Genomic DNA, 144,179 nt, shown 5'->3' with positions numbered 1-144,179 from the left:
GCAGGGGGTTCTTTAGAGACCACCAGAAAAAAACTTCTAGAGAGTGCATCCGCCCTGATATTATGACTGCCAGGCCAGTATAAAATAAAAACGAGCGAAAAACAATGACCACTGTGCTTGTCTAGGGTTAAGTCTTTTCGCTAATTCTAAATAAATCAGATTCTTGTGATCGGTGATAACTGTCACCTTATGTTGAGCCCCTTCCAGAAGATCTCACTATTCCTCGAAAGCCCATTTAATGGCCAACAACTCTCTGTCCCTAATGTCATAATTCTGTTCAGTAGAGGTAAAAATGCACAAGGACGAAGATTCTTCAATTCACCAGTGCTTTGAGACAGAACAGCCCTTACCCCGACTTCTGAAGCATCCACCTCAACAACAAAAGGCTTGGATAAGTCTGTCTGAACAAGAATAGGAACAGACGCAAAACACCTCTTCAGAGTCTCAAATGGGTGAACTGCTTTAGGAGACCAGTCAGAAAAAAAAAGACCTTTTGTCGTCATATCAGTCAAAAGTTTGACCTACTCCGAAAACCTGCGTATAAACTATGTGAACCCCAAGAATCTCCTCCACCTGCAGAGAGAGACAGCGTATATCGGCCGCGTATGAAAACCCGGCTGATATATGCACGTCAGAATAAGCCCTTCACCTGCTACTCTTGGATAGTTTGCAACCTGGAATGAGGTCAATAGTGCAATCACCCTTCCTATGAGGTGGTAACTTATCCGCTCCGTCCTTTGAAAAGACGTCAGCAAAATCCTTGATGTACTCAGGTAATTCCTCGATTTGAACTGCAGAGACATTTTCCTACATGCAGTTCTGTCTACAAGAAGGATTCCACTGAACAACATCCCCCTTTTCCCAGTCCACCACTGGGTTGTGCAACTTCAGGCATGGAAATCCCAACACTATCAGGGTAGGGAGAGACACCATGACAAATAATACTATTTTATTTGTATAGAATAACCCAATCTTTAAACAAACATCTGAAGAAAAAAATGTTAAGCACTTCTGAGACAGTGGCGCAAAATCAATGTCTGACAGAGGTATCAGGCAGTCCAAGGGTCTAATATCAAGTCTTAGATGTTTGGCCACCTCAAAATTAATTAAATTGACTCGGCTTCACTATCCAAAAAGATTGTCACCAGACAACAATACCCAGCAATAAGAATCTCTGCGGGAAGAACCAACCCGGAGGATGATATGCAGGTGATTTGCAGGTCCAAAGGGAACTTCCCCTTAACCCCCAGGCCAGCTAGTTTCCTGACTAAGACCCCGGAAAAGGACATACCTGTATGAAGTGTCCTTTAAGGCCGCAGAAAAAACAGCGACCACTGCCCCCCTCCTTCTCCTCTCTCACCGCTCCACCAGAAAAAGAGCCTAATTGCATGGGTTCATCATGCTCCATGAGTTCTACGTATGAGGCAAAGGATAGCTCACTTGCCCTCTTTCTAAGCCGCTGACCAATCCGTATAGCTAGGGACATGGCCTCATCAAGAGTTATAAGTGTGGAATGTGAAACCATGAGATTTTTTATCTTGTCGCAAAGCGATATTGACTCCGCAATGTGGGGTTATTCCACTGTAGATCATTAGACCAACAGCGAAACTCTGCGCAAGAAGATTCAATGGGTGACTTTCCCTGACTTAGGCCTCCAATCTTACTCTCCGCCAAGGATACCCTATCGGGGTCATTGTAGAGGTAAAGAAAACGCCCAGGCCTGAGGATCTCCCTGCAACCTGGAGATCACCATCCCTAACTCTGCGACTCATCACCTGAGGAAACAGGGTGCAATTTTAAATATAATTTGCAGGACTCTTTGAACAAAAAAAACTCCTGCCTTTTACCAGAATAACGATCTGGCAGATCCAGCTTAGGTTCTTTAGCTAAACCCATACAACTTAAGCGTTGTTGATTAACCTCAGCAACCTCAATAGCCAGACATCTAAGCTGGATGGATAAGGCCTCAATGGGATCCATGACTGTTGGAAATATTTGCAGTTACCAATGACCCTGTAGGGAAAAAACAAAAACCCACTGAGGAAACGTCTAGCTGCTTATTATGCCACGTCTGTGCGGCACAAGAGCACCACGCTGGCACGGGCGTAGTGTGATGTTCACACAAAACGCAAATGTAGTACACCATGCACTGCAGAACAGTGCGCACCACTCCAGGAAGATGAACAGCTTGTTTGTCTCGTACATGCGGCACAGGAGCACCACGCTCTGCACGGACACAGGATTATGTACACACTGATGGTAAAAGTAGTACACCATGCTATGCTGGTCAGTAAGCACCATTCCAGGAAGATAAAAGCCTGTCCCTTACCTAACAGGGAGGTGAAGGGTCCCTACCTGAAAGCGGAGTAATTGTCCCGATAAGGACAGCCCCACTGTCTTCTTTCTGGGCCCTGACTATCCCTATAGTAACCACAGGAGACATGAACTAACGCCACAAAGCAAAACAAAACAGATAAAAATACAACTGACAGGGTTCCGCAGCACTTATCTGGATAAGGAGCAATTCACCCAGCATAAAGGAAAACCAGTCTCCAACCTCTCCTCTATGGAACAGAATGAGCAGCAGGGAGTAAAGGGAGGGGTAAGAATATAAAGCTCTCCACACCTGTAGATTGGAAGAGCAACTAGAGACTACACCCCCAACCTTCTACCAGGAATGACTAATCGTCAGCATGCACCCATGCAGCATAGAGGGAGACAGCAAGCGGCAGTCTCTGCAGAATGTGCATTAACCCTTTTCCTAAATAACAAGACGATAGGTCTAAGCCTGCATTGAGGCCACCATGACACAACGCTGTCGCGACCGCAAGCCACGACAATAACCCTGGGAACATAGGGGTTGCCCAATCTTTTCCACACGATGTATTCACTATATGTGGGTAAGATAGGGCAGGACCTATCTTTTCTTGGCCGTACAATAAACGTCCGAGAAAAGAGCTGGTGAAAACGAAACCACTGTAATCAATTGAAATCAGTGGTTTAATTTTGTCCCATTATGTATGCAGCCGTGATTATCAACAATTTGCAGGCGGAATGAGCCTACAAGACGCATTGTAATATGCTGTAAATTCAACACCAAAATGGATTTGAAAATGGCTTAAATATGCGTATAATTCTGCATCAAAATCCAAAGTCAGGCTTGTGAATTCCGCAACGGAACTCCATAGCGGCAGCTTAAGCTTCACCCTTATTTCACATGAATGGATTATGCACCACAAAACATGGAAAATTCCATACAAAAACTTCAGGCTCCCTGTGGATGTTGATGCGCAATTAGGAATTACTTAATTCTGTCAGCAATTCTGCGTGTCTACATGTGAATTTTGATGCAGATTTTGGAATGGAATTCCACAACGGCATATTAAACTGCATCTTGAGATACAGATTGCGGAAATATTCCGCTCGTGTGAAAGCAACCTTATTGTTAAAGCTGTGTTCACACTTGCAACTGTGAAAGGCTGAAATTGCACTACATCTTTTACCATGATTAAAAGTAATATATCATCTGGAAATGGCCCCAGTTTTTATGTTAATCTTCCATGTTACTGCGTATATTAAAAATAATCCCTAAATTTTCCTGTTTTCATACTAACCTCTGCAGAGGTCGGAGAGCATGCTCCGAATACTGTCCTATGGGAAACAATTAGTCATCTTAAGAGTATAGTTCCCTATGATCCATCTGGCTGCTGTAAAGCAAATCTCTGAATGGCTGATCACATAGTAAAGCAGCAGTTCAGGCAAAATAGTTGCCTTTTAAATCATGCACAGAAGATTAAAAAAAATCTACAATCAGAAAACAAAACTGGATATGTTCCAGTCTGTGGTTTGAATTGGAGAAAAAAAAAATCTAATACATTCCTTTTAGGATAATATGACATGGTCAAGCGAGATATTGGGCCGTGAAATTCGGCCCAATATCGCGCTTGGGAATGTGTGATGTTCCAAAGGCTGCAAGGCATTTTTGTGAGGAGAGGTGCGATCCTCGGCATGCCGGAGGATCAGTAAAGCTCCATTTACACGGAGCGATGATCACTCAAACATCGCAAAAAAGCGATCTTTGAGCGATAATCGTTGCATCAAAACGCGCGGCCATCGTGCACTGCTAGCTGATCGTTAAATTCAGCCCAACGTAAAAATCGTTGTTCAGCCTAATTAGCAGTTCTCCGCGGGTAGTGCTGATAGCATTGTTTCCCCGTTGAGAACAGCTGAAAGCAGATAAGAGCCCTTGGGCTATTAACTGTGTTCAGCTAAGGCTTCATTTGCACACTTAATTGGTACTTAAGTAGCTGAGTAGCTACTTAATAGTTTATGCAAAATGATCACTGACAGATGTCATTCAAACTGTCCTTTGAGTGATCATCGCTCCGTGTAAACCAGCCTTTAGTGTTTTCCATTGCTTTCAATAGGAAATCTCACATTGCACACATGTGCGCCTCGCACACTGTGCAATGTTTTTTCTGGTCCCATTGAAAACAATAGGAGAGAGTTTCCGAAGAAGACCTAATAAAAGGACATGCCACGTTTATTTCCGGCACCGCGATGCAATGTGGGGGAGAAAAAAAATAAATAAAAATCACTCATGTATATGATCCCATTCGAAAGAACAAACGCAACACACAAATTTCACACAATTTTCTCAGCTGTGTGAAAAATGCAAAAACGCGTTGCACGATATCGGGCCAACTTTCACGACATGATATCACGCTCACCTATGTGAAATTAGGCTTAAAGGGGTTGTCTCACCCAAGGGATGGGTTAAAAAGAAAAAAGTTTATTACTTACCCGAATCCCCGCGCTGCGGCGACTTCTTTCTTCCTTTACCAAGATGGCCACCGGGATCTTCACCCACGATGCACCGCGGGTCTTCTCCCATGGTGCACCGTGGGCTCTGTGCGGTCCATTGCCGATTCCAGCCTCCTGATTGGCTGGAATCGGCACACGTGACGGGGCGGAGCTACGAGGACCAGCTCTCCGGCACGAGCGGCCCCATTCACCAGGGAGAAGACCGGACTGCGCAAGCGCGTCTAAAAACGCCAGAAGACAGCGAATTTAGACGGATCCATGGCGACGGGGACGCTAGCAACGGAGCAGGTAAGTGAATAACTTCTGTATGGCTCATAATTAATGCACGATGTATATTACAAAGTGCATTAATATGGCCATACAGAAGTGCTGAACCCCACTTGATTTCACGAGACAACCCCTTTAAGATTAGAAGTGTTGGAAAAAATTTTGAAGATGCTATTCTATCGTTGCCATTCCCCATTCTTATGGAATATACAATATACTGTACACATGTAGACCCTGATTCATTAGGATCACTAGAGGGAATTGTGCCAAACTGACTAAAAAGTACATGCTTAGTAATAAATTTGGCGCATTTTGGACTGTCCTAAAGTTAGAAATCTATGTCTACTATGAGAAGATGTTGATTTGCACAATAATTTACGCCATTTTCTTTCTTTAGTATTGATAAAAAGTTTGTGATAAGATTTTCACCTTTTAAAGGGGTTGTCCCGCGGCAGCAAGTGGGTCTATACACTTCTGTATGGCCATATTAATGCACTTTGTAATGTACAAGTTTTTCACTTACCTGCTCCGTTGCTAGCGTCCTCGTTTCCATGGAGGCCGTCTAATTTTCGGCGTCTAATGGCCAAATTAGACGCGCTTGCGCAGTCCGGGTCTTCTTCTTTCCTCAATGGGGCCGCTCGTGCTGGATGCCGGCTCCTTGTAGCTCCGCCCCATCACGTGCCGATTCCAGACAATCAGGAGGCTGGAATCGGCAATGGACCGCACAGAAGCCCTGCGGTCCACCGAGGGTGAAGATCCCGGCGGCCATCTTCAGCAGGTAAGTAAGAAGTCACCGGAGCGCGGGGATTCAGGTAAGCACTCTCCGGTGTTCTTTTTTAACCCCTGCATCGGGGTTGTCTCGCGCCGAACGGGGGGGGTTTAAAAAAAAAAAACCCCGTTTCGGCGCGGGACAACCCCTTTAACTTTGTCACTTTCCAAAAGTGGGGAGTAAAGTGGGTGGAGCTCAGAGGGAAGGACATAGCCTCAAATGCCCCAACAGATTAATTATAATTTGCGATACATATTGGTGTATTATAGTGGCATAGATTTCAGTTGGTGTATTGTTATCTAGAGATGCTCCTAATAAATTAACACGTGAGCTTGTAAACCCCTTAAGGATGCGGTGCCTTTTTTTCCCCATTTTCGTTTTTTCCTGCCCCCCTTTTAAAAAAATCATAACCTTTTATTTATCCATCGACATCGCTGTTCGAGGGCTTGTTTTTTCCAGTCGAGTTATATTTTTCAATGTTACTATTTAATGTACCGTATTTTCCGGTGTATAAGACGACCTTTTAACCCCGAAAAATCTGCTCTGTAGTCGGGGGTCGTCTTATACGCCGGGTATACAAGAAAAAACAAAAAGGGGTCAAAAAAAAAAAAGCAGTACTCGCCTTCCCCGGCGTTATGCGGCGCTGCTGCAGGCTGTCGCTCCCTCCTCACCCCCGACAGAGCATTGCTTTCTGAATGCGGGGTTTGAAATCCCCGGCTCCAGATAGCTAATGCTGTTATTGGGTAACACAGGCGGCGTCAGCCAATCACAGCTATTCAATGATGTCATTGAATGGCTGTGATTGGCTGACGCCCCATGAGTTAGCCAATCCCAGCATTAGCTTTCTGGAGGCGGGGATTTCAAACCCCGCATCCAGAAAGCAATGCTCTGTCGGGGACGAGGGGGGAGCAACAGCCTGCAGCAGCACCGCAGAACGCCGGGGGAGGCGAGTACTGCTTTTTTTTTTTTTTTTACACCGTATTCCCGGCGTATAAGGCGACAGTTGGGGGTCGTCTTATACGCCCAGTCGCCTTATACGCCGGGATATACGGTATCATATAATGTACTGAAAAACTTTTTTAAAATTCTAAGTTGAGTGAAAGGGGAAAAAAAAGGAAATTCTGCCATCTTTGAGTGAGTCTTGCACAAATATGAACCCCATTCATTTGACTGGGATCATATACATGAGCGATGTTTTTTCCTTATGGTTCCAGGATGCGATGCTATGCAGGAAACAAATCGCGACATTTTCTATCTGGCTGTGTGATCTCGCATCGCAGCTCCATTGTTTTCAATAGGAGAACTCCATGATCCTACTGCGCGGCTATGACAGCCGCCACGGGGGATTCCCTTCATCTCTACAGTGATGCAAGGCTGTTTTCACATTAATAGGACTCACGTCCATGGGGGTTTCACATGGATAGCAAGCGCGATATGGGGGCGGGATTCACAGCAACATATTGCACTCACCCATTTTCGGGTCACATGACGCTGGCATACAACAGACAGAGACTGTACTCAAAAGAAAAAGGGTTATTTTCAAGTTATATGTACAATCACAACTAAAACAGTGCCCTATATATTTTTTTTTATTAAACAGGCAAATGCTTAAGTCTGGTACATGAAGCGCTTGTCCTGATAATTATGGGTTTTGCATTTGAATCAGGATGAATAAATTATACAACCTACAATGAAAAAAATGTTCTTTTTCCAGTAGCTCATAAACCACCCTATGCATTGGCTCACAGCTTGATGGGAAAGTCTGTGTGCGGCGCTTGAGGTTTGCATTTGGAACTGCAGTTTCTGCTGCGATAACATATACACACACACACACTATATATTATGTAGCAAAGGGGGTACTCTTGCCTTGGGATTGCTGACCTCTCGTACCAAAAATGGCACACCACATGGGTAAACACGGCTCAGGAATAGCGTATCTCTTTGTCTGGCTCCTGCCAGCGTTTATTTCACAATGTCCATAAGCACCCCAACTTGGGTGGGAGTCCAGGGGCGTCATCCCTGTCGAACTCTTTGCCTTTTCAGGCCACCAGCCTGCAGCACCTTCCTATGCTGCGCTGGCCCTCTCTCTCCTTGGTAGGAACTGGCTTTTTATCTCGTTCCTGCTCCACCCCTTGGTTAACCCTCGCACCAGAAGTCCTGTCTCTGGCCCTCTACTTAATTTTTGTGTTATTTACAGGTACATTATGAAATAAAAAATATGGTATTTTTATTTTAAAAAAGAGCAAGAAAAAACAGTAAAATAAGGTCTAAATAATATACTATCCAAATACTGGATTAAGGATTAAACTAAGGCCTCCTGCAGACGGGCAGAAATTCCATGGTGGATTTACTGCAGAATTTTTCCCCCGAGCCGCTGCCATAGGATCCAATCCAACGCACACAGCCATGATTTGTCTGCATGAAAACACGCACGGAAAACAAATCGCGACGTGTTCTTTTTCTGTGCGAGCCTCGTAGAGGCCCGCACAGAAACGTCACCAGTGATGCGCCAGCTGTGCGGGAGTCGGCACATGGAAGAACTGGGAGACGCGGGAGCAAGTGAGCCACAGTGGTCACTGCAGGGGCACGGTGTCGGATCGGTTCCGACCCGGCCATCTGCAGGTGGCCTAAATGTAGCTTGAATATTCCAAACACTAAATAAAAGCTAAAATGTGAAGAACTGTAGATTCTTTGAGTTAATTAATATTTCTTTAGATACGTACAGGGGTACAGGGCATCAAATAAGTCTAGACTTATTGGCCCACTTTTACGAAGATGTTTACACTAGTTCTTGGTGTAGAAGGGCAAACTAAAATCCAGTCCCTATGATGCTCTGAGTTTGGGTCAGTAGAACTCGCGATAAGGCTGGGACACACGTCCGTATTACAGATGCAGAAATGTGCCCGTAATAGGCCTATCTGAAAACGGCCTTAGAATGTACAGGCTATTTTGTTCTAAAGTGTCATTATATGTGCGGTGCTGCATATTTAGCAAACAGGCCCGTTGTTTCCCACGCATTTTGCAAATTGCGTTGATCTTTGCCAAAGGGAAAATCATTGTAGCAGTTTGAGTGATATTGCTCGTTTAAAAAGGCATATGCTGCCTGCTTACATTCGTGGCGGTCTAGTTTCCCATGAATGTTAACCTAAATAACATGAATATAAATTATACAAGGTTACTTTAGCAGGGAAGATATTCTTCTCACAATCCTCTTAATAAAATCAAAGCTATGTAAAATTGTACAGTCTATTTAGTTCTATAATGTTCATCCTAAGCTTCTGAGAATCATTCAAAACACCTACGCAGCCTTTGTATCTCAACACAGCATCAACATGAACATAATGTTGGTCACTAAACATGGAAACAAAGCCAAAGTCAGCCTTCCACAAAATCTACAGTTCCAATATATAAAAAAAATCATGTACGTTTCCATGTGATTCCAACATGATGACATTCAATTTCATTGTCCCATTTTGTTACACACAGTAGCTAGGGCAAGCAGATGGTATAAGCAGGTGTTCCACCAGATGCTAAGTCCATTTATCCCAAAGTGCACCTTTAAGTGGACCTCCCTACACCATTTACTGACTCACTAATTGATTAAAGTACACCAATTTAATATATTCTTTTGTAACCCTTTCATACCTGTCTAGTACAAAAATGTTACAAGTTTATCAGTATTAGAAAAAGTAGTTACATTTTATTTTACTTATTTCTGCATTGTTTTGTGTGCTTTACATAAGTAAACTATCCTGCAAACAGGATATACTTAGTGCTTCTTGTATCGTAAGGGTCCGCAGAGCAGATTTATAAAGTCTACATGCAAAATATGGCTAGAAATATATATAATTTTTTTATGTTTACCTTTGCAACCACTTTTTTCAAGTCTTGGTAGCATAAATCTTGATTAGGTCTATACGAATCAGTAAGCTATTGAAGGAAGCTATCATGGCTATTTCTGCCATGAGGTTTCCAGAAATAGGACTAAAAACCATCACCTGGATAGCATATTTTTGGAGCAATAATAGGAAGGCGTCTCAGATACAATCCAGCATAACAATCAATGGTATTTCCTTTGCTGGTAGGCCATTGAAGCATATCATTTAAAATGTCCGCATCTCAAGTAGCAATGTTTATAATTAGAGATGAGCGAGTATACTCGCTAAAGGCAATTGCTCGAGACTGAAGGTTTGGGTGCCGGCGCGGGGGAGCGGTGAGTAGAGGCAGTCAGCAGGAGGGAGTGGGTGGGGGGGGGGAGAGGGAGAGAGAGATCTCCCCTCCAATCCTCCCCGCTCTCCCCCGCAGCTCCCTGCCCGCTGTCGGCACCGGAGCCTTCAGTCTCGAGCGGGCAGGTACTCGCTAAAGGCAATACTCGCTCGAGCAATTGCCTTTAGCGAGTATACTCGCTCATCTCTATTTATAATATGCTACATAATGTTTAAGATATCATTTCAATGCTACTTCAAGCAGTAAAACAAAAAAGACAATCCTTTAAAAGGCACTCATGTGCTCCAGTTCTCTCTACCATCTGTCATTACCATTAATTAAATACTAAATTCCACAATATTTGAGCATATTTACATTTTTGCTCCCCGCTTCTATTTTAGACGGTTTACGCTGTTTGTTTCTATATATCCCACCCATTATAAGATTGGAGCTGTGAAGACGATCCAACTTTTGCTAATTACATAAAACAGAACCTAATTGGAAAAGAACAAAATAAACATTTATTGTTTAAACAATGATTGTGAGAACATTTCAGAGCTTCAATAACTAATGACATTAAATACGGCATCTCAGTAATCATTTCCACAGTCGACTCAGATGATTAAAAGTGTGGCAAGGCAAAATTAATCCATGGCAGCGTAAAATTATATTAGCCATTACATTAATAATGTAGATTGTCCCAAGATATTTCTTTAATAAGTAGAGAAATACTAGACACCACCTGTCAAAATCTGCACACTCCACAGAGAAGAGCAGCCGGAGAAGAAAAAGATGTTAAATAATTATCTCAAGGTTTGGACAGGACATTATGTCTGCGATTCGGCTGTACAAGCCAAAGCTCAAAACATAATGACTAATTGATGAATTAATTTAAAAAATTGAAAAATAAAGTAATTTATATGAACTAATCACAACATAGCAGTTTTATCAGCCTGACACCATATGGTGGCCTCAAATGTAGTCATTAACGCCATCAAAGAGATGCATAATACGTTCAACAAGAGTCAAGACAAGAGGTATACATAGGTATACACACAGAGACATATCGCTCCTTTACACATTGGTTGAACTAGTTTTCTCCCTATATCTGGCAGAGGAAAATAAAGCCTTGCCTAAATATTTTGTTACTTTGGTCTTTTGAGGTCCTCTCTCATTTAGGTAAAATGCATACAAACTGGGTATTCAGCCATATATAGATAAACATTCATGAACAAACCTGCATGCATATATAGATCACTACATACACACATAAATACTATTTTTTGAAGATGGGAAATAAGCCATCATGTTCTTACACGGCACCTACTCCATTCTCTATAGTAGTTTATAAGACACAGCCAGACTATTAACCTATGTAACCGTATTGCCCCAGGGTTTCGGGTAGCACAACGGGCACAAAAGAGCCGCAGGCAGCCTCAGGGCACCACTACATAAATGACCTACTTAACTTTTTACTCACAATCGATAGCAATGCATGCTTTTTGAAACTCGGAGATGACTTAAGTTGTCAATATAACTGTGGTCAAGAACTAATTAAGCAGAAAAGAAGCTATATTAATCCAGCTTTATTATCAAGACTGAGACTGAAAGGAGATGCTGTGTGCAGGCTAATTTAAACTGGCTGTAAAATGCTGCTTAACACAATACATTGTAATAAAAGTTAACGGTTTGATGCATTACAACTTTAGCATGCAAATAAGGAAGATGGAACAATACCTCTGCAGCGCCACCTATTGGGGGGCAGCATTCCTGCACATCAATGTCAGAACCTTTGAACAAGTCTTTATAACAATGATTTAGAATTGACTAAAAGCCAGAAAACCACACACGTGCAGCTGTTTTGGGGGTTTTGCCCCTCATCAGTGCGCTGTAGGTTTCTGGCTTGCCTAGTGAGCGGCCTAGGATGTGAGTCGGGAAGAGTATCATCTCTTCTTAAGGAGAGCACCTAGAAGGTGTGTGGAATCATCTAGGAGGTGAGTGAGGAGACTTATAAGGCCATGCAAGCTCCTCCGGGAAATATATGTAAATAAGGAAGATGGAACAATACAGTGGTCCACACTGTACAAGAAAATTCATTGGCATGGTATTTACTGAGAAATATTTTAATACAGGAAAAGCCTGCAGAGAATTTAAAAAATTTCCACCAGTATCTACAAACGTAGGCCAGTGGGGCAACATGCAAAGGGACCTCCAGGTTGGTTTGCTCTGAGTATTTTGTGTATTGGAAATAGCTGACGCCTTTGTAACTATTATTCTCCCTGGCTTGCTTTTGAAATCTCCACGTCAAAGTTGCGATTGGATCGAGCGCCGGCCAATCACAGCCAGCATTCGATAAACCAATCACAGCCATTCAGTGATGTCATTCTGAATGGCTGTGATTGGTTTATTGAGCGCCGGCTGTGATTGGCTGGTGCTTGATCCAATTACAGCGCTAACGGCGGGAATTTCAGAAGCAAACCAGGGAAAAGACAGCGAAGAGAAGACTGCAGCAGCTGGCCGCACCGCCGGGAACAGCATCGCGCCGGGGACACAGACGCCAGCTGATAGGTGAGTACTGCTTTTTTTTTTACCTACTATATACTGGAGTACAGCTAGGCTTATACTCAAGTCAATAAGTTTTACCAGTTTTTTGTGGTAAAACTTATTGACTTGGCTTATACTTGGGTCGGCTAATATGGTAATGGCATATATCGGAGATAAACATAGGGGAACACTCCTACGTATTGCTCTTACGTGGACAGAGCTTTAGCTCTACACAGATAACAGGTGTATGGCACTGTTTTTCATTACTGACTACATTTGGAGCAGTGGAAGGTGGTATGCAATAGAAATAAGATTCAATTCTTCATTTTTGAAGACTAAACATTACAACACACTATTACTTCTGCATTTGTTAATCTTTGTGAGACATAAATTTCAGTAGATCAGTTTATAATGTCTTAATTGTTTGTGGAATTAATAAATACCTTCTTGATATTGGTGAACATACACAACCACTATTCTACAAAAGTACACTATATGCATTTTACAAATTATGACCAGCACTAGAGATAATTGATGTCAGAATGGAAAGGATACATAAAATAATTCAGGATACCCAGTTTATCCAGAATCCGTAAATACATCGTCATTTGTGTAGATTCTGCTATTCCCTACTAGAATCAGTTAACCTTTAGTATTATGTCCTTGTACTGAATCTGTCCTCTATGAGAAGACAATCTAGGCTGATGTATTTGCCTAGGATAATCCGCAGGTCGGACCAGGTAACGCATCCTTCTGCCTAGACAAATGACCAACTAATCTTATCACTTTCAGCCCTTTGTACCTCCTTATTACATTAATCCTTAGAGTAGTCTGGCTTTGGACTTCTGACATGCCAATGAATCACTGTTTTTATTCATTTATAAGCTTATATTTCGTTGCATATGCTGCGTCTGTTATCATGTAAGCATTAACATCAATCGTTATTCAACTCGATATCTTGGTAGGTACCAGGAAAGCCTCATACAACCTAATGAATTAGGGGTGCATTTAAATTGTTCGTAAGAATGGCCAAAAAATTTACTGCAATATTAGGATGAGTTCTGATTAGAGATGAGCGAGTATACTCGCTAAGGCTAACTACTCGAGCGAGTAGTGCCTTAGTCGAGTACCTGCCTGCTCGTCTCTAAAGATTCGGCGGGGGAGAGCGGGGGAGGAACAGAGGGGAGATCCCTCTCTCCTCCCCGCTCCACCCTGCTCACTCCCGCAACTCACCTGTCACCCGCGCCGGCAGACGAGTCTTTAGAGACAAGCGGGCAGATACTCGACTAAGGCACTACTTGCTCGAGTAGTTAGCCTTAGCGAGTATGCTCGGTCATCTCTAGTTCTGATGCAAGAGATTATTTGTGCCTGCGATATTGTACAACTGCCCATATACTGAAGTCAATTGGCCTTATATTATGTCTGTCTGTTACCAGAAAATGGTCTTGTTCCCACTTGCTGTTCATAATCATACCATATTTGCCATAACGGAAACCTTGTCAACTGGCACTAACTTTCTGGTTTGGTTCTCCTGGCTTGTACTTAAAACACAGCACTTTATATCAGTACATAGAGCTTGTAACGCATCAAATAGGAACACAACTGCAGCCTGAATCACACGAGAGGAAATGTGTTTCAGACTAACACAGACTTCCTTTGCAGCTAAAGCTACCATATAACTATTCACGGATCATAGCTGTGCTCAAAAAGGCAGTGACACTTAAGAAAATAAATTGTAGACTTAGGTTGCCTTAAAGGGATTGTCCCACATCTTTCTGTTTTGCCGTAGGAAGCAGACAGCTCCGTATATTGTGCAGTGGCCAAGATTGGTACTGCAGACTGAGTCCTAGTTACTTCAATAGGACTCAGCCTGCAGTGCTAATCCGGGCTCCTATGCAGTGGACAGAGCTGTCTGATTCCTGCAGAAAAACAGCAAGAAGTGAGATATCCAGGCAAAAGATTTTTTTGAAAGCTGGTCAGATTGGTGGCAAAACATGAAAAAGGCCATACTCACCTCACCTGATCTCCCACTGTTTTCATTCTGATGGTGCCCAATCTACTGCTGTGTCATCACCATAAACAGGGACATGTGACTGATGCAGCCAATTACCTCCTCACTTCGGTCAAAAAAAATCCAGCTTTTGTGATGATTCCATAAAATCCTTCTTTGTTATGACAACTTTTTTAAAAGCATGACAGAGTTCACATAGACACAATATAAATTCAAAGACGTTTCAGACGCACTTAAGTGTTCTTAATCATGGCTGGCTAGATCTTTACAGCAGCATCTATAAATACTCAAATCACTTAATTACCAAACACAAGAGGCACCATGGGCAGGAGATGCACCAAAAGTGGAAAGATGGAATTATTTCAGACAGCGGTACGCAGTTATGTCAAGTGCCGCTGGACATGTATAAATAGTTGGCCATATGCAGTCAGAACAAAAGTAGCGCACACAAAAACATATGAAAACAAGACTATGGAGAAACAATCACTAAAAAGCCAATACGATATAAGTGAATACTCACACCATTCCTTAAAGCCATGTTACTAATCATCACATGATAGAGGAAAGACAAAAAATATATAGGAAACATCATTATCTCACTCCATCACGACTGTTGTTGCAAAAGATGCCAATAGACACAAAATAGCCAAAAATAACATGAAAATAATAGAGATGAGCGAGCATACTCGCTAAGGGCAATTACTCGATCGAGCATTGCCCTTAGCGAGTACCTGCCCGCTCAGAAGACAAGATTCGGCTGCCGGCGGGGAGCGGTGGGGGAGAGCGGGGAGGAATGGAGGGGAGATCTCTCTCTCCCTCTCTACCTGCCGCTCCCCCCTGCTCACTGCCGCAACTCACCTCTCACCCCCGCCGGCAGCCGAACCTTTTCTTCCGAGCGGGGAGGTACTCGCTAAGGACAATGCTCGATCGAGTAATTGTCCTTAGCGAGTATGCTCGCTCATCTCTAGAAAATAACAAAAACATCCATAATATCATGTATGTAACAATTGCATACATTTTGCTAATACATTGTTGCTAATTCAATGAAATAGCACTTAACAACAAAATATATATTTCCAACGACCCTTGAGATAACTTAGTGATCTTACAATTTCTAAGTATACCATGGGCTATAAAAATACCTGACTGCTCCTTTAACACCATTGGCAGCCATACTTTCCAATGGCCCAATGAGATAACTTCCGCTTCACTGGTAACCTGGTGAGATAGTCTTTTCTCTGGTGGACCCATTAGTAGCATTGCCTATTTTGACAACCATGGTAAATATAGTGTTTGATCTGGATTGTCCCAGCAGTTTAGTGTTTTAGCAGGGGAAACCATTATAAGTGCCACAAACCACCCATGGACTAACAAAAAATCTGTACCACACTTGTAATAATGGTTCAATTGTAGCATATCATTTCATTGAGCCGTGTAGGTAACATAATGCTGACCTTGAAGTCACCTAACTACAGCATGCCAGGAATTACTGCATTACTAGCAATCATAGCAAATTGTGTTGGCAGACACACATAATGTGTCCCACTTACTTGCAAATACATTAAAATGAATAATGGATTATGAGCCGGTCCTAAACTTAAGTATGCCCATAGCTGAAATTGACGAGTAAAGAATGGAAAATTTCATTTTATCCATCAGCAATAGCCCCATGGCAGCTGATTTATCACGTTACTTTATTTAACATACACAACTATACATCAACAATGCGTAATTAGTACCTTCCCTAATCACTAACGGCTATTATTTATGCTGTAAAAAGAGCAGACAGCTTTAATGATGCACAAATCGCCTCCTCCCGCACTAAATAACATTTTTCCATACTGGAAATCACTTCAACTTATGACTCCCTGTCGACTCCAATATCCTTTCGTTGCCAACCACCAAGGTCAGAAAATGTGAGTTATAACATGATGTTACTCAGACACTTTAGATAACTACAGAAAACAGCTAAAATATTTATTAGCTAAGAAATTGTGCAGAGAGATTTCTTTCTCCGAGGGACATTATATCAGTCACTTATAGAGAAAAAGATCTGAGCATATGAATTTAAATTGCTTTTAGGCCACTTTTAGCAAATGTCCTTTGGCTGGCCTCTGGAAAACCTAGGATGATTCTTTATCTGTACAGAGATGCAGGTTAATGAGCGCGACTTCTGCAACAACACACACTTCAATACATAGCCATGTACAGAGTTAGACTTAACCATGTAGCATTTATGGTTGACATACCAAGTCATTACTCAATGATAGGTCTTAGAAGTAGAAAGTCTGCAGGTCATGATTTAACATATTTAAGGAGTCATGTTGTTAAGACCCTTTTACACAAAACAATTATCGTTCAAACGAGTGAAAATGAATGCGTTCAGTGTAAACACAGCCAATGAGCAAACTACACTTTTCTTTCCATCGGTCATTTTATGCAGGCATAAAAATCATCATTGGCCCGTCCACTAATTGCTTCGATTAAAAATAGAGATAAGTGAGCATACTTGGTAAGGCGATATACTTGAGAGAGATTCGCCTTTTGCGAGTACCTGCTGGCTCATCCCTGAAGATTTGGGGGGGCTGCGGGGGAGAGCGGGGGGTTGCAGAGGGGATCGGGAGGGAGAGAGGGATCTCTCTCACTCTCCTCCCTGCTCCCCCTCGTTTCCCCTGCGCCACCCCCGACCCCAGCGCCCCTTCCTGAATCTTCAGGGACGAGCCAGCAGGTATTCGAAAAAGGCGATGCTCTCTCTCGAGTATATCGCCTTACTGAGTATGCTTGCTCATCTCTATTTAAAACCCTTTCCAATCCACTGTCTGACATCTTCCTACATTCTGATTGAAGCTTGTACAGCTCCAATGTCAGAAGATGTGCGACAGGGTATTCTTACCGTCTATTGCCAGCCACTCCGCTGTCGGAGCCTCTCTGGCTTTAGCCAGCAGATGGCACTGTTGTATAATAAAAGGAAAGCCTGTTAGGAAACCCTGAATCCAAAATTGGATTGGAAGGGGGTTGAAGACTGATTGTTCAGTCATTGTCATTCACTTATACAGTAAATGTGAATAACCGAATGAGTTCTCGTTTGAATGAGCCAACAATATATCTGCCTGTATAAATAGGCTGCCCGAACAAACTCTGACAAAGCTACAAAATCATTGACTTGAACCTTTATGTGTATAGAAACTTCTATATAACACCTCTTCGTGCTCATTTGCAAGTGAACCAGGGCTGTTTACCTGCCTATAGATTCAGCTTTCAGGCTGTAGTTACTGGCTAGAGATTTACTTTTTCATTTGCATAGTGTCACTTTTTCATTTACATGATGTCTCTAAAGTCAAGTCAAATTTGTCTGGACAGTTTTATTACTTTTACATTAGTCTGAATAATAAATTATACTATGACTGACGATTAGACGTGACTATAAACTGCCAGATTCACCACTTGGGAAATGGAATTGATAATCCATTTCCCACATTGTGTCACAGTAGAGATGTTATATTAGACAAATAAAATAAATCCATTTTAGTGCATCTACAAATTTTCTTCCCCTTCTTTGAAATTGACATAATCACTTTTCCAATTATACGCACAACTGCTTGTACAGTATCTGCCGGCAAGTTACAGTATTTCTGCTTTTAAACTATAAACTAAAGAACCACCTGATAGGTTTGGGTGAAGCCAGGGCTTAAGATCATGGATTTGTAGGTAAGTACTTTCATTGTAACCCAGCCATGTAGCTACCGTAGCTACATGTCAGTCCCAAGCCCAGATAAATGGGGAAGAGTGGGGAAAGCAATGGCAAACTACGCCACTATTCCTGCCAAAATACTTTATGCATCACAGCCGGACAAGGATAGGAATGCACGGAGAATGACGATCCATAGAGTGACCGAACGTCGGCCTCGACTGAACGGATAATCAACACCACTTTTATTATAGCAAATAGGGGACTTTTCTCATCTGGTGAAGTTTTTGTTGAACAACAACGCACCACCAATTTGATCACTCGTGTCCGATCTATTAACTAAAAAGAAGAATAGCATTCCGAAGGGGCCACAGCCGATGCACACATTTTCAGTCACCAAAGGCCTTCGTGGAAAATATATATATATATTGTTATGCGTTCTGCCGTCGCTAAAGCTGGCCACGCTGTCACCTTCCCGGACCCGCTGTCTCTGTCCCCGTTCCCCGGCGGCTGTCCAGAATCGCCGCTCCCTGCTCCAGTCTCTCTTGTGCCTGTTATCACTTCTCCCTTGATGGCTCGTGTGCTGTAACCCCCACAGCCTCCCATATCTGCTGTAATACGTGCTTCCGCCCATGAAGGCGGCTGCGCTGTCACCTTGCCAGCCCCACTGTATCTGTCCCTGTCCCCCACCGTCTGTCAGACCTCCTCTTTGGCTGTCACATCTCCCCACCCCCCACTGCCTGTCAGAACGCTTTCTCACTATATCCCTGGTCCCCTTGCGGCTCTCACCAGCTTTCTTCACCCTCCGTCCAGGTAGCCAATCGGCTGCTGTGGGTGTTCACTATAACTCCACCCCGACAATCCCTGGTCTCCACCCATAGTTCCGGTGGAGACAAGATACATCAGTACTGGCTGCGGGTGATCACCACCCTTAGATCTTTTTTCCTTGTGTGGTAGCATCTTGTGAAGCAGCTCTCCGCTGCAACTCACCTGTCACCTGCGCCGGCGCCCGAATCTTTAGAGACGAGCGGGGAGATACTCGGCTAAGGCACTACTCGCTCGAGTAATGTGCCTTAGTGAGTATACTCGCTCATCTCTAGTTCTAGTCTATACAGCCGTATGAAAAATCACACCACTTCTACCATTGATTGCACAATATATATTAGACAAAGCATATCGGTCTGATATTATTTCATTTTTCCCTGGACTATTTATTACACACTTCTCTATTAAACTCCTAGTAACGTAACTTTGCTATGTGGACTCATTTATGATAATTTGGATTCTTTTTCCTTTGAAATAATTTTATTCATTTTAAAACACTCAGTCTTATTCCAAACCCTGGTAATCACACTGGGTTTTATCTTCTGCCAAGCTGTGCATTAATTTCTCAAGCCAAGCAACACATCTGCTTTCATAGTGTACAGTAACTCCAATCATATGAATATCAACTGATTTAACTTTGCGCATCACAGATAAAATTATACTGAACAAGATACATAGGTATATAGTCCCAGATATGCATATACTGATGCTAATGCCTAGTCCTTCAGCTCCAAAATCTATTCAGTCAATGAGGGGGTTTAGATGTAATGCAGCAATGTAGGATGAGGTAGCCAAGAAGGCAGTGGTAAGATAAGATGGAGTTAGCTGTTAAAGTGGGAGTGAGGAAGGCAGGAAAATAAAAGCTGGTCATTTTTGGGAGGTGTATGGAAGTGTGCAATAGGGATTTAAGTAGAGCAGAGAACTTTTTGTCTGTAGGAGTGGAAACTCTACCATCCCACGCTAAGATTTTTGATGGTGCTTTTGTACTCTGATTAGTCGATAGTACAGAAGGGGACCTTTCCAAAGCACATACAAAAGGTAGGTCAGGACGACAAGTAGCTGACTTGACGGAGAGTTTTGACAGGCTGGCCCATCTAGTGGCGCCGACAGTACAAGCTCCCATTTGCAGCACACAATTTTTTTTCTAAAGCTAAGTTTGTGTATGGAATTTTTTTACTGTATGGCACAAAAAAAAGGTGTAAATTTCAAGGGTTTCGGGAGGGGTATTGTCACTCCTTCAGGTGGCGCTGCAGAGGCATTGTTCTATATTTGCATATATTTCCCAGAAGAGCAAGAATGGTCTTATAAGTTTCCTCACTAACTTGGTGCTCTCCTTAAGGAGTGACAATACCTCTCCCAACTCACATCATAGGCCTCTCACTAGCCAAGCTAGAATGCTACTACACACTGATGAGGGGCAAACACCCCAAAACAGCTGTCTGTGTATGGATTTTGCCTTAATTCTCAATTCGCAACCATTGTTCCAAAGACCGGAATAAAAGGTCGGGCATTGATTTGCAGGAATGCTGCCATCCAATAGGTGGCACTGCAAAAGCATTGTACCATCTTCCTTATTTCCAAGGGTTTAACAGGTGTGTCCCTTTGAATTTTTTTTTTTACACAGTATTAGCAATTAGGTTGCTTTTACAAGATAAGATATTGGTATTCGACCTATGACTCTCCAGTTGTTGCAAAACTACAACTCCTCACATGCCATAAGGGCTGGTCAGATTCTGCATGTGGAATCCCGCAGCGGAATCCAACCCTGTGCCCAGCCGGCATCACCGCATACCTGCCTTTCTGAAATCTTCTCTGTACTGTGATGGATGGTCTGCACAGTACAGATTTTTTTAAACCTCTGCTTTTCCCCCATCGTCGCTAGGCGATGACACAGAATCTGCAACCTTTCCACAATGTCATTGTGAAAGGGCCGCAGGTCAGACGGCTTCCATTGACTTCACTGGAAGCCATCTGCGCAAAAATAGAACATGCTGAGATTTTTGCTCTGCGAGTGGAAAATTGCGATTGATTTCCGCTAGTGTAGAGGAAAAAGCGTTTTTCAATAGCAGGTTATGGGCAATATTTGCTGCGTAATCCAGAGGTGGACACCCGCACCGGATTCTGCAATGCAAATCCACCTGTGTGCAGGCAGCCTAACAGAGAAAACCATGGGTTGGGGCCAAGGTATCACGCCAACTAAAACACAACCTAACAAAAATCAAATACATCAAATAAAGAAAACACAAAATGGAATGATATCTACACAATGTTTCTGTAAAATGACTTCATACATTTTTTTTGGCCAGTAAATCGATTGATTACAAGAATCTCTGAAGGCGAATGGAAAGAAATACCGCCGTAGACTGAATTATTGTACCTCTCATGGCTATTGAAATTGGAATCATGATTTTGTAGCGGTAACGGAAGTATTTTTGGAACACTTAAACCGTAGGACGGCCCTGATACCTTAAACCCCTGAATAAACTGGCTAAAAATAACTGGTATGATGAAGAGGCAACAGAGAAAAGATGATAAAGAAAACTTTTGACATAGCAATACCAAATAAGGATGTCAGGAAGAACAAAAAAAAACTTTACTTATCTCTAAAAGCAAAGTCTGCCACTTCTGCAGCATTTAAACTTAACCCTTGCCCCAACTCAGAAATCCTTTAGCCAGCAAAGCTTTTATCACATAAAGAGGATATTAGGCAATAAACTTGCTTACAGCCAGCTTGAAAATCCTGGCTAAACAAATTTCATCCGTTAGCTAACAGATTGCTGATTATTGCTATAACCTTTGAACAGTGCAAGACGTTCACCTTTTATGAAGTCAAGAAAATAGACTAAGTAATGGAAATCAAGCACCATGTGAGATTTCCACACAAATGATGAGGCGACCGTGTCATCCAGCAAATATAGAAAAAGAATGATATAAGAGCTTGCAGTTTTACAAATGAACCAATACATCTATGTGATCCGCATAAGGAAGACTTCCCAGCAGGTCCATTACAATATTACCTGCTTCGGACAATCACTTTTTCTTCGAAGAGTCTCTGGCTTATAAATTTGTCACAGGTTGTCCTATTACTCAAACACCCAGGGACCTGCCGTAAACTGTGAAGGGAACTTGGCAGCAAGTGTTCAACTTTCCTGTAGTGCTACCACAGGGGAAATGGAGGATTATACCGTTTTCATTAAAATCAATGGCTATGTAATGACCATGTAATGCCACTCCCTGCCCGGGCTTATAAAATGAGAATCCTGAATAGGGAGCTTCCAACAATTAACTCAGATTTCCTTAATGTGCTCTTTAAAAAGTGGGTTTGTAAACTAGACAACCCCTTTAAAAAGGGTATTCCCATCTCAGCCAAACATGATGGGAGTACCAGCCTATACGCTAAGGCCAATGGGGCAGGGATTATGGAAAAAGCTGAACTGGCTGTTCTACTTTGTTTCCGTAAATCCTATTCTTTTCAATGGGACTTATGAAAACATCACAGAAGAATCAGTTTGTCCTCTGTTGACCATGGCATACAGACCAATATGCCCATTTCAGTCATGTTTAGCTGGGATGGGAACACCCCTTTAAGATGTACTTACAAAGCAAAGAGTAAACTAATAAACTAAGAAATCAATTAGATTCTGACTGACGTTTTTTCTGAATAGGGTTAAAAATGGAACAAGTTGCAAGGAGAAAAAAAACAACACTTTTTCTTTAAATAGTTTATGAAAAAAGTCCAAATGTTTTCCGCTAACTATTGGGAGATGAGGTTGCTTACAATTCAGTCCATTCAGAATAAGTGAGATACAAAGGGAGCTATTGGGGATGCAGAGATGTAGGAGTCACAACTGGGCCCTGGTGCCTGAGGGGACTGGAATGCCCTTCTGCCACATTATCAGACACCAATGGCACATGGTAGGTGTGTGTGTGTGTGTGGGGGGGGGGGGGGGGGCTTCATTATTACAGATTTTGCTTTAGAACTATGGAAATTTCTGACAAAATTGCTTTAAAACAATGTCCTCTCTCACTACTCTATGTACCAATGGCTACCGAAACCTTTAGTAAACCACAGGCCATCGGTTATTGCTTTCATCCGTAAAAAGGGTTTATAAATGCTTTCCAGGCATTTGTCTTGCACGGAGCAGCCACAAACAAAGCTCAATATACCCTGGCATTCTACAGTACCGTGCACCATATTCCATAACTATATGCAGACACAATTTTGTAGGTTCCAGAAATACAACTCAACAGCATATTCCATCAATATCTGATAGATACAGGAGCCACAACTGAACTTGTTCTACGTCGTTTCCGTAACTGCCATAGAAGTGAAAAGGAGTTGTGTAATCGGCATAATACAGAGAATTATGATGTTGCAGAAACAGCTTAACTCTTTGTCATACATGTGCTGTTTCCCAAACTTCCATTCACTTATATCGGAGTTATGCAAACAAAATTGTACAGTCAGTATGGCTCTTTCCATAACCCTAGCCACCAATAGTGGTGGAGATAAAACCAATATTCTCATCTCCGCCATGCTGTGCTATTTCCGTTTGACAGTTAAAATAATAGCCACATTCTTCTGAAATTTGATAATCTCATAAGCCATATCCATCATGCCAAGTGCATCATGGCTCCTACAATAACGAAAGCTGTGTGAGCAGAGCCTTAGGCCTCATGTCCACAGGGAAATTCGGGCCCACGTGGTTTCTCCATGCAGAATCCCTTTGCGCGGACAAGAGGCCTGAAAATTGATTTCTCTTACCTGTCCGGATGCAGCGGATTTTCCCTCCGCTGCAGCCGGATCTTCTTTCTTTGGCCCGGCGGATGTGCTTGGCACGCCAGAAGCGTGCCCCGTGCATTTGCCGTGCACTTTTTTTTTAAACTCCTGCTCTCCCATGCCATAGAGCAGAAATTCAGCTGCGGGTGTGCCGCAGATACGGACAGCTTCCATAGGCTTCTATGGAAGCCTGCGGGAGACCCGCAGAAAATGGAGCATGCTGAGGGTTTTTTTCCGCACGTGCGAGACGCACGGCAGGGAAAATTGACATCTGCAGGTATTTATTTACCTGGGGGTGTCCAATGCATCCCTATGGCCGCGGAAAAACGCGTGCGGGACACCCGCGCGGATTTCCTAATTCTATTTGTCCAATGGACATGAGGCCTTACTGTTGAGATGGGCAAGTAATATTTTCTAAAATTACAACTCACAAAATCCACTCAAGTTTCATGCAACACAATGTGGAAGAGAGGTCAACTATTAACCCTTACCAATCCACTGTCTGATATCTTCCTACATTCTGATTGAAGCTTGTACAGCTCTAATGTCAGAAGAGGTCCGACAGGGTATTCTTACCGTCTATTGCCAGCCACTCTGCTGTCGGAGCCTCTCTGGCGCACACACACTGGCTTTAGCCAGCAGATGGCACCATTGTATAACAGGAAAAAGAAAAAGCCTTTTAGGAAACCCTGAATCAAAAATTGGATTGGAAAGGATTAACAGGGTTTTCTGAGATTGGAAAAAAAAATAGCCAAAAAGAGAGTTATCCCCACAATCCAATGTGTCTGTCAAAAGCCCAGTAAGCTTCCTAATATGATAAAATAACATGCCACATGTCCCAAAAAATTACTATGTGCATTCCTTCTAGGGATTTACACTCTGATCCTTTGTTAAGGTGCTTTTACACAGGACGATCTATCAGGCAATGATGCCCGACAGCTCGTCCCAGTGAAACTCGGTGCTGTGCTGTTACACAGTAGCAAGTATCGTTGGCATCACTCACGACGCTGCCGGAATGGAGGCGGAGCGGCCGGCGGGTGTACTTCCCCAGGCCGCCTCCACTCACAGTGAGCAAACAGTTTTTTTACACTGATTGGTGCATTGTTCAGTTTTCTGCATGCACAAATTGAACAAAATGTTTTTATTTTAATCGTGTTATATTTATTTTTTGTGATTATTACTTTTTTTCATTTACTTTTACTTTTTTTCTTAAGTCCCAACAGGGGACTTGAAATTGCAATAGTTTGATCACTTATGTAATATATGTTAATACTTTACTATTGCAGTATATTGTATTTTTTCAGGCATTCTACTAATTTCTATAAGATTTCCATCAGTAAGCAGAAATACATGGCAGCCCTGGAGGCCTTAAGAAAATAAAAAGGTCCCAGGCTACCACGATAACCAAATGGTACCCTATGATCTCATCAAAGTTATGTCAACTGTTCCAGTCAGATGTGCACATCTGATATACATGTACATCAGATGCCATCAAGGAGTTGAGGCCCATTTACACGGAATGAATGTCAGGCAAACAATGCCCGACAGTCATCACCGCACATACTCGCTCCCATGCTGCTGCAGAGGAGCGAGTATTCCTGGCTCGCTCAGCAGGGCAGCCACGGTAGCTGGAGGAGATTTCACTCCTCGCTCTCCCCCGCCCCTCTCCATTCACTTAACACAGCGGCCGTTCAGTACTGAACGGCTACTGTTTACACTGAACAATCATCGTTCTGATCATTGTTCATCGTTTATGCTGCTTAAACGATGGATGATGTGCTGATCGCTCAGTGTAAATAGCAGCAGTTCAGTATTGAATAATGGTTCGTTTGTTATTTTATGGCAATTCCTCCTTATAGCCAATTTTTCCGATCTCAGAAAACCCCTTTAATGCTACAGTAGATAAATAATAGTCGTTGTATTCTTTCTTCCACCGCGAGTCTGGTTCATTGGTTTCCTTACAAGCATGACTTCACTTTTCCTGCCCTGTGTCTTCTGTCAGTGGAATTTTAGGTGTTTTTTTTTTTTTACTTGGATTATATTAGAGCAGATGGCTGCTGCCCTTTTAGCTCTCTCGCAAATCATGTCACATCCATATGTCTCACTGAGCTGCAGATCTTCTGTCTTGCCAGAGTCTTAAGACTGTGATGGGAAACATTCAGGTAAATGTTTGCTTCTCGGCAATCAGAATACATTGTACAATGTTATCGCTGTCATGTCACAATGTCACTCCTAAAAGTCACTGCAGACAAAAAGGGTAGCGAAGTATCCAACATATGACAATAGGAGAAGGTGATCTGAAGCTTCCCTGCAGCTGTGAATCTACAGCTATGACAGCATGCTGAGAGTTGTAGTGCTGTCGCAGTTGGAAAGCACCAGGCTCCTGTTATAGCAGAAAAGGCTATCAAAGTGTTAAACGCGAAAAGTCTAGTCAATCTTATTTTATTACAACTCTCTTCAGCCAGCACTTTACTGCGCCAAATAAACCAACATTTCACTGTGATTTATGCTATTTGTTCGGATGGCTGTAATGTGAAAAAAAATATCACCTCCTAAACATATGGATAATGATCATGATGTAAGTGCATTCCCCAATATTGGAACAGACAAGCGAGGCTCTATACATGCAAAGTGTAGAGTTACAATCCGAAACAAGAAAAAGAATTCTTGCTTGTTTTTATTAGCTTAAAACATATATAAACCAGCGGTGACTTAACTACTTTACAGCCAACATGTGCTAAGCTATTTTACAGCTCTGCCGGCCCCGAGCCTGCTCCAATATAATGGAACAATAACTCCACATAAATTCAGTGGACACCACAGTAGTCCACATAGAAGGCAATCCGCAGAATAATTAAAAGATAAATAATGCATCAAATATATTAGAAGGTCCCTACAAATATCTACAGTTACTGTAATATTCCTTCAAATGCTTCACTATATACACTCACTGTCAAAAAAAAAATCAAGCCCTTAGAAGTTGTCAGACTCAAATGAAACGTCATATGTGTGATTGTAACACTGATGTAAGTGATTATATCGGAGCAAAGGGATAATGTATTGCCGAAAACTGAACACTTGAACGGAGGCTCCAGTACCCTGTTGTACCTCCCCTATCTTGGATACAAGATGTGATACGGGCGGGCATGGATACTCCTCTGATATCCTGTTGTACCGCCTCTAACTTGGATACAAGATGTGATACAGGTGGGCATGGAGGCTCTAGTACCCTGTTGTACCGCCTTTAGCTTGGATGCAAGATGTAATATGGGCGGGCATTGAGGCATACAGATTCCAAATGGTATCCAGCAGCATATCACTCCACATTTGCTATAATTGAGAATCTAGATCGTGCAAACTTGTAGATTATCAAAGTTGGCATCCCAGATGGCCCCATATATGTTCTATTGGTGATAAATCGGGCGACCCTGCAAGCCACGGAATTGTGACAATGTTATGGGGACATTGCTGTGACCCCCTTGTGTGTGCAGCGTTATCCTGCTGGAAAATGTCTCATGGAAGCCACCATGGGAGAAACACCTGTGGCTGCAGGATGTCCTGAACATATCGCTGAGCTGTCATTGTCCCTTGTACCACTACTAGGGGTGTCTGACTGTCCTGTGATGCCCCTCAGACCATCACACCAGCAGTGGGGGCAGTGTGCCACTACACAGCAAAAGCAGAATTGAGGCGCTCATCCTAAGGTTTCAAGACACAAACAAAGCCATCATCAGTGCCCCCACTGAACCTGGATTAGTCAGTGAAGCCACACCAGTTCAACTCTGTAGCAGTCCAGTTTTGTCATTCATGGCACCACTGCAAATGGAGGCAACAGTGGGTGGGTGTCAAAGGCAGTACACATAATAGGTGCCTTGAGACCTGGAAATGGTTCCAACAGACACAGGAGTCTGTAAGACTGGTGCACCTGTCTTTGGATGATGGACAATGAAACAGTAGGAGCTTCTCATGCTTGTCAGATGCTTAGACAATCCTCTCTTCTGGTGGTCTGTCGAGAGTGACATGAGCCCAGTTGCCTTTTGAGTGTACTATCGCGCATCTAAATAGTCCCAATGCTTCCTAACAGTCTCGTCAGAACAGTGACTATCAAATAATTGTGGCTTACATTGGCTTCATTAATAGAGATGAGCGAACGTACTCGGATAGGCACTACTCGTCCGAGTAATGTGCCTTATCCGAGTACCGCTGTACTCGTGCTCAAAGATTCGGGGCGCTCCGCTGCTGACAGGTGAGTCGGAGCGGGGAGCGGGGCAGAGCGGCCGGGAGAGAAGGAGAGAAAGATCTCCCCTCCGTTCCTCCCCGCTCTCCCCTGCAGCTCCCCGCTCCGCAGCGCGTCCCGAATCTTTGAGCACGAGCACAGCGGTACTCGGATAAGGCACATTACTCGGACGAGTAGTGCCTATCCGAGTACGTTCGCTCATCTCTATTCATTAACTATACAGACAATAGTTGTCCTGTATATAGCCAACCTTGCCGTGCTCCAATGAGAACATTTCCTGCCTTGTTCAGTCAGTTGAGCCTTGTTAGTAATGATACTGTGTGGATCCAAATACCATCAGTGTTTACAGCTGTAGCCCTGGTGCCTGAGGAAGCCCAAAAGATCTCAGCCAAAAGGATGGGGAAGGATTCCAAGAGGATCCGAAAGCTCGCTATAACATCATGTCTTTTTGTTAGCCATTAAAAGCTATCATATCTACAAGATTACGTGCTTTCTCTTGCTGGGAACAATCACATTTTGCTCTACTGGCTAACACGGTACCAAACGTTTTTCATTCTTCCACATAACTAAAAACCAGTATTATAAATGATACATACTATGATGTCCACTGGATTTATATCAAGATTCTGTTACACAAATTTCATTGGGGCTTCAAGTTCTATTACTGACTATTTTCACATACTGCCTACCACTATTCAGCCTTGACAATATGTGGGTGTTGTGGAAGCAGCATAAATTAGATCCACCCACAGTAGTGTTGAAGGATGCATTTAGCACTTTGTAAAAATGGTGTAATTAGCTCAGAACTTTAAAATGTCAATCGCTGATTAGATTGATATAAACGCCATCACTTTTTTTGTCTGGGATACTTTCAGTGCATAAGATTGAGAGAAAAAGATCTGTAAAACATAATGATAAAATGGAGGGAGATTTGAGGGTGCATTCGCACGGGCGACAGCGAGTTGCACCGAACATTTTTGGGCGCAACTCGAACAGCATATGGACACTATTTATGTGCTATGCTATGTGTAGGAGACCGCACATCTTCATGTTCTATTCACATGTGAAATTCAGATAAAAATTGAACCTGCTGCAATTTTTCTGCATCGCTGTGAGAAAAGAGTCGCCCATATAAGTACGGTATTATTGTATCTTGATGCAACCAGGAAGTACTGGTGAAGCCAAGATTGACAGAGGGTGACGTCCTCTGTACATGATTGGCTGCACGTCTGGTTGGGCTGCAGGTCCTGGCAGCCCACTAAGGATGTCTTTGAAAAGTCGAAGGATGTTTTTGAAAAGCATACAGCGGCCCCTGCTGCATGGCCCTTCCCCTGAGGTGGGATACAAGGCGGCCCCCCTCCCCCCGATGTCAGTTTCACAGCGCGGCCGGCAGCAGGGAGGCCACAGCGTCGGGAGGAGAAACTGTGACAGCTTCCAGCCACAGACTGCAGCACAACACCAGGGATCCCACAGCGCCACTGGGGACAGCAGCAGGAGCGTCTGCACATGGGCACAAACTGTGAACAGTGGACCGGTCATGGCGGAGCAGAGTGGCACTGGCTTGGACGGAGCAGCTAGCTGACGGCGACGACGCAACACACAGCTGGCAGCCAGGACAGAGGCCTCATCTGCTGGGTGGCTGGGACGCATCCCAGAGAAGCGGTGTGGGACCGTGCGGTGAGAGTCCTACGTGCAGCGTGTGCATTGCTTTTTGTCTGCCCTACAGGCTTAGGGTGAGCGTTAGTTTTCTTCTTAGGCTTAGATGATCAATTGTAAATGCTAGCATGTTCCAGCAGTAACATGCCAGCATTTACAGCTCATAATCTAAGCCTAAATGGAAAACGTACCCTCACCCTAAGTCTGCAGGACAGGCAAAAAGCAATGCACACGCTGCTAGGACCTTCAAGGCTTGACCCAATCGGGAGCTGAGGGTGTGACAGGGGCGTTCCTGCATCCAAGCCCTGTCAAACCTGTAGCTTCTGGTGGCGTCAAGATACAATAATACCTGTAAGTACATCCATTACAAATAATGGATTATATTTTTAAACGCCAAAACTTTTTTCGCCCACGTGAATGCACCCTAACTTTCATGTCTATGGCTAGACCATGTGTACCATTCCCAGGTGTGATAAGGTTAGTCATAAAAAGTCACTTCAGAGTATTTCACAAATTAATTTGTCGCAAGCAATTAAGAAGATTATTGCAGTAATCATTAATGAATGAACATAAATTGCGCTCTTGTACACTAATGCACTGATTAAACATTACACAAATGAACGTGTTAGAGCAGTAAATGTAAAACTCATTCAAATTCCTCAGGATTGTAAAAGCGTATCTGCTTCGATGATCTTTCACCTCTGACTACAATAGTATCATATCCGCTACTACATATCCAGAGTCCAGGTTACTTTGGACACTTTTAGCAAAACACTATAAGCTGAGCCATAATGATTCTCTTAGTCACTGATTTACCAGACTGTTCAACCCCACCTCATTACCAAGCTATTTTGGTGGAATTTTTCAGTGTTTGCTTTGCTACATTCAAAGAGCCGATAGCCGTATGAAGACTTGTTCTTCTTGAACTAATTGAATACGGGGGCCATCTTGGCCAATCATTTCTGTGCACAAGGTGATCGGAGTTCAGTAAAGAGCGGAGAAGGCTGTGCTACACTGTTTCCATAACTCCAATAGAAGTGAGTGGGAGTTAAGGGTTCTAACTCCCATTCACTTCTTAAAGAAACAATGTAGCGCAGTCTGCTGTTTCGGTAGCTTTTGACCATCCTTGGTCACCACATACAGCCATGACAGGGTTGTAGGAGGGCTGATCTCTAGATAGTTCGAGGTCCCGGAGCTGTGACCAAAATCTATCATATTTTTAAGGCTGTATCATAAAAGTCCCCGAATACTGCTTTTTACTCTTATTAACTTTTTTTTGGGTGCAGGGAGTGGAAAAAAACTGAAATCTACGCCGTTCAGTATGCAGCACAAATAACATGTTACCATTATTGGTTGCTATGATTACAGAAATACCAAATATGTGCAGTTTTGTGTTTCACTGCTTCAGCACAATAACGGAACATTTCATGGAAAAAAAAATGTGTTTTTTTTTTAATCCTGTATTCCAAGAGACAGAATTGTTTTATTTTTTCATCAATGGCTTGTCTTTTGCGATTCATATTTTATTGGAAATTATTACTATTTTATATCAAGCAGCTGATATATAGTGAAAATAGACTATCATTCATGCATCCTTTCCCAGCTTTTTCAACCACACTTGGGAAACCCTCATCATTAAGATGTCTTCACTCCAACAGCATAACATACAAAGGGATTTACACCTCTATAAAGCCTAAAAGGTCAGAGTATTTTTTTCTCTTTAGACCCAAGACCATGAGATTGCATGCCATGGGAGCACAAGCTTCATTAATAGTGGATGTCTAACCTGCAGGTTCTGGGTCAGGAGGTAGTTGTCTGACCATAACCAACATTGGACAAGTTAGATATTAAGAGGATAATTTCTCTGATCATCCAAAGGATCCTTCGCTTCCCTCCCTTAGCACTCCCTGACAGGTTCCTGCAAAGAAGAAACCCTCCGCCTCTCATCAATCTAGAAGAATACTTGATTAAGTCTAAGCCTGTAGGGTGAGAATTGGGATCTGGTATGCGTGACCAAATGTTTATTCATCCATCAGTGATGTCGTTGATGGACTTTCTAAATCAGACAAGCCCTTTAAATGAAATTGTTCACTTGCAGTAGATCTTCCGGAGTCAGGAAGGAATTTTCCCCCAAATGGGCTAATTGGCTTCTGCCTTTTGGGTTTTTTGCCTTCCTCTGGATCAACTAGGGGTTGAAACAGGCTGAACTACATCAACATTGTCTTCATTCAGCCCAACATACTATGTTACTATGTTCCTTTGACATGACCTGACAGCTCTCCTAAGGTGTCCATTTTATTAAATTACCTATAAAAGAAATGTATTTTCAAAAGTCTGCTTTGTGTTTTTCCTCTGTTATTCCTCCTAAAAAGTTAGGAATTAATTGATAACTAACTAGCTGTTACCATTCCCCTTGTCAATAGACAGCGTCCCTACACAGTCTGAACTAGGAGTACTAATTTGACAGTGTCATTCAGTTCAGCCTAGTAAATAGTCAGCTATGACATCACATACAAGAATAAAAACATGATCATGTTAGTTATATTTACAGTGTAATCATCTTATTCATGATGGCATAACTACCAATAAAACTTTTTGACAGCACAGTTTAACTGAAATGAAAAATAACTTAAATACTTAAGAAAAAGTTTAAGCACTTACCAAAGGCATCACGTCCCCACAGCACAGGCAAATCCAAAATAAATGTATGGAGACCATAATTCCAAATGGTGGTTCATGGAAATAAAGAGAGAAATATAGTTAGAATTCATCTACAGATCACAGATGGATTCATATATTGGAATTGCTTCTATAAATGAGTAATCATGCTTTATTAAGAATATACTTTTTCAAGGATCCCATTTACAAGACACTTTAGCAACGGAAGTTGTGACTTGATATAAGTACAACCCATATTAAATGGGTTGCACATTAAATTCCTGCATGAATTCTGCATGCATAGTCCAAGTCCCTGTTCACAAAGAGCGAAGTAGCTATGGTCTTGAATTCTCTTCTCAATAACCGAATGACTTCAGAGACTCCTACAGGAGCATTTTCTTCTTTCCACATATACTATGGGTGCGATCATCTTCATATAGAATGAACAAACTCGATTTGTTGTAGGTATGGCCACGTATAGGTATGTCCAGCATCCCATGCATTGCCTAAGAATGTTCAGTAACCAGATACAATATGGGGCTTATATTCATTAGGGAGTAGTGATGACAAGCCCACCAAAGGTTCATGCACACAGCAGTGCACATAGGCCATATGACTCACTAGTAGAGAGCTGCATAGCCTTCTTATCCTAACATACAGGCTTCATCAGGTATTCATGTATGGAGATATTCCCCCCTAGAAACAATACTTCAAGAGAAGAATACGTTTGTGCCTATAAAATCCAATGGAGTATCCCATTCTATGAAATTGGAGAATAAGGATTTACAGTAAAAGCCCATACACTTCATATAAATTGGATGTTGTATAGAGCCGTAATACAGCCATGTGCATGAGCTGTGAAACTCAAGTTGACACTACAAATACAACGCTTATAGAAAGAACCAAATAACAGTTGGGTATTGCGTAAAACAAAAAAAGAGACAATACTCACTACTCTTCAGCCCCCAGGACACAGCTGAGTGGCTCTGGCATATGGTATGTATGTGCGGCAGACACCATGTGACCACTGAAGCCAATCAGAGACCAAAGCATCGCTGTCCACTCACATCCTTGGCGCCATGATGCCAGGAGTTCGGATTATGGTGCTGAAGCCGTCACATAACATCCGTTGGATGTACATACCAGGTGATAGAGCCAGAGGCGCTCAGCTGTGTGTGCCATGAGGATAAAAAGAGATGGTTGTGTCTCTTTTTTTTTGTTTTATGCCGTGCCTTGCTGTTATTTTTTTTTTCTTATAGTGGGACAACCCCTTTAAGCTTCTTATGCACAACATCTACATGAGGTTATCAATGATGGTGTGAGAAACTGAAAAGACCCAGAAGACATCAGACTTGTGGGCAAAACAGATATCTGCTATCTTGAAACTTCTCGAGTCTATCATACATGAAATTGTCACCAAAACATGCACACCTCATACCATTTCATATTCCCGTTTTTCCTAGAAGCCAATGAGCATCAAAACTGGCCACTGAGTATGTGAACAAGTTCCCCGATCTAATGAATCTCTACTATTTTTCATTGATGGAGTTCTACAAATTAATTCAAGCAGTATTTCTACAAAACTCACCTGTGTGGTCCTAATATTACAGGCTATAGGTGGTTGTTTAATGGACCGGTTAAGCCTCAGATACCAACAGGGTCACTTCTGAACAGAACAAACTAGTACTGTATTTGGCAACCACTTATCAAGACTCTGACAGATACTTTCCGCAGGACAGCACGTCATGTCAGAATGGTTGGGTAATTAATAAATGGCTCCAGGAACATGATGACAAGTTTACTTTGGTTCAGTGACCTACAAAGTCCCTACTGTAGGTCACATCACCATAGAGCATCTTTAAAGGGGTTTTCTGGGCAAATACTATACCAGGATATGACATAGTTCATCAGCTGAAGTCCACTGCTTGGGACCCCAGCAGATCGGGCGCCCACTGTCAGCGCCACAACAAACAAGGGTATGGAAGCCCTTAACGCTGACCCCTGTGTAGTGGCCCGTGCTGGTTTTTGTGCAGTTGTCAATGATTTTAATAGGAGCTGCGCCTGGATTTAAGCAAGGACATTTTTTTATGTTGAACGACAGCAGGCAGAAACCTTGAAATTCAATTGATACAGAACTTATAATGGGAAGTTGCATAGAAAATAACATTGATTTGCTTAACCTGGAATATTCAATCTTCCTCTTTCACCATGGGTGCTGTGGAGGAATGCATTGAAGATATATCTTACTTAAACAGTTGTAGCTACAATAGTTTACTGCTGGCAATACATGTACATCTATCATTCATAGGGGAAACAGTAGTAATAATTTATAGTATATTGTACAATACAGTTTATGTCTAGTTACACGCAGGATGTTACTGAGACGTCAGCATTGCAACATCTTGCACAACTGATGAAACTTAAGTTTCAATTTCTATTGGTAATATGGGGAAGTCTCAACCATAGGCATGTGATCTTATTAGAGCCATGGGTCTCATGAGTCTTTGCTGACATAATACCATAATTAAGGAGTGTAATATACAAGAGGCACGAGATTGATTTCCATTTCATATGTTGCCATATTATATTATAATTTGCATCTAATTGGACATTTGCAGCCATATATTTGGAAAAAAATGACTTTCCTTTTAATCGGCATAGCTTGACTTCATTGAGTTTATATAGCCTAAAGACAGTAACGGTGGTTTCAAGTGCGCGTTGGAACCTCCGGCTGGAGGTTCCATCAAAGATCCGGCTGCACATTATGCTTCCGTCCCCAAACTGGGCAGCTGAGTGGAAAGCGGGTGGACCCCATTATAGCCAATGGGGTCAACCCAGCGCTGTTCGGTTCCGTTCAGAGCCGTTCAGCCGCGGGCATTCCCCTTCCTTGCTCCTCGAATGGAGCAGGAAAGCGGAATCCCCAGATGTGAAAGCACCCTAAGATATTTCAGTGGGATTGAGACCTCCATGTTCTTTATCCTCAGCTGTACCAGAGCTGGCCCTGGCAGTATCAAAGTCAAGTTATTCAACTTTTTATATACAAAAACGGAAAGATTCACAAATTGTAAGTTTTATCCAAAATCACTGTAAGCCGTTCGTGTCATAACACATGCTTCTTATCATTGGAAGCGCTAAATGCGATCCTCGATTGCTGCATATCACAGTGCATCAGGCTGGCTTAAGCGCGATCATGTTGTCTGCTTTTAATTCTTCTTAAAGTTAACATTAAAAGGGAAAACAAATGTACTGATGGTTATTCATCTCACTTTATGACAGCACAGCACATCAGCACATTTCTGTTATTCCAAAGCAGATTTATGCCATAAACCGTAAATGGGGAAGAAGACAAATGGACATCTGCACAGAGAGATTACACGCCACATAAAGAGGCCTTGGAAAAACAAACAAAAATGTTAGAAGAAATGAAAAGATCTTACATATGTCCACCCATATGCCCGTCTCAATCTACACTCAGCTTCCTCAAGTCTGATTTACCAACTCGCCTGAAAATACAATTATTCCTGAGTAAACGTCATTCTGGCTTCATCAATGTATTTCAGATTAAAATATTTTAATCTGGGGATGATCAAATGGAATAGTAAATCAGATTCCACCAGATCAAAAGGGATCAGATCATGGCTTTGTGGGCATATCATTTCAAGGTAATACATGCATGCTTCTCTTCCGGAGGACTGTTTGAGTACGTGAGTTAACTAGTTAAGTGGTTGCTCTATGTCATAGGGTTAAACAGACGAACGTGTTGGCGCAGGTTTTCGCATTTGTGAAACTCATGCCTGCAAAATGTGACAAAGCAAAGCCATTGATTGCAATGGGTTCGTTCTCATGAGCATGTTTCTGGAGCGCAAACCCTGCGTGCGAGAAAAGATAGGCCGTGCCCTATCTTTCTGCGCGTATTAGCTTATTTAGGGCCATCTCAAACCTTGTTCATGCATAAATATACTCCATTGTGGCGAGAGTATTTGCGCATATTTTCGTCTGTGGAAGCCCTTATTTAGACATACGAGGGACCTCTCAAAAAGGACAGCATATTCCGCAGCGGCGTTGTGATATACGCCCTTCTGCGGGATATTCAGCACCAAAAACTGCACTGCTAAGGCTTTATTCACATAAGCTAATATCGCCGCCGTTTTCACGGCCGGCCCATATACGCTACCATCTGATGCACTGGATTCCAATGCATCAGATAAGATGGGCGATTTTACGCCACGTAAAAGCGCCAGCCAGGAAAGATAGTTCAAGAACCTTGGGAACCTATGACAGCTGCCAGAGAAGGGAGGTGGGAGGGAGTTTAGCAGCATGTCTGCTAAACTCCCCCCCTCCTTGTCTACGCCCCTTGGCAACTGTTTGCAATGGGAGGGGACGAGGCGGAAGCTAGTTGTTAAGCCCCATCCCGCCCCCTCCCATTGCTGGCAGCCGACAAGGGGCAGAGAGGGGGTGGGAGATAAGCAGAGCTAAACTGTCTACCACCGCATGACGGCAATCCAGGCTTGGCGTATATGCGTCGGGCCTGGGCCGTCTGAACAGGTGCACAAACGGCAGACTTGTGTGCCCGTTCACATATTTTTACAGCACCAGCGGGCGCAGGTAAAAACACCTGCGCTCATCTAAATAAGCCCTTACACGCTGAGTAAACAAGCCCTTGATGCAGGATTGAAAATAGCAAAATCCTGCCTGCAGTTCCATATCAAAATTCACAATTAGCCATGTAGATTTGGGTGTGGAATTGTGGGGCGGCACATTCCGCCACACTGTGCGAGAGATCCACAGGGTGTATTCACATGTGCAGGTTTTGTTCAGGTTTGTGGATGCAGTTTTTGAAGCCAAAACCCAGTAAGGATTATGAAAAGCTAGAAAGGAAAAGTTATATGCATCCTTTATTCTCTTTTTTTTTGGATCCACTCCTGGTTTTAGGCTTCAAAAGCCGCATCAGCAAAACCTGTATGTGTGAATGCACCCTTAAAGGGGTTGTCTCGCGAAATCAAGTGGGGTTATACACTTCTGTATGGCCATATTAATGCACTTTGTAATATATATCGTGCATTAAATATGAGCCATACAGAAGTTATTCACTTACCTGCTCCGTTGCTAGCGTCCCCGTCGCCATGGTTCCGTCTAATTTCGGTGTCTTCTTGCTTCTTTAGACGCGCTTGCGCAGATCCGTCTTCTCCCTTCGGCTCCGCTCGACAGCATTGGCGTTTTGGCTCCGCCCCCTTGTACGCGTCATCGCGTAGCTCCGCCCCATGACGTGTGCCGGTTCCAGCCTCCTGATTGGCTGGAATCGGCACATTGACGGGGCGGAGCTATGCGATGACGCGTAGAAGGGGCGGAGCCAGAACGCCGCTGCTGCCGAACCGAGCCGAAGGCAGAAGGCCCTTCTGCGCAAGCGCGTCTAATCGGGCGATTAGACGCTGAAGTTAGACGGAGCCATGGAGACGGGGACACCAGCGCAGGGAAGGTAAGTGAATAACTTCTGTATGGCTCATATTTAATGCACGATGTATATTACAAAGTGCATTAATATGGCCATACAGAAGTGTATAACCCCACTTGATTTCGCGAGACAACCCCTTTAAGCTATCTCTTCAATTCTTGCTAATCTAGATACAAACTTTGCTCTCTGAACTTTCCATTAGTCATCAATGCTCAATCACCACAACTACAACTCATGAACACTTTTAGCTCAGCACAGCTTCAGTATGTGCTAGGAGCTGGTTAATGTTTGCTGAAAGCCCCATCCCCCATACTTGTGCATCTTTACACTAGAGCCTGATGACATGAACTTGGATTGCAGGAGCTGAGTCTGACTGCACAATACATAGTCACACATTATGCTGCTGGTCAGCAAGTAGTGGGGCATAGATAGCAGATATATGTAGGAGCCGAGTATCCTGCCAGGAGAAATGAACTGTGCAATGATAGCAGCAGAGCTCATCATTACAAACCCATTTGCATACTAGACCATGTTCTGTCCTGCTGATACTAACATTTTTTTGTTCACCGTTAATAGTTTTCAAGCTACTTTTAGAGATGTGACCAAAAAAAGTTTAGGATGACAGAAAGTTCCCGTTTCATCCAAAACGAGGTAAAAAAAATGAAAGCATTGTGCTTCTGTGTATATATATATATATATTCAGTATATATACAAAATGAGAGGGCTAGCTTTATGGACTTTTCACATGGGACGGAATTGAGCGCAGATGTGGATTTTTGGCAATTAGTGCAGATTGTGCTGCATTTTTAACTGCAGAATGCATTCTGTGGAACATCTTGTGGAATTTCTTGCACTTTATTCCGCAAACTCTAATTGCAGAATTACATTTCCTGCATGTTAGGGCTCCTGCCCACGGACAGAAATTTGCTGCATAATCCGTGGGGGGCTTCTGCACCGTGGATGCGCAGCAAATGGCGCCCATAGCATGCTATTGGAATTGATTTTTCCTGCACACTTGCGGAAACCAATTGCGGTTTCCGTAAGCATAGGAAAAATCGCAGCATGCTCAATTTTTCCATGGATGCCTCGTGGACGGCTTCCAATGAAGTCAATGGAAGCCGTCCGGTCCACGGCCCTTCTGCAATCACATTGCTAGGTGATGACGCGGGAAAAGCAGACAGTTTAAAAAAAAAAAAATCTGTACTGCGCATGTCCAACGGCTTGCCGTGCAGACTATCCGCAGTACGGAAGATGAAGAAACTAATCAGGGACACACAGATGCCGCTGCTGGCAGAGCCGGATTCCGCTGCGGGATTTCACAGGAATCCGGCTCTGCAGTGTGCATTAGAAATCCGCAACAACTGTACTGTTATATGTCCTTAATTCCGCAGCGGAACTTAATCTTGCTGTTTTGAAGTAAACACACCCTTAGGCTGGATTCAGACAAACGTATATCGGCTCGGTTTTCACGCCCAGCCGATATACGGCGTCTCTCTCTGCAGGGGGGGAGGCTGGAAGAGCCAGGAGCAGTGCTCTGAGCTCCCGCCCCCTCTTTGCCTCCTCTCCGCCCCTATGCACTATTTGCAATGAGGAGAGGCGGGATGGGACGGGGCTAATTCTCGGAATTTAGCCCCGCCCTGTCCTGCCTCCTTTCATTGCAAATAGTGCAGAGGGGCGGAAAGGGGGTGGAGAGGAGGCAGAGAGGGGGCGGGAGCTCAGTTCCTGCTCCTGGCTCTTCCATCCTCCCACCCCCCTGCAGATGAGGACACCGTATATCGGCTCGGCGTTAAAACCGAGCCGATATACGGTCGTCTGAATCCACCCTTATTTTAACTGGTCAATAGGGATAAAATTATGATGCAGAAATGTCCATGCAGAGTGATTCCATCCCATGTGAAATGCTACAAAGCAAGAATGCTTTCAAAAACTAAAATTGTTTACTTTTTTTTTGTCAATTTACAAAATAAAGTGATTGAACAAAAGAGAAATCTAAAACAAATCAGTATCTAAAAGCCACCACTCTTTCCTTCAAAACAGCATCTGTTCTTCTACGGTAGGTACACCTGCACACAGTTTTTAAAGGAACTCAGCAAGGAGGTTGTTCCAAACAGAACTAATCACAGATCTTCTGAGGATGTAGCTTGCTCAAATCTAGAGATGAGCGAACGCGTTCGTCCGAGCTTGATATTCGTGCGAATATTAGGGTGTTCGGGATGTTCGTTATTCGTGACGAACACCATGCGGTGTTCTGGTTACTTTCACTTCCTTCCCTGAGACGTTAGCGCGCTTTTCTGGCCAATTGAAAGACAGGGAAGGCATTACAACTTCCCCCTGCAACGTTTAAGCCCTATACCACCCCCCTGCTGTGAGTGGCTGGCGAGATCAGGTGTTCGCCTAATATAAAAGTCGGCCCCTCCCGCGGCTCGCCTCAGATGCGGTGTGAGTTAGATGAGGGACAGTGCTGTTTATACCGGAGCTGCTGTAGGGAAAGAATTGGTAGTTAGTGTAGGCTTCAAGACCCCCCAAAGGTCCTTATTAGGGCCACTGATAGCTGTGTGTTGGCTGCTGTTAGCAGTGGGATTTTTTTTTCTTTCTCAAAATCGCCTCTGCAGACCGTTGCACCTGGCATTAGGGACAGAAGTGCTGCATAGGCAGGGAGAGTGTTAGGAGTGAGTGTAGCCTTCAAGAACCTCAACGGTCCTTTCTAGGGCCATATTTATCCGTGTGCAGTACTGTCCAGGCTGCTGTTGGCTGTGCTGCATTTTTTTTGGGCTTCTCAAAATCGCCTCTGCAGAGCATTGCACCCTCCATTGATACTGCAGGGAAAGAATTGTATAGGCAGGGCCACAACACAGTTATTATTCATAGAATATACGCAGTGCTGCCTGTTGGTGGGAAAAAACTGAAAAGAAATCTATTTGTCCAGCCTGTGTCCGTCCTTACGCCTGTGTAGACGTGTGAGCTGCGTGAAAAACATTGCTAAATCATACGCAGCCAGCTACGCTTTACTGCTGGGTTCGCCATTTGCTTTCCTTAATTGGGGAAAAAAATACCTGCTCTCCAAGAGTTATAATAACTCTGCTACCCTCACGTTCTGTGACACATAAGCAGGGACACAGCGCAGTTATTAAACTTCGCAGGTTCATTGAATATACGCAGTGCTGCCTGTTGGTGGGAAAAAACTGAAAACAAATCTATTTGTCCAGCCTGTGTCCGTCCTTACGCCTGTGTAGACGTGTGAGCTGCGTGAAAAACATTGCTAAATCATACGCAGCCAGCTACGCTTTACTGCTGGGTTCGCCATTTGCTTTCCTTAATTGGGGAAAAAAATACCTGCTCTCCAAGAGTTATAATAACTCTGCTACCCTCACGTTCTGTGACACATAAGCAGGGACACAGCGCAGTTATTAAACTTCGCAGGTTCATTGAATATACGCAGTGCTGCCTGTTGGTGGGAAAAAACTGAAAACAAATCTATTTGTCCAGCCTGTGTCCGTCCTTACGCCTGTGTAGACGTGTGAGCTGCGTGAAAAACATTGCTAAATCATACGCAGCCAGCTACGCTTTACTGCTGGGTTCGCCATTTGCTTTCCTTAATTGGGAAAAAAAATACCTGCTCTCCAAGAGTTATAATAACTCTGCTACCCTCACGTTCTGTGACACATAAGCAGGGACACAGCGCAGTTATTAAACTTCGCAGGTTCATTGAATATACGCAGTGCTGCCTGTTGGTGGGAAAAAACTGAAAACAAATCTATTTGTCCAGCCTGTGTCCGTCCTTACGCCTGTGGAGACGTGTGAGCTGCGTGAAAAACATTGCTAAATCATACGCAGCCAGCTACGCTTTACTGCTGGGTTCGCCATTTGCTTTCCTTAATTGGGAAAAAAAATACCTGCTCTCCAAGAGTTATAATAACTCTGCTACCCTCACGTTCTGTGACACATAAGCAGGGACACAGCGCAGTTATTAAACTTCGCAGGTTCATTGAATATACGCAGTGCTGCCTGTTGGTGGGAAAAAACTGAAAAGAAATCTATTTGTCCAGCCTGTGTCCGTCCTTACGCCTGTGTAGACGTGTGAGCTGCGTGAAAAACATTGCTAAATCATACGCAGCCAGCTACGCTTTACTGCTGGGTTCGCCATTTGCTTTCCTTAATTGGGGAAAAAAATACCTGCTCTCCAAGAGTTATAATAACTCTGCTACCCTCACGTTCTGTGACACATAAGCAGGGACACAGCGCAGTTATTAAACTTCGCAGGTTCATTGAATATACGCAGTGCTGCCTGTTGGTGGGAAAAAACTGAAAACAAATCTATTTGTCCAGCCTGTGTCCGTCCTTACGCCTGTGTAGACGTGTGAGCTGCGTGAAAAACATTGCTAAATCATACGCAGCCAGCTACGCTTTACTGCTGGGTTCGCCATTTGCTTTCCTTAATTGGGAAAAAAAATACCTGCTCTCCAAGAGTTATAATAACTCTGCTACCCTCACGTTCTGTGACACATAAGCAGGGACACAGCGCAGTTATTAAACTTCGCAGGTTCATTGAATATACGCAGTGCTGCCTGTTGGTGGGAAAAAACTGAAAACAAATCTATTTGTCCAGCCTGTGTCCGTCCTTACGCCTGTGGAGACGTGTGAGCTGCGTGAAAAACATTGCTAAATCATACGCAGCCAGCTACGCTTTACTGCTGGGTTCGCCATTTGCTTTCCTTAATTGGGAAAAAAAATACCTGCTCTGCCACAGTTAATAACTCTGCTACCCTCACGTTCTGTGACACATAAGCAGGGACACAGCACAGTTATTAAACTTAGATAATTCATTCACTAGAGGCAGTGGGGCCTTTCGTTTTCCAAAAAGGGCAAAAATTATATTTGGCCTGCAGTCTTGCGCCAATTTATTTCCTGCCTGGGAAATCTAATCACTGGTAATACAGCATGCTGAGGGGTAGGGGTAAGCCTAGAGGACGTGGACGTGGACGTGGCCGAGGACGCGGAGGGCCAAGTCAGGGTGTGGGCACAGGCCAAGCTCCTGATCCAGGTGTGTCGCAGCCGACTGCTGCGCGATTAGGAGAGAGGCACGTTTCTGGCGTCCCCACATTCATCGCCCAATTAATGGGTCCACGCGGGAGACGGTTATTAGAAAATGAGCAGTGTGAGCAGGTCCTGTCCTGGATGGCAGAAAGTGCTTCGAGCAACCTATCGTCTACCCGCAGTTCTGCGCCGTCCACTGCTGCCAATCCGAATCCTCTGTCTGCTGCTCCTCCTTCCTCCCAGCCTCCTCACTCCACTACAATAACACCTGCTCAGGAGCGGGAGCACTCCCAGGAACTGTTCTCGGGCCCCTGCTTAGATTGGGCAGCAGCGGTTCCTCTCCCACCAGAGGAGTTTATCGTCACTGATGCCCAACCATTCGAAAGTTCCCGGGGTCCGGGGGAAGAGGCTGGGGACTTCCGCCAACTGTCTCAACAACTTTCTGTGGGTGAGGAGGACGATGACGATCAGACACAGTTGTCTTGCAGTGAGGTAGTAGTAAGGGCAGTAAGTCCCAGGGAGCAGCGCACAGAGGATTCGGAGGAAGAGCAGCAGGACGATGAGGTGACTGACCCCACCTGGTGTGCAACGCTTACTCAGGAGGACAGGTCTTCAGAGGGGGAGTCAAGGGCATCAGCAGGGCAGGTTGCAAGAGGCAGTGCAGTGGCCAGGGGTAGAGGCAGGGCCAGACCGAATAATCCACCAAGTGTTTCCCAAAGCGCCCCCTCGCGCCATGCCACCCTGCGGAGGCCGAGGTGCTCTAAGGTCTGGCAGTTTTTCACAGAGACGCCTGACGACCGACGAACAGTGGTGTGCAACCTTTGTCGCGCAAAGCTCAGCCGGGGAGCCAACACCAACAGCCTCACCACCACCAGCATGCGCAGACATATGATGGCCAAGCACCCCACAAGGTGGGACGAAGGCCGTTCACCGCCTCCGGTTTGCACCCCTGCCTCTCCCCCTGTGCCCCAACCTGCCACTGAGATGCAACCCCCCTCTCAGGACACAGGCACTACCGCCTCATGGCCTGCACCCACACCCTCATCTCCGCTGTCCTCGGCCCCATCCAGCAGTGTAGTTCAGCGCACCGTTCAGCCGTCGCTTGCGCAAGTGTTCGAGCGCAAGCGCAAGTACGCCGCCACGCACCCGCACGCTCAAACGTTAACCGTCCGCATCGCAAAATTCATCAGCCTTGAGATGCTGCCGTATAGGGTTGTGGAAACGGAGTCCTTCAAAAGTATCATGGAGGCGGCGGCCCCGCGCTACTCAGTTCCCAGTCGCCACTACTTTTCCCGATGTGCCGTCCCAGCCCTGCACGACCACGTCTCCCGCAACATTGTGCGCGCCCTCACCAACGCGGTTACTGCCACGGTCCACTTAACTACGGACACGTGGACAAGCACAGGCGGGCAGGGCCACTACATCTCCCTGACGGCACATTGGGTGAATTTAGTGGAGGCTGGGACAGAGTCAGAGCCTGGGACCGCTCACGTCCTACCCACCCCCAGAATTGCGGGCCCCAGCTCGGTGCTGGTATCTGCGGAGGTCTATGCTTCCTCCACTAAAGCACCCTCCTCCTCCTCCTCCTCCTCTGTCTCACAATCAAGATGTGTTAGCAGCAGCATGTCGCCAGCAGTCGGTGTCGCGCGGTGTGGCAGCACAGCGGTGGGCAAGCGTCAGCAGGCCGTGCTGAAACTACTCAGCTTAGGCGATAAGAGGCACACGGCCCACGAACTGCTGCAGGGTCTGACACAGCAGACGGACCGCTGGCTTGCGCCGCTGAGCCTCCAACCGGGCATGGTCGTGTGTGACAACGGCCGTAACCTGGTGGCGGCTCTGCAGCTCGGCAGCCTCACGCACGTGCCATGCCTGGCCCACGTATTTAATTTGGTGGTTCAGCGCTTTCTGAAAAGCTACCCACGCTTGTCAGACCTGCTCGTAAAGGCGCGCCGGCTCTGCGCACATTTCCGCAAGTCCCACACGGACGCTGCCACCCTGCGCACCCTGCAACATCACTTTAAGCTGCCAGTGCACCGACTGCTGTGCGACGTGCCCACACGGTGGAACTCTACGCTCCACATGTTGGCCAGGCTCTATGAACAGCGTAGAGCTATAGTCGAATACCAACTCCAACATGGGCGGCGCAGTGGGAGTCAGCCTCCTCAATTCCTTTCAGAAGAGTGGGCCTGGTTGGCAGACATCTGCCATGTCCTTGGTAATTTTGAGGAGTCTACCCAGGTGGTGAGCGGCGATGCTACAATCATTAGCGTCACCATTCCTCTGCTATGCATCTTGAGAAATTCCCTGCAAACCATAAAGGCAGCTGCTTTGCGCTCGGAAACGGGGGCGGGGGAAGACAGTATGCCGCTGGATAGTCAGGGCACCCTCCTGTCTATTTCTCAGCGCGTACAGGAGGAGGAGGAGGAGCATGAGGAGGATGAGGAGGAGGGGGAAGAGACAGCTTGGCCCGCTGCTGACGGTACACCGGCTGATTGCCTGTCATCCTTTCAGCGTGTATGGCCTGAGGAGGAGGAGGAGGAGGAGGAGGATCCTGAAAGTGATCTTCCTAGTGAAGACAGCCATGTGTTGCGTACAGGTACCCTGGCACACATGGCTGACTTCATGTTAGGATGCCTTTCTCGTGACCCTCGCGTTGCACGCATTCTGGCCACTACGGATTACTGGGTGTACACACTGCTCGATCCACGGTATAAGGAGAACCTGCCCACTCTGATTCCCGAAGAGGAAAGGGGTTCGAGAGTGTTGCTATACCACAGGACCCTTGCGGACAAGCTGATGGTAAAATTCCCAGCCGACAGCGCTAGTGGCAGAAGGCGCAGTTCCGAGGGCCATGTTGCAGGGGATGTGCGTAGATCGAGCAGCATGTACATCCCAGGCAGTGCAACAGTCTTTAAGGGCCTGGCCAGCTTTATGGCTCCCCACCAAGACTGTGTCACCGCTCCCCAGTCACGGCTGAGTCGGCGGGAGCACTGCAAAAGGATGGTGAGGGAGTACGTAGCGGATCGCACGACCATCCTTGGTGACGCCTCTGCCCCCTACAACTACTGGGTGTCGAAGCTGGACACGTGGCCTGAACTAGCCCTGTATGCCCTTGAGGTGCTTGCTTGTCCTGCGGCTAGCGTCTTGTCGGAGAGGGTGTTTAGTGCGGCTGGGGGAATCATCACCGATAAGCGTAGCCGCTTGTCAACCGACAGTGCCGACAGGCTAACACTCATCAAGATGAACAAAGGCTGGATTTCCCCAGACTTCTGTTCTCCACCAGCGGACAGCAGCGATACGTAAGCAATACGTAGGCTGCACCCGCGGATGGAAGCTACGTTCTCTCTCACCATCCAAAACGGGGACATTTCTGCTTCATCAATCTGTGTCTAATATTCCTCCTCCTCCTCCTCCTGCTCCTCCTCCTGAAACCTCACGTAATCACGCTGAACGGGCAATTTTTCTTAGGGCCACAAGGCTCACTCAAATAATTTTTCTGAACAATTTTTCTAAGTTTCAATTAGCTTAAAAGCGTTGGAACTTTAACTTGAACCAATTTTTCGTTACACTGGGCTGCCTCCAGGCCTAGTTACCACTTAAGCCACATTAACCAAAGCGATTCACCTGCCATCTTGATTGGGCATGGCCAATTTTTACTGAGGTACATTAGTACTGTTGGTACACCAATTTTTTGGGGCCCTCACCTACAGTGTAATCATAGTAATTTCTATGTTCTTCGCCTGCACTCATGGTACAGAAAGGTGTGTGGGGTTGGCCTACAGTTTAGCTACATAAATGTCACTTGTGCCTTGGCTATACTAAGGCTACTGAAATGGAACGAAGACTGCGCTCCCGCTATACTGCTGCTTCAGAATTGTTACTGGGGCCTGTCTTGAGTGCTACTATTGCTTACATGGAACGAAGACTGCGCTCCCGCTATACTGCTGCTTCAGAATTGTTACTGGGGCCTGTCTTGAGTGCTACTATTGCTTACATGGAACGAAGACTGCGCTCCCGCTATACTGCTGCTTCAGAATTGTTACTGGGGCCTGTCTTGAGTGCTACTATTGCTTACATGGAACGAAGACTGCGCTCCCGCTATACTGCTGCTTCAGAATTGTTACTGGGGCCTGTCTTGAGTGCTACTATTGCTTACATGGAACGAAGACTGCGCTCCCGCTATACTGCTGCTTCAGAATTGTTACTGGGGCCTGTCTTGAGTGCTACTATTGCTTACATGGAACGAAGACTGCGCTCCCGCTATACTGCTGCTTCAGAATTGTTACTGGGGCCTGTCTTGAGTGCTACTATTGCTTACATGGAACGAAGACTGCGCTCCCGCTATACTGCTGCTTCAGAATTGTTACTGGGGCCTGTCTTGAGTGCTACTATTGCTTACATGGAACGGACACGTGGAGAGGACACGTAGTGCCTCAAAAACATCCCCCTCCTCCTCCAACAGGGAAAACATTGTTGGCAAATGCCTTTGCATTGGTTCGTCTGGCGGCAGTCCAAGAATTTCACCTTTACCGACACTACTAGAGAGCCCCCCCACCATCCCCCCGCCACGGCCCACTTAATCCTGGCCACATTCCGAAAACCAACAAAATACAACCGTGGTACTAGGTCCGCAGTCACCACCACATTACCACCAACGCGGTTACTGTTAAGGTGCATATAACCACGGACACGTGGAGAGGACACGTAGTGCCTCAAAAACATCCCCCTCCTCCTCCAACAGGGAAAACATTGTTGGCAAATGCCTTTGCATTGGTTCGTCTGGCGGCAGTCCAAGAATTTCACCTTTACCGACACTACTAGAGAGCCCCCCCACCATCCCCCCACCACGGCCCACTTAATCCTGGCCACATTCCGAAAACCAACAAAATACAACCGTGGTACTAGGTCCGCAGTCACCACCACATTACCACCAACGCGGTTACTGTTAAGGTGCATATAACCACGGACACGTGGAGAGGACACGTAGTGCCTCAAAAACATCCCCCTCCTCCTCCAACAGGGAAAACATTCTTGGCAAATGTCTTTGCATTGCTTCGTCTGGTGGCAGTCCAAGAATTTCACCTTTACCGACACAACGAGAGCCCCCACACCATCCCCCCGCCACGGCCCACTTAATCCTGGCCGCATTCCGAAAACCAACAAAATACAACCGTGGTACTAGGTCCGCAGTCACCACCACATTACCACCAACGCGGTTACTGTTAAGGTGCATATAACCAGTCTGACTGGGGCATGCAGACACCTTGACAGAATGAATAGTGTGTGGCACATAGGTTCCCCATTGCTATGCCCACGTGTGCAGCTCCTGATGGCGGTGGCACAGGATTGTATTTCTCATTGCTTCTGTACAGCATTGTGGGCTATCGCCCCGCCCCTATTAAAGAGGGTCGCTACCTAGCCGTGCCAACCCTGTGCAGTGTGTGCCTGCGGTCCCTCGTCGTGGCAGACGCACTTCTAAATAGACGTGAGGGTGGTGTGGCATGAGGGCAGCTGAAGGCTGCGCAGGGACAGTTTGGTGTGCGCTGTGGGGGGGAGGGGGTGCGGTTGGGCAGCATGTAACTCAGGAGAAGTGGCAGTGGAGTGTCATGCAGGCAGTGATTGTGCTTTGTTGGAGGTAGTGTGGTGCTTAGCAAAGGTATGCCATGCTAATGAGCGCTTTTCAGAAGTAAAAGTTGTTGGGAGGGGGGGGGGGCCCACTCTTGCCGCTATTGTGGCTTAATAGTGGGACCTGTGAACTTAGGATGCAGCCCAACATGTAGCCCCTCGCCTGCCCTATCCGTCACTGTGTCATTCCCATCACTTTCCTGAATTGCCCAGATTTTCACACATGAAAACCTTAGCGAGCATCGGCGAAATACAAAAATGTTCCGGTCGCCCATTGACTTCAATGGGGTTCGTTGTTCGAAACGAACCCTCGAGCATCACGGGAAGTTCGTTACGAATAACGAACACCCGAACATTTTGGTGTTCGCTCATCTCTACTCAAATCCTTCTGTCTCTTCATATAATCCCAGACTGACTCAATAATGTTGAGATCAGGGCTCTGTGAGGGCCATATAATCACTTCTAGGACTGCTTGTTCTTCTTCACGTTGTGGATAGTTCTTAATGACATTGGCCGGATGTTCGGGGTTGTTTTTCTGGTGCAGAAGAAATTTGGAGTCCATCAAACATCTTCCAGATGTACTGTGTGAATCGCCTGTAACCCCACCTAGTCATTATACATACACTAATAAATATATATATATATATATATATATATATATATATATATATATATATATATATATATATATATATATAATGATCGGGTGCTCAGGACATGTTGCAGCCAGTAATTATAGTGCTGGAGATACAGGCAACTCACACATAATGATGAGCAGTCTACAATGGCTGCACTGGGGCTCTGATATAGAGTCCAATGCAAACAGAGCTGTTTTGACTATTCATGCTATCACTACACAGGAGCAATCAATCGATCCAAGTCAAGTTTCCCTGATCCATAAATCATCACTATACATCAGGTGAACTGATTTTCTCTTTCTATTCTCTGGGTAAGTCAGTGAATAAGAGAAACAGGTAAACATATCCCAATCACTATCAATACCTCGTCATATATAAGTGACAGAAGTAACAAGTGACACTCTGAAGCTTTGTGCTATCAGATTGCAATATACCTTCCATTCTCATCACGATCCAAATTCCTAACATTTACTTCTTCCAGTATCAACTGCCATTTGTTGACATTTAAGTGCAAACATCTGAATATACTATGAACATAAAAGATGAACAAATATGTCTCCGATCAACATTTATCACCCTCTGGAAAAACAAAATGTCATCTGCTGCTGCTTCTCTGGTTAACATGACAGGCATGCAAACTATCATTTAAATGTGTGCGAGGATTTGTATGGTGTAGCCTTACACTGGGTGTGTTGGTATGCAGAGGATGGGAGTGAAATGGCAATGCAGATGCTTTCTATGATGTACAAAGCCCCACAACTTAAATATCTCGAGATTTACAGGTGATGCCCTGAACCAAGCTGAAAGCCATTCAAACAAATCACTATATTTCATGGAAAACATGAGAATGTAGATAGGAGTAGAAAACAGGGTGTGTTGATAGCACGTAAAGGTGAGTGTTAGGTAGGAAGAATATCAGCCTTTTTTTGGCGGGGGGCAAGTAAGGATAATGGATGAAGAATGACTGCTGCATCATTTAACATAGCAATGGAAGCAGAAAATACATGTACAAGAAGAATATCCCTTCCAGCTACAGTATATATATATTATATATATGATCAAGTCTTCCTAGGATACCTCTGATCTGCACAGGTAATAGAGGGACATGCCTCTATCATCACAGCTATATACAGGCATGGATGTATAGTTCTTGATGGAAGTCACAATACTTAATACCCCCTTTTAAACCAATGCTACATATTGGACAAGAGTTTCGTTGATTCATATGGCCGACAAGACATCCAACATCCCCTACTGAAGATGACCAACTCTATCGATGCAGGAGTTTGCACTAGTTTTTTCAGACTTGGTTCTCCATCCAGTTGCAGTTGTCATTATGATAAAGGTATCCTTAGCAGATAAGATCCAGCGTGTAACATCCATGTATGATATCCTTCTTGAAAACTTGACACGTCCAACAATTCATTGGAGCTGTGAGTGTTCTAACGTGAAGAGTTCTTCCATCAGGCTGTCATATAATGTGTACTGCATCTTCGGCAGCGATGGAGCAGTGATGGCATACAGAAGGTGCACTGTCTGGCTTGCAGCAGCGGGACCCCTCCATCTGCAGTGATGCTTCCCGCTACATACAACCATGCATTAACCTGAGTGGGACAGCGATGCATTGCAAAGCCCCGGTAGTGCATGCAGGAGGGAAGTGTTATTGCTCTCAGTAAGAGAAACAAAATAATAATCTTGTAGATACGATACCTTTTAATGGCTAACTTATACTCTGAGCTACGTGAATGGGAAGGATTGAACTGACCTGAATGACGCACCGTCCAGACCTTCTCACACAAGTGACTGAAAGTCACAGCAGGCAGCAGGATCCACACACACACACACACCGGCCGGTTCTAATAGACAAGTATGCAGGGGGGTTGACAGCAAATCACCCACAGGTCCAATCTCCTTTGCTGTCACACCTGCAAAGCTGCGCAACCCAATGTGGAACTGCTACCCCCCCCCCATGTGTCTTGTCATGGTCCCTCCCAGCTGAGCTGCTGATTGGCTACAGTCCGGCTCTCGGAAGGGATTGGGGTTAATGTGCAGCACTAGGCAAACCTATGTTATAATAGTGCGGAGTCAGAAAAATCAGGAACAGAAACAGTTACTAAAGCTGGAATGGAGGAGCTCCCCCTAGTGTCCATTATTAGAATCACACTAACAAGCTGTCCACAGCCTCAGCAACACAGAAACATACAACACAGTGTAAGACAAAAACAGTCATAGCCTTTCCTAGAATTAACGGATGAGCTGGGGCATTTACTGCCCGTTGTAAAAGCCATAAACGCGTATGAAAGACAATACTGATGCTTAGTTAACATGCCCAAGGTATAGTGATGACAATCTCTGTACAGCACTGCAGACTATGTATACTTTGTATCAATGATTGCAACTAAATAACAAATAAACATGAATCTAAGGGTGCCTACCCACTTGCGATTTTTTTTCCTGTGATGTTTTGCGTTTTTTCTCAAGAGCAATTAGTATAGAATGTGTTCTTGTCCATCTGGGGTTTTTTTTCCGTTTCGTGGGGTTTTTTCACATAGGAACTGTCAGTTGCATATGTCTCCTTATTTTTCTCTTAATGCACCCATGATTGTCAATGGAGGGCTGCAAAAAAACGCGCGAAAACGCCGCGTTTTTCACGCGCAAAAATCGGCAATGTAAGTGGGTAGGCGCCCTAACAAGGCATTCCAAGTCCTTCATAAAGTTTTTTTTATCTGCAAAGGTTATAAAAAATGCAAAATCTTTTCAATTATAATTTTAGTATATTTGCATACTTGCAAATCTAAGGAGAGAAAGAATGCAAGAAAAAAAGGAAGGGGGGAGTAAGAGGTAGAAGCGTGTTCTTGGTGCTGGAACGCTCTATGAATGGTATATACCTGGTAATGGGATTTATTTCATGACACCTTAGGCCTCCTGCACCAGGGTGGATTTGCATTGCGGAGTCCAAGGCAGGCGTCCACCTCTGGTTTTCCGCAGCAAATACCGCCCCATAGCATGCTATGGCAAATCACGATTTTATCTCCATGAGCGGAAATCGATTGCGATTTTTCTTCTCGAGAGGAAGAAATCGCAGCATACTGCGATTCTGTGCTGGCTATGCACAGACGTCTTCCATTGAAGTCAATGGAAGCCGTCCGTCCCGTGGCACTTACGCAGTGAGCACTGCAGAAGTGTCGTGGGATCCGTGTCATCACCTAGCACAGGCGCCTACTGCTCATGTGCAATAGAGTGCTGATAGAAGCCACTGGACAGGTATGCAGGGGTCACCGGCTGGACAACAGGGCGAAATCCCGCATGCGGGGTCCGACCCACCCGTGTGCAGGAAGCCCTAATGCTCATTTCAGAGTGCCTGGGCAGATTCCTGATAATGTGGGTGATCTATTCATTCAAGTCAAGGGAGTACAATACAGGTGATGTGAAATAAGTGACCCCTTCCTGGTCCTAGAGTAGGGATCTCTATTCGGGGTGCAGGAAGAGATACCAGTGCCCATTTCTGAGTGTGTGGCACTATCAGTTAGTTAACAAAACTAGTTTATTGAGTATAACACTGTTTTTGGCACCCAGAAAACACTGTTTGTCACAGTATTTTGCAACTTCTGAGTACCAGAAAGGGGGCCTACAGTGGGCATCTGCTGTTTATGAGTATCACAACAGAAATGTAGCACAGTGAGTAAGTTGAAGTTCATTCCATCTCTAGAGGGAACACTTCTATTTTGGCTTTAAAAACTATTCCAGTTTCTGATTTTACTGAATATTCTGCAAACATATGCATTTCCTCCTAAGGGCGCCCACCCACTGGCGTTTGCGATTTTCGTGCGTGAAAAACGCAGCGTTTTCCGCGGCTTTTTCGCGGCATTTTCGCGCCTTTTCCGTTAATTTCCATTGACATTCATGGGTGCATTAAGAGAAAAATAAGGACACATATGCAACTGACAGTTCCTATGTTAAAAATTGCAACGGACTGAAAAAAAAAACGCCAGTGGACAGGAGTACATTCAATACTAATTGCTCTTGAGAAAAAACGCAAAACGCAAAGGAAAAAAAATCGCCAGTGGGTGGGCGCCCTAAGGGTTAATGCACATTTGAATTGCATAATCCGGAGCAGGCAACCGCCTCCAGATTCCACAGCAAATACCGGCCATAGCATGCAATGCAAAAGTGAGTCTTTTTAACGCACCTCATCACCCATCACATGAATGGGGTGTGTTAAAAACGATGTCAAACACTGTAACACACGTTAGAAAACACCGCAGGAAAACACTGAGGTTTTGGAAGTTGTGTTTTGTGGATGAGAGCGGCCTGACAGTGTAAACACACCCTAAATCCTGACTATTCGTAGGAGAAACTGTGAGTTCTGCTTCCCCTACCTACACAGGCTGATTGACAGCTTTCCTTGTATTGGTGCATGAACAGGCTGTCAATCACTGTGTGTGGCCGAGGGTCCTGTTATCATTCTCTCTGCTTTTTAGGCTAGGTGCACACAAGCCATAAATACGAGTTGTGCCCAAGAGGCTCGTGTGCAGCTTGCATTGGATAGCACACATGCACCAGTCCATGTGCTGTCAGATTTACATTAACCCTTTCCAATCCACTGTCTGATGTCTTCCTACATTCTGATTGAAGCTTGTACAGCGCCAATGTCAAAAGACGTCCGACTGGGTATTCTTACTGTCTATTGCCAGGCACACCGTAGTTGAAGCCTCTCTGGCGGACACACACTGGGTTTAGCCAGCAGATGGCACCGTTGTATAACGGCAAAAAGAGAAAGCCTTTTAGGAAACCCTGAATCCAAAATTGGATTGGAAAGGGTAAAGGGCACAGCACTTTGACATGCTTTAGAAGGTCCTATTTATCATCCGTGATTTGGACAGGAATAGGACATGCAATGAGCTTTTTCAAGCAGACCATGTACATGTACTAATAGCCCTATAATGGGGCCTCAAATATTAGGGAATTACTCAGGAATCCTGCTCCAAATCATATGAACCCATATAGGGCTGAATACATCACCTTACAGTAATAAGTGAATACTGCTTTAAATTCTCCAAACCTTTGATCTCTGCTAGTGAGAGGACATAGTGCATAATGCCGGGCCCTTCTAGACAGAAGTCAGGAAAAACTGACAATGAGGGATGGAATCTGTAGAGGGTGAGAGAGCTGAACGCATCTTAGGGCGGTTTCAGATGAACGTATGTTTAGAGGCATTTCTGCATGTGAGAATCTCGCCCTTGTAATGCGCCAAAGTTATGCCTTCACTTTCAGTAGATTAGTTTAGATGAACGTGTTTTTTCCGCACAAAATCTTCATCCATGAAAAGACAGGACCTGCTTACAATGGAGGGAAAAGAAGACAGATCGCCCTAAATTGGCATTTAATTGCCATTCTATTCCACAGGAAGGGTGTAATACGTAAGCATGTCAACGGACATTTCGATCGCAAAAAAACCCCAATTAATCTGCTACACAGACGTATCGGCCTGCTTCTGGCCATCTCTGAACTTTTTTCATGCGAAGATACATTCCATACCGGTGAACATATTTACACATATGCTCATCTGAATCCGCTCTTAGGCTGCTTTCACACTTGCACTAGGGCTCAGATCAGGGTTTCTGTCTCTCTGCTCCATATTTGGAAGCTGATAGAACCTTGTGGGGCGCGGAGTGTAAGCTCTTGCCTACAACCTGAAAGTTGCAAGTTCAATCCCCGCATGATGGCTTAAGGTTGACTCATCCTTCCAAGGTTGGTAAAATGAGAACCCAGCTTGGTGGGGGTAATAAATAATAATTACCTGAAAGCGCTGCAGAATAAGTTGGTGCTATACATATACCAAGATTTATTTTTTATATGAAACCGGTCCATTTTTTTCCTCATTGGATGGAAAAATAACACTACAGACTGTTATTTTTCTGTCTACAAAACAGAAATTCCACAGAATGGAAGCAAGCGGAAGCCTTTCAGTTTTTTAAAAATCCCATTAAAATCAATAATGAAAAAAATCAGTTTTATATCAGTTTCTCTCCTCTAAAAACAGAACAGAGGGAGAGAAACCCTGAACTGACCCTAACCGATGTGTGAAAGCAGCCTAACAGGTGATAGCGTCGTCAGATATATTGGGTATAAAGGCCCATTTACACTGAAAGATAATCACTCAAAAATCGCTCAAACGACAGTTTGAGTGACAGTTCTGAGCGATCATCTTTGCATAACTCTAAGTCGCTAATTAGCTACTTAAGACTTAATGCAGGCGGAGCGGGATACCACCGCAATAGCTCCGAGGAGAAAGCAGCAGTGTTGTATATGCAAACAGCTGCATTGTTCTCAGAGCTTTCAATTGGTGTTCTGCTGAGAACTGCTAGTGGGATACCAGCTGAAGGAATACTATCAATGCCGCCCGCTGAGAAAATCAGCGTGCGGCATTGATAAGAGTCATCAGTGATTTCTAGCTTGCTAGAAATCCCCGAAGAACAAATCGTGCACAATTGCAGCTCCTTTAGACACAACGATTATTGCTCGAAAGATGGTCTTTGAGCAAATTTTGAGCGATAATCCTTGTGTCAAAATGGGCCTTTAGTGTACCATGTCTCCACAGGAAGTATGGGTGGAGGCATGGGTTGGCCAGCTTGAGTTCCAGGGACCACCCATATAATGGGCAAAGCTGGTGATTCGCTGCCGCAGACACTCCTTACTGGCAGTGGACAGCCTCCATCCTCAAAGCAGCGGCAGCGGTGGGGTATAGCTTCCATCATGCTTCTCCTTCTACTGCTTCTACTTATTGTGTACAGCCTCCATCATCCTCCCAGCGGCCGTTGTGCCGGAGGCGGGTGAGTCCCACCTGTGTATCACCCGGTGGGCCATGAGAACGGAGATGCAAGTGTGTCTAGCTGAGAAAGAGCCCAGCAGCGGGCATTGGCACTGACACCAGGGGGGGCTGGATACAGGAGTGTCATGGAAGCTGATGCGGGTCCGGCAGCGGCAGTGGGGGGCAGGAGCGGAGATGTGACAGTGGCAGGGACATGTGTCAGCTGTCAAGTGGATGCTGTGGGCGTCACTTGTAACTCAGGGCCGCCAACCCATGTCTCCACCCATACTTCTGGTGGAGACATGGTACACTAATACCTAAATATTGATAATAGTAATGGGACTAAATGATTCCATTATATGTCATTGGTTTTTATTTTTTACTGTTTAATAGATATATATTTTTATTTCAAGCAATGAAAACACTCTGGCAAGCTCTGATTTATCAAAATTCCCCAAACTGTATAGCAGCTGTGGACATCATACATATTTAACTGTACTGAATTATTTAATTTTGGCCTCATTCCTCAAACAACTCTCATGGGAAGTGTTAAACTTGAGACTACAGGTAAAATAATTGTCAAGGCGGGTAAGCACTACAGCTATACCATTAAAGCGTTTGTCTGCTTTCAGACCACCACTTTCAGATGTCTTATCAAAAAGAGGTGAAATCCCCATTTAAGATGGTTGTAAATAGTTAAACTTTTGCCGTGACATCAATGCTATCTATTTACTTTGAAATGATATTATGCGTCACCACCGTGTTATGACATCACTTTGTGTATTATTTCTGTACTGCGATATCAATGGGTTTTTTAGCCATATACTATGCATGACTTTTGTACTGGGTGCATTTTCTCTTTCTTATGACACCAGTGTTTTTGAATAATTGTATGCTGCGACATCACTTTGTTTATTACCTTTACCGTGCATCGCTGTGTTTGTTATACCTGAAATGTAACATAATTGTGTGCATTATTCTTGTGCTGCAACATTCCTGTGTCCATTTTTCCTGTGACAGGATGAAAGGTCATATCCAAGCAATGACTTTCAGCTAGAGGCGGCAAGAAGGAAGGTGGGAGGTTTGAAGGAGGTGGCAGAGTTTAATGTCACACTGACACAGTGAACTTGTGGGCTGGTGAAAGTATGAAACCATTAATAATGATTGATAAGGGAATGTTAAGTGAGATAGGGGAAAGATGATGAGTTCAGTTTTCTCCATGTTGAGTTTTAGAAAGGTGGAAGAGAAGAAGGAGGATGTCACCAATAGCCTTTCTGAGATTTGGGATATTGAAAAGGTAACTTCTGGGCCAGAGATGTAGATTTGAGTCTCATCAGCATAAAGGTTGTGCTGAAAACCATGGGATTCTATGAGCTGTCCTAGGCCAAAGGCATAGAAAGATAAGAGTAGGTATAGGAGGATAGAGCCTTGGAGGACACCAACAGAGAGGGTGAGAGGATGATTTGGTGTGTGAGCAGGATACACTAAATGTTTAGTCAGGGCGGTACAATGAGATCCAGGACAGAGCCAAGTTTGTGATGCCAGGGAAGGAGTTTATAATAGGAGGGGAGGATCAACTATGTCGAAAGCAGAGGATAGATCTAGGTGGAGGAAAATGGCCTAACGTTTCAAGGCTTTTGTAGTGGCCCAGAACATCTATTTCTGGCCCCTCCATAAATGTCATACATGTAATGTCTCTTGTGTAGATGCACTGTGCAAACTGTCTAGTTTCTTGTTATTTGTATTGCACAGCTGCAGCAAATGAGAGGTTAATGTTTGCATGAGACTGGGAGATGTCTGCAAATGTATCAATATTTGACTAGTTAAGTGATTTGTGTAGTCCATAAGTATGATTAATTTGGGTGTGGTAGTGAGTCAGGAAGATTCTGAGTTCATCAGAGAGATCAATCTCAGAGATACAGTGAGTCTTCAGCAGAGAGCCACATGGGGGTACCTTTAACCCTCATGTGGTGAAGAATGGAAGAGGAAGAGCGGTTATCCTGAGGACCTCAATGCCAGGAGCCAGATAGAGAGAAAGAGAGACTGAGAAAGTGAGAGAATGGAAAGCGAAGTAATGTGCAGAGGTACCGTACTTCAAGAGTGCCTGTTAAGTGACCCTGCCCCTATCCTACTCTGGAGAGTTCCCCTGCCAGGAGTGGTTCCTAGCAGATAACTGAGACTGTAGGACCGGTTTCCTCCTGAGTTTCCTCCCTGACCTCTAACCTCCTGTTTACCTACACCACTGTATTCTTGAGTGTACCCTGATAAAGTTTGTTCCAAGTAAAGGTTTGTCAGGCCCTGACCTTTCCCAGAGTCTGAGGTACTTTAACACTGTCTGAAGCTTCTTTATTACCACCAAGGGTCATACCGGTGGGTAAAGGAACGGTGACGTCACCTGTGACAAAGTTATATCCTGTTTTCCATGTTTATTGGCCATCCCTCTCCTAGGTATGTCCGGAAGAGGCCCAGCACTGCTCTGGCCGAGGCTACATGTGTCCCTGCGGGAGGGAGCCTGGTAAGTGCCACCGTGACGAGTGACCACTCTACCCTCCCAGCTCTTCAACATATGCCCTGTGTCTAGAGTTACCCTCTGGGACCATGCACTTTTACATTCAGCAGATTGTTATTAACTTTGGTTAGGGCAGTTTCAGTAGAGTAGTAGGGACAGAAGTCAGATTGCAGTTGGTCGAATTGTGAGTCGGATGAGAATTGGAAGGACCAATAAAGGTAGACGTGCTATTCAAAGAGTTTTAATGCAAATAAGAGCAGTAAAATGGGGGGGGGGGGGTATCTGGAAAGGGAGGAAAAATTGAGGGGTGGCTTTTTGAGGATGGGTGTGATGGACACATGTTTAAAGGATGAAGAAAAATGATCTGTAATCAATCAGAGGTTGAAATCAGAGGTGGGTTGGGGCTGGGCTACACATGGTGGTAAGGTTGTGGATGATGGTAGATAAGATTGAGTAACATCATGATGCACTGTGGGTGCTTGAAACACATTGGACTCACTGGACTTTTTTGTAAAAAGGCCATGTAACGTGAATAAAGCTTACATTTTATATTTCCATTCTGGTGAGCTGGATGTTTTCTACTCTATGAATCTGCTGGTCCGACAAGTTCTTGAACTGGAAGGGGAGGAGTATATAGGTGAGCTGGTTTCTATTGTCTGACATCTTGTATAGACTATTTCTGTACTGTAACTTCACAATGTAACTCTTTTGTGTTTATAAACCTTTATTATGAAATCAGAATGTCTAATAGCTTTGTGTTATGTGTTTCTTATTCTACTTACTATGATAGAATTCAGCTTTTTAGCATTTTTTTCTCTGACATGACTTTGCCACTGATTTGTTTATTATCCATGTAGTCTTCTATTGCTCTGGGCATTCTTCCTGTTCTGTACAATATCCTGGGTAATTATTACTTTATATGTGGAACCACAAGGAGCAGTAGTCCTGTATTTTGACATCACTGTTTGCATTATTCCTGACATGACTGTATTCATTATCCACTAACTGTGACAAATGTCTTCCTCGTCGCAGCATCAATTTGTAGATTATCCCGGAGCCGTGTGATCGCTGTATGTCCAAGCTCTGCATTATACCACCACTTGGCGTGTTATTCATGTGCTGTGACATCTTTATGTGCATTATTGCCATACTGGGATTTCACTATGTGCCCTGTTCATCTGCGGTGACATCAAGTTGTATAATATACCTGTTCTGTGGCATCGGTGTGTTTATTAACTTTCATGCGGCATTAAAATGTTGTTGTACTATGCATACAGTGGTCTTTAATATTACAAATTAAATTAGTTCGGGGATGACCATTGTAAATATTGTTATTTGAGACCATAATTCTATGGAAAAACTGGTAATTGGTTATAAAAACTCCAAATGTCAATGCAAAAATAAAATTATAGAAAAATAGGCAGATAAGTTATACAGACATGTCTACGGCCATATTGGTAAGATGTTGTGGGTCTCCCTGCGTTTTACAAGTATTTGTAATTAGCGGGTCTGCCGGCAGAGACCGCGTATGGCTGCAAGGGTACTGTTGCATTTTGAAGCCACCGGAAGCTAGGGGTTTGACAGCCCTTAGATGGCGGAACGCCCCTAGCTCCCCATTGGCTGCAAGATACTTCGGCCAGGGAGCTGGCAGCACACTACACACTGTGGAGGGCGACTGGGCTCTGTGACCCAGCACAGCTCAGAAGCCGACAGGGACGCTGACGAGGAGCAGCAGCAGCAAAGTAGTCCTCGCAGCCCTGCTGCCATTATCACTTTCACCTACGGCATGGCTGCCCTCCCGACGGGAGTGCACGGACAGCGGCGCTGACACTGACTGGGGTGGGGTGGGGTTGGGAAATTCCAGCCAGTCCTGCGTGTTGGCATCGGCAGCGTGGGCGTGCTGGCAGGGGTTCACACTGTAGGGGACAGTAGGGTTAGGGTTGGGGGTAGTTTAAAAGTTAGTCGTACATTTCCAGCATTATATGAAAGCATTTACTGATAATAAGGTACGCCAAACTGTTAAACTACCCCTAACCCTTTATCCAACCACAAACTCCTTCAACACTCCTAAGACCTTGCAGAAGGCAGCTTGCAGCCAATCAACCACGGGGGGCATCACCTGGCTGTCAAACAGCCTAACTCTTGACTACACACACCACTTCCAGTGGTGTCAAGATACAACAGTACCGGCTGCAAGTGTGTTTCTTTTTTAATTCTCTAATCTGTTTCATAGCGGAATTGCATATGAAAACGAAGCCCATACGCAATGTATTGCATATGGACAGAGTTACATATACTGCCTATACCAATATATAGGGCTCACGCCGTGTGGTATGCAGAGAAATAGAGCATGCTGCAATCTATTTCTCGTGCGTATCTACAAGCAGTGTCTACACGCTCATGTGCATGGATCAGTGAAAGTCCATTGACCCCATTCACTGTGCATCACACAGCCGTGCAATGCACACGTAATATGCTGTGAAAAAGCTGCCTGTGGACATGAGCCCTTCAGCAAGTCTTTACATCTAAAATCAGAAAGAGCTGCTAGAAGCTGTAAATCACTTTCTATGATGAGTACAGCAGCTTCTTCAGGGTCCTGTACAGAATACAGACTGCTCTAGAAAAATAACACAGAGCATCCTTCAACCTGCATTCATAGAAGCCACTCTTCTCAGCACAGGTACAAGAGGTTCTATGGTCGGCTTCAACCAGGTGTATTTGTGCTCATAATTGCACATACAATACGCAGATAGTAGAGCCCATTAGTTTGTGCACATTTCTGTATTTTGCATGCATATTCTGGTTGTGCAAGAACAAAAATAGAACGTGTTCTGTTTTTTAGCATATTTGGGCACCAAAGGTCCCCATTAGAGATGAGCGAGCACTCTCTCTTACTCTCCCCCCCAATGCCCCCCCCCCCCGCATGGTCCTCGGTTGAGTAATCAGTTACTCGACAAGACCGATGCTCGATCGAGTATCAGCCTTAAACGAGCGTGCTCGCTCATCTCTAGTCCCCATTTAAGTCAATACGGGGTGTGCAAGTGTGTGCACAATATGCAAGGAGGTGCATGAAATACTGTGTAATTCCGCAGGAAAAAGAACACATCTGGAACTCATCAGACAAATCAGACATTTGAATTGGTGCGTCTTTGTGTCCAATGCGCAAATGAACATGTCAAAGTACGCTGATAAGCATGTAAAAAAGCCTCCTTCAGTGAGCAAATACGCTACGCCGAGTGCGCGCAATTGTGCATACCTTCGTGTGAAGCTGGCCTTTTAGATAGCCAATCAGTATATTAACTGCAGTAACACCAGTTTTGTACACTGTTTTTCCAGTGAAATGCCATTGCTGATTGACTTCAAGTTACGATGGCCGAGAAAAGACCATTAATAAAAATGTTGTAACCTGAGGCAATTGTAACTCGAGGGGCCACTGTATTATCATTCTACCGTGAGAATATGATGTTTTTTATCCTTATAATGTGGTATCAAAGTGTGCATTATTCCGGTAATGTGGCATTTATTCATGGATTATCTCTATATTGATGTGATATGGCTGTGTGTATCATTCCTAGATTGTGATATCGCTTTGTGCACTATTCCTATGCTATGGTATCATTATGTCAGCTCTTGCATTAATGCAAAGCTCTAATAGCTTTAGCATACCTTGAGGACAAATGTACTCCATGAAGAGCCCCGGCTTTACAGACTGAGAGAAAGGCTTTAACTACTTTAGAACTGTGCTCTTTTTAGTCTGAATACCTAAAGCTTTGTGGAGTGTTTTAAAGCTCTTCTTGAAAAACAGGCTTTTGATACCCAGGGGTGGGGGGTAGGTGCAGGTTTTATGCCTTAAGTTATTACATGCTTGTGACTTTTCTTAAAGTTAACAAAACTGAACAATTTCTTTGAAGCATACTTCACATATTGGTTATATCAAGGAGGTAAGTGTGACTCTTGTTCTGCTAAACAAAACTTTTCAATACTTTCAGATATATTGTGAAGAAATGAAAAACTAATTAATTTCAGCACTTTCAGATATATTGTATAGCTATGAGAACAATAGAGGGGATACAGTGGCAAGCAGTGATGGATTCACCATCTGCACATGTTCAGGAAATTGTGTAAGCAAACTAACAGTACGTAACCGGTGTGAGGGCAGTTTGTCCAAGATTTCTTGTCCTTTCATAAGTTTGTCCAAGAAAAAACTCGTCTGGGCGGACAATTCGTCCAATCTCAATTTCTCTGTCGGTCTGTGTATAATTGACGTCATCACAGGCCCTTCAGCGCTTGCACTACAGGACCTGTGATGATGTCACCGTCATGTGATCAGTTAAAAGTTTTTGAAATGACAACTTTTTTACTACAGTATTAGATCAAGAAGTGGTGACATCCGAAGTTGTCCTTCGGACAGGGATTTCATATAGACTATATGTTCGAGAGGAGAGCACACAACTCTTTTCTTAAGTATGACATAAAGTATCAATGGTGAAATGTCAACTGTCTTACTGGACGAGGAAAGCCATTGGATGAAATGTGGATGTGACGAAAGAAATTGGACTAAATGTCCTAGTGGACAAGGGAAGCAATGGACAAAATCTATGGATTGAACAAGATTTGGATTGGACGAAAAAAATTGGACGAAATGTCCTGAAACCACGTAACTAGGTAACTGCTGAGGGTTATAATTAATTTAACAATGAATGGTGTATAACTGATAAGAGAATAGTCCCAATTACAAAATATCTTCATCTGCAAATGAGTTTCTGGTAAAGGTGCTTTAGCATGGAACGATTCGTTCAGATTCCCATGATCCAATTAGAACTGAATGATCATTCACTCGACCGTATTTATGCTGGCATTTTGCCGTGTTAAAAAAATTGCCCAAAAATTGCGACCTTACGAAGTATTGCATTCCAATGTATTCATTCAGTTGGGATGCAGATCTATCAGAGTTAAATGGACTGTGGTGTAGTCTCAATATATTGTGCCTATTGCTGAGAGTCTTCATAATGATCTGACAATCATACTGGAATTGTAGGGTGAAATTATAGCTGGGAGTCTATTGTAACCTGTGGTGACACACTCATTTTTAAGTATGTCAGCAAAGTCATTTTAAAACACACTGGCGGACCTAATGCAAAAATTTAATTTTCACACCATTCCACATAGGCCTGTACCCAAACACCAGTCAGGAACACCCAACAGGACATGGATACAAGTAAAATCAGCTGTGTTATCAATCTGTCATCTCACAACCCCAGTAATGTGGAGCTCAGTGTCCTCTCCAGGGGACTTTCATTCTGTCCTACCAAAACACTTGATAAAACAGAGCTGTGTAGCGACATGGAGGAATATTTCAGGAGACAATGACTGAAAGAGTTCTTCCATGACAAAGAGGACACAGGACGTTCAAGCACTCAAACACAGGAGGAACTTGGGGCCAAAAAGAAGTCTATTTGGACACCCTCTCCTGGATGAAACCCCACTTTGGAGAAATTTATAGACTCCTTTAGGCATGTGGTGCAATCTACTATACTGGACAAGCAGGAAAGGGAAACCTTTAATATCAATATGCAGGAAAGAAGGGCCATCTATGCACTCAGGAGCAACAAGGAGATCACCATTAAGCCTGCAGATAAAGGTGGTGCTATAGTCCTCATGAACACATAAGACTACACAAAAGAAGCTGACAGACAGTTGACAGACACCAGATACTACACCAGACTGGGTCATCAGAAGCCTGTCTGCAGGCTTCACAAAATGTCTGGACTTGATACCAGAGAAGACTAGGGTTTGAACTTTCTACATGCTTCCAAAACTACACAAAGCTGACAACTCAGGGAGGCCAATTATCTCAGGTGTGGGAACCCTCACTAAAGGAATCTCAGGATGGGTAGAAGGAGTCCTCAAACCACTGGTGAGAAACACAACCAGCTACTTGCAAGACACCATGGACCTACTGAACAAACTATCAACTGTAGGTTTTCTCCCCGATCGCGCAATCCTGGCCACCATGAATGTGGAGTCCTTATGCTCCAACATCCTACATGAAAATGGACTTACCGCCTGCCAGGCACACCTTGAGGCCAATGGAGTTGCCTCTGAATCCATGTTACAACTCACAAGGTTCATCCTCACACACAATTATTTCTCCTTTGGTAAAGAGATATTCCTGCAACTCACCAGAACCGCCATGGGCAGTAAAGTGGCACTGCAATATGCCAACCTTTTCATGGCAAAGCTGGAGAGTGACTTTCTGGCCTTCTGCTCCAGCAAACCACTGGCCTATGTCTGTTACATTGATGACATCATAATCATCTGGACCAACACCGAACAAGAACTAATAAACTTCCATGAGAGATTTAATGCATTCCACCCCACCATAAACCTGACATTAAGCTACTCATATACCGAAATCAACGTTTCAGACACCACCATAAAAATTTCAAAAAATACAGACATTCCTATACCGAAAACCAATTGATCAGCCACATACCTCAGACGATCCTAAACAAATCAAAAAGTCTATCGTCTACAGCCAGGCCATCAGATTAAGGTTGAGACATCGACACAAAAATATCTATAGTCGATAGTATCGACCATCGCTGAACAAACTATCGATTATTGTAAAATATCGGTGGAAAGCTATCAACATTTCGATATATCAACTTTTTTAAATGATGTATAAAAATAAAACAGGTCTAGGGTTAATAAAGCAACACATCCTGATGGGATGTGAGCATGATTTGTGTGTGTGTGTTTGTGGGGCTGCGTGCCCTGCATTTTTTCAAGTTGCCGCTGAGGGACCAACGGTCTCCATGGCAACTTGTAAACAATGCAGGTCCTGGTAATGCGAACGCAGTGCCCCAAACGCAAATAGTAATTGCGTTAGATGGTCTCCTATCTTTTCTATGGGTAGTGCGTTTGCGTTAGCCGCTGGACGCACGAAATGCCGCGTCTCCTTTTCTGGACGCGACCTTCGTGCGTTCAGTGCAGCCCTCCATCTGCATGTGCAAGGCTTTCATTTAGAGAGCATTGCCCACAGCCATCGTGTTAGACGCAAGCATTGAGAGCCTGCATCTAACGCGATAAACAAACGCTTGTGGAAAAGGGGCCTAAGACCCCACGTTTTCTGAGAGTCGTTTTGCCTGGAGCAAACCTTATTGGTGACAAAGAGTCACCTGACACTTTCCAAAAGTTTCTAGAACTTGTTTATAAGTTCCTTAGTTCCGCGAGCAAAACTACATCCTGTACCAACACAAAGGAAAGGGCAGAAGGTAAAGAAAGAAAATCTGGTCACCGGACCGCAAGACACGTTTCTTCCTTACAAAAATCGATATTATATCGCCTTAAACTATCGATGTTACCGATATATCGGACATAACAATATTGGTGAAAGGTATCGCCAAAGCATTAGCGATATATTGATATTTTGATATATCGGTTTTCGATGTCCCAACCTTACATCACATACAACCAGATCTGCTACATCCTAACAAACAGAAAGGAACATTTGTACCATCTTAAAAGGACATTTTTAAATCAGGGCTACCATCCCACCTCAAGTGATGACCAAATCACCAGAGCCACCAGGATACCCACAAATCAACTACTCTGATACACAGAGAAAGAAGGAAACAATCGTGTACCTCTAGTAGTGACCCACAATCCGCAGCTAGAGGTACTAAGGAAAACTGCAAAGAAACTCCATCATACCCTACACAAGGATGACTGTCTAAAAACCATATTCCCGGACTCTCCCCTTCTATGTTATACACAACCTCCAAATTTGAGTAACTTTATAATCAGGAGTGCATTGCCCTCTGACACACAAAAAGAAACTTATGCCTGTAATGTAAGGAGCTGCAACACCTGCTCAAATGTACTGACCATGGACAGGATACAAATCCCCAACACAAAGCAGGACTATGAGGTCCCTGGGATATTCACATGTTCCACATCTGATGTTGTGTACCTGATCATGTGCAGTAAATGTCCTGTTGAGGGGCTTTATGTTGAAGAAACAAGACAAAAACTTAAAGCAAGGATGGAATCTCATTGTTAAACAATTAAACAGAGAAAAACAGAATTACCTGTGGCCGAGCACTTTTCGAGTCACGGACATGGCATAGAAAATCTGAGTTATGATAGTGAAGGGCGATTTCAAGTCACAAAGCCATAGAAGAATTTGGGAATATAAATTTATAACAACTTTTGACACTTTCAATAGAGGGTTAAATTCTTCACAAGGATTTATGCGTGAGTGGGAAGTATATGTGTAGGAGATTAAACCCTTAGTGACCAGCCTATCATGTTTTTACGCCCTGCAGCTGCAGAACATTTATGAAAGGAGATCGTGGGGTGATCTCCTTCCATATATTGCGGCTGCCAGCTGTTTCTTACAACCGACACCTGGCGACAACAGCTCCGATAAGCCACGCAGCTCATCGGAGCTGTCAACCCTTTAAATGCCACTGTCAATTCTTTTATTTAAATGCCCCAACTGAAGGTTCGGAGGTCCCGTACTGTGGGTATCATGGCAGCCCGGGGCCTTCTGAAAGGGGAATGCCTATCAAGCCATACCCATGGGGTGGCTTGATAGACTGCCTGCCCGATCGCAGTATGATGTAATTCTATGGCATTATATCATACTGCAGGAACGATCAAAGTATCGCACGTTGTTGTCCCCTTCTGGAACTAAAGAAAAAGGAAAAATATGATCAACAAAGTTTAACTAATTATTAAAAAAAGTAATAAAAGTAAAAAAAACAACTTTTGCTATATTTATAATTAAAGAATCGAAATAATAAAACAAAAATACAAATTTTGTATTGCTGCATCCATAAAACTCTGATCTAACAAATAAATGCATTATTTACCTTGCATGATGAACATCGTCAAAAAAATAAATAAAGAACACCAGAAATGCGCTTTTTTGGTCACTCTGTCTCCAAGAAAAAAATGCAATAGAAAGCGATCAAAAAGTCATATGTATTCCAAAATGGTATCAACGCAAACTATGGGATGTCTTGCAAAAAATGAGTCCTTGCATAACTGTGTTGACGGAAAAATGAAAAAGCTATTGCACGCAGAAGAGGCCGGGAGAAAATAAAAAAAAATTAAATATCTTTGAAAAAAAATACAAGTAGTACAGCAAAAAAAAAAAAGAATCAGCAAGAAAAAACTAGAAACAAGACGCACTGAAAGATGGCAGAATTAATTTTTTTCCTATTTTTCTCCCCTTAGAATTTTTTTTCAAGTTTTTCAGTACATTATATGGTACATTAAATAGTACCATTGAAAAATGCTACTTGTCCCGCAAAAAAACAAGCCCTCATACAGCGACGTGATGGATGAATAAAGGAGTTACAATTTTTTAAAAGGGGGGAGGAAAAAACAAAAATGGAAAAATGGAAAAAAAGCGTCACTAAAGGGTTAAAACTGAGCGAGAAACAGCCAAACATTGCTACCAAAGGTGAAGTTATGGAAGACAGTTTTATTCCACAGTTCATACACCATGGCAAGACTAAGTACAGCATCAAGACACAAGGTAGTTATTCTCTCCCTAGATTTCAAAGCTGACTGTAGGATACATAGTAACATAACATAGCATAGTATGCTAGGCCGAAAAAAGTCATATGTCCAACCATTTCAGCTTCTTTTTCCTCCATTTATGATCTAGAGAAAAGGAAAAAAATACGAGGTAGAAGCCAAGTTTTCCCATTAAAGGCAAAAATTCCCTTGAGTGTCAAGATGTGCTGTTCAAGTTTTTTTTGAAGAAACACAAAGAAACAGGCAACGTTGAGGACTGTAGATGCAGTGGTTGGCCAAAGAAACTTACTGCAGCAGATGAAAGACACATCATGCTTACTTTGCTTTGAAATTGAAAGATGTCCAGCAATGCCATTAACTCAGAATTGGCAGAAACCAGTGGGACCCAGGTACACCCATCTACTATTCTGAGAAGTCTGTTCCAGGAAAAACATTACCGCTGAGGACTCACATTGATGGCCTCTCACCTAGCCAGTCAGAATCTTACTGGACACTGATGAGGGGCAGTAATCCGGAAACGGCTGTATGTACATGGATATTATGGCTTGGCCTATATCCCTGGCCATATCGCAAGGTCTGTTAAAAGGTTGAATATTGACTCGTAGGGTTGTCAGTGTACCATTTCAATAAGTAGCGCTGTGGAGGAATATTCCATCACTTGGCTATTTTTATAAAGCAATTAAAATTAAAACTAACATATTTTTCCTAACTTTCTGAAACCCACATCTCCATTGAATTCTATGTGTTAGATCACTTAGTTGAAGAATTGTAAGACACTTCTCTTGTTAATGCACATAAGGCAAGTCATTACCTTCCAGTCTACTCTATACTTATTTTACAGATGGCCTCTGTAATGCAAATGACCGACAGTGAACTACAGGTGGGGGGATACAGTAAAAGCCATGGCTGCTCTACAGGGAGCTTCAAGCATACTTCTTTTACAGCTACTGAAACGGGTACAACCAAGTCATAGAGTTCTGTAGGTCTTTTTCTGCGCTTCATATTACCAACCTTATCCTTATTATGTTTCCCCTGCAATAACTTTTTCTTTAGACTGTCTACATGAGATATTTAAGGCATATGAAGTGAACAGGTTAAAAATGAGTGTGCTAATGATTCCTAATTGCCACTTGGCACATGACTTATCTGCCCAGGGCGGTTCAAGGTTCAAAGAGCGTCTTTCTGATGTGAGTTAACGCTTGCTAAATAAATGAGAAAAGGTAATAATGAGAACGCTGGATATAGGCAATGTATTAGTACATTTATTTTAATACTAATACAGAATTCTCCCAGTACAATATTATATTTAGATGCACTCAGTAGCATTGCTTACAAAAACAGATGCTAGATTCTGTATTTCCTTCAGATACCTGTGCAAGGAACTGTTTCATGTGCAAGATTAAATTTTCAAAGTGCTGGCAGTAAATGTTAAATTGATTTTCCTTGAGGCAGTGTAAAGTATCATTCCTTGACCAGAAGGAGATAAGAGTTTCCATCTGAAATGAGTATATGATTGCATATAGGAAGCCTACATATGTTATGCTTAAGGAAAACAGTACTTCCAATAGACAGATTAATTGGACAGTCCAGCCTATTCACCCTAGAAGGGAAACGGTTCCTAAAATTCCACTCCATTAAAATACATAAACCCTGAACTTAGGAAATAAAAAAAACATCCATGAACATGGTTTTATAAGTTATAGGCAGAGAAATGCTGTTAATAGCATGTAAGTTATTTAAAGCTAAACCGACTTAGAACATGTCCTCATTAAAAGCAAAAATCCCAAACAAATTGGGGGCCATCTCTGCCACAACCCCCAAAATAGTTAGGCATGGCTAATAAACATCTAAGTGAAGGCTTGCAATACCACTCAAACACTAGATTCATAAAATTAAATCTAGCCGTCACATTCAAGAACCAATATAGCGTCATGGGTAGTGGTGATATTATGACGCAGATTCTGGATACGATGCAACAGAAGGAGTTACAAAATATGCAATATTTATTTATAAACAAAAAAATGAAAGTGAGTAAAGTTATAACACCAAAAAATAACTGTATATTCCATAGATTTACCTGATGCTCACTACAGCTAACTAAACACTAGGATCAATAATACTCTACCACTCTATACGCAGTATGAAATAACAATAATGTGGAAAACCGTATCAAGAATGGCGTAAAAAGATCAATCCTGCTAAACAGAAATATAAAACACAGTCCGTACTTTAAGGGGTTAATGCTTTACTATCATCAGCACAGTCTATTAGAAGCACAGTGTCAGAACTCCAGCAGATACAGTATGCTTTCATTGTGTTAGCTTGCTTCCCTGTGGCCTATCTCAGGTCTTAATCGTGAGAATTAGAACACTTGAAGTCCTACGCGATAGATCTGTTGATTGACTACTTGGGTCTCTAATGGCGTGCACACCTATTCCCAAAGGCCAGCTTAAAGGGGTTGTCCCGCGGCAGCAAGTGGGTCTATACACTTCTGTATGGCCATAATAATGCACTTTGTAATATACATTGTGCATTAATTATGAGCCATACAGAAGTTATAAAAAGTTTTATACTTACCTGCTCCGTTGCTAGCGTCCTCGTTCCCATGGAGCCGACTAATTTTCGCCCTCCGATGGCCAAATTAGCCGCGCTTGCGCAGTCCGGGTCTTCTGCAATCTTCTATGGAGCCGCTCGTGCAGAATGCAGGCTCCGTGTAGCTCCGCCCCGTCACGTGCCGATTCCAGCCAATCAGGAGGCTGGAATCGGCAATGGACCGCACAGAAGAGCTGCGGTCCACGAAGACAGAGGATCCCGGCGGCCATCTTCAGCGGTAAGTATTGAAGTCACTGGAGCGCGGGGATTAAGGTAAGCGCTCCGGTAAGCTTCCTTTACCTCCCTGCATCGGGGTTGTCTCGCGACGAACGGGGGGGGGGGGTTGAAACAAAAAACCCGTTTCGGCGCGGGACAACCCCTTTAACTTACAGTACGTAACATGGAAGTCATGACTTCTTCTGGCCCAGGCTAACCCAGAGTCAAGATGCTCCTCTACTATGGTTTCCAGAAATCTTTGTTGCAGTCCAGATGCCTGTCCCAAGCGGTCTCCAGATGCTCCCTTTAGCAGACTCGACGGCTCTCACTGCTTCGCTCCAGCAGCACCTCTCACCACCTCTGGGTCTCTTTTAAGCAGCTGACAGCAGCACCCCAGCTCTCTATGCTGCCCTTGTGCTTTATTTGAAGCTTCATCCAATCAGTGAACATCTCTCTTGCATGCTCAGTTCTATTGTGCCAGAATCTGGAGCAAATTTTTTGGTGTACCCTGTAATTTTGGTGCATCTTGTAGTCCATTGCCACAACAACTCTTGAACCCTTTAGGGTAGCCCCTTGCAATAGTTTTGTCAAAAGGCATGTGTCTCACTCCAATAATGTTAATAACCTAGACACTGTATATTAGAGCACTCTCTGGCAGGTGCTATGTATGGGAGAAATCTCTGACAGCTCTCTGGATGGCGCTGTGTATGGGGTACTCTTAAGGCAATGTTTAGAGGGATTGTGCCGCCTGAGATGGGAAGCTGCATGCTGCCAGTTAGGATATGGATGTGCTGCAAAAGAGAGGCACTTGCAAGGGGGATTTCACAGGCGGCAGATTGGTTGTAGAAATTTCAGACTGTCTCATTTATCTGAATGGAGCTTGTAGAAATCCATATGCTTGCCATGAAAACATCCCCTTTCAGATGAATTGAACTGATTTTCATGACTGTTGCTGGAGGAAGCCTACATGATTATCTCAGTTCCATGGAGAAGAAAGGGAAGATGAATGACTGCAAGCAGAAAAGAAGACGGTTTGTCATTTTTTCTGATTGTTTCTAAAGGTTTATTGACACTGGACTGCACTTTATCAGTAGGCATACTGCTGTCTGTCTGCAGCATGATAAAGATCAGCTTCACATGGGCGCATGAGCAATTGTGCACGCTGTAGCGCAACGTTTTTGCGCAATGATCAAGGATTTTTTTGCATGTGTGTTGCTGTATTTTACTGCACTTTTTCTGCCCGCATAGCATGTTGTTTTTGCACAAGGGACACAAAACGCATCGGTTCAAATGCTTAATTCATCTAATGAGTTCCAGGTGTGTTCTTTTCCCACTGGAATTAGGGAGTGTCTCAGGCATCCCCTTGCGTATTGCAGCGCATTTGCACAACCCCCAGTTGACATCTATGGGGACCTTTGGTGCACAAATATGCAAAAAGTTAGAGCATTTTCTATTTTTTTTTTTTTCGCGTGGCCGACATGTGAGCACCAACATACATGCGTATGAATAAATCCAATTGAAATCAATGGGTTCTATTCTCTGCATATATGTTCTTGTGAAGCTGGCTTAAGAGTCCTTTGACACAGAGCAATTAATAGTTGGAAAGAGTAAACAGGCTTTTGCTTTCAAATGATGCCTGAGATAATTGTTTACATTTTTTCATCTGTTTTTTGTCATAGTTCATTCAGTCCATCGTTGGTCTGTCAGGGAAGTCTGGAAATGCCTGGAAATGGTTTGAGAACAACTAAACGATCATCTTTTGCACAAAGAATGATTTTTATGCCTGCATAAAATGATAAGCAAACAAATAATTGCCCCTCATTCAGTCGTTGCCCATGTTTACGCTATGTGTCGGATAGAGCCTAATACTTAGCACTGGACTCTTTCCGTAGCTCTCATTAAATGGGAGCTTTAGAAACAACAGAGCATGTTGTACTACCCTGTTTCCGTAGTTCCCATTCACTTCCATGAGAGCTATGGGAAGAACACAGCATTTTGCTCTCAGCTCTCTCCATAGGCTCTGCCAGGTGGCCAATAGCCATGGCAGTGATTTCCTATCTTGGCTATGAAAAACTGAGATGGGAGTAGCCTTTTAAGGCTGCGATCACACGGGGTGTAAATCCCATGGACATCTTGCGGAATGACCGCAGGGGGTCCACATGGAAATACTGCAAGATACCGGAATACAGAAATGCAGCGTGAATTCCACTGCGGACATCTCTCCCCATAGAAATGGTGATACAGTTGACATACCGTGGCTTTGAATTTCACGAGGCATGTCAGCTTCAGTGCAGCTTAGTAACATAGTATGTTAGGCTGAATGAAGACAATGTCCATCCAAGTCAGCCTGTTTCAACCCCACCCTTGTTGGTGCAGAGAAAGGAAAAAAAAAACAATGAGCCAATTTAGCTCATTTGGAGGAAAAAAATTCCTTTCGAACTCCATAATGGCAGCCAGAGTAATCCCTGGATCAACATTTGAGATCAACACCCCCGCTGGTCACCTAATGTCTATGTCCTTTAATATTATAGTGCTCTAGAAAGACATCAAGTCCCCTTTTAAACTCCTCTATGGATTTTGCCATCACCACGTCCTCAGGCAGAAAGTTCCACAATCTCACTGCTTTTACAGTAAAGAACCCCCTTCTGTGTTGGTGATGAAACCTGCTTTCTTCTAGACGTAGCGGATGCCCTCTTGTTACCGTCGCAGTCCTGAGTATAAACAGATCATGGGAGAGATCCTTGTATTGTCCCCTCATGTATTTATACATAGTTATTTGGTCGCCCCTTAGCCATCTTTTTTCCAGGGTAAATAATCCCAATTTTGGTAGCTTCTCTGCATATTCCAGTCCTCCCATTCTGTTTATTAATTTAGGTGCTCTTCTTTGGAACCCGTCAAGCACTACAACATCTTTCCTGAGTACCGGTGTCCAGAACTTGGCCGCAATGGCTTCTCTGCAGGGTGTGGACAAGATTTTTCCAAATCTCGTCCACTTTGCTGGTTTTTCTTGGGCTAAAGTCTGCACGGAAATTCCACGGCAATTCCGTCCTGTGTGAACCCAGCCTGAAGCAGATCTCTAACTGGTTACAACAGCTACAAGGCCAGTTTTTGTCTTAGACATTTGATAAATAGGGTCAAATATTTTATTATCTATTAAATCAAGTGTCTTTCATGTGTGATAAATTGTTTGGGGTTACAAGCAGTTGGAGCTCATGAACCTGGAAGCTTGGAGAAGACAGCAATGCCTATGGTTTTCGCCATAAATGGTACTGCAACAGAAATATTACAAGCTCAAACACCAACAGATTGAAGTGGTCAGTTTATCACATATACTGAGTAAAGACTGAGTAAATGACTACAATTCATACAATTATAAGGAAGTAACAATGCTTCCTCCCCTATACTGAGTGCTCCAATCTCACACTTCCCCACCATCTTACATGAAAGGGTCTGCCTTCTGATAGAACTGCTATAAAGAAACACAATGATTTTCTTTCCTTGACTAACGCAATCGCAGCTTTGACAATTCTAAAGTCTATCCTGAAGCCAAGCCTGAATGTTGCTTATAGCACAAGAAACATTTTATTCTGTTTTGAGCAAAATCCTGAAAAGTTTCATTACTACATTTTACTATCAGATCAGTTTTCTGTTTTCCTTATGTATAATTGATTTAAATAAGCAGAGGAATGCTTTCCCTTCTCATGGTTTTCATCTTTTTTATCCATTGCTTCAGCTGGGACTACCAATAACCTCCGCAGATTTGAGTTTAGCACCATAGTCATTCCTCTCTGGTTCCTTCCAGGTTGAAACCCCCCATGCATCAAATGTTCACACTTGAACTAACCCCAGCCAGGCCAATGATGCTCTCAGCCAACATGGCGTGATCAGCAGTCTGCAGACCCCAATCATCCCCAGTTAGTCTACCTAGTCCCTTGTCTGATAAGTGGTTGATGAGATAGCTCATAAACTTCTCCTGTAGTCTCTCTTGGTAGATTACTGACTGCATTCTCCTTCAGAGCTTCACCTCAGTGTTGCAGGCAATCCATTGCACATTCTTCTGCAGACCACAATCACGCTCCTCTCCTTGCCTCGATCCACCTCTACAGGAACTAAGCCTTACCAAATCCTACTATGTCATGTTCATAATTGGTGGAACAGTTCTCAAGCCTATTCGGCTTGCAGGCCAATCACTGTTCCATAAGGCACAGGGCGATGACCATATACACCTTTTGCCTACTGGACAAAATCTCTCCTTTCTATCTACCCTCCTAATAACTCCTTCCAGTGTGAAGATGCAGAATACTGGCATCACCACGTACATCTTCTCCTCATAGTACTAGACTTTTCCTGAGCTCACTTATCTGTACCTCTCTCTCTATGACTGACAGCCAAGAAGACTGTCTACTTTGCAGCCAACCATCACAGCCTCTCTTGGTACCGCCGAGCATCATGACCCGCTGTCTCAAAAACCTGCAAAGCAAAAACATAGAAACAAGATATACAATCATCAATTTACAATACAAACTCAAAAAAATTACTGAGCAGTCGCTCAGCCCATCAATCATGTCACCTCAAAAAGCAGGCAATCAACAATAAAGCAAACAGTTGCAATCCATTTGCTGCTCTTGTCTAGTATAGTATAGTATACAGTTAACACTTCTTACAAGCCATTCAAATTTCTCTAATGTCTTGAAAGAAGGCACAATAGTGATCAAAGATTAATTAGACATCCAAATATTGGGTATTGGGAAAATTGGGAAAAATTTGGTCTGAATGAAGTTAAGTAGAAGAATACACATGGAAAGGAATCGTCCAGACATATATAGGCAACTGGGAGTCCAAGAGCAAAATAAGCTTATGCAATGCTGCCCTCTGGTGGGCAATGCCATAATATTCAAATTATTCTTATTCTAATTAGGTATCACATGTTTATATGTTGTGTTTTAACATTCTGTACATGTATGTACTGGCGCCCTCTTAGTTTTTAGATATTTTTACATATTTGGTTATGTCATACAGGTTTAAGATGGGAATAAGACTTTGATGTTTGATTGATAATTTACTTAGAGTCCATTTATCTTTAAGACAACAGTATTTCATCTCCATGAGTGCATGAAGGATAGCTAGGTAGGTGTTCTCTATTAAATCAGTGGGTGTGGGCCCACTGTGCCAAAAACTGATTTGGCTTGGAGCTACTTCCGAGAACAGAACAAGACTTGATCTTTGCTGAAGGGACCCCCAAACTGTTACCCCAGAAGTATTCTTTATTTTGTTGCAGCTCACACAAATTTGTCAAGGCTAGTGTAGCATTGTACCAGAGGAGCATGCAGAGCTGTGGTAGTGATATAAAGCCAAGGTTAAGGCAAGCAGAATTCTTGCCTCACAATATGACAAGCCAAGGGTCGGGGCAGGCAGCAGACAGGTATAGAGTGGTGCAGAAACAAATCTAGGCCAGGAGCGGAGAAGACGGGAAAGCTTAGTAGAACAGGAATGGTTCAGAGTCAGAATACAGCTTTACATACCAGACAGAACTAATTGCTCTGGCACCCTCCAGTAGGGAAGGTTGCTTTAAATATACAGGGGCTACTCCAGACTGGATGGGGACCGGAAAGCTGGGTGTGTGCACTGGCCTTATAGGCAACAGGAAACTGATAGCTGATGTGGCATCTGCCGTAGAGGACTTGGCGCTGGCTGTGACTGACAACATAACACTTTCCGTATTTATGTATGTCATCTTTTAACAAAATATGGACACCACCGAATTGCTAGATGATGCTGTCATATATCTTATTGTTCATGTATAGTTAGAGGCATCTGATTTAGCTGGCACAATATTATACAGTAGGTAATTCTGTGTGGTAGGCAAACTGGTATAGGAAATTGTTGGTTAGTATCTTTGCCATACTGGCATTACTTTATCCATACACATCTCCACAGATTTACACAAACCAGACAGACCCTTCACTAGTTTCATGCAGCTGAATTCAGCCAAGGTGCTGAACTCAATAGCTTGTAGAAGGTGTTAGGGAATCACTGTGATTGGAAGCAGCCAATGAATTACAAACTAGTTATTTTAACAAGCAAGCACTTTGGAGTCTTGTCTTTACCATTGTTCTTGGTTCGACTTCTTCATAGACTATAAATATGGTACAATTGCAAGGGTACTTTATGGGACAATCTTCTGTGTGTATTAAGGCCCATTTAGATGGGACGAATGTTGGATAAACGATGCAGGGGGACGGGCCAGTCCAGGAGATTTCACTCCTTGCGTTCCCCCGCCCCTCTCCATTGTCTTAACATAGCGGCTGTTCAATACTAAATGTCTGTAATTTACACTGATCGCTGAGTGTTCAGCTCATTGTCCATTGTTTATGCTGCATAAAGTATTCAGTATTGAACGGCCGCTATGTTAAGACAGTGGAGAGGGGCGGAGGAATGTAAGGAGTGAAATCTCCTGCAGCCTCCTTGCTCCCCTACTGGCTGCTCTGTGAGTGAGCCAGCGCTTCTAGCTCCCGTGCAACAGCATGGGAGCAAGTGTATGCGGGGACGAATGTCGGGCATCGTTTGTTCAAAACAGGCCTTTACTATTTAGAAGAATTGATGGACCTCAATTAGGGACCATTCACACTCTGCTTTTCCCTACATCCCCTGGTTCCATCCCAAGATTGCGTCTGGATCACCAAAAACGAGATTCAGAAGGAACCCTGGAATGAACCTTATCTTTCACTGCTCAAAGATCTATAAAGATCTCTATTTGAGCAACTTTCTGTTTGTTTCCAGCATTTGTGCCAACTACATCATTATTAAAAGTCGAAAACACAGTATCCATCTTTTCGATCTGCTGTGAGTACAAAATTGCTTCAGTATGTCAGTGCGTAAAGTGCAATATGAAATGTCAAAACTCCAAGTTGTTTTTACAAGCTGCATTGCTTTGCAATTTTTAAATGGCTTTAATAATTTTATGGAAGATTATGCAAGAGGTCCAAGAATATCTTGTAAAGTAGCAAACAGGCAGAAAAATTAATAGACTAGGAAATTGCTTGTCATTTGCTTGCTGTGTGTGACAGAGATATAGTGGGATATTCAGAGATAGAAGATTTGAAACTGAAGAGCTTGTTATTACGATGTCAATAGGCCTCTAAGTATTTTCTCAGCTCGCATACATTGTTGTGGCGGGCAGCACCATGATTTCATATTGCATTCGGTGACATTAAGATATTGGATGCAGGCGCTCTTTCACTGCTATTTTCTCTGGTTAAGTATCAAACCTAGCGACTTCTACCGCTACTCTGCTTGCAATTGGAGACCAACAGGTTGAAGAGGACCTCTCAGTTCTACTAAGATGCATGGTTTTTAAGTACTTGAATTTCTGATAAAATATCAATTTTGCAGCATCTTTTCTTAGAGCTCTGTGCTGTGCTATTCCTTTGTATTTCTTCCTGAAAATGCATTTTTCTTGTCAATGGGTCATGACCCCACACAGTCTGAAAGTCTAGTCACATCTGACAGTATCAGAAGGGCCTAAGGACACAACCTGACAAGAGAAATAGTAACTTCTAGTTGCCAAATTAGTCATACATTTCCAGGACACGTACCGTGTTTCCCTGAAAATAAGACTCTGTTTTATATTAATTTTTGCCCCAAAAGAGGCACTAGGTCTTATTTTCAGGGGAAGTCTTATTATACTTGCCTAGCAGGCTCAGCCCACATCCATGAGCTATGGCATTGATTGGCCCATTTATAAATCCCGCCTCCACAACGCGATGGCTGTGATTGGTTCTCAAGCGCTGCTCAGCCAATCAAGGCAGCGCTGGAAGAACCAATCACAGCCATCGCATTGGTTCATCAAGCGCTGCATTGATTGGCTGAGCAGTGCTTGAGAACCAATCAGAGCCATTGCTTTCTGGAGGCAGGATTTATGAATCCTGTAACCAGGAAGCGATCTTCTGTGGGCGGCCAAGGACTGCAGGAAGCATGCTGTAGCTCCAGAGAGCAGCGGGAGGGACCTGGTCTGAGCCTGCTAGCTAATGTACTGCTTTTTTTCTGCAATGCAGCTAAGACTTTTTTTCAGGGTAGGGCTTATATTTCAAGCCTCCTCGAAAATCCTGAACAATTGGGGCAGGTCTTATTTTGGGGTAGGTCTTATTTATGGAAAAAATAGGGTGATAGGGTAACAGTACAATGCACGCTACACCCAACCTGGACGCAATATTAATGTCCTTAAAGGATGAGTATATACACTATAGTACAAATGTAATATATAAACACAAAAAGTTTATAAAGAAGCACAAAAAGGGAAACTGAACCTGACCTTGCAGATATGGAAAGGCCTTCTGTATAAGCGGGGCAATCGACCTGGTGAGGCTGGCCTAATGTCAGGATGCCAGGAACCTGGGGTGACACTGGCTCTCCATAGATGGCAACAAGAAATGAGACAACAGTTAGATATTATGCAAAGATAAGAACTACAATTATCCAGGAATTAAGATGTAACAACATCCAAGATAAAATATATCACCTGACAGACTTATCTGAACTGAGACACTGAACTAAAGTGTGAGTCTTCGACTGGACCAGATATACCTTTGGACTTATACTCTACAGTCAAGTCAAGCAGAAAGTTGCAAACCAAACCAGATCTTCAAAAGTGTGATCAGATGGAAGTCAGGCCAGATCAAATGAAAAACTGGCACCCTCTATGAGGAGGAGCCAGAAAAAATGTACATAAACTAATCCTGATTGGTTGGCTGGGTTGTCCCATCTCTCAGCCATCCAATCTGCCCACACAAGGAAGCATCACTGTCAATGTCATACGCTGAAACGACAGTGAGCATGCATCGACATGAGGATTCCATTGGCTTGGGCTGACACAATAACATCACCTCAGTCCCGGTCCTCAGTTAAGGCTGGTGTGCCATGACAGCAAAGTTCTAGGACAGGTTATTTGAGGATTGTTATTTCATGGGCACTGTAGGGATTTACTTAAACAGGCATGTCAGGAGAGCTTACAGGTCACCTCAGTTGCTAACCTGCTGAAATGGAGGGGATAAGGAAAAGACAACCCGCTGTCTTCAAGATTTCTTCATACCTGTTTGCTCTTGCAGATTGACAAATAAGTGTTCTTTGTACTCACTTTCATTTCAAGCCTTAGATGGTCGAAGAAAACAGTTGACTCTTAAATATCTATTCTTCTTTTGTTCTTATTTGCAAGTATCATATGCTGCATTAAACCATGAAAATGTACCTAAAAGCATATGTTAGTATGTTATGTCCTTTCATTTTTTATGTTCTAGTTTTATGTATTTTGGTGGGAACTTGGTGAAGACTGGGTTAATACTCTATGAGCTTTGTTACAGAATCGACTATACAGTATACTTAAAAATGAAAGTATCTCGAAATGGAAGAGCTATTGTTTATTATTATTTCCTCGTCCAATTTAGAGAAACACGTACAATGTAGTATTTTGGGAGAGATAGGCTTAATTAGTCTTACTTCCTTTTTTGTCATTTAGAATTAACATGAAGTTAAAGGGACTTTAAGAATGCTGGCAGCAGCATCCAGGCGATAAACTAAAATGTGCTTTTCAGAGTAATCTCTTTTACAACTTATTTTAAAACATAATTGAATTTGAGTGCATGCATGGAAATGAAGCCAAAAATGGCATATGTTACCTTAAAAATTAGTCATGCTTTGCAGGTTTTTCTTTATAAGTACTAAACCTTTAGAGATTTATAAGAATTATATTATTCCCTTGAAGCTCTTGTGAAGTAATTATACAAAATATAAATAGCTGCTATTTTAGGGAAGAGTATGCAGAGAAAAGATTTGCTGCAAAGGTGTAAAAAGTGCAGCCTCAAAATAATTGGAAGTTGTAATTTCCGAGTAATTTGTAAGATAAAATTCCACGAGTTGAAAAATCCTGTTTGTGAAAAAGACAATTAAAGGGTTTCTCAGCATTTTTTGTGTGACTCAGGCTTCTTTTACATGAGCGCACATCGGCCGTCCGTTTTCACAGCCGGCCGATATATGCTACGTCGGTTGAGAAAAAATTTGGTGGACGGGCGCACAAATCAAACGTTTGTGCGCCTGTTCAGATGGCCTGGTGAGCCTGGCACAAATGTTCCCAGCTCACCAGGACATCGCCCATTTCCCCTCCCTCTACATCGCAGGCTCACCTCTCTTCCTCCCTGCTCGTTCTGTGCAATGGGAGGGGGCGGGATAGTGGTTGAGCTAAGCGCCAGTCCTCCCCCGTCTCCTCCCATTGATGGCTATGGACAAGGGGCAGGGAGAGGGTGGACGCTTAGCTCCGCCACCATCCCGCCGCTTGTCCATATCATCAATGGGAGGAGGCAGAGTAGTCCGGCACTTGGCTCTGCCCCCACCTGCCACTCCTATTGCACAGAACGAGCTGGCAGGAAGACAGGTGAGCCTGCACGGGGGGAGGAGCACAAAGGGAGGGAGTTTAGCAGCCACGCTGCTAAACTCCCTCCTACTTACAGCCACTGCTACGGGTTCCCATAGGAGTCCATGCAGCGGCTGATGTATTCCGGCCCAAAACATAGTTCCTATGTTTTGGGTCTGACATAAAAGCGCCCCGCGCTATATTGGCTTGGCTGGACGTTCTTACGTCTCACAAATACGCCCATATGATCTGATGCATTGGAGACCTATTGATAAGTTCATGAGTCATGAAGTTAGAAGTTCTTAATATTTTAGTTATTTTATTTCACCTGTCCAACCTAAAATGACACAGTACATTGTGCACAGCAAACATTCTTTTTTATCAAGTACCGGAGAGAGGATACATTGGAAACTCTCCTTATTTAACTCCTTAACAGGGTTGTTTTTATTTTATTTTCATTATTCCATAAGCACATTCCAAAACCCATAACTTTTTTCTTTTATTCTTCCATCGATGCAGTTGTATGAGGGTTTTTACGTGGAATGGGTTGTATATCTTAATAGCACTGTTTCGGGTTATTGAGATATATCAAATAACTTTTTGCTTGGAAGTCCTCAGGCAGCACAAAACAAATGGGTTAAGTTTCATCCATCTCCTATTGGACAGAAGATAATTATAGATTAATTAGCAGTTTTAATTAGCAATCAGACTCCTATAAACCTCCCTACCTGGAGGCAATGATCACGCGTGCCTTTTTCTTCTGTTGGATGAAAGATAGATTGCCTGACTCCCTGTTCCCTGGTCTGCAGTGGTCCTACTGTAGTTGTAGCGGCATCATGCAAATGAGTGCTCAATGTCCCTGCATCATGTGTTCATGTGGGGAATGGCTAAAGCAAGTTTATCTCGATGCAAAAATGAGTGGTCTTTTCCCTGTCTAGCTGCAGAAAGTTCTTGAAGATCTTCAGCTATACTTTAAAGCACCAGTTACTAATACAAGTGTTGCAATATTGTGGGCACATGCTCAGTATTTTTTGATTGCTTCCATTATAGATGCTTTGCACAGGCATCGTACTGTCTTACCTGCTAGCCAGGTTGTATTTATGTCATATGGCGCCATATCACTGCATCCAGGCAGCAGAGGTGTAGGTAAAGGTAAAGTCCCCTGGTGCAAGCACCAAGTCATGTCTGACCCCTAGGGTGACGTCACATCATGACATTTTCTTGGCAGACTGTTTCTGCGGGTGTGGTTTGCCATTGTCTTCCCCAGTCATCTTCTACCCCCCAGCAAGCTGTGTACTCATTTTACCGCCCTTGCAGGATGGAAGGCTGAGTCAGAAGTGTACTTTACAGTTAATGTAATGTTCTCTGCACAAGTGTCTGCTGCAGGTGAACTTTTTTACCTATTTCGAAGCTATTATGCATGCGTCTTACCTTGTTGCTCTGCTACTGTGTGCCAGTGCCTTTTGCCTAATGATTGTGATTAGAGTTGAGCAAACATACTCTGCTGAGCTTGATGCTCGTTCCAGTATTAGCGTACTCGATGGTGCTCGTTACTCGAAGCATCAAATCGTTTTCGACCCTGCCCCAGTTTCTGGATCCTCCCTGCTGTGACGTGCCTGTTTTGGTCCCTCCCTGCCGCGACGCAGCGTGCGTCATTGGCAAATGTTTGTATATGCATACACTTTATATATATATATATATATATATATTTATTTATTTATAAACAAGTGCCCCTGTTTATGCATATGAAATGCATATATGCGCGCGTGTTTATTCACATCAGTGTTGGAGATTCCATTCGGAGCCTTTGACACTGAATTCCATTTTAAAATGCAGGACAAAATAGCACGGAATGCGGCGCTATTTTATCTCATAAAATGTCAGACAGCAGGATAGAAACGGAATGGACCCCATCACAGTCGATGCGGTCTGTTCGATTCAGTCATAAAATGGATCTATTCAGTAGTGGATTCCATTTTTCTGCACCCATAACAGAGCAGAAAACTGGAACCCACAATGCTAATGTGATCAAGCCCTAACTGTACACTTAGAAGGGGGGTATTGCTCTCAGTGGAATATCCACCATGGGCTCTGCCACAATTCCACCGCAAAATCCATATGTGTAAGGCTACATTCACACTTTGTTCAGGTACCTTTTCAGGTTTCCCATCTGAGGATTGCATCTGAGTTGCTGAAAACAGATCAAATGGAACTCTGGATGGGTAGACAATAGGGATGAGCGAGTATACTCGCTAAGGCACTACTCGCTCGAGTAATGTGCCTTAGACGAGTATCTCCCCGCTTGTCCTGAAAGATTCGGGGGCCGCCGCAGCTGACAGGTGAGTCGCAGCGGGGAGCGGGGGGAAGCGGGCGGGAGAGAGGGAGAGAGAGATCTCCCCTCCGTTCCTCCCTGCTCTCCCCCGCAGCTCCCCACCCCGCGCTGCCCCCCGAATCTTCAGGGCCGATCAGGGAGATACTCGGCTAAGGCACATTACTCGAGCGAGTAGTGCCTTAGCGAGTATACTCGCTCATCCCTAGTAGACAATCATTTCTGAGATGGAAAACAAAGTTTCCATTTGTTTCCATTTGTATCCTGTCAAAATGCCAGACATAGATGGAGACCTGCGGCTTGCAGCTTTGGTCTCACTTTCATTTTCTTTGTTTCAATCATTTTTAATAATATTTTTTTAATTGAAATTATTTTGAAATAATTAACAAAACAAACTTGAGAGGTAACAGCCGGGGTCTAAAACAAAGACTCACTAGGCATATCACAATATGGGAGCAACGGGTGGTAAAGAGAGTACGTACATTTAAAATAATTGTATGACTGTACAAAACGATAATGAGTAAAGATTAAAGATGATAACAATAGAAGAAGGAGTAAGTGTCCACCATCACCGCAAAAGGAAAAAGAAACAGAAAACGTAGGGGTTGAACAATTCACAACAAAACAACAGATCATATTGTCTTTCATGGCATACGGGGGCCGGCACAAACAATACATCCCTGAAAAAATAACAATGTAAGTAATGTCTACATTATGGGGAGGGGGGTGGCCAAATATTCCATCTAAGTGTCCAGGAAGAAAATAAGGCGTTTTTAGTAATGTATCTAAAAGAATATAGTTCCTCCAAAGGAGATGTGAAAAAACAAAAAAAATGTCTCCGCGCCCGGTGGACCAGGATGAAATCTGGCCGTTCCGACTAATAGTTTTTAGTCATTTAATAGGGTAAGAATGAGGAGGGCAAATACAATATATAATGCGTTTTAGCGCTGCAATGCGTGCATAGTAGCACTGAAACGTGTTGTATGCTTGTGAAAGGCACATTGTAGCGCTAAAACGCATCGCATATTGTATTTACCCTTCTCATTCTTACCCTATTAAATGACTAAAAACTATTAGTCTGAACAGACAGATTTCATCCCTGTCCACTGAGCGTGGAGAAAGGTGCATTGTAGCACTGAAATGCGTTGTATGCTTGCGAAAGGCGCAGTGTAGCGCTGAAACACGTCACACATTGTATTAGCCCTCTTCATTCTTACTCTATTAAATGACTAAAAACTATTAGTCTGAACGGCCAGATTTCCTTCCGGTCCACCAGGCGCGGATAATTTTTTTTGTTTGTTCACCTTGGAATCTATTCATGTATGCCTCCTAAGTATTAGTGGGCATATTCTCCAGATCACCTGGATTAGGACAGGAACAGAAGCATAGCTACTTCTTTTACAAGGTGAACCAACACAAAGAGGTGCCCGTGGAGTGCCCCACCACGAGGAGCCCCCGCCTGGCACCAGGTGAGTCCCGTTCATTTATATTTTAAATGAAAAGAATGACAAGTTGTAGCCAAAGTCCTAGGCGCTGTTCATTTGTTTTTTTTCCAAAGGAGATGTAAGAGTAATGGAATAACTTTGTTCAAAGGAGGTGCATCTGAAGATTCCCATTTTTTGGCAATTGCCAGGTGAAATGCAAGAAAGATGTGGGAGATAATAACTGAATAAAAAGCAATGAGCCAGTGCTGGGTCCGGAGTTAAAAAATGACATGATATAGTATAAAAAATTAAAAAATCATATTCCAAAAAGAATGAATAACAGGCCGGGACCACCACATATGGAAGGTAGGTACCTTTGAGGCCACATCCTCTCCAACATGTTTCAAGGATAGGCAAGTCTGGCAGGAGTTAGAAACCAAAGCATACATATTTTTTTGCGATGATTCCCAATGCCTGATTCCATGTGAAACCTTTTTAGCCCAAGACAGAGCTATCCTCTATTCCTCCAGTTGGAATTGATGTTTAAAGCCTTGCTTCAATAGTTACATATGAATAGTGTTACCATGAAGCGTGGTTCGCCGCAGCGTTTTGGGATGGTGTTGCACCCACGTTCAGGTCGGCAAGCAGCGGCGCCGGTACGCGGTGTGTGGCGCGAGCGCGTGCCTGCTATGAGAGGTACATGCGCTCTACCTTTGTGAGTTATAGTGGCTGGCTGGGAGCTCCAGTCAGCCGGCTTGATTGGTCTCCGCTCAAGGGGCGGAGACTCCTGAATATAGTTTGGCAGCTGCTGATAGCAGTTGTCAGTTATTGGTTCCGTTCCCTGCGTGTCTGACTTCGGTCCTGCTCCAGTGAAAGTTACCTTGATTTCCTGTCGTGTTGGTTTATTCTATCAGCCTAGCTTGTCGGTGTTAGTAACTTGTCATCTGCATAGGTAAGGCGGTTCCTTCCTGTCCTGCCACTAGGCAGCGTAGGGTCAGTGTTGGCGGCCTGGACCTGTCCACCTTTGGGGCTACCTCCAGGAAGGGACATTGGCATGGGTGAGGGTCAGGAAGTCCCGCGCCATGCGTTCCTGTACACCCTACTAGTACTGTAACAAATAGATTTACTTTGAGAAGCTAGGGAAAAAATAATCTTCATAAAAAGATGGAAATAACATTGAATGCCCGAATAGGCAAAGAAAAAAGATAAACTTGGGGAAATTTGTCTTATGAACATCTAGAATTTAATCTTAGAAAGGCAAAAAAACATACTACTACGTATTGGAAATGAATTATAAAGTTTAGGAAAATGTAATATAGATTATATTTTCAAATAAGTCGCCAATTTTCCTTATGCTCAGAGATTCCCAAGCTCCAAGTTCAAAGTCAGTGAGGATGGAGGATGAAAAAACTTAAAGGAAGGACTGAGATTAGAACCAGAGATACTGCTGAGGAAACATAATGCTGTCAGAAATGGGCCAAGATTAGCAAGCTCGGTAAGGAGTGAGACAATACAGGGGGAGATTTAACCCCCAAAAAAGAAATCAGAGGGGACTCCTAAGACAGTGGACTCTATCGATACCCACCTTTTATTTGAAGAAGTTGACCACCAATGTTTGATTTGATCCAAAATCAACACATGAAAATAACATTCAACATGAGGGTCTTTTATACCACCTATTTTATAGAGTTTAGCTAAAGTGGAAAATATTATTAAGCATTTTGGCAGAGCAATGGGGAGAGTGCGGAACAAATATAGGAGTTTTGGCAATAAAAGCATTTTAAAAGTAGCTATTCTAACTAGCCGTGATGTCTCGAATTTAGAAAATCGTTACAATTCTTTCTATAACACCTTTACCATGGGCTCAAGATTAGATTGCTATGAATTTTTGTGTAAAGTGGTTATTGTAATACTCAAATATGTATTACTCTTAGATTGCCAATTGAACAAATACTGATTTTGGACACCCTGCCTAATGCCATTTGTAATATTAAATTCTGTTGCCAGGCCTCCATTTGTAAAACCATGGGCTGGAGGGTTGGGGTACAATGTATATATAACTTAAGAAAGGACCCTTTAAAGCCCCTTTCCCTCAAGGCCGCAAATGCATACACCTATTTCAGCGGCTAAAGCTAATAGGATTGCAGAGATTATTTTCCTAGACTCTAAAAAGTGGGTAATATTTAATACTCACCTTGTGTTGTCTGGTGCTTGGCTGCCCTTCATGAATCCCACTTGATCTTCCCTAATTATTGTTGATGAAATATGTGCTAGGATAGAGGTTAATATTTTTGCTTAAATTTTGATATCTGTGTTTAATAGTGAGATGAGTTGCAAATTTGAGAGAACATCTGGGTATTTTCCCGATTTAGAAGGGTAACTATTAGAACTTGTTGGTTTTTCTTTGGAAAAGAACCCTCTGTGTTGATTGCTAGCTGACAGGTTTTACACATATAGGGAGATAAAATCACTTCAAAGGTTTTGTAATAAGTGCTTGTGAGTCCATCTGGGCTGGTGATTTACCCGTGGGCAAAGAATTAATATATTCAAGCACTTCTGATATTGTGATTGGAGAGTCAAATATTCTCTCTGGACCATGGAAAGAGTGGGTAAATTAATCTTTTGTAAAAACGTTTGAACAGGGCCGCAAATGAGAATGGATCATCCTTCAGGTTATATAGGGGTAAGTAATAATCTCAAAAACAATTTGCTATATCTACTATAACGAATTTTCCCATATTTCCCTTTGGGCCTAATAGGTATGGGATCCGAGAATTAAGAGGTTGGGCCTTAAAATGCTAAAAGTTTGCCATATTTGCTATTTTGTGAGTAGCATTGGTCACTGTCAGGATTCTGGAGCAATATATTTTGGAGTGCCTGTCTGCATTGAAACAGTTCTTTGGCTTATTGTGTTGTTTGTGTTAATTAATTTTGTGTTTCACGGGCGCTAATTTTATTGCGTATCTCCTCTAGGTGTTTAGTTCTTTCCTTTTTAACATGGTGTCCTAATCTTATGAACCAGCCTCTGATATGAGACATGAGGATTTACCTCAGGGGATGCATTAATATTGAAATATTCCCCTAGGTCTGTTTCTAGAGTATGTTTGTGTCCAGGCTGAGATAATAAAAAATTGTTACTTTGCTGTTGGTGTTTGATTATATTGCTCCTCAAGATATCCCTGCATGATCGGACCACGTAATTGTCTCAATCGTTGAAGTCTGGGATAGCAATTAAAAACATGTCAATCCGTGAGTAGCTGTTATGGACATGTGAATAAAAGGAATAATCCTCAAAGCTATGCATAGCTTGCCAAACATCAAAAAGTTCTTCTATCTACCATATATTACCTAGGGATTGGGAATTCCTATGCAGTTTAGAGACCGTATCTATGTTAGTGTCTGAAACTGCAAATCTCTGCAAATAAGAAGTCTGCCTTGTTTGGAAAGCTCTGTTTTCTGTTTGGAGCATAGATGGAAGCTAATGTATAGTTTGTGTTATTTATGGAGCAGTCTGTAAATAGGAAAGGCAGTTCATATGGTCAAAGGTGTGGAGGGTTGGTTGCATGGGAGTGTTCTCCATGTGCTGGACGAGCCAATATGTCTACCCTACTCCAGGTTATAATGTGCATCAATGAAGAAGTTATGGGATGTTGCAGAGTCTGCCATTTTTATCTCCAAGTGGTCAATTCTGTGTTCTGCCGCAGTGATAGCGAAGTTGATGGGTCAGATAAGCTGTGCAAAATTAGATTGTATAGAGATTTGTAGAGCCTTCAAAATAGCTTTCATGGTGGTATCTGTGACTGATGTATCAGTCACCTGGATATCATCAAAGATGTCTGTGAAGGGTGAGGATGTAGCAGTAGTATATGATGAACTTTGCATCAGATGCCCCTTCCGGAGTGTCCAGTCTCTGCCTCTGTTTTTCTCGGCTAGCAGAAGAAGAGGCTGTATCTGCCATGTGGTCAAGTGATTGATGATGACATAGCTGCTGTAAAGACTTCCACTTGGTGTCTACGTGACCACTCTCCGAGGTGTCATGGGTAGGATCGATCGGAACAGCATGGCTGGAATGGAAAGCTTCACTGTTTAAGGGTTTGAAGCTGTGTTCTCACTGCTGCTCCATGGAATACATGCACTGCATGTTTTCGGGCCTGGGTAGTTTAGGAGGAGAGCTGCTCTGTGGTAGTAGAGCTGCTCTGTGAGCTTCTGGCCACACCATCTTGGTCTCTATATGGTAACCAGGAAAAAAATTAATTAATGGGCTTGCCTGGATTAACGACCAACTGCTTCCCATCAGTGGCATCCTAAAGGTGTTAGCAACAGGTGAGACCCATGTAGCCGTGTGTTTAACCGCTGTAATATTGTTTTCGGGCCAGGGTTGTTTAGATGTTCTGCACTACGCAGCCATTCAGTCTAGAAACCAGGCCATGCCCCCTTAGCTTCTGTTTTAGAAATAACAGCCTATGTAGCTGTTCAGAGTGCAAATGTATCCTTACATGCCAATTTAATAAGTATGATTCTGCAACCATATTTATGAAGTAAGCTTAGTTCTGGTGCTGTATCTATCTAATAAGCTACAAGCTGCTACTGCATCTATGTAGTAAGCTTGATTCTGGTGTTGTAGCTATGTAGTAAGCTTGGTTTTAGTAAGGTATTTATGTAATAAGCTTGGTTTTATTAACGTATCTATGTAGTAAGCCTGCTTCTGGTACTGTATCTATATAGTTGTTAGGTCTGCTACCTGTGTCTGCTGCAGTCTCGCTCTTCCAGGCAGATGCGGGCATTGCCCTGCTCTTTCTGTATGAATATACTGCTTGTTTCTATTTTCTTCCAGCAATGCACTAGTTAACCCTGCTCAAGTGCTCATAGCCCAGCTGCAGCTTAAGTGGTAATTGTCTTCCTATTTAAGGTACCTAGGGACACCCCACCTTGCCTCAGAATTGATATTCGTTTGCTCCAGACACTCAGCATGTCTAGGTCACCAGTCGCTGGACTGTTCTGCCTATGTATCTGTATCAGTATCTGTTTATCTTGTATGCCCTTTGCTTTGTGCTTCTGCCTGTGTGTATCTGTCAATTTGCTACCAGTCTTTTGCATCATTCCCATCTCCTTGGTAAGTCAGTCCTGTTCTGTGTTCACTTCATTGTCCCTGTGTCCTGTTAGGGATAGTCAGCCCTAAGCTTTCAGTGCGTGGCCATTCTTATCAGGACGATCACGCTGCTTGTAGGCAGGGGTCTTATCATCTTCCTTTTCAGCTAAGGGCTAGCCTCCCCATCTAACATTACCTCCTATCACTGGCGTTAGCTGCCAGCCACACCAGGTCTGGTCTAAAAGCTAGGCAGGTTGGTTAGCACAGTGGGTCCACACACCCAGTGCTCTAACACTAGTAAGTTGGGTTTTGCTGCTGTCTCTGTGTATTAAGCTTGGTTCTGTCACTGTATCTTTCTAGTAAAATGAGTTCTGTTACCGTATTTATACAGTAATCTTGGTTCTGTTGCCCTATATATTTTGACGCAGGAGATAAGCCTTTGCAAGAGGTATTTAGCAGTAGTTAAATTCCTTCTCCTCAACAGCAACCCATGCACTCACTTTTCATTATGTCTAAACACTCCATGCTCAGTGTTTCACATAGGAATGGGAAGCACTGAGTGAGAAGTTAGCGATTCTCAGTGATGATCTGCCTGTCTAAACATTCTACATGAGTGCGAACAGCTAGCAGTGACATCACTTGCTTGTTCAAACAAGAATTATCCTCTGTAAAAGACACATAAAGATAACCCACTGAAGACAATTAGAAATGACAGGCACACATGAATTGAATTTGTAAAGCAGCTAGGAAATACATACATGGGGTTATTTTCTTAGAACAGAGTGTCACACGTCGCTGTTAGGATCGTTGTCACGGTCATTGTCAGAGTTGTTGCCTGTGCTCTCAGGTGTAAAGCTTTCAATTAGTGTGATGTTTGACTCTGAACATGTTCTAATATAGACACTGTACACTGTACATATTCAACTATTGTCAGGACTCCAACCTGGGACCTCTTGCTCTCCAGTCAGCAGCTCTCTCCCCTGGGCTATCCAGGCTTTGGACAGCTCCTTGCTGAAACCCAGCCTTGTTCTATGTTTCCTTGGTCCTGCTAAATCCACTTCCTGTCTCCCTGTCCTGGCTCTGCCCTGCTACTAAGTAGGACTTCCTATAAAAGCCTTACTGTGCCTCAGATCCAGTGTGTTATTATTGTGCTCCACCACCTTGATCAAGTTCCTCTTCCTCCTGCTCCTCTGTGATTGTACCAATACCTCCTGCTACTAACCTCTGGCTTCCATTTCCCTATGCTTCCATCTCATCCCATTGTACTGCATACCGATACCTCCTGCTGCTGACCTGTGGCTTCCATTTGACTATGCTTCCATCTCATCCCATTTTACTGCATACCGATACCTCCTGCTGCTGACCTCTGGCTTCCATTTGACTATGCTTCCATCTCATCCCATTATACTGCATATCGATACCTGCTGCTGCTGACCTCTGGCTTCCATTTGACTATGCTTCCATCTAATCCCATTGTACCGCACACAGTGACTTCCTTATAATGACTCCCGGTTAGCTTGACTACTCTCCAGGTTCTGGCATGGCTTCTATACCTGCGAGTCCAATCTAGCGCCGGTAAAGTGTAACATCTATGCAGTCTTAAGTTAAGCATTTGTTCTCATGGTTTAAAACGTGGCTATCTGAAGCATTGCAGTAAGTTTCACAATTATGTAAAACAAAACACAGAACGCTGGATTAGCCTTGTTCTAAGACCTGCTCAGCTTCCTCCTTTAATGTAGAGCATGTAGCTAAAGGAAAAGTTTTCTTCAGAGGATTGTTCTGCAAATGAGATTGATGATTATGTGTTCAACAAGGGCAACATTAAACTAATTAAAGCTATTAAAGAATCAGAAGAGGCTAATAAGCACAGATGAACTGCCTAGAGACTAAGTGGCCAAGGCTATGGACTGCTAATCCATTATGCTCTGCATGCGTTAGTTTATATCCCATTCTTGTCAACAACCTTATATAGGTTGGTGGAGATAGATTTGAGATTTAAATCTGCTTATAGAATGGATCTCACAGTTGATCACAATTGGGAATTACCTGCTGAAGTTAATTAGGCTGTAGCCAAACTTGTCATGACAAATGGGTTTCCCTTAGAGCAGGGGTGCCCATTTCCAGTCCTCAAGGCAGCCCAACAGGTCATGTTTTCAGGATTTCCTCAGTGTTGCACAGGTGATGTAATTATTATCAGTGCCTCAGGCATTGCCACAGGTGTTCTTAGTATAGGATATCCTCAAAATATGACCTGTTGAGGACTGGAGTTGTTCACCCCTGCCTTAGAGGATTCCGCTTTAGTCCATGGATAGGAAAGTAATCTCCTCAATAAAATCAAGTTATGCCACAACTTCTAATGTTTGTAAACCTTCTCTGGCATCCGTCTCTTATCAATAATATATATTGGGGGTGGCAATAGAGATGATTCTTGAAAATATGCATATGTGGAAAATGTTACCTGAGTTTTGTGTGATGTCCATCTTGATATGCTAAGTTTCTGTGCCAAAATCTAGCCACAGTTAAACTCTGTCAAGAGAGCCCTGTGGGTTAAACAATGGTCTGGAGACCAGGAAGAGCCAGAACTTCAGACCATTTCATTCTTGATTTGAAAAATCTCTAAATTTGGTGGCAATAGGAAGTTTGATGGGAAGTTTTGATACTTAAGAAATTAATTACTTCTGAAACCATGTCTTCAACAGTAGGAGGAAGTCTGTCCCATTTTGTCCCATTATGGTCACTGACCTCATTAGACAAATGGGTGTGTTGTGTGGTCCAGAGGCCCTCTAGTTATATACAATACTATACATCCCAACAGGTTTTCCTTCAGTATTCAGTGATTCCACACCTAGTGCAAGAATTTGTCATAAAGGGGCCTGTGGATCCAGTATCAGTATATAAATGATAAGATTCTGTAATTACAAAAGCGGATTTCGTAGAATCCTCAGACCCAAAGACTGCAGATCTACATACTGTATTCCAATCCTTTAATCCCACATAAAATTCCTTCTCTTAGTCTACTTCAAGACAATATCTCATTTGGGCTAATTTCAGCTCTAAGAGTCTTCACCAAAATAACAGTTGTTCTAAAAGCTTTCAGTATAAGGGCTCCTTCATACAGGCGCTGTGATTTTTCGTCCGCCCGCATCACGTCTGCATGAACAAGAGGCAGGCATAACCAAGTCACAGCTGCATCTCCCGTTTTGTCACCCGTTTAGACGGGGCTGCGGTGCATATACACTGCAGCCCAGGATACCAGATTGCCCATCTGAACAGATGCATTGGAATCCAATGCATCAGAGGGTTGCAATTTTCTGCCAGTGTTTTATCGCTCGTGTGAAGGCAGCCTAAGGGGCATATACATAACTCCCAATTTAGATGACCGGCTAGTTAGGCCCACTCAGAGACTCTCCTCTGCTCTCATCTAAAATTAGCTTTAAAAATCCTGAAAGACCATAAGACTCAAAATAGACAGAAATTCAACTTGGTTCCATGTATAAAAAGGAAATTCCTAGGAACCATTATTAATGTCTCACATTATCCTTGTCTCTCTCAAGAGAGCTGTTCAGGCCCTGTTCGCTCACCTAAGACCCACAGTTCACTAAGCCATGAAAGTTCTGGGGTACTAACCTCCTCTTTAGATGCTGTTCTGTTGACCAAGATACACACGATAATATATACACTAACATAATTCAGTGGTCCTGTTTTACTAGATCCTTGGACAACATGTTATTGCTTCATTCCAAGTCCAGATGAGTCCTGTATGGAGGATGAAACCACCTCTATTAGGTCTCCTCTCTGTCATCCTCAGATAATCCTCACATCAGATACGTAAGATTGGGTCTGGGGTGCCCATGTTCAAGATTATGGAACATACCAAAAAAATCTCTTGTAGGAGATCATCTGAGGAGGTGAGGGCAGTCCATCAAGCTTTTCTTCATTTTCAGCATCTCCTGTAGGATAAAGAAGTACTTGGCCAACTAGACAATTTGGCAGTGGTTTTACTTATATAAACAAGTGGAGTGGCGAGAGAAGATGAGCTCCAGCAAGGCATTGCTCTCTCCTTATGCAGTGGCTAGAGAAAATAGCACTCAAGTACTCAAAGTCTTTGTAGTCTATTCTGGGTACTTTAACCCTTTCCAATCCAATTTCCCTGCCACACGCATGCTCCCCAGCTCTTATTTGTTTTGGGCAAGTAAGAGCTTTGTGGATCCCTTGGAATTACTCAACAGAAACACATAAAAATGATCTGTCATTATGATTTTCTAAGCAATTTTTTGAAAATTAAACGTGAGTTAATATGTGTATTACATAATAGGTTGGATGTCTGCCCTTTATGCTGCATACTGTGATATACATATGCAGAAGAGAACTCTGAATACGGACCTTTCTCCTGCATAGTGTTAGAAACATGTGTTAACATTTCCACTTATTGCTATTTTTCCAAACATTCATCTAAATTGTCAAACTGAACTTCAGTACATTTTATGCTGATCTGCACCACTGCAGCTTTCCAGCCAGTTTCAGATTTCCATATTGTCATTTTTAAATGGCTGCTGGGGACTGCAAAAACTACATCTCCCAGAATGCCCCAGTGCTCTTTACTAACAAGTCCGCATTTATGACTGTACATCATCATTACAGAATTTTAAGGCACCTTGCATGCCTGATGAGTAATGCAGCGGAGCATACAGGACATAACCATTGGATACCAATGGAGAACTAAGCAGGAGGGGGGCACAGGTAAAGCAATGTCTCATCAGCTTTTTTAATCAAGTTATAACATTATATAGCAAAATTACATTTATCTCTTTGAACCACTGGAATACCACTTTAATGCTGGTTTTGGTGGAAAATGAGAAGTAATATGCTTAATGGATTACACATGTCTGAATGCAGGATTCATATACCCAATACAATTATAGAGGTGTTTCTGGTCCTTACCAGCTACAATAATAGCTGCAAACAAACTACTTCTAAAAGACTAAGCGCAATCAATAAATAAAAATAACTGATGCTGAACATGTAGTTTATGGAACTTACTGCATGCTAAATAAAATGAGTTATCTAAAGAAGCTTAAATAAAAGACACCTGGATTAACATGATTGATGCGGGTGTCTGCAAAGAAAAATTGAAGGTAGAATTGGCCTAGATGCCTGCAAGTAAACGCATTATGGAAATGTCTATTAAGAAGTCAGATAAGAAGACTGTTATTCCACACATTGGAGGCCTTAATAAAAATCATTTGCAGAAAGCACAGTCCAAGTGATCTCGTCTATTTTGTATTGCTCAGTAAACTTTACAAGGCCTTTCGCATTCATAGCTGTAGTTATAGCTGTCATAGTTATGGCTGGGATAGTATAGGTAGAGATGCTATATTGCTGTATTCATGATGGTGCAGTAACATTTATTGTTGCAATAAATATATTTGTACTACCCCTTGTGTGCATGGCTTATGCTTTAACTCAATTGGTATTCTACAAAATGCAGACTCTAGCATATGGAAAAACAGACTACACTTACAGGGAGTGGACAAAAATATGGAAACACCGTACAAAATTAATGTCTTATTGAAATATGATTTATAATCCTGTGTAATTTAAGTGGAGGTAATATGACACAGATGCTGCCGGGCAGAAGTGAACATCTGCCCAAGTAACAAGGTTCCATTGGTGAGGGGTTTGAGCCACTCAGATGTTGTTACCATCTGGCTCTAAAACCCACCCAGAGCAGGGCAAGAGGTGAAGTAAGCACAAATTTGTCGGTAAAGCTCTCAGCCAAGCAGGGGTCAAATGATTACAATCCCATGCATTTCATAGGTGTTTCCATATTTTTGTCCACCCCCTGTATATGTCATACACTGAGCCCAAATTGTACTGATCTACAGATTTTTTTTCCTAACAAATGCTCCAATATTTGAACAATGCTATCAGTATAGTTTTTACAAGTGTTTTGCAGCTGCAAACATAAGTGTAGAAGGAGAGGTACCACCTCTTGTATTAAAGTCACTTCTGCGTGCAAAGGCCTTAAAGAACCCAGGGGTCTCTCTGCCCCAAAAAAGGTACCCTTATTACAATTGTCACATGGTAGACGCCTATTACAGCTTTTGCTTCAGGGCCAAAGAAATTCAGGTTACAATCATGAGAAAAGCTAAGCACACTCTGTTTCAATTCTAAAGTTATAATCAGCCTGACTTAATAAAGAAAAATCATCCAGTCCTTAGAAGGTCCTAAAATTTGGGAACTACAACCTCAGAGGGGCAACAATACATGATAAATTACACTGTGTCATTATTAATTCAAAAATTAGGTCAAAATACAGAAGCAGTGTGTGAAAATTAATTACACCCCATTAATAAATAGCTTGTAGTACAACCTTTAGCAGCAATAACCGGAAGTAATCATTTTCAGTATGACTTTATCAGTCTCTCACATCGTTCTGCAGGAATTTTGAACCACTGTTCTTTACAACATTGCTTCAGTTCATTGAGGTTTGTGGGCATTCGTTTATGCACAGCTCTCTTAAGAGGGTTTTCCCATCTTGGCTTTTCATTGCTGGGATGGGAAAACCCAGCCCCCCTGTCGGAAAGAGCTGAGTGCTCCAGGCCAGCGCTGTTTACTTAGCGCTAATCGAAGTGAATGGAAGCTACGAAAACACTGTAGCATGCTGTTTCCATAGCTCTATTTCACTACAGACCAGCAAACTGACAAAACATCTGCTTTTACACAGGTGCTCACACTGGAATCATGGAATGGTAGAGTTGGAAGGGACCTCCAGGATCATCTGGTCCAACCCGCTGCTCAATGCAGGATTCACTAAATCATCCCAGACAGATGTCTGTCCAGCCTCTGTTTGTTGACATCCATTGAAGGAGAACTCACCATCTCCCGTGGTAACCTGTTCCACTCATTCATCACCCTCACTGTCAGAAAGTTTTTTCTAATATCTAATCTGTGTCTCCTCCCTTTTTGCAAGCTAAACATTCCCAGATCATTTAACCGTTCCTCATAGGACATGATTGCTATAAGACTTGCTAATTAGAGATGAGCGAGCGTACTCGGAAAAGCACTACTCGCTCGAGTAATTTGCTTTATCCGAGTATCGCTGTGCTTGTCCCTGAAGATTCGGGTGCCGGCACGGAGCGGGGAGCTGCAGGGGAGAGCGGGGAGGAACGGAGGGGAGATCTTTCTCTCCCTCTCTCCCGCCCGCTCTCCCCTGCTCCCCGCTGCGACTCACCTGTCAGCCGCAGCGGCACCCGAATCTTCAGGGACGAGCACAGCGATACTCGGATAAAGTAAATTACTCGAGCGAGTAGTGCTTTTCCGAGTACGCTCGCTCATCTCTATTGCTAATCAATTAACTAAGGGCATTCCCAGTTGATTATTATCAGCTGGTGCTGGTACTTACCCTCTTTATTCCTATAGAAGCAGTAAGAGTGTACCTAATTTTTCATACACTGCTTCTACATTTTAGCTTAGTTTTTGTTAAATAAATAATGAGACAGTATCATTTGTCATGTGTGGGTTATTCATCTGATGTATTTACCTAATTTTAAGACCTTCTGAGGACCAGAATTATTTTTTATGTTCTGATACGTAAGAGCATAGCATTCAAAGAAGGTGCACTTAGTTTTTCTCATGATTGTATACCTTGGTCACCAAAGCTTTTGCAAATGGTTACTATAGAGCTTGGAAGCTGAGCAAATATTTAACTTCCCCTACTCCTGTTGTATAAGTTAGCAAAACAATATCCATGAGACCCAGCAATAAACTCTCAGTCAGGACTGACAGGAGAACAGTTCATATATTAATCTTTTGTCATTTCTGAATGTCTATCAAATATAGAGACATAAATAGAATTTTGGCATATAATAGAAAATAAGGAGTGATAGCCAATATTCAGTTACTAGTAATTATTAGGACATTATAGTACCAGTGTTTCTTGTGGCACATCACACACACACAGAGGCTTGATTATCACACAAGACAAACACAGCTTGGCTCCTCTCAGAGCAGTGACATCACCACAGGTCCTTCAGCCCACTGGATTTCTGTGGTGGTGGTAGGTCAATGTGTTCTGTGAGGACTACTGAGTTGTGTAGGAAATTATAGTACCAGCTCTGCTAGATGGTAATGCATTATGATCCCCACACATCACACACAGCTCTACAACATCCCACACATCACACACAGTTAGGCTCCTCCCACAGCAGTGACATAACCACAGGTCCTTTAGCCCACTGGATCTCTGTGGTGAAGGTAGGTTGTTGTCTTCTGTCAGGACTGCTGAGTTGTGTCTTCTGAGATATTAATGGCTTAGTTGTATTCTCAGTGTGTTATTTTTTGTCCTCCCCTTCCAAGAACCCTAACTGTGTTGTTCTTCTGTCGGTCACACTCTGTGTTTTATATATGTTGTTGGACCTTCGTTGGCGTCACCAGGGGGTGGAACGATGATGTTACCAGGGGTGGAGCATGAGAAGCACTCACACACATACATACAGACAAGTGGTCATTAGTAGTTTTATTTCTTACTTTATTTACAGGAAAATTAGTATTATTTCAAAGCTTCTATTGGTTTTTGAATATAAATAATTTTAAAGGATATATGCCATCAAAAAATGACCTATTATCGTATTAATTTTTTATGATAAACATAGTTTATTTTTACTTGGTGATTATTTTTTTTACGTTTTCCAGGTCAGATTGCCTGCAAATAGGTCTCTAATATCTTGCGGTTTTCAATTTGGCCACTAAGTGTAATAATAAGCTGACACTTCCTGTTCTGTAGAGAGAACTTTTCAATAATCCTTTTATTATTCATACACGCAGGATTACAAATAAAGGTAGCACCTATAACACAGGTTGCACCTTTCACAATAGGTGATAGTCACAGCTTACCTCCTCCCCCTGTCAGCACTATGACCTCTGCACAAGTCACAGAACATGCCTAGAACAGTCTCCAAAGAAGTCAATGCTACTAAAGACAACAGGAAGTGTCAGACTATTATTAGGCTCAGTGGGCAGAGTGAAAACGGCAAGACATTAGGATTTTGGTTTTAAAAATAGATGGTGTCACAGAAAATTAAAATAAGATCACCAAAAATAAAATAAATTATATATATATATTAGAGATGAGCGAACGTACTCGGATAGGCACTACTCGTCCGAGTAATGTGCCTTATCCGAGTACCTCCCCGCTCGTGCAGCAAGGTTCGGGAGCTGCCGCTGCTGACAGGTGAGTCGCAGCGGGGAGCGGGGCAGAGCGGGCGGGAGAGAAGGAGAGAAAGATCTCCCCTCCGTTCCTCCCCGCTCTCCCCTGCAGCTCCCCGCTCCGTGCCGGCACCCGAACCTTTCAGCACGAGCGGGGAGGTACTCGGATAAGGCACATTACTCGGACGAGTAGTGCCTATCCGAGTACGTTCGCTCATCTCTAATATATATATATATACACACACACACACACACACACACACACACACATTATGTAAACTTAAATATATATATGGATATATGTTTGAAATAAAAACCTGATTTAAACAATACACGTGCCCTTTAAATATAATTGAATAGCTGATGATTTCCAGTCTTACATCAGCTTAGAGCCTAATTTCCGAACCTTCATAGTGAGTGGGCATAGAAAAAGTAGTATTGCTTTTATACTGCCTTCTGAGCTACAGTTATAAATATCTAATTTCCAACTGTGATTTAAACAGCATATTCTAACAATATGTTTCCTTTATTTTATAGCAGAAATTACCACATGAGCTCTGTACTATTGAGTAATATATTACAGTTCCGAAATTGTTATTTGGTTAAACAATTCTTTTTCTGAAGTCTATTTGTCTTTGCATATAAAGGTCAACCTAAAATGGTTTTCATATGGTTAAAGGGATATTCCCATCTTGACTTTTCATGACCAAGATAAGAAAACCTGGAAGCTCTGTTTTTACCACACGTCGGAAAGAACTGAGTGCTCAGCTCAGCGCTGTATCCTTAGATCTTATTAACTTCGATAAGATAAGCTAAGGAAACCGTGTTAAGTGTTCAGCTCTTTCTGCAAGCTCGGGCCAGGTGACCGGTAGCCATGAAAGTAGTTTCCTATCTTAGCAATAAAAAGCCAAGATAGGAATATCCCTTTAATTTGATTCAGCATGATAAATACAATCTTTCTTTACTATTTATATAAAATATTTTCTACTTGGCTGAACTTTCCTTAGACAATACAAAGGAATGAGATGAAGCCATGCAAATATTAAACTTGGTCTCTGATGGCTCATAACAAAATGCAGTTGATTCATTACATTGAGAATATTGAGCTATATATAAAAACAAATTATTGCTCAACATATCATGTTGGAATATAAAGTAGATGTGATGAAGAGTTTACAGCGCATCTCCAAAGGGTCCAGATATAATTCATTTGTTTCAATTACATAAAACATGGAAGCAACTTGATAAATTTGATGCAGTTCAAATGCTGATAATTTACACTTTTAGATCAATACAATATTTTTACTTGAAACCTTTTTGGAGATCTTAAATGTAATATTGTTCTCACTTTTCTGTTAGAAATTATGTAGTCACAAACCAAGAGATGATAAAAGATTCAAGGCCATCAGTATAAACAGCAATCGGATGAAAGTCGTATATCTCACATACTCAAAAAGGACATGAGATCTCACACGCATACTTATGGTCAATAATATTTTACTAACTAGTCATTAAAGAAAATTCGCACAATCTCTGGATGCAAATGGCTGGGTTTTAGAATAAAACACCTAACATATGCATATGAAATCTCAGACTATTGCTAGGCTAAGTTGCCAGTGTTAAAACTGCAAGATATTAGGATTTTTCTTTAAAGGGAGCGTGGGAGTGCCGTACACAGAAGGGCCTGTAGAGGGCTGCAGACAGGACTTCTGGTATTGCAGAGAGAGGGTTTACACCTGCTGGGTGTGGCAGGAAGCAAGATAAATGTCTGTTCCTGTCACACTCAAAGAGAGAGTGAGTACCAGCGCAGCAGAGCTGAAGTGCTGCAAGCTGGAGGTCCAGTGTGGACCTCGAGTTTGACAGGGAAGATGACCTTAAGCTCAAACCAAGGTGGGGTGCTAATTGACTTTATGGTATGCTGCATTTACCTTTGCTGTGACATGAAGTTATATGGGTAGGCACCAGGTTTAAAAGAATTTGACATTTCCTGAGCTATTTCTACATGTGTGCCGGCCATTCTGGACCAAGAGGTTGGCGATCCAAGAGGTGAGTGACCCTCACTTGTTACAGGAGTCTGTCAACTCCTATGAGTCCCATAAACTAAACTTATGGGCTCAAAAGGAGCTTACATGCTGAATCCAGTGATATGAATCTAATACCTACTTTTCCTATTCTTCCCCCAGTTGCGTGCTTTTAACGCCCCCACTCAATGCATCCTGCGGACTAATTGGCACACACATAAAATAAGAAGACTAGTTTTCTCATTCTATGCATGCACCGATGTAGTTTGCTGGATGCATTCAGTGGTGACTTTAAAAACACACAGCTGGTGGAAGAACAGGGAAGTTATGTATAAGACTCACATCGCTGGATTCAACATTTCAGCTTATGGTGCTCATAGTAGCTGAACGAGTTCCTTTAAAGAGGTTAGAAAACATGACTGCTTTCTTCCAAACACAGCACAACCCTTGTCCATAGGGTTATGTGTGGTATTTCAGATAAGCTTCCTTAAAGTTATTGGGAGATGAGCTGCAATACCTGACACAACCCGTGGAGAAGGGTGGTGCTGTGTTTAGAAGAAAGCAGCCATGTTTTTCTAACGCTCAACAACCTCTTTAAATGTACATAGTGGCATGGAAAATTTAGAAAAAAAAAAAATCACCAAAAATGTAAAAAATGTGTTTAATATAAAAACTTGATTTAAACAACAACTAATTTTTTGATGACATATTCCCTTTAACATAATACATTAATACACCTAAGAAATAATCCACCTAGCATTTCAATGACCATTTCAACTAACAATGTTGGGATAGAGGAACAACAATAGGGCAGTACGGTGGGACAGCTCCTGGCTAGTGTTTCATTGTAAAAAGTGACAGCTTACCACATAACCGACCATTTAACAACTCGGTATAATCACAAACTTTGGTCTCTTTATAACAAGACAGACTACTATATTTCTATAATCTTTAACCTCCCCTCAGTCTGATCCATCAAGCCACAAACCCAAGTAGGGGAGAGCTCAGCAGTGTGGCATGAAATTTAGAAAATGCTCAGCAATTCCATAGCTTGTAATGTAGTATGCAAGGCTGAAAAAAAAACATATGTCCATCCAGCCTGTTATCCCCAATGTTAATCCAGAGAAAGGCAAAAATCCCCAATGAGAAGCCAATTTTCCCCATTTAAGGGAAAAAAATTCCCTTCTGACTCCAATCTGGCAATTAGAATAATCCCTGGATCACAGACCCTTCTAAAGTCATAAGTGATTATAACATACAATATTGTATCACTCAAAAAAGGTGCCTAGGCCCCTTTTGAACTTTTTTAGTGAGTTCACCACCACAAAGAGAGAGTTCCATAGGCTCACTGCTCTTACAGAAAAGAACCCCCTTTTATGTCGATGTAGAAACCTTCTTTCCTCTAGATGTGGAGGATGCTCACTTGTTGCAGTCACAGTCCTGGGTATAAACAGATGGTGGGAGAAATCTCTGTATTGTCCCCTGACATATTTATACATAGTTATTAGGTTGCCCATCAGTTTTTTAAACTAAATCCTCAAGTCCTTTTCTATGTCAGTGTTATCCAGTGGTTTCCCATTTAGTGTGTAATGGCAACATGTATTTCCTGCCCATGTGCAGAACCTTACATTTGTTAATGTTGAACCTCATTTGCCACTTTTCTGCCCTAGCTCCCAACTTATCCAGATTCTCTTGAAACTGTATTGCGTCCTCTCCTGTGTTCATTTCTTTACCTAGTTTTGTGTCTTCTGCAAATATTGATATTTTACTGCACAATCCTTCTACCAGGTCACTAATACATATATTAAAAATAGGGCCCAGTACTACCTCTGTGATACCCCACTAGTAACTGTGACCCAATCAGAGTATGTACCATTTATAACCACCTTCTGCTTTCTATCATTAAGTTACTGACACACTTTCTCACCCAGATCAAGCCTTCTCATTTTATATACCAACCTTTTATGCGGCACAGTATCAAATGGTTTGGAAAAGTCCCGATACACAAGATCCAGTGACTCTTCCCGTTCCAGTCTAGAGCTTACCTCCTCATAGAAGCTGATCAGATGGGTTTGACAGGAGCAATCCCTCATAATCCAATGCTGATATGGAGTTATACAGCTATTTTCCTTGAAATACTCCAGCATGGTATTTCTTAGAAACCCTTCAAACATTTTACCCACAATAAAAGTAAGCTGATCGAACTTGGCCTTCCTGAAGTTTTTGTAATTCACGTATAAAACTATCTTGAAAGACAATGTGAAATGTATTATATTATGGTCACTATTTCCCAGGTGCCTCTCAACCTGCACCCCGGTTATTCTGTCAGGTCTGTTAGTAATAGTAATTCCAAAATGGCCGTCACTTTAGTCGAATCCTGTACAAGTTGGGTAAGGTAGATTTTTAGTAAATCGGCAGAAGGTCGTTACCTTTATGAGATCCATAGGTTTCGGCTTCCCAGTTTATATCTGGATAGTAATTGCCTCACTGTGATTTGCTGCTTCATTTATTTGCTTCAATAACAGATTTTCAGTATCTTCTGTTATATTTGGTGGTCTATAGGAAACCCCTATGAGGATCTCATTGTTGTTTTTCCCCCCATGTATTTCCACCCATAGAGACTCCGCATGTTCATCTCCCTTCCATAAAGACAAACCCCTCCACCTTTCTGTTTTTTATGATCTCTTCTGAACAAACTGTAACCCTGTAAATTCACCACCCAGTCACAGCTTTTATCCAACCAGGTCTCCGTTATTTCCACTATGTCATTCTTTTCATCAGACATTATTACTTCCAGTTTGTCTACATCATTGGTCAGACTTCTAGCATTCGTCACCATACAGTTTAGAAGGTTTTCGTAATTCTTTTATATTATGTGTATCCCTACTAACTATTCTGCTAGTTCTTATTGTACTAGCCCATCCCACCGCTCCACCCCTATTTCCATTACTTAGTCCCAGGTCACTGTCTTTCCCTCTATTTCTCTGGTTGCCCTCCCCTCAGTCCCTAGTATAAGCATCCCTCCAACCTTGTAGCCATCTTCTCCCCCAGCAGAGCTGTACCCTTGCCCTCTACGGTAGAGCTTGTAACCAACAGCAAAGTCAACCCAGTTCTCCAGGAACCCAAACCCCTCCTTCCTACATGAACTATGGAGCAACTTGTTTACCTCCCTAATCTCCTGTTGCCTTTCTGGTGTGGCACATGTTACAGGTAGTATTTTCAGAAAAAGCTACATAACCTAATACTATATAGATTAAACAAAAACTATTTAAAGGGGTTTTCCTAGATTTAGAAAAAGGGTAATGGTTAGAGATAAGCGAGTATACTCGCTAAAGGCAATTGCTCGAGCCAGCATTGCCTTTAGCGAGTATCTCCCCCGCTCGAGACAGAGGGTTCGGGTGCCGGCGCGGGGGAGCGGTGAGTAGCGGCTGTCAGCAGGAGGGAGCGGGGGGGAGAGAGGGAGAGATCTCCGCCCCGCTCGCCCCCGCAGCTCCGTGCCCGCTGCTGGCACCCGAACCTGCAGTCTCGAGTGGGGGAGATACTCGCTAAAGACAATACTCGCTCGAGCAATTGCCTTTAGCGAGTATACTCGCTCATCTATAGTAATGGTATAAAATAACTAGTATTGATCATTCAACTATCCCTCTACTTCTGCATTGCTGGCCACACTTTTGCTGCTTGTAACAACATGGAGCGGAGGAGAGAGATAGGAGTGGCAACTTTAGAACAGAGGTACAGTTAAAGGGTGAATATTGGTTATTTTATACCATTACCTAACCTGGGGCAAATTTTTCAAAATCTCAGAAAAATCCTTTAATGCATCAGGCCATTGACAGAATAATTAGTTGTGCAAAATAATAGCATGCTTCTTATGTTACAATGACAAGTGCTTCATTTGTATAGACTGAAACATAGTCACTTGAAGTTGTGTGGTTTTGATATATGTGGCCGTGTCTTTGGTGCAATATGGATAAGCAGTTTTTATTGTACATTGGGTCAGAGCACAGATGCTATTGGTATGCTATTCTGAATGGTGCATAAAACTTAGATGAAATGCATGAAATGAAAGAAGCAGACTTGCAATATACTGCATTGCATCAGTGGCATCACTCTTTTTTTCTTCTGTTCATGGACTACTGCCAGACCCTTTGGTGTCATTTTATAATATACACTTTGTGGTTTCCGGAACAAAAGATCCTTTGTGACATAAAAAAAATGCTGTGCTTTCAATTTTTCTGCAGAGGATGAAAACAGACTGTTTAGTCAGATTGTTTTTGCTTTTTATATGAAAAACATATTAGCTATTTTTTTAACGTTTTTCTTAAGATAAGTGTTCTAACGCTAGATTTTGTGCAATAGAAGATTGGCAAAATAGGCCTTTTTTTTGTTGGTAAGTGATTTTACACCACAATGAGAATGCATATATTTTGCTTTACTGCTGCTTGGACATCTGAATTAAAAAAAATAACTACTTGTGATGAGATGAGTAAACTTTTGAAAAGTTTTTTTTTTTCACTGTAAGGATTCTGGTCAACTCTTAAAACATAACCTTTAATGATAAATAAATCTAAAAAGACTTTGTACAAAGCCTGACGTACACAAACACAGAAAGATGAAAGCAATACCCTGAGGTATATTGTTTCTCCAATGCGCCTTAATTTGCTGGGAGCTTAGGATAAAAGAAGGGAAAAAAAAATATATATATAACCCCTTGTTACAAAGAGTAGAGGAATAGTAGAGTCTCAAAGTGCAGACAGATAATTTCTAGACCCAAATTGAGTCCTCTAGCACTCCATTAGTAATTAGCGTACAACCTCCACCTATAGTTCCTGTGGTCCGGCATTAGTATATGGATCAGGTTTTAATAGCAAAGGACTATATCCTAGATAGATAATGCAATTATAGAGTAGGGACATATTAGTAGTAAAGTACAAATTGCAGGTTCAAGTTTTCCAAGTATGGATTCAATATCGAATAAGGTATTTCTATACCTTATTGAGCTTTACTACAGCAGTTAGTTCATTGTGCTGTGCAATAGGGGTGTTACGATTATGTGGGCAAACTAAGCACGGGGCGCACACGATCGTACCCAAAACAGACTGGGTACGCACACGGATTTCACACTGTTTTCAAGCAACTGACCCTGTGCTTCACGAGAGATGACATGGCCCTACCTAAGCGGGGACATTGCCCCAATAAGGGCAGCCCAGCGGTCTTCGGACCTGGGCCTTAGCTGATCCTAGGAGCCACGCACCATACAGGATACATACACATGCCACATAACAGAGACTGAACAACAGGACACACAGAGCCAGAATACACAGCAGCCACAGTGCAACCACTAGTAACAGATAATCAGTTGAATATAATTACCAGGTATTAGTTGACATGTTGTACAATATGTGGAAGCTAGCAGGCCACTTCACGGCTCCTGGTTATACTGCTAGTCCCTACACTAACCAGGAGTCCAGCGGAACCGGACAGAGTTCATACAGCACGCTGCAACAGGACACAACACAGATTGCAGGACACACAGCAAACTAACACCAAGCTGACAGAATTTAAACGTACAAATGGACATGAACCAAGTCACACTGCAAACTTCACCAGCCAAGGATTCCTGACTGCTCATCTTGAACTCTAGACATGGACTGACCAAGAGCTGGGTTTATATGTAAGCACAGACCCAGGAGATTGGCTGGCAGGAAGAACCACACCCAGCCGATTCAATCAATTAACCCTCCACCTCCTGTGGAGCTGTGCTGCTAGGAAGCCTAGAACTACAGATCCCAGCAGCACACATAACAAGGGGTTTCTGATGAAACCGTGTACTTACGGTAGAAACGCGTCGAACCCTGGATTCGATATTGAAACCATACTTGGAAAACTTGAACCCGCAATTTAAACTTTACTACTAATATGTCCCTACTCTATAATTGCATTATCTATCTAGGTTAGAGTCCTTTGTTATTAAAAGCTGATCCATATTCTAATGCCAGATCACAGGAACCATAGGTGGAGGTCGTACGCTAATTACTAATGGAGTGCTAGAGGACTCAATTTGGGTCTAGAAATTAACTGTCTGCACTTTGAGACTCTACTATTCCTCTACTCTTTGTAACAAGGGGTTATATAAATATATTTTTTCCCCCTTCTTTTATCCTAAGCTCCCAGCAAATTAAGGCGCATTGAAGAAACAATATACCTCAGGGTATTGTTTTCATCTTTCTGTGTTTGTGTACGTCAGGCTTTGTACAAAGTCTTTTTAGATTTATTTATCATTAAAGGTTATGTTTTAAGAGTTGACCAGAATCCTTACAGTGAAAAAAAGATTAATTACCATCTAGTTGATTCTGCTGCCTCAGTAAATCATGTACCCAAAATTGGTTCATATAAAAACTAAAACGTGTCCAGAAATATTCAAAGTGTCATACAGCTACATTGATAGAAAAATTAAAAAAAGATACAACCACTGGAACACAAAAAGGAAAACAATTTACTGGTCCTTAGTGCTAAAATTAGTTATGTCACTAAGGCCGGCATCGCATGGGCGTATTTCCTTGTGTGTATTACAAAAATAACAGATTCCATTGATTTCAAGGGTCTGTTCACAAGCGCATATTTTTCCTGCACATGCTCTATTCTCCTGGGCATTTGCACACCAAAAGTCGCCATAGAAGTCAATGAGGATGTGCAACTGTGTGCAAAATATGCTAGAAGAGGCGTGAAACACTGTGAGGCCTCAGTCACACGGGCGCATCGGTGCCTGTGTTACTGCAGGAAGGAGACGGACGTACCTGAAGACGGCCGTCTCTCTGCAGCGCCGGAGGAAAGAACATGTGACCGGCTTCATTGCCGGTCATGTGTTCTTTCAGCAGCGCTGGAGAGAGACGGCCGTCTTCAGGTACGGCCGTCTTCTGTCAGTCACGCGGGTGCATCGGCGCCGGTGTACGGATGCCGATGCGCCCGTGTGACTGAGGCCTAATTGTGCAGAAAAATGAACACATCTGGAACTCATTAGACTACTTTGACATTACAATCAGAGCATATTTTTTTTTGCTGTGCATGTGGAAAAAGTACAGTGAAATACAGTGATGCATGTGCAAAAAAGCATCGTTCGTTCTGCAAAAACTCCATACTCGTGCATGAGCAAATACACATATGTCCGTGTGACACCGGCCTTAGGGGGCAAAAATGGATTTAAGGCAACAGAATTCTACTCTAAATATATTTATATTTACATTCTAAATCTACAAGAGAAAAGTGACATTTTCTCACAGTGTGTTCAAAACAAGTAAGCGGTTTTCTTCCAAGATGTTTTTACCTTCTTTTGTCTGAATAAAGCCATTTCTTATGCTGGAGTCCTTCGGAGTGCGAGCCATTTCCTCTACTTTTCTTTTGGATTATTTCTGGTCTTTCCACACAGCTGTCTACCTGATGGGAATTTGCATGCCGGGTGAGCTAGCTTGAGGCATACATTCCAAATCTAAAATAAAAAAAGGGAAGTTTTTTCCCCCAATTTTAATATGGTTGTTAAGGAGTCAAATGAAACTAAATAAAAAATGTAATTACAATTTTCATAAGAAAATTAACCAAAAAAAAAAAAATCACAATTACACTTAAAAAAGGAAGTCATAGTAACAGGACTATTAACTGCGCTGATTATTACAGGTAATGTAAGTTTACATCACGTTACCATTTTTTTTGCAAAACTACAATACTTTGCAACAACATAGAGCTAATACAGAGTGTAAGGCCCCCTTCATACGGACATATGTGCATTTGCACACGCGTCAGCGTAACTTTTTTGCACACTGAGGGCTTATTTAGACGATCGTATATCGGCTCGGTTTTCACGCTGAGCCGATATACGGTGTCCTTGTCTGCAAGGGGGGGGGGGAGGATGGAAGAGCCAGGAGCAGGAACTGTGCTCCTGCCTCTGTCTCGCCCCCTCCTATTGAAAATAGTGGCAAGGGGCAGAGAGGGGGCGGGAGCTCAGTTCCTGCTCCTGGCTCTTCCACCCCCACACCCCTTGCAGACAAGGACACCGTATATTGGCTCGGCGTGAAAACCGAGCAGATATACGGTCATCTAAATAGGCCCTGAACTAGGCTTTTTTACGCGCATCATCGTGTTTTATTGTACATTTTTAGCCCACAGGGCATGTTCATTCGTGTGGTGCAGCAAACAAAGTCGCACCGACTGAAATGGCTAATTCATCTAATGGGTTTCAGATGTGCCCTTTTTCCAGCAGAATGACACAGCATATTAAGCATCTCCTTGTGCGCAAATTTGCACCCTCGATTGACTTCTATAGTGACCTTTGTTGCACGAATGCACAGAAGAGTAGAGCATGCTATGTTTTTTTTTCTACCTGACCGAAATGTGCACGCAAAATACGGAAATGTGAACAAACTCATTTAAATCCGTGTTCTGTTCTCTGCGTATGGCACGCATACATTTTTTGTGAGCAAATCCGTCTCTGTGAATCTAACCCTATGTTAACAAATTGCAAAAGCAGCAGCTTCTTGTTCACATCTGTCTCTTTGCCCTTTGTGCATATCTCCAGTGTAATTTTATATTCAACTGTGGAGGCTTTGCAGAGATTTAAACAGATCGGCATACAAAATGCAGACGCGCTAACATTACCTGTCTCAGTTTAGCCTAAAATCAATTTATGCGAAAGTTACAACTTTGAGCTACTTTTTACCATTTGTGCCTGTTTTGGTGCGGTCAACTGTGTATATTCATATAGAAATTGATTATTGTTCAAATGACGATTTGGCTGACAATTATTTCTTGTCTATGACCAGTTTACCCTTGCCACCAATGAAACATACCATATGATATATATTACCCGCATCCAATCCAGTCGGAATCCATGACAGCACTGCACTTGGTAGATCTTGCTGATGTGTTTAGCTCATATTGGATTGTCTAGACTAGATATATTATAGCAAATTTCCTGCCGCCAGAAGTATTATGTACGTATTATGTGCAAGTAATGTAAAGTAAGTTACCATGTATGACATGCGTGGGCTTCACGGGTAAAAAACGCTTGTGTGAGAGAGTCCTACAGGTGAATAAGAATGTGTCCATTTACTGACAGCAAGAACAGATCTGAAATGTATTAAGGGCTTTATGCCAGTTTTTTACAATTGCTCATTATTTTTGCGACTTTATGGCAATTTTGTATTTTTTCTTGACACTATTCAAAAGTTGCAAGAAAAGTAGATTGGGTTTAGTGGGATGAAGTGGGGGTCTCCTGCAGACTGACAGATTTAATATGATTTACAAATGAAGCTGCCATAAATTATAGGGAAAATGTATATGTGCTGTTAATAGGCATAGATTTACATTTTTGGCACATGGACAGCGAAAGATGGACTTGTGCCTCTTAATAAAATTGGCATATTGTACTCCAATGTAGTGTAGACAGACATAATAAATTACCATATTCCAATGCAAAGTATGGCGCCCGACATACAGTGTCGCACAGTGTGAGTGCCAACTAGAGATAAGCAAACATACTTGTTTAGAGCAATTACTTGATCGAGCATCGTTTTTTTCGAGTAACTGCCTAATCGGGCGAAAAGACTCGGGGGGCGCCGGGGGTGAGCGGGGGGTTGCGGTGGGGAGTGGGGGAGAAAGAGAGAGAGAGCTACCCCCTGATCCCTTCTGCTACCCCCCGCTCCACCCCGCCGCCCCCTGGCGCCCCCCCGAATCTTTTCGCCCAAGTAGGCAATTACTCGAAAAAAGCGATGCTCGATCGAGTAATTGTCCTAAACGAGCACGTTCGATCATCTCTATTGCCAACTTCACCATATATTGTCTTCAATAGATTGCGGACACCAATTGGCGTTTGCGATTTATTGTAGACAATAAATCACCCATAAAGTACAGGCTGTCTCAAAAGTGTTAAAACACCCATATAGAATGAAAATGGGTTGGCAGACAGTGATCCAATTTTGCATACATGCAGTGAAAGGGGAAAACCTGTTACACCATGTGACTAACATGAAGGCCATTTTGAATGCCGACATTTTGGATTTAACTCTAATTTTTCCACTGGGAAGGTAGGTGTGTGATAAATTAAACTGACAAAGAATTACCAGAAAAGCAATGGTGTGCTTCATTTTAACATAACTTTATTAGTTCTCATGTTAACACAGTGATATTTCTTCTTTACAGGTAATGTGAATGATGACGTTATCCCAAGCAGCGGGGTTAGATTGGTCTTATGTCACAAGAACAAAGCACCCCTGTCCCAGGCCTCTCACTAGCAAAGCCAGACTCCTACTGTACACGGATGAAGGGCAAATACCCTGAAACAGCTGTCTGTACATGGAGTCTGGCTTTGCTTTTAATTCCCGGTCATTGTAACAAGGCTTGTATAAAATGTCTGACTTTGGCTTGAAGGAATGCTGCCTTCCAATAGGTGGCGCCGTGGAGGTATTATTCCATCTCCCTTATTTGCATGAACAAAAGCACACATCATTACAGCCTTTCAATCAGCGCCTCCAATCAGACCTTCCATTACACACAGTTCAGTTGCCAAACCTTTTTCCAAATACCGAGAAACATGTCCTGTCTCTGATAAAACAAGATCTGTAAGACCAAAAACCTTTACTTTTGAAGCATCAGCAATAGAGATGAGCGAGCGTACTTGGAAAAGCACTACTCGCTCGAGTAATGTGCTTTATCCGAGTATCGCTGTGCTCGGGTCTGAAGATTCGGGTGCCGCTGCGGCTGACAGGGGAGTCGCAGCGGGGAGCAGGGGAGAGCGGGCGGGAGAGAGGGAGAGAAAGATTTCCCCTCCGTTCCTCCCCGCTCTCCCCTGCAGCTCCCCGCTCCGTGCCGGCACCCGAATCTTCAGGGACGAGCACAGCGATACTCGGATAAAGCAAATTACTCGAGCGAGTAGTGCTTTTCCGAGTACGCTCGCTCATCTCTAATCAGCAACTGTTTTTGGTCATCCAGATTCAATGATTTAGAGCTGATTCCCGTTTAAAATGAGCAAGGGGTTTTTTTTTAGTGGTGCACATGGTTTTTTAATAAGGTTTTCAAAAAAGCTATTCTTTTATATCAATAATGGAGTGCTGGGAGTTTACTGATGCTGGTTGTCCATGCATAGATTGTCAATGATATAATTTACCACAATCTGTATGGTATGAGATAATCATGATGTGATAAAACTGCACACCACCATCATCAAGAAACCAATAGGCATTAGCACCGCGCCGCCCTACATTGCTTCCCTCATCTCAATCCACCATTCAACCTGCACCCTCCGCTCCACTAACAAAATTAGATTAAGCTCCCCTTTAACTCAAACCTTTCATTCCCGCCTCCAGGACTTCTCCAGAGTAGCACCAGTCCTCTGGACGCACTATCCGGGCAATCCCTGACTCATTCAAAACTTCAGGTGTGCTCTAAAAATGCACTTCTTCAGGGTGGCATACCATATCTCTTAAATCAAACCCCTCTTTACTTCGCCTGATAACATGCTCCCTGTCCTTCTGATTGCAACCCCTGCTAGCCATTATCAACCGCCCCCTGTAGTCATACCGATTCAGCCACTCTGTAGCTCAATTTGACCATTGTCTATGTGTATGGCCACTCTCCACCTCCCCATACTGTGCACATCTCCAGCCCCTTTACTTTCTGTGTAACCTCATTATCTGTAGTATGTAAGCTCGTTGGAGCAGGACCCTCACCCCTACTGTTTCCTTCAACTGATTACTACATGTAATTGTGGTTTTGTTTATATTCCCCCTATTTAGTAAGTGCTGTGGAATATATTGGTGCTATATAAATAAGGATATATATAACACACACTGTTTCCTTCAGGTGGTTCGTACCTAAGCTTTTGGCCAGGGTCCTCCACCAGCCATAATCTGGCCATGTAAAAACTATAAGGTAATAATAGACCTGTCCCACTCCGTGACCTTATTCATACCCTAATAGCACCCAGTTATAAAATCCTTTACAAAATATACCATTAGACACAATTTTTGTTTCGGAGAATAAAGAAATAGCATGAAGAAATAAGCAGTCACAGCAGATTCCAACCAAGCTTTGATTCAAACGGAATTCTAGAAACTGTCCATATAACATTTACAAGAATATAAAACTCAAGATATATTAATCTTAAGATCACAAGAAAGCATTTTATTTTCCAAAAACTGCCTTAACCTCATCATCATGCCACGCTGAGCTTCATTCGCCTCCATGGAAACAGACATGCTTCAGACTTGGCACCAGACTCCGTTCGTTAGTTAGGACTGTAAAATCGTTTTGATGCCAGTAGTGACAGAAAATCAACAAAATTGCCTGTGACATAGACTTAGGAAGCTGCAATGTCAAAATTATAATTATCACAGGGCAGGGGCAGCCAGCAAAGAATAGCCACTTATGCATTGATTTTTTTGCAAAACTTGAGTTCATAATGTGTTTTAAAGATGCCCATTTTAACTGTGAAAATCTGGATGTGCTGTGTGAAGATAAAAAGCATCTCTATAAAATCCCCAATCTATATTTGAATAGTCTGCCTGGAACCTGAAACAGGATTCATCAAGACTGCAAAACTGCCGAGAAAATGCCAACTCTCCAATTTGTTCTATTTATAGCATCAAACTCCGGATGCTTATTTCTCTCTACTGGAGGTCTTCCAATTATAAAAGACAAAGGATCTGACTTCATCCTGGAGCTCGCTGCACTCAGGTATAATTTTCAAAGACGATCTATAGAACCATTTGGAAAACAGTTAGCCTGCATCAAGAACATGTGGCAATTATCCTCACTGGATTGGCTATTTTAGTAATTAAAGGCATTGTGTACTCACTTTTCTTCCTCTTCCTCTTAGATTCGCCTAATGTATACACTGAGAAATCAATGTAACATATTATTAGAGACAAGGCTTTCCAACTATTTAGCATGCACAGATTCATATTCATCACTGTTATTGTTTTTGGAATGGAGTCCCTTTGCACCATTCTAGGCACTTATAAAGTATACATATATACGGGGAGTGGACAAAAATATGGAAAGACTGTACAAAATCAATGCCTTAAAATCTGTATCTACAAGTCTTACTGAAATATGATTTATAATTATGTGTAATTTAAGTGGAGGTAATAGGACTCAGATGTTGCTGGGAAGATATGAATATCAGCCTAATCAACAAGGTTCTAGGGGTTTGAGCCACTCAGCTGTGGTTACCAGCAGGCTCCCAAAACAACCCAGAGCAGGGCAAGAGGTAAAGTAAACACAAATTTGGCGGGAAAGCTCTCAGCCAAGCAGGGATCAAAAAGGCAGCTCAGTGCTAATGGTTAAAGTTCTATGCATTTCATACGATGTTTCCATATTTTTGTCCACGCCCTATATATATAAAATTTGTATGCATTTGTGGGTACTCAATATAATAATTCAAAGACATAATCCTACAACAATAAATAACCACATGTAGCACATGCATATGGTTCTTCCCTATTATGGCTCACAATCTGTATTCATCCATCTATATGTTTTCAGAATGTGGGAGGAAACCCTGTTTTTGGAGATCTGAAAAGTAGTCTTGTGTGTAATCTGAACAGGGCAGCAACTACTATGTGTCAAATTGAGCAACTTGTCTCAGGTAGCAGCGTGCAGCATTGAGAAGGGAGCGGCACTCACAGGGCAGACACAGACCTGGACCTCATTCACAGGAGCAATAATGAAGAATAGCTGCGATCGAGGCCTGAGAATTAATTTGTGTTTTCTCGTCCCATTCATGTTGTGAGGATGGCAGTAATGGGGCCTCCAGCACACAGATCATATATGTCTGAGTGGTTACTTGCATGTTCCCAGGAACACGCCTGATGACTTGGGCTATATTGTGCTCAAACAGATCTGTGCAGTCACTTACTGCCTCTGATCCAGCACTTCCACCACTCTTCTCTTGAGAACAGCGCTGTCTTGTGCCGCTTCCCTAATGGAAGCAGAGATCTGAGCAGCTGCTGCCCTGTCTCTTCTTTGGGGTGGTAGTTGGTCTGAGACCTCATGGTGAGCCCCTTCTGTGCTGGCCTGACTACAGCTCGGGCCTTCTTCAGTCAGCTCTGAGGTGTTTGTAGCCAGAGTTGACAGTGAACTTTCAGCTGTTGGCGCTGCCATGTCTCCCTGCTCTTGGAGACTCTCCATGTTGTCACGAGTTCTGTGTACAACAAGAAAAAAGCCTTGGTTAAATTTTGCACACTCAACACTATGTGCACCGTGGACTGTTAACGCGTCATACAGACCTGACAGAAGTTTTAAACGTGTCGCTATTGAGAAACCTGCTGTTCCCTACAATACATAGGCAGCAGTGTGGACCCAAGAAATGCTCCCCAACAACTATATTTCAGCTGCTGATGAATGTATTTTTTTTTCAATGGCCCCACACTGTGATAACACATTCTTAGACGTCAACCACTGATGAAAGCATCTTAAAAACCCAAGAGATGGGCGAAAGGATCAGCGCCGCAGCCTCGTTATTGTGTTGAGCCACAGGACCCCTACCGGTTTTGACATGTCTCTATCGCAGGCGTACGTTTCTATGAAACTTCAGAAATCATATTTACTGGTACGTCGGTTATTTTAACAAATCATCCTTACAAACGCAGGTCCATGGTTGACACTAGATACATTAGCTGCTGGAGATACACATATAGTCTGTTTCTTTTTCCTCCAGCTCTACTCCCCCCCTTAGCTGTGTACTCCCTCTAGAGCTGGTCCCATACGTTGTGCCATTTTTTGTCTTCATTGCTTCATCTGCAACATAACGAACAAAATCAGGTATATATTTTTTCATGTTTCTTCTTATTGTTGTGCATACAATATCATACGTAGGCTCAGTTCACAGAAGCGTTACGGCCTACAGCCTATATGTTTTCTTTTGGTTGCAGAAAATCAAAACTACAAACTGTGTAAAAAGTTTTTGTTTTCACCCAAAAAATCTATGGGTTCCAATAACCCTGAAAGCTTTCCTGGTTGCTTCTGTTATTTGAACACAACAAATAGTGCAGGGTAGTGCGATATTTGGTCTGGTAAAGAAAAGATTACAGAAAGAAAGCATACGTAAGCCTTTCCATTATTTCTGAAGATATTACAAAAAAAAATAGTATAAAGATAAAAAATGTTTCACATTTTGTTTTCCGTTTCACTGCTCCAACAAAAGGTACACATTAAAAAACACGTAACAGTACTGTTAACACAGCCGGCATACAAGGCTTATGCACAAAAATAATGAATCATCACCCAAAAAAAGGAAAACAATCCTCACAAAAATCCTTTTTCTTGAGGGTGGAGGTAGATACCCAATGGCCTTCATACAGTTGGGCTTCCAGTTCATCCCATGCCTGATCTTTCGCATTTCTTTCCTGATCTTCTGGAAGATTTGTGTTCCAAATAACAGGAAATCCTGCACCATGGAAATGAGCTTTCCCATGTTGTATGTACACATGTTGGCACAGTGCTCGGATAGGTGGGGTAGTGCTTCCCTACACACTGTCACTTTCATTGCTGCCTAATACTGCATATTACCCGCATGTACATTACGATCATAATATGCTACAAAAATATGTTTTTGTGAGCTTGGCCTTACACAAGGTTCCAGTATTTCCATGGTTAAACAGTTAGTAAAAAGTAAATTCGAAATGTACAAGAGAAAGCAGGTTTTATTGAAGGCAATAATAAGTTTGGCTCTTGCATAACAAGCACTTCAAACCATTTACACATGAGCTGATGTGAAAAAACAATGTACTGATTTTGTTAACACCCGAGGGAGTCTGTTTTCAGTTTTTCCATGAGGACATGAGTCAATATACAGCCTGCAATGGATACCAAGTCAAAAATCGTATCTACGGTTGACATGAAATATGCATCAAACCTAGAGACAGCATTGACCTTTCTAAAACCTAAATGAAGCACCGGAGGAATGAATCAATATTGCAATACTTTCTTATAGACAACTTGCTGTAGATCAAACTTTACCTCTTGATTCACAGTAAGAGTACATAAACCAGGTCTTTGCCTGGAAAATGTAGATTCACACTGAAACTTAGCTTTCAGTTTTAGGGCGCCCACCCACTGGCGTTTGCGATTTTCGTGCGTGAAATACGCCGCGTTTTCGCGGCGTTTTCGCTGCGTTTTTGCGGCTTTTCCATTGACTTTCATGGGTGCATTAGGAGAAAAATAAGGACACATATGCAACTGACAGTTCCTATGTTAAAAAACGCAACGCAACGCAAAACGCCAGTGGACAGGAACACATGTTATCTCTATGCCTGTGCAGGAAAAACGCAAAACGCAAAACGCAAACGCAGGAAAAAAAAACGCCAGTGGGTGGGCGCCCTTAGGGCTTGTTCACAGGGGCGTATTTTGGCTGCATACTAGGGTATATGCACATTGAAGTTCAAAAAGTTGCGCCTGACTTTCTTGGGTATATATCGGATTGGACACCACACATTGATATGTGCTATTCTTGTCCGAGAATCATAAAAAAATAGGACATGCTGCATTTTTTTAATGCAGACTGCTCCTCCAAGTGAGGAATGGTCATTAGAGATGAGCGAGCACCAAAAAGCTCGGGTGCTCGTTACTCAGGACGAAATTATCGCGATGCTCGAGGGTTTGTTTCGAGTAACGAACCCCATTGAAGTCAATGGGCGACTCGAGCATTTTTGTATATCGCCGATGCTCGCTAAGGTTTCCATTTGTGAAAATCTGGGCAATTCAAGAAAGTGATGGGAACGACACAGCAACGGATAGGGCAGGCGAGGGGCTACATGTTGGGCTGCATCTCAAGTTCCCAGGTCACACTATTAAGCCACAATAGCAGCAAGAGTGGGCCCCCCCCCCTCCCAACAACTTTTACTTCTGAAAAGCCCTCATTAGCAATGCATACCTTAGCTAAGCACCACACTACCTCCAACAAAGCACAATCACTGCCTGCATGACACTCCGCTGCCACTTCTCCTGGGTTACATGCTGCCCAACCCCCCCTCTCCCGCACGACGCAGTGTCCACAGCGCACACCAAAGTGTCCCTGCGCAGCCTTCAGCTGCACTCATGCCACACCACCCTCATGTCTATTTATAAGTGCATCTGCCATGAGGAGGAACCGCAGGCACACACTGCAGAGGGTTGGCATGGCTAGGCAGCGACCCTCTTTAAAAGGGGCGGGGCGATAGCCCACAATGCTGTACAGAAGCAATGAGAAATATAATCCTGTGCCACCGCCATCAGGAGCTGCACACGTGGGCATAGCAATGGGGAACCTATGTGCCACACACTATTCATTCTGTCAAGGTGTCTGCATGCCCCAGTCAGACCGCGTTTTTTTAATAAATAGTCACAGGCAGGTACAACTCCGCAATGGGAATTCCGTGTGCACCCACAGCATGGGTGGCTCCCTGGAACCCACCGGCTGTACATTAATGTATCCCATTGCAGTGCCCATCACAGCTGAGGTAACATCCGATTAAATGCAGGTGGGCTTCGGCCCACACTGCATGCCCCAACCTGACCGGGGTTTTTAATTCATAGACACAGGCAGGTACAACTTCCTTTTGTGAAGTCCGTGTGGACCCACAGCATGGGTGGGTGCCAGGAAGCCACCGGCGGTACATAAATATATCCCATGGCATTGCCCATCACAGCTGAGGTAATGTCATGTTTAATGCAGGTGGGCTTCGGCCCACACTGCATGCCCCAGTCAGACTGGGGTTCTTTAGAAGTGGACACATGCAGTTACAACTCCCTGTGGACCCACAGCATGGGTGGCTCCCTGGAACCCACCGGCGGTACATAAATGTATCCCATTGTAGTGCCCATCACAGCTGAGGTAACGTCCGATTAAATGCAGGTGGGCTTCGGCCCACACTGCATGCCCCAGTCAGACTGGGGTTCTTTAGAAGTGGACACATGCAGTTACAACTCCGTGTGGACCGACAACATGGGTGGGTGCCAGGAACCCACCGGCAGTACATAAATATATCCCATTGCAGTGCCCAGCACAGCTGATGTAACGTCAGCTTTAATGCAGGTGGGCAAAAAATTAATTGGATTACACTGTAGGCGAGGGCCCCAAAAAATTGGTGTACCAGCAGTACTAATGTACGTCAGAAAAATTGCCCATGCCCAACCAAGAGGGCAGGTGAAACCCATTAATCGCTTTTGTTAATGTGGCTTAATTTGTAACTAGGCCTGGAGGCAGCCCAGTTAAAATAAAAATTGGTTCAGGTGAAAGTTTCAACGCTTTAATGAGCATTGAAACGTATAAAAATTGTTTACAAAAATTATATGACTGAGCCTTGTGGGCCTAAGAAAAATTGCCCGTTTGGCGTGATTACGACAGGTTTTAGGAGGAGGAGCAGGAGGAGGAGGATGAATATTATACACAGATTGATGAAGCTAAAAGGTCCACGTTTTTGATGGTGATAGAGAACAATGCTTCCATCCGCGGGTGCAGCCTACGTATTGTTTAGGTATCGCTGCTGTCCGCTGGTGGAGAAGAGAAGTCTGGGGAAATCCAGGCTTTGTTCATCTTGATGAGTGTAAGCCTGTCAGCACTGTTGGTTGACGGGCGGGTACGCTTATCTGTGATGATTCCCCCAGCCGCACTAAACACACTCTCTGACAAGACGCTAGCCATAGGACAAGCAAGCACCTCCAGGGCATACAGCGCGAGTTCAGGCCACGTGTCCAGCTTCGACACCCAGTAGTTGGAGGGGCAGAGGCATCACTGAGGACGGTCGTGCGATCGGCTACGTACTCCCTCACCATCCTTTTACAGTGCTCCCGCCGACTCAGCCTTGACTGGGGAGCCGTGACACAGTCTTGCTGGGGAGCCAGAAAGCTGTCAAAGGCCTTAGAGAGTGTTTCCCTGCCTGTGCTGTACATGCTGCCTGATCTCTGCGCCTCCCTTGCTACCTGGCCCTCGGAACTGCACCTTCGGCCACTAGCGCTGTCGAATGGGAATTTTACCATCAGTTTGTCCGCCAGGGTCCTGTGGTATAGCATCACTCTCGAACCCCTTTCCTCTTCGGGTATGAGAGTGGAAAGATTCTCCTTATACCGTGGGTCGAGCAGTGTGTACACCCAGTAATCCGTAGTTGCCAGAATGCGTGTAACGCGAGGGTCACGAGAAAGGCATCCTAACATGAAGTCAGCCATGTGTGCCAGGGTACCTGTACGCAACGCATGGCTGTCCTCACTAGGAAGATCACTTTCAGGATCCTCCTCCTCAGGCCATACACGCTGAAAGGATGACAGGCAAGCAGCATGGGTACCCTCAGCAGTGGGCCAAGCTGTCTCTTCCCCCTCCTCCTCCTCCTCCTCAACGCGCTGAGATATAGGCAGGAGGGTGCTCTGACTATCCAGCGACATACTGTCTTCCCCCGCCTCTGTTTCCGAGCGCAAAGTGTCTGCCTTTATGCTTTGCAGGGAACTTCTCAAGAGGCATAGCAGAGGAATGGTGACGCTATTGATTGCAGCATCGCCGCTCAGCATCTGGGTAGACTCCTCAAAGTTTCCAAGGACCTGGCAGATGTCTGCCAACCAGGCCCACTCTTCTGTAAAGAACTGAGGAGGCTGAATCCCACTGCGCTGCCCATGTTGGAGTTGGTATTCCACTATAGCTCTACGCTGCTCATAGAGCCTGGCCAACATGTGGAGCGTAGAGTTCCACCGTGTGGGCACGTCGCACAGCAGTCGGTGCACTGGCAGATGAAACCGATGTTGCAGGGTGCGCAGGGTGGCAGCATCCATGTGGGACTTGCGGAAATGTGCGCAGGGCCGGCGCACCTTTCCGAGCAGGTCTGACAAGCGTGGGTAGCTTTTCAGAAAGCGCTGAACCACCAAATTAAAGACGTGGGCCAGGCATGGCACGTGCTTGAGGCTGCCGAACTACAGAGCCGCCACCAGGTTACGGCCGTTGTCACACACGACCATGCCCGATTGGTGGCTCAGCGGCGCAAGACAGCGGTCGGTCTGCTCTGTCAGACCCTGCAGCAGTTCGTGGGCCGTGTGCCTCTTCTCTCCTAAGCTGAGTAGTTTCAGCACGGCCTGCTGACGCTTGCCCACCGCTGTGCTGCCGTGCCGCGCGACACCGACTGCTGGCGACGTGCTGCTGCTGACACATCTTGATTGCGAGACAGAGGTTGCATAGGAGGAGGAGGAGGGTGGTTTAGTGGAGGAAGCATACACCGCCGCAGATACCACCACCGAGCTGTGGCCCGCAATTCTGGGGGTGGGTAGGACGTGAGCGGTCCCAGGCTCTGACTCTGTCCCAGCCTCCACTAAATTCACCCAATGTGCCGTCAGGGAGATATAGTGGCCCTGCCCGCCTGTGCTTGTCCACGTGTCCGTTGTTGAGTGGACCTTGGCAGTAACCGCGTTGGTGAGGGCGCGTACAATGTTGCGGGAGACGTGGTCGTGCAGGGCTGGGACGGCACATCGGGAAAAGTAATGGCGACTGGGAACTGAGTAGCGCGGGGTCGCCGCCGCCATCATACCTTTGAAAGCCTCCGTTTCCACAACCCTATACGGCAGCATCTCCAGGCTGATAAATTTGGCTATGTGCACGTTTAACGCTTGAGCGTGCGGGTGCGTGGCGGCGTACTTGCGCTCAAACACTTGCGCTAGCGACGGCTGGACGGTGCGCTGAGAGACATTGGTGGATGGGGCCGAGCACAGCGGAGGTGAGGGTGTGGGTGCAGGCCAGGAGACAGTAGTGCCTGTGTCCTGAGAGGGGGGTTGGATCTCAGTGGCAGGTTGGGGCACAGGGGGAGAGGCAGCGGTGCAAACCGGAGGCGGTGAACGGCCTTCGTCCCACCTTGTGGGGTGCTTGGCGATCATATGTCTGCGCATGCTGGTGGTGGTGAGGCTGGTGGTGGTGGCTCCCCGGCTGATCTTGGCGCGACAAAGGTTGCACACCACTGTTCGTCGGTTGTCTGCAGTCTCAGTGAAAAACTGCCAGACCTTTGAGCACCTCGGCCTCTGCAGGGTGGCATGGCGTGAGGGGGCGCTTTGGGAAACAGTTGGTGGATTATTCAGTCTGGCCCTGCCTCTACTCCTGGCCACCACACTGCCTCTTCCAACCTGCCCTGCTGCTGCGCTTGCCTCCCCCTCTGAAGACCTGTCCTCAGTAGGCGTAGCAAACCAGGTGGGGTCAGTCACCTCATCGTCCTGCTGCTCTTCCTCCGAATCCTCTGTGCGCTCCTCCCTCGTACTTACTCCAATTACTACTACCTGAGTGATAGACAATTGTGTCTCATCGTCATCGTCCTCCTCACCCACTGAAAGCTCTTGAGACAGTTGCCGGAAGTCCCCAGCCTCATCCCCCGGACCCCGGGAACTTTCCAAAGGTTGGGCATCGGTCGCGACAAACTCCTCCAGTGGGAGAGGATTCGGAACCATTGCTGCCCATTCTGGGCAGGGGCCCGAGAACAGTTCCTGGGAGTCTGCCTGCTCCTCAGAATGTGTCATTGTAATGGAGTGAGGAGGCTGGGAGGAAGGAGGAGCAGCAGCCAGAGGATTCAGAGTTGCAGCAGTGGACGGCGCAGAATTCTGGGTGGTCGATAGATTGCTGCATGCACTTTCTGCCATCCACGACAGGACCTGCTCACACTGCTCATTTTCTAATAAAGGTCTACCGCGTGGACCCATTAATTGTGAGATGAATGTGGGGACACCAGTAACGTGCCTCTCTCCTGATCCCGCAGCAGTCGGCTGCGATACACCTGGATCAGGAGCTCGGCCTGTGCCCACAGCCCGACTTGGGCCTCCGCGTCCTCGCCCGCGTCCACGTCCTCTAGGCCTACCCCTACCCCTCAGCATGGTGTATTACCAGTAGTGCAGAAACAGAACGCTGTAATTAAATGTGCCGCTTATTGGCCTGTGGTTGGAGGCTGACTTCCCTTACGGAACGCACAGCAGAGCCAGGAAACAATTTTGCGCATGCCTGTAGTGAGACGTAGGTGCGTATGACTGAGCTAGTGGAATTCACAGCGCAGAAGCAGTCAAGTGGCCAAAGGCCAGTAGTAGGCCTTAAGTATTTTGCTTCTATTTTTTTAAATGCTGAGCTGATACAGCAGATAGATACTGTAGGCAGCGTATAATATTATGTATACTGTTTCCCTCTGGCGGGATGACAGCGCTGATGTAACAGAGACAGCAGATCCAGGAAACAATTTTGCGCAAGCCTGCTGTAACGCTTAGCTGCGTATTAATTACGACTACTACCCCCAGCAGATAGATACTGTAGGCAGCGTATAATATTATGTATACTGTTTCCCTCTGGCGGGATGACGGCGATCATGTAACAGAGACAGCAGATCCAGGAAACAATTTTGCGCAAGGCTGCTGTAACGCTTAGCTGCGTATTAATTACGACTACTACCCCCAGCAGATAGATACTGTAGGCAGTGTATAATATTATGTATACTCTTTCCCTCTGGCGGGATGACAGCGCTGATGTAACAGAGACAGCAGATCCAGGAAACAATTTTGCGCAAGCCTGCTGTAACGCTTAGCTGCGTATTAATTAAGACTACTACCCCCAGCAGACACGCAGTAAACTGAAGACGGTCACAGGCAGCCCAAATATAGTATTTTTCCCCAATTTTTTGGAAAAAGCCCACTGCCTATATAGCCTGAATATCTCTTTTCCTGCCTCACCAGTACTGGCCCTATACTCTGTACAATGACTGCAGACTGCGGACGCAATGTTCTGCACGGCCGATATACAGTACAAAAAAAAATAATTGTGCAACACTGCTAAAAGCAGCCTCAACAGTACTGCACACGGTCAGATGTGGCCCTAAGAAGGACCGTTGGGGTTCTTGAAGCCTAAAATCACTCCTAACGCTCTCCCTATAGCAGCTCCGGCACCAGCAGCACTTTCCCTGATCTCTGTCAGAATGCATCTGTGGCGAGCCGCGGGAGGGGCCGATTTATATACTCGGGTGACACCTGCTCTCGCCAGCCACTCACTGCAGGGGGGTGGTATAGGGCTTGAACGTCGCAGGGGGAAGTTGTAATGCCTTCCCTGTCTTTCCATTGGCCAGAAAAGCACGCTAACGTCTCAGAGATGAAAGTGAAAGTAACTCGAACATCGCGTGGTACTGGTTACGAGTAACGAGCATCTCAAACACGCTAATACTCGAACGAGTATCAAGCTCGGACGAGTACGTTCGCTCATCTCTAATGGTCATGTGAATACACCGATTCAAATGAATGGCTGTAACGATTTTCGAACTGATTTTTCAGTCTGAAAATCATATGGAGAACACATACTGCATATTACATAGTAGAACATACTCTTGTAATATGCAGCCAAAATGCACCGTTATGAGTAAGCCCTTTAAGGATTTCTTAAATATCCTTTGCTAATAGAATGATAGAATGGTAGAGTTGGAAGCGACCTCCAGGATCATCAGGTCCAACCCCCTGCTCAGCGCAGGATTCACTAAATCATCCCAGACAGATATTCGTCCAGGCTTTGTTTGAAAACTTCTATTGAAGGAGAACTCACCACCTCTCGTGGTAACCTGTTCCACTCATTGATCAGCCTCACTGTCAGAAAGTTTTTTCTAATATCTAATTTGTGTCTCCTCCCTTTCAGTTTCATCCCATTGCTTCTAGTCTTTCCTTGTACAAATGAGAATATGGCTGATCCCTCTGCACTGTGACAACCCTTCAGATATTTGTAGACAGCTATTAAGGCTCCTCTCAGCCTTCTTTTTTGCAAGCTAAACATTCCAAGATTTTTTAACCCTTCTTCATAGGACATGATTTGTAGACCGCTCACCATCTTAGTAACTCTTCTCTGAACTTGCTCCAGTTTGTCTATGTTGTTTTTAAAGTGGCGTTTCCAGAACTGAACACAGTATTCCAGATGAGGTCTGACTAAGGAAGAGTAGAGGGGTCATAATTACCTCACTTGATCTAAACTCTATGCTTCTATTAATATATCCCAGAATTGTGTTTGCCTTTTCGCTGCTGCATCACATTGTTGACTCATGTTCAGTTTATGAACTATTAGTATAACCAAGTCTTTTTCTCATGTGCTGCTTAGCCCAATTACTCCCATTCTGTATATGCTTTTTTCATTTGTCTTGCCTAGATTTGGTGCTTTATTTTATTCTATAGAAAATATTAATTGCTAATGGAACTCACAGCTATAGTTTTGCAAGAAAGAGTAAGTGAATCCTTAGGCCACCTGCACATGGGCAGAAATCCCGCGGTGGGATTTCCCGCGGGATTTCCGCCGCTCAAAGCCTGCATAGGAGTGCATTACAATACGCACTCCTATGCAGACGGCCGCGGTTTGGCCGCGTGAAATCTCACGCGGCAAACAAACCGCGGCACGTCCTATTTTTGTGCGGGGCTCGCAGAGCCTCGCACAGAAACGTCACTCACCCGGCCACCGGCTCCGGTCTGCGCATTCGCCGGCTGCCCCGGCAGCCGGCACATGAAAGAGCCGGGGCCGCCAGGCGCGGGTGAGTACGCGCTCGTCTCTGCAGGCGCTCAGGTCGGGTCCTGCAGCGAGAATTCTCGCCGCCGGATCCGACCCGCTCGTCTGCAGGCGGCCTTAGAATTTCTTGACTTCTGCATTGATTACTAATAAAATGTGGTCAGATTGTGCACACAGAGAAAAAAACATCACAGTCCATGGAGAAAAAGTGAGGAAACTTTTGAATATAAACTTTATGATAACCTGTAGATTCCCCTTTATTAGAAAATAACCTTCATTAAACATTTGCTATAGTTACATATATGATTTGGACACCAAGGAGGAAGAACTTTGGACCATTCCTCCCTGTAAATGTATCTAAGTCACAGTTATATACATGTGGTTGTCCCACAGTGCAAGTAGCTTAAGAGACAAACTACGCATTGTGATAAAAAGCCGTCTTTACTTGGCAGCTCAATTAGCTTTACATTCTTTTTAATTTGGCACACAGTTTCCATACTTGGCAATGCTGACTCTATACTTGGCAACACAATCTCAACTTGTCAGCTTTTGCAAATGGAAATCACAATCTCTTTAGCTACTAAGCAGGCCTTGTTCTATGGACACACTCAACAGTTCACCATTATATGCACTTACAGTCTCTTAATAGTGGTCTCCTTCTCTCTCTTAGTAATGCAGCCTGTGAAGACCAGAGCTTTCACAGCTTCAATGGTCCAACTGGCTAGGCACTCACAACTAACCCAACCTCTTGCACAGCAGGCTTCCAAGGCTTCTCTTGTGGTTGATAGCTCAAGCTACACCCTACATTGCATTGATCTCTGGTAGTTGTTTCTTACTCCACCACCAAGGCCAACCAAACAACATATTCTAGAAAGTATCTCACCTCTTTTGTTGTCTGCCGATCTGTCTGTTTTTAAATGCAATGATATACTCACTTTCCACATACCATTCGGTCCGATTGTTTTCTTTGATAAACAATAGTAGATACAGGGAGTCATGGATTTTTGCAGTATATTCCTTCCTTTATTACAAATTCATGCTTTACATGGTCAGGCACGCAAAAGAAGTGCGCATTTCAGCTTTTGTGAACAAGGCTGTAAAGCTGAAATGCGCACTTCTTTTGCGCGCCTGACCATGTAAAGCATGAATTTGTAATAAAGCAAGGAATATACTACAAAAATCCATGCTTCCCTGTATCTACTATTGTTTATCAAACAACATATTACTTGCCTTTTGTACCAAACTCGGACACCATCCTGCATGGAGTGATGTGCTATACCTTCTATCCATCAGGCACATATGTCCCACCCAGCACAGTGAAAGATTATGCAAACCTCCAATCGTCACCTTGACTGAGATTATGGCTATTCCCATAATATCCACACAGGCTATGACACAGAGACTGTTAAAATACTGAGTTGCGTAATACACATGAACACCACACACTAAACCGAAGCATTGATACAATAAACATTAAACACTGTATCTTTTCTCTGTAATAAACATCAGCATTAATACCACCTCTCTAAATAATCTCTAGCAATTATAGCATTTACCCGACTACACTAGAATAACTTTTTAATCCCCTCAAACTCAGTCAAACTAAACTAATAACAAACAAACAGTTGCACCATTCATGTCTTTCATTGAGCCCATTAAGTAAGTATCCACAGTGCAGGGAGAAAAAGTGAACCCTTAAATTTAATAACCAGTATATCTCCTTCTTTAGCTGCAATCACCTCCACCAAATGTCAAGTAAAATACAATGGATCACCAGCAGCATTCCTCCTTACCACATCAGTGGCCGGACCTTCAATATGCACAAGCCGCCAGGAACCCGAACATGTTCCAATAGCAGAATCCCAAAGTGAAGAAGAGCGGCAGCATCGAGGTTGCAGAAGTAGAAAATCAAACTTTATTCTCCCATGACATAAAACCGAGACAGCAACGTTTCGACCCGATGGTCTTTGTCAAGCTATCCCAAATGTACAAATACCCCCCTTAAAAAGTCACCATATAATGCATATCTCCAATCACAGAACAGGTTACCACCCCCATCAGGAATAGACAGCTGTCAAAACATTGCCGTCTTGGTTTTATGTCATGGGAGAATAAAGTTTGATTTTCTACTTCTGCAACCTCGATGCAGCCGCTTTTCTTCACTTTGGGACTCCACCAAATGTCAAGTCATCAGCTACTAATCATTATTGAATACTAGGACTTCTGTAACAAGACTTGGCTGGCACACAAGCGTCCCCTTGGTGCTTTTTTTTCTAAGTTTGCTTTTAAATTGAAGATCAATATCTGTGAAATTTGCCTTGCACCTCTATACAAGCTCATTTTTTCACATGCTTTAGGTAATGTTTCAGCCTCCTCATATCCACTTCTGATCTATTATGCATTTTCATAAGCTTGATTATAATGTTCAGAAGAAGAAAAACATTTTCTCTACAGCAATAAAATTATATAATGTGAATTGAAATACTTCAATTTACATCAACACTTTACATGATTGCAAAGTCACCAGCTGCATACTTGTTTTGAGGATCAGATCATTGCCTGGTTTATGAAATCTATCAACAGCCTGGCACAAAGCAGAATCTCTGCTTTGTAACTTGTAACATTGTGCGTTTAGGGTTTATGAATATTCTGGCTGGATGGAAAGTGCACCTCAATTTAACAATATAGAAAAAGAAAGAAAAGATTAATATAGAGGGCGTACGATTTTTTACTTCATGAAAGGTAAAGGTATGTATTGTATTGAGTTTAAAGGGTACCATCGTTAAAGAAAAATTTCAAAACATACTAGTTGGAGGAAGTCTTCACACGAATGCGCTGCTGCTGGAGTAACAGACATAGATACATGTATGAATATGTTGTCGAAAAAAACATTGATGGGGCGGGCTATGGTGCTTTAGCAAGCATTGTGGCTGCTGTATTTTGCTGGTTCCAGGCGTCAGCCTCCCATGGATCAAACATTGATACACTGATGACCTACTCCAGTGATTCTTAACCTTTTTCTGTCCAATGCCCCCTTTAGGTATTGGGATGGTGACCAGCGCCCCCAAGCCTTACTAGTTTAAACCCAGTCAAAGTTTACCTTGTTTACAAAGTGAAAAGTACAAATTAAAATACTGAATACTTTTTTTGGAAAGTTTGACTGTGTTTAACAGATTAGCATTAATTGTGTAAACATGTCTCTAAAAATTACCAAAGTAGTATTTTAGTCAGCTAAATTTTACCTGCTAAAATGTAGGTGCTAAATATTTAAAAACAGGTTAATTTTGGATACAATAATAAGTAGGTCTTAATGCAGAAGATAGTTTTTGGGGGGAAGCGAGCAATAATACCATCTTTAATTATCATTCAATAGAAACGTACAATGTATAAAGAAAATGCAAGATACACCTTAATCCTTAATGGTCAGAGGACTAATTAAAATGCAAAATCAATGAAATTCAACTAATTATAATATTAACGTTTGCCACAATCAATCTGTGTCATTAATGGTTGCCTTGGGCCTGATGAGCGGACGCCAATTTTGTGATATCTAGTTCCATCTTCGTCAACCACAGTCTCAAGTCGCGCCTTACACATATCTAAAGTTTGTTTCTTGCTTTTGTCAGGAGATGCTGAACTGCGCTGAAGCCCCTCTTCACTAAGTACACAGATGGAAAAGCTAACAAGAGCAACTTAACTTCCTGCCACAGGATAGGAATTCTTCACTTTCACCCAAAAAGATTCATAGCTACATTGTTGGAAAAAGGCTTGGGCTTCGCTATTGTGTTTCAAGTCGATCAACTGCTCTTGTAATTTGGGATGAAATTCTCCTGCATCTGCTGAAAATGAATTGAGTACCCACGTGTGTATTTCAAGGGTACTTAGATCATGAAACCTAGTTTGCATGTCTTATTTGGCTTGTTTGAGGTGTGAGCAAAAAACGTCTAAATCAGTATCTTGAAGTTTGTCTCCATCTTTGAGTGCAATTTCTTGAAGACTCAGATACTGACAGAGTTTGCATCGACTCAGGTTATTGGTATGAAGGTCCAGTTTGGCAATGAAGGAAGAGATTATACATTTAGCCTTAATGAAATTAATTTTGTCTCCTTGTAGTTTTGTGTTGACCTCATTGAGTTTGTCAAATATTTCTGCGAGATAGGCAACATCAAAACATCGTAGTTTGATTGCATCACAAAGGCTTGGGTCAATCGGATGAAGAAACTCGACTACTGTGCAAAAAAGTTCGTAGAAGGGTCATAAGCCACCTCTTGAGAGCCACCTCACTTTGGTGTGTAGGAGTAGACATTCAAATTCTTTGTCATGATCTTGACAGAGCTTGCGGAAAAGATGTTCGTTCAAAGAGTGCACTTTTATCTTAACAGCATTAATTACATAGCACAGAGAATCATGCAATCTCTCTCATAAAGGTTTTGCAACAAGGTGCTGCCGATCGATCACACAGTGTACTGCCATTATGCCAGGTATAGCAGATTTTAAATAGGCTATAAATCCGTGATATTGACCAATCATGGATGAAGCGCTGTCAGTTACATTTGTTAGAGGGATGTTTTTTTTCTTGGAAAAATTCTTCCATTCTTTTGTATATAGAGGAACTTTTCATGTCAGTGGTTAAATTTCTGGTAAACAACAGTTCCTCCACTACCTCTTCATTCCAATTAATAAAAATAAACATAAACTAGCAGCAACGCTTCATTGACTTTAACCATTGACTCATTCATTTGCATTACAAATTCTGTGTTGTTTAACACATCCAAAAACATTTCCTCCACATTAGCACCCATCTCATCAATTCCCACCTGGGCTGTTCTGATCAAACTATTATGGTAGGAGGTTTTTGGATCAGTGGATGCATGAAGGCATGCACATATGTTGACCAAGTTCAGGATGTCCTTGACAGACCACCAGTAGAGAAGATCATCTGATCGTCTGACAAGCATGAGCAGCTCCAAATGTTTAGTTGTCCGCCGTCCAGAGACTAGTAGCACCAACATTACAGACCCCTAACGATGATCCAGAGGAACGCAAAACAGCTCCATGAAACAGATGCCAATTGCCCTGAATTAGGTGTACAAATCCATGTCTGACTCTAAATATGTCAATCAGTTACAGTCTGCAGCCACGGCCTATGACTTGCACCTTCTGGCAGCCACAGCTCGCAATAAGCTTCCTTCTATTGATATGATTTCAGGTTCTTCCCTTTCCAATCATCTGTGAGCCCTAGTTATATCAGGCATGACACCTCTGTGGAGGGTGACTAAGTGTAGTGTTCTTTTGGTCTTGCTCAAAGTGCTATCAGTTTGTTCTGATTCTTTGGTTCCTGACTTTGGATATTTATGACTACATCAGATGTCACTTTAGGATTTGGCCCAAAGTCAAACCAGTGTGCGGCACATTGGATCAACGGCATGTTGGCTGATCCTGACACAATCAGAATAAATCAACATCCCATCTCCATATTCTTAGTACCAATAACTTGTGATATTTTAACTTTCAAGAAAGGCATCCAAACCTCCCTTTAACTTGTGCAATGAATCAACCGTCATATCATGTGACAGAGAGGTCCATAGTCTCACTGCTCTTACAGTAAAGAAATACCATTTATGATGATGGTGAAACCTTTCATCTGCATGTAGAGGATTCCCCATTATTATGTTAATAGGCCTAGGTAAGATTATCCACTTATACACTATATTTGTACACTTTAATTACATAGCCTTCTAAGGTGACTTTTTTCTAAACTGAATAAACCCAAGTTTTATAACCAGTCCTGGTACCCAAATCTACTGTTGCCTTTATTACTTTGGTCGCCCTTCTCTGCACCTGCTCTAATTAATCTATGTTCTTCTTATACAGAGGTACCCAAATTGTACACAGTATTTCATATATGGTCTGACTAGTGATTTCTATAAAGGCAGAATTTTGTTCTTGTCGAAAAGTATCTATGCCGTTTTCGATATGCCCAGTTACACAATGATACCTTCACTGCTGACATGTTGCTACAAAACTCTACAGACTCGCCATTCATATCTAATATTTATAAAGCAAACTAAACTGCCAGCATGAATATATATGTTCTCTGTGTGTAGCCTCCCTTTACCCTTTCTAACTCACAGCATGGAGCCTATTTGACTGTTTCTCCGTCACCCTGCAATTTTTATTGTCTTCTCTCTTCAGGCTAAAAACTATATTTATTAGCTTTCTTAGCTCTAATCCTAAAATAGTGAACTCTGCCGTGAACCTTAAAGAGGAAACTGTCATAAAACTGCCTGGTATCATTTTGTTTCTATGGAAATTAGAGATTATCCTCTGCTGTTCAGTTCAGTACAAGTAGCAGTTACAAACTTCTAGAAATAACATTAAAAATCTCAGGTACTTTTAAATATAAGCTCAGCATGACACTTAAAGGGATTGTCCAGTATCAAACTACTAATGGTCTATCAGCAGGATAAGCCATCAATAACAGATCAGCAGGCGCCTGCTACTTGGGACCTCCACTAATTAGGTATTTGCTGGGTCAGTGTGCTTCTATAATAACAATCGGCCACTCCCAGGCAGCATGAGCTGGATTTTATAGAAAGCCGGGAGGAGCCGATAGGAAGATAGACCTGTCAATCACCAGCACACTACTCAGACACCCAGCAGGGTAATTAACATGACTGAAAGGCACAAGAGCTGTTAACCCTGGCTCATCTGGACAGAACAAAGTGTGCTGGCAAAATTAACTATGACCTGACAGGCATAACACTTCTATTTTTTTTAAAGCTCCTGACTAATAAAGAAACTCCCATCTCAATTAGGCGGGGTACACATCAAGGGTGTTCCCTCTCTCCAGCACTTTTCGCACTGGCGATGGAACCCTTGGCTATTGCAATTCAACAGAATCCCAATATAAAAAGAGTTAGCCTGGGGAAAGGAGAATATAAACTAAGCCTATTTGTAGATGATCTTCTGCTCATACTCACCCAGCCCTTAACATCTTTGCCAAATCTGATTGGTTTGCTTGATAAGTGGGCAGCCCTTACGGGATTAAAAGTAAACTCCGACAAAAGCGATATTGCCTATATTAATATACCTCCCTTCTTAATAAAATTAGTTAATTGAATTTTGGCTTTCAACATCGGGCCCACTATATTCCCTACTTGGTCGTTAACCTGACCACCTCCTTGTCCACTCTATATAAATGGAACTATCCCCCCTTGATATGGAAGCTCCCCTCAGAGTTGCTTAAGTGGGAGGACCTGCTGTTGTCCTGGATGGGAAGGATTCATGTTCAAGATGAACCTGCTTCCATGTATATTATATCTCTTTTGAACCTTGCCTATCCCAGTACCCAGGGGTGTTTTAACTAGTTTTCAGAGACTTATTTTCAAATTTATTTGGGCTAATAAATGCCCTAGTATTAAAAATAGCATAATTTACTACCATAAAAGACAAGAGGGTTGTTTCTGTCCCAAATGTAATGAAGTATTACACAGCTGCTAGAGCTGCCCAATGGATTGAGACTCTAGGGGGAGATGGGCCCTGCCATGGGTTGATCTAGAGGCTATGAGAATAGCTCCACACATATTCCTGGATATTATGTGGTCAAGTAGTCCTATGGTTGCTAATTTGTGCAATACTAGCCAGCTTACCCATTTGTCATTACAAATTTAGAGGAACATTCGCTTTAAATATAACCTTTCTACTAAGCCCTCTAGGTTGTTGTCTCTGATACCTAATGTGAGATTCCCACCAAGCTTGGATCTAATTCATTTCTAGTGGTGGAAAATTATTGAAGTAACAAGTCTCCTTCATTTGGTAGAGAGTTTCCAGTCAAATTTAATCCTCCTCCATCTGAGAATTATCGTGTCAATCAAGTATTTTATTTTCTAAATTCGCTACAGCTACTGTATTTTCTTCCAGATATGACTATATTTCAGAGATTGTGAATGTGGGAAACCATGACAAAAGGCAGCCTATCTTTAATTTACAGTATTCTGAATAACCGAACGGGGGAAGGCAAATTGCCATTTATGTCAAAATGGGAGACGGATCTGGAAATCAACATGTCAGTGGAAAGATGGACCCACTGCTGTGAAACAATCTCGAAAGGCAGTTATCAGGTTACCTTAACGGCAACATCCTTAAAAATATTGCACTGTTCTCATTTGGTGCCAGCCAGATTAAGCAAATTTTACCCAACGTCTTCACCCCTTTGTTTTAGGGGATGTATAGAGTTGGGAACTCAGCTACACATTTGGTGTACTTGTCCCGAGGTGGTTCGGCTCTGGATTCAGTTACATAGGCTACTGCACAGACGTTTTGTAGGCCAATTTCAAAAATCCTCATCAGTGTTTCTCCTAGGAGATCGTCAGCTAACGGTTAAATATCAGGCGCACAAATTAATCCAGATTATCCGTATGGCGGCTAGAGTTCATATTGTGGCCAGATGGAAACAACCACTTTTCTTTTCAAGACGTGATGGGTAGAATCTTGCAGTTTACGTTATATGAAAGGCTACATACTATAGGGTCGAATATGTTGGTAATATATGGACAGGTGTGGAGGCCCTGGATGGAGCTAGTAGATATTCTGGAACTCCAGCATACCCTCCTGTCGAGCCAGAGTGACCTGGTGCTCCAATTTTAGACTGATATTCTATCATAAACCTGTTGAATAGAATGGGCTATCTAATAATTTTTTTTTTTTAAAAAGACGACCCTAGTCTGGTTCAATAAAATTTGATTGTTGAATGTTATAATACAAAGGATAGCATATTTTTCAAATTTAAGATTTAAATAAAAAAAACTAGAGGAAAAGTATAATTGAATTGAAAGTATAATTGTAATTGCTATATTGAATGCAAATTCGACTGTGAAGCCTCCTGCGTGGAGATTATTCTTGCATAAATGATTTATGTTCCAGATTATACTACTTTAATGAAAATCTTTTAAAGCTAAAAATGTTGTGTCTGACTTTTGGATACTCTGTAGACCAGTCCTCTGCATGCTTCTAAGTGCTGCGGAATAAGTTGGCACTATACAAATAAAGATTATTATTATTCTCTACGGCTGCTTTCAATTGCCTGAAGTCCATTTCTGTATTCTTTTTGATGGTGTCCAGCCAACATATCTTTTGTCTTCCCTGTTTTCATTCACTCCCTTTCCAGAGTCAGGTCAAAGTCCCAAGAAAGTCTCAACACATGACATACCAACAGTATGGTCGGGTACCTAAGTGCTATGGGTTGGGGAAAGACCTGATGACCTACCCGGTAAAACCTTCACCATGGAACTCTATGGTTTAGAATCTACATACACATATATATGCAAATATTTTTTTTTCGTACGACTTGTGGCTTGTGCCCCTGATCAATTGAGACCCTAGCAACGCTCCTGCCGGCAAGTGGCCTTGCTGTGCTTCCCACAATTTTTCCCTGTTGGCTTGGGATGCCTCCTTCTCAGTCCCTGCAGCTGCAGAGTTGTATGAAGTAGTGCATCCACTGATGGAGCTCGCAAGGTCTCCTTATTTTTCCTCTCCTTCTGCCTACAACAAGCCTTTTTCCATAAAAATAACTTTGAATGTAATAACGATTGGTATTTCAATATGATGTTTTAAATGATGCACTAGTTCCATGATCTAATCTAAGGCCACTCTCACACGTCATTTTACCGTGGCATTTTGAACACGCAGTTATCATGGTACAGCGCTCCCCTTGATTTCAATGGGGCCTCGCAGATCTGCGTTGAACGTAGCATTTTCTAATGCTGTGATTTTTGAGCACTGTATGCTCTATTTTGGAACGTTTTTGTGCTTTTTAACACATCTCATCGCCCATCATAATAATGGGGTGCATTAAAAAACGCTGCACAGTACATTCGAAAATGCTGATAAAATCGCTGCGTTTTGCCGACGCCATGTGTGAGAGTAGCCTAAGGCTGGATTCACAGGGTTGTATGTAAGTTGCACCTGAGAAACTTGAGTGCAAATCAAATTGGACAGCATACACACACCCATCCGTGTGCTAACCAGTCTCTACAGATATGTAGCGTTATTTTTCACGCAGATCATTGGTCCATGTGAAAAATAGAGCATACGAATATCTTCATAGGCTCTAATGGCTCTAAACTAATTCCACCCATTACATGGAAAACTTTAGTTGGCTGCATTATACGACTTATTTAAAATAAATTACTTATGCAATGCTTCCTTCCTCTTTAGCTGGTATTTAAGTTTACTTTGCATTATATTTTTTAATCAAAATTGATTTTCCATCTGCAGTGACATTTTGATCTGCTGCCACTGATTCAATATAGCATAATTGATCCAAGATTGGGTCTGTGTTAACTAAGAACAGATGTAGTCCTTATTCTGTGATGTAATTCAAAAGATAGTTTGGCTCATTTAGTTTTTCTACTGGCAATGAATGGGCACTAATTAAAGGCGCATTATGCAAAATTTGTGACATGCTCTTGCACGTCACTTAGTGCAGGAAAATGGATGCATCTTGTTACATTACACTGCTTTCAATTAGATCTCTTTTTCTTATATACTGTAGGCTGGTTAAATATGAAGAAATTTAAAGAGTACCCGCACTTTTTGATGACTTTCCAAAATAAGCTGTCATGTGGTTACTTGAAGAATAACACTTTCTGGCAATTAATCAAATGCAAGACAGCTCTCTAGAAATTTAAAAAAAGGAATTAAAACGAAAATAAGAAAGGAAAGGACTCACCTGGCGTAGGCGACCTGACCTCCCGGCGGGCCGTCACCCCTGTGAACCAAACAGACGTGTTAATCCAAACAACATGACACCTCGTCAATAAAACATCCCCAGGGAGACCGCAGTGGAGATGACCCAAGAACTAGAACTACTGGAGAACTCTGTTAGACAGGTAAATAGATAGCAAAGATAAAATCCAGTGCTCAAAGTGTCAGTCTATTTCTGTAATCCATTGAATACGTTTAGAAGTACTTACTCAGAGAGAGGTCTAAAGAATGTCCGGACCTCGCTTGTATTCAGGAATTCCAAACAATGTAAGATGGTTATCTAGTAACACTAAATTGGACCGACATATGTAGGCCGCCTGCAGACGGCCGGGTCGGATCCCCTGCAAGAATTCTTGCATCGGGATCCGACCCGCGTCCCTGCAGGGACCAGTGGGGCTCTCACCTGCTTCCGCGGCTCCAGCCTCTGATGTGCCAGCTGCCGCCCAGTCGGTGCATGTGCAGAGCGGAGCCGGCGCGCCAGGAGTGACACTTCTGTGCGGGCCTCTGCGAGACCCGCACAGAAATATAACATGCAGCGATTTGTATTCTGCGTGTATTTTCACGCGGACAAATCTGGGCCATCTGCATAGGATTGCGTTTTGTAATGCAAGGTTTACATAGTTAGAGGTTGCCATGAGACTGGGTGGCCGTGATTACAATCAGAAGCGAACATACGCCTTCACAAAACATGGTGCCCGTAATGGCCATGTTTCAGCTGAAGAGCGACAACTTTGAGCATGTGTTTTAACTAAATGGTGCATAAGGTCTATGTACAGCAGGGGCGTAGCTAAGGGCTCATGGGCCTGGGTGCAAAAGTTTGCCTTGGGGCCCCCCAACTTCTCTTAACCCTTTAACGCAGAGGCGTAACTTGAAGATCCTGGGCCCCAATGCAAAACCTGTAATAGGGACCCCAACTCCAACTATAATACTTTATCCATAGTACTAGTGTCAGGGATTGAACCGATAACTTTGTTTTCCAGACAGCAGCTCTCTCCGCTAGGCTATTCAGGACTTGGACAGTTCCCTTGCTGAAACCTAGCCTTGTTCTGTATTTCTCAGTTACCTAGTTCCTGACCCTGTCCCTGTTCATGATTGCACTTCCTATATAAGCCTAGCACTGCCAATTCTTCAGTGCATGATTATTGCGTTCCACCACCTTGATCAAGCTCCTCTTCCTCCGGCTCCTCTACAAGCATATCAATACCTCCCGCTGCTGACCTTTGGCTTCCATTGACTACACTTCCATCTCATCCGATTTGTACTGCATATCAATACCTCCTGCTGCTGACCTTTGGCTTCCATTGACTACGCTTCCATCTCATCCATTTAAACTGCATCGTGACTACCCGATAACGACTCCAGGCTATTCTGACTACTCTCCAGTGACCGTCTTGGCTACTACACCTGCAGCTCCAATCCAGCATTGGTAAGACATGACAACTGGGCTCCCTATATAGAGAAGAGATGCATTTTGGGCCCCCTGAGGCTCCTGCGCCTGGGTGCAACAAGTGACATATAGCCTTCACGCTAAATGTTGGAACAGGAGACAAACACGCTATAGTATTGCAATGTACCTTGATGAAAATAAACATGTGGAAAAAACAAATTTATGCAAATAATCCATTTAAAACAGATACAATTTTTTGAAGAATAATAAGAAGAGCTACAATAACAATATAAAATATATGAAATGATAAAAAATTACATAAACATGTCAAGCCGATGGAGGAGTGAAGTTAAAATATATTTTAAAAATATATAGTGGGATACGTGTAGTCAATAAGGACACAAGATATGTATAAAAAGTGGTTGAAATTGGGATGGTTGATGATGTATAAAAGTACATATATATACATATATGGAATGGTTTAAAATGGAGTGAATTAAAATAAAAAATAAAATACGGACAAGCTAGGAGTAGTCAAGGAGGAAAACAATATATAAAATATGTAAAATGTCCTTAAGGTAAGAATGAGTAAAAATATTGTGTACTAAGCTGAAATATACAGGACATTTCCTTAGATTTTAATTGTGAAAAATAGCCCTGTGTGACTTTCCCCAGTGGTGTGATCTGCATTAGAGAAGCATCCTTATTATGCACACTGGAGAAATGTCTTGATATACCGTATATACCGGCGTATAAGACGACTTTTGAACCCCGAAAAATCTGCTCTGCAGTCGGGGGTCGTCTTATACGCCGGTAATTCAAAAAAAAAAAAAGTGTAAAAAAAAAAAATTCATTACTCACCTGCCCCGGCGTTCTGTCGCGCTCCGGCAGGATGTCGCTCGCTCCGGCAGGCTGTCGCTCGCTCCTCGTCCCCGGCGCAGCATAGCTTTCTGAATGCGGGGCTTGAAATCCCCGCTTCCAGAAAGCTAATACACACGCCGGCAGCCATGACAGCATTGAATGGCTGTGATTGGCTGAAGGCGCACGTGTTAGCAATCACACTATTCAATGATGTCATTGAATAGTGTGATTGGCTGAAGCCACGTGCGCTTTAGCCAATCACAGCCATTCAATGATGTCATGGCTGCCGGCGTGTGTATTAGCTTTCTGGAAGCGGGGATTTCAAGCCCCGCATTCAGAAAGCTATGCTGCGCCGGGGACGAGGAGCGAGCGACAGCCTGCCGGAGCGAGCGACATCCTGCCGGAGCGCGACAGAACGCCGGGGCAGGTGAGTAATGAATTTTTTTTTTTTCTCCACTGAATACCGGCGTATAAGGTGACAGTTGGGGGGTCGTCTTATACGCCCCGTCGCCTTATACGCCGGTATATACGGTACTATGTTTTTGCAATCCATTCTGGATATTAGAGCGGTACTTGTTTGCTCTTATTCTGAGGGCGTTTATAGTCCTTGCAATGTACCTAAGGCCACACGGACATTCCAAAAGATAACTCACATAAGATGAGCCACAAATCGAGGAAATGTTTCAAATGAATGAATCCATTTTCATTTTCTACAGGGATTTCTTTCCTTCCACGCTGGATATTAAAGCAACATTTGCAGTTCCTGATCCAGCATTTAATAGAGTCTTTAGGAGTCTGTATGTTATATTCCTCACAAGGAAAGGGGGGTTGCTTGGTTACAGGAACAGGAAGGGGCTAGAATATTTTTCAGAGTTTTATTTATTCAGAAGATAACCATTGTTTTTTCCGGGATCTCATCTATACGCCCCTCAGAGTTCCCTAGTGCTTGAAAATAATACATTTTATTTGTGAATGTTGGGAGCTGTAATGGGTGATCAATAATGCCTTAGAATCGATTTCCCTAGTGACCGTAGATCTCTGCAGGCATGCTTTTTGGCCCGGTTTTAAAACTCTCGAATAGGAAAATTGGACCAGTTCTTCCAGACAACGCCTTTCTCTAAAATGTTGCTTTAAAATCTCATACTGTTTGGTTAAAACCTCATCTGAGATGCAATTCCTCCTGATTCTTCTAAACTGTCTGTACAGTATGGGATGTTGAACTTCCATTTTTTGGGATAGCAGATGGAGAAGTCAAGATATGATCAACAGGCTTAAAATGTCTTTTAGTATGTATAACTTTCTAATATATAATTTTAGATCTAAAAAGACAAATGTGCCAGAAAAATCCCACCCTTTTGGTTGTCGTTAAGAATGTCAACAAATGTTTTTAGAACAGCAAGAACACCGTCCCAAATGATTAAAACATCATCAATAAATCTTTCATAAAAACGGATACGCGAGTCCCTTTTTCTTTCATCAAATGCCTACATGTACAAATTTGCGTAACTTGGGGCAAACTTCATCCCCATAGAGGTACCTTTTAGCTATATATAAAACTGGTTGTTAAAAACAAAATAATCATTTTGAAAATTAAGCCAATTGCTTTTAAAATGAACATTCTTTGGTGCCATGAGATGGTCCTGGTCTCTAAAAAAATGTTTCATTGCTGTGATACCCATGGAGTGGGGAATATTTGAATATAGAGATTTTACATCAAGTGATGTCCAGACAAAAGTCTCCTTCCAGCCAATCTTTTCTATTAGTGACAACAGGTATCCAGTGTCTTTTAGGTAAGCTGGAAAGTGATTGACAAACCTCTGAAGATGGTGGTCCATGTACTCAGACAGCCCACTGGTCCCGGAGCCCACACTGGAAATGGAAGGTCATCTTGGTGAGTTAGGGACATGTGTAATGTCAGTTGTTCAGTTTTTTTCTAGTTTTTTATAATACTCTAAATCACTTAAAATTCTTAAAGCTTCATATGAATCCTTTATGGGCTCCATGTTTTGTGAAAGCACACGTTTGCTTCTGAACATGACCATGGCCACCCGGCCACCACACAGCTGCTAACTATATACACCTCTTCAGAAACTTTGACTGTAATACATTTGTGCTTAAGAAAGTAGAATTTTACAGAAACGTGTTTTACTGTTCTTGCACCTTTTTTTAGACCCTCTGAGTAAGTACTTCTCAGTTTGTCTAATGGGATCCAGGACCATTTTGTAGGCCAATAGTTTGAGCGCTGAATATTATCTTTGCTATCTATTTAGTTTCTGGCAATTATGACTTGCTTCCTGCATTTTTAGTATACTTTCACTCTGCAGGGTCCATCTCTAGTTTGCAGTTTTCCCTGAGCTAGTTGGTGCAGACTAGCTGCTATGATGTCTATGATGAGAAGCACCATGGTAGACATTATAGTTAAATCCTGAGCTAAGTAGATGTGATTCCAGTGGTTGTGAGACAGTACTAGTGTTTACCAGACTTACTATTAATTACAGCACCATCTCTGTTTGTATCTTTATGCTTCTCTCTTATTTGACTCATGCTTCCTCCTTCTCCTTTCTCTCTGTAGACTTCTATGGAAAGAATTTAATTATATTTGTCAGTGGGGTTGTCTTGTGTCTCAAAACAGATTTATCAAGGTTTTTAGAGTGGTACTATTATCCTGTGAACAGTAATAGTACCTCAATGCAGTAATATTTTACTCATAATGCCCACCACAAAAAATGGCTCTTTTATGCCCCACACAGTACTAGTGCCTCCTTTATGCCCCAAATAGTTTTAGTTTCCCTTTGTACCCGCAAAGTTAATAATGTGCCCTGTATGCCCCTCGAAATAAATGTGGACTGTTTTGTACGCCTCAAAGTCATGGCTGCTCTGCTCTGTGTCCCTTAAACTCATAGGGACATGAGTTTAGGGACTCATGTGCATCCTGTTGTGCATCCTATAGTCCACAGTACCCTGAAGCTCCAGCAGGGAAGAGAAGATTTAGCTCTGCCAATCACACTCCTGTGGCAGCCTGTCACACATGACCCAAGTATAACATAGACAACATAGGAAAAGGGAAAAGCTTGGCTGTGCTATGAGGCAGTGGCCATTTATAGGGGTTTACCCATAAGACATTTATCACCTATTCACAGGATAGGTGATAAAGGTATCATTGCTGAAGGTCTGACCCCTGGGAAGAGTTGTTGATGTTCATCAGGCTGGAAAAGATAACAAAACCATCTCGAAAGAGTGTGGACAGCACCAATCTACAGAAAGACATATTGTGTACAAGTGGAGGAAATTCAAAACTTTTATTATCCTCCCCAGGAGTGGTAGACCAACAAAGATCATGCCAATAGTAAGGCATATAATAGTCTGTGAAGTCACAAGGGACCCAAGGTAATCTGTAAGCAACTAAAGGCTTTTCTCACATTAGCTATTTTTAATTTTCATGGGTCCACCATTAGCACACTGAACAACAATGGTGTGCAGTATTTCAAGGAGAAAGACGATGCTCTCCAAAAAAAACCCCAAAACATTGCTGTCCATTTGCAATATTTTGTGGACGGGTGAGACCAAAATAGCGCTTTTTGGCTTCAATAAGAAGGGTTATGTTTAGAGAGAAAAAAAACACTACATTAGAAGATAAAAACCTCATATCATCTGTAAAACATGGTGTTGATAATATCATGGTTTGTGCCTGTTTTGCTGCAACTGTTCCAGAGCGGTTTATTTTCATTGATGGCACATTGAATTCTGAATTATACCAGCCAAAGAGTAATGCCAGGACATCTGTTCGTGAGCTGAATCTCCAAAGAACATAGCTCAAGCTACAAGACAATGACCCAAAGCACACAAGTTGTTCTTCAAAATAATGGTTAAATTTGTGAAGTGCCCCTCAGTGATTGCGAAAAATCCAAGGAACTTTAATACAATGAGCTGAGACACTGCAGGAGAGACTATTTATTGGGTCTTGTTTACTGGGGAGATTTGTTATTGTCTGTGTGTTTGTACTGTTTGTGTAGCAAAAGTGTCTTGAGACACACGAAAAATGTATTCAATAAAAAAGATTTGAATCAGAAAATAATGGTTAAAAAAGAATAAAGAAAAAACTTTTGGAAGTCAAAGTCCTGACCCTAATCCTATAGCAGGTGTGCACAACTCCAGTCCTCAAGGGACCCCAATAGGTCATATTTTTACAGGATATCCTATAGAGAACACACCTGTGGCACTGTCTGAGGCACTGACAATAATTACATCACCCATGCAATACTGTGGAAATCCAGAAAATGTGATTTTGTTGTGCACCCCTGTCATATAGAAATTCTGTAAAAGGACCTGAAGTGAACAGTTCATGGAAGGAAACAGACCAACATAACAAAGTTAAAGCTAATGAAAAGATGGAGCAATATCTCTGCAGCACCACCCATTTGAAGGCAACATTCCTGCAAATCAATGTCAGAGTTTTTAAGCAAAGCTTAGAAAAATGACTGGGAATTGTAAGCCAAAGCCATAATAACCATACACAGACAACTGTTTTGGGGTGATCGTCCCTCATCAGTGTGCAGTAGGTTTCTGGCTTGGCTAGTGAAAAATCAATAGATGTGGGTAAGGAAGCGTATCATTTCTTCTTAAGGAGAGGACCTAGAAGGTGTGTGCAGAGACTTATAAGGTCATCCATGCTCCTCATTTGCACATTTCCCAGAGGACATAGATGGCCTTATAGGTCTCTTCAAACACCTTCCAGGTACTCTCCTTAAGGAGAAACAAAACCGTTCTTGACCCAGAGTCGAAGCTGCTTTGTATAGGAATGGAATAAAATTTCTCTAAGCTGATGTGCAAGATCAATCAACAATTACTAGAAACTTTTGGATGCAGTTATTGCTACATAGGGGAGATACTGAAAGCAAAGGTTCACATACTTTTGCTACTCACGGATGTGATAATGCATAATTTTCATCAACAGAGGCTGGATAAAAATCTGTCTGGAATGACTTAATGATTCCTGCATTGAGTAGGAGGTTGGACCAGATGACCCTGGAGATCCCTTCCAACTCTACGATTCTATGACTAAATTACAGAGTTTAATATTTTTTACTCATTTGTTTGATTCAGTTTTCTTTATCTACTTTTGGGACTGTAAATCTCATATAGCTTTAGATCAAATGCATTATGTATAAGCAGAAATGTGGAATATTCTTAAGGGTTCACAAACTTTCAAGTACCACTGTATTTAGTACCCACAATTTCTATAGCAAGAACACATTTGGTAGTGGCCTACACAAAATACAGCCATTCATATTGTTCTCTGTCCTCA

At 43.1% G+C, this 144,179-nt stretch overlaps 1 long non-coding RNA gene across 2 annotated transcripts; it reads left to right on the top strand.

Moving 5' to 3' along the window:
• Positions 1-57,251: 57,251 nt before the first annotated feature.
• On the top strand, positions 57,252-129,916 carry LOC136578798 (uncharacterized). 2 transcript variants are annotated; one of them, XR_010786662.1, is made up of 4 exons: positions 57,252-57,322; positions 58,474-58,540; positions 59,102-59,171; positions 129,486-129,916. It is a non-coding gene; the product is annotated as an uncharacterized lncRNA (long non-coding RNA). The 2 variants fall into 2 exon arrangements; XR_010786663.1 differs by lacking the exon at positions 129,486-129,916 and adding an exon at positions 59,567-59,746.
• Positions 129,917-144,179: the final 14,263 nt, after the last annotated feature.

Source organism: Eleutherodactylus coqui, chromosome 9 (genome assembly GCF_035609145.1).
Source record: "Eleutherodactylus coqui strain aEleCoq1 chromosome 9, aEleCoq1.hap1, whole genome shotgun sequence".
Lineage (NCBI taxonomy): Eukaryota > Metazoa > Chordata > Amphibia > Anura > Eleutherodactylidae > Eleutherodactylus > Eleutherodactylus coqui.
The sequence above is the reverse complement of the archived record's forward strand: the minus strand, read 5'-3'. Positions and strand labels throughout refer to the sequence as shown.